Here is a 132,752-nt window from a genome sequence, read left to right as displayed (position 1 = left end):
TTGTCCCATTGAGCTAATTTACGGTTTAGTGATATTTTTAATTTAGAAGAAATATGTTCCATTAGAACTAGCTCCAACCCTGTTAGTCTTGCAGACTACTCCAATCATTTGTTAAGAAAGACAAACAATTTCTGTATAACTTCTCTCTGAGGATGTTTCTGAGCCCTGCAGCTCTGGTCCTTCACAATGTCCAAACAGTGGCCACCTGTGTGCAGGTCTTGAGCTGAGCCATAATGCAAATGTCTGAGTCCCCAGGCTGTGCACAGCCCTGTCTCACCACCTGGCTGAGCTCTTCTAGGACTTCTAGGGTTCTTTGCACTCTTTTTGAATATTTGAAAAAGAATAAAACAACATTTTCATCTGAAGTCATACATCACCATGCGGTTATCTGGCAATTTATATGATTCATATGTCTAGAGTCAGTCAGGTGTAAGGAAACATCTGCCTTTTTAAGCTGCTCATAAATATCAAAATACAGCTCACACACCACTGCTTGGGCTGGATTGTCAACTTGGTTTGATGTCAGCTGTGCCCCAGGCATGTTCAATGCAGCGTTGCAGAGGAGTAGTGCTGTGCACCAGAATGGAGGTACCTGTCAGGGCCATGGCTTGAACAACCAACATGGCAAGTACTGCCTGACCAATCCAATGGCCTTCCAAGATGGGGTGATAGCATCAGTGGATTAGGGAAGGGCTACAGATGTCATTTATCCGGACTTCTATAAGGCCTTCAACACAGTCCCTCACAATATTCTTCTCTCTTAAACTGGAGAAAATTTGTGATCATGTTGCTCTCACTTACATTCTGTATTTAGTGTGACATCTCTGCTGCTCAAAGGGGGTTTTCCTCAATTCATGTTTTTGCAGTGCCTTATAATATTCTTATGAGGCCAAATCATCAGGTGAGAAATGGCATGAGACAGAAAGGCGCCAGCAGTATGTGGAACTATGGGTTGAGAAAGGAGGATTTCAGGCCAGTGGGGAAGACAAAGAGATTGATGTTTACCCATAAGTTTTACTTTTGTGAAGAATATTGCAATCTTTTCATATTGTTATTTAAAAGGTGATGACAAGGAAAGTCATATGGAACCTGAAAATAGACATTTACTTCCATAAAAATGATGGAACTACTTAATTATCCACTTATTTCACTCAGTGCAGAAGATAAAATACTCCCATGATCAAGTTTTTCCGATGTCAGGGCTGAAGGCACAGTCTCTTTCTTTTGCCTTGACCTGGAGCATCAATTTTAACATCCATCTTGTTAAGAAAAAAAATCTTCATTCAAATGAGAAGTCTGGGGGCTGGGGAGTGGGGATGGTGTTACAAAGCCGTATTTTCCACACAGATGAGTAATTAGACTGCAGTGGGTATGGTGGTTCTCCTTTACCACTGCAAGATGACTCCCTTTCATCAGGTAAGTTTGCAAACAGAGCACAACAGAGCCTTAACATTAAATTTGTTGCTAGGAGTTCAAGATGTTTTGAGTTACATCAAAGGAAATAGCTCCCACAGTGAGATCACAAGTTGCATGGTCCAAAGTTGTCTTTGTTATTGCACAGCTGGGGGAGAGATCATTAAAGTTACATTACAAGAAAGTAATAATACAAAATTTAATTATTTATCTTTAATCTTCTGTAGGTATGCTTAAGACAGTAAAGATGGATGCAGACCTGGTCTTCCGCAGGGAATGGAAGCACCGACCAATGGCAAAATTTAAATTGTGTATGGACTGACATATTATTCCAAAGCCTAAATTTTAATGCACTCATATGCCCTTCCCTCCTTTTTCTTCCTGAATAAGATCTATATGGAAGTCTTCTAGTTTATGCGCAGACATTCTATGTTTGAGGATAATAAGAAATTTCAAAGAGCTCTCTCTTTCCTCTTAAAAGACACTGATGTTTGTTTACATTTGCTGGGCATCATGAGTCTGACAAACAGCAGAGTTAAAATGCTGTTTATCAGAACTCTACACATATTGAGGTGTTTTGTACCTGAGAATTGAAAGGAAAGAGCAAAGTTTCCAACAGCCAAACCTCATAAAATGTACAGGTGTACTTTTTTGTGAGAGCTTTTTCTCTGTCATGCTTCATGTAAATCATCTTTGCTGGCCCGTGGAAATGATCCAGGAGTAAATCAGACATAGAGATTAAATGAAGCTTAAAACAAAGCAAATTGCACATGAACAAAGTACTGAAGGGTATGTAGAAACTTAATCAACTTTGGTAGTTGCATTGTCAAGGGTTAGAGATAAAGGGAAGAAGTATTTCCTTTTTCAGGAACCATGAACAGGATCTATAGAGTTCAGGAGAGTAGATTGCAAGCAAATAGGATGGAGGCAGTTAGAAAAATGAAAAACAGTGAAAAATGTTGAAACTCAACTGGATATATTTTGTCTCTAAAATGTATCTGTCTTCATTAAGCAAATAACAAACTGTAAAGGAGGGTTAGTCTGCAAGGTATCCAAAGTGAGTGGCCATATAATAAACTTTCTTTTCAGTAATCTCCCTCCAGGAGATGGAAGGCTGCTTTAGTTTCCCTGCTTCCTTCTGCTCTCATTGGGATGAACAGGAAGTCTACCTAACTTTTTCTCATATTTCCTATACTCCAGCTACAGCTATTTAAGTCATCCTTACCACAAGTCATTAAACTATATTGATACCTGTTTTATAATCAGGACTTAAAATTGGACACTTACATGCTGCTCAACTTGAAATGCTGCATGTTTTAAAGAAGAATTGCAGCATCTTTAAAGAAAGAAGTTGGCTTTGCAAAAAGGATTGGGTAAGGGGCAGGAAGAAACTGGGAGAAAATGGTGAGGCTGAAGAGCAGGAAAGAAGAGAGAGAATGAGAAGCAGAGAGCAGAACTTCAGCCTGAGAAATAAAAAATTCTAATCAGAATATAGGTTGGAACTCTCTCTCCTTTGAGGGTATAATCAACAAGTGCACAGTTACCAAAAGGTTCACCAAAAGGTGAAGTTGTGCCTTTCTTCCTGACCCAGCTGCCTAATTCTAGCTTTTCCTTCACTTGGTGGAGGAACTGAGCAGCTGTAACTTGAACTGGATGAGTGGAAAAAAAGGAGAAAAAAAAAAGTTATTTTCTCTGATTCAGACTGTGGCCATTTGAATGTAAGTAAGGATCAAATGGGAAGGGAGCAAAAGAGGGGCTGGGAAGGACAAAAGGCAGTGACTGTGAGCTAGGACAGGTACATAACCCTTTGGATAGTGGTTTATGCTGACTGAAGGGCTGCAGCATCATTCCAGAAGTTAAATTACATGTGCACCATGTTTAACAGAAGCTGAGAAGTAAATGCACAGGACTGCAATTCTGCTCCTCCTTCAAGGTTAAGTTATTGAAGGCTTTGAAAGACACATAACCCCAAAAAATCCAGGAGTCGAGTCTGGATAAAGAATCTGTTCTGACCATATTAGAAAATACAGACTCTGTTCAGCAGCTACATTTTTGATGGAGAAAGCTCTGAAGCTGTACTTCTAATGTATTTTTAATAGCATTCTATGGGTTCAGTGTTTGAAATGTGATGGTAAAGACAACAGATATCTGGAGCATGGGACATCATACTTATGAGACCTAGCATGGTTCAGGTGGACAGAATCATTCATCAGTGATGGTCATCTGGGAAGAGGAAGCTGGGAAGGCGACTCCAAGTGATTTACCTGGGAAAATGAAGCATTAGCCATCAAGCTAACATGAGGTTCCTGCATGTGTGTGGCTAAAGGTTCGCATTTATTCTTTCTCCAGAGAACAATCAATCAGGAGCAGAAGTGAGTTGCTGATATGATGAGTTGGAGACCAGGTTCACCATAAATTTTGCAGGTAAAATACCTCCAAAAAGCCTTTTATGCCTTCTTGTTTTGGAGGCAACATACTGGGAAGGATTTTGACATGATTTCTCTCAAAGACTACACTATTGTTTAAATTAGAATATGTTGTATGAGTTCACAAAACAGTAATGTGGTTCAGATGAGCCTCCCCATTGATTCATTCACACCTCCATGATGTTGCAGACCAGGCTGTATTTTAAATATGCACACATCAGCCTATACCATCTCTTTGGCCAGGAACAGGGTCTACTCTGTCACTCCACACCCATGGAAGGTCTTCAGTAGAGACTCTTATTTCCTGAAGAACTTTTGTGACCACTCTAACAGATGTCTGGTCTGAGATGGGAAGTGCCCTTCAGTCTTCTCTAAGAGGAAGTCCAGTGATCTACAAAGGAAACAGTGTTTGCACATGCATTGTGAGGGGCTGAAGAGGTTCCTGTATCATGTATAGTGGGGAATCTCCAAATAATGAGAAGCAATGCCAGAATTGTATTCTGTAGCAGCCTGCAAAGAGAATGGAAATGCTTCCCAGAAGCATGGAATTAGTCAGTTTTTGCAATGGGACTGCCAGCCTCTGCATGCACCTGTGGCTCATGCATTTCACATCCTGCAGTGGCTGGAGACATTTCTCCTTGAATCATCAGTGAGATAGGGAGATATCAGTCTCCTGCACTCCATTTTCCTGTAAAGCAGCAAACTAAATATAGTTCTCCTTGCTCCATGCATTAATGAGCAGTGTTGTGTAGGTATTTCCTGCCAGTATTAGCAGTCTGGGTTACGAACTGAAAGTTAAAGAGCCCTGGGGATCTGCTGATATTTCTGGGTCCACTTGTCAGAATGTAGACCTTCATCTCAAACACCCACCTCCTAAGACACTTCTTATTATTATGGGGTTTTTTTTTTGTTTGTTTGGTTGGTTGGTTGGTTGGTTTTTTGTGTGTGTGTGTGTATGTGTGTGTGCTTAGCTGACCAGTTCTCTGTCAGTCAGGCCTGTTCATTTGCACAGAAGTGTGCAAACTTTGCACAATGCAAGCTTCCAAGCTTCACACATGCCACAAGCTGTAGTTCTTGTCCATGTGCTTTTCCAGACAATTCAGATTTCTGTTAACTGCTCTTTAGGCCAATGTGCTTAACTCTCTCTTTTTAAATTGTTTTGTATTTTCTTGTGATATCCACCTTCTTCATTTTTTTTTTGGCAAATCAGGTATGCTGTAAGTTCTGAAAACCTGCTTCTTTACAAACCCGCCTGATTGAAAAGTAGACTGTTGACCTTTACTGGAGTATTGATTAACTGGTTTGGTTCAAATCAGAAATGAGTAGACCTCTGCAAGTAAAATTACATATCAAAGCATGCACTGCAGTTATGGAAACAAATACAGATAACTATAATTTCTAACACCAGATTCACTCTGAAAATAATTTTGAAAGATATTTTAAGATCTCACTACATGAGACCATTTGTCAATTTTGCGTAAAACTCAAAGTCTAGAGCTAGACTTTTGCATCTATTCCACTTAAAATTCTTTAAAAGTTACACATATGATAATTAAACTCTACTGATGTACAATATTTGAGTGTAGTGTTCAGCCAGCCTGCTGTAATGATGTCAAATAAGAAGGTCAGTTAGTTTTAAGGAGGTTAAATCTAATTGTGTTACAATATTTTATTGTATTTGAAAGATAATAGGAATCCTTGTTTTAATATTAAACAGTCCAGCACAGACAAACAGCTAGCTCTAAGCTTTTTGTGCTTTGTTAGATCAAGAGCTACCAGCAGCTCCTTCAAGGTTCACTTTTGATCTGCTTTTGATAAAACTGCTGAAACCTTCAAGCCAAGATAAAATACCTGAGTTTGCCCCTGCTGTCAAAGGCAAATAGGCATCAATGCCAACGGGACTGTGCTTCAGTGCCTCCCATACCATAAAACTAAAGGCAGTGCTTAAAACTTTAAAAAGTGCTCAAGGCAGTCCTTGCCTTTCCTAGAGGAGAACAACACTGTTCATTTGGGTGGTATCCTATGTTCTCATGCTTATCTGAGCCCTACTTGGAAGTATCTATACAGGCTATATGTCTTACTTTGACTCCTTATACAAAAACATATTTTAGTCCTAGACCTCAATTTAAAAATCCTTAGGACAACCATCTTCTGGAGAAAAGAAGTATGTCGGAGGAGTAAAAGTTAAAAGGAAGAGTGACAATTTTTGAATAGAAAATAATGCTTGTTCACTTTCTCTCTAAGTAAAATTTTTCCCCAGACATTTTACACTGCCATTAAACCATATAATCAGCTAATTACATGTAATAGCACTATTATTTAACTGGTAATTTTTTTTCCAATTTATGATTGGAATTCTGCCCAAATCCTCACACATGAAATGGTGGAATACACATCTTTCTGTAAAATGAACGTTTCAGCTGGCACATCATCTCCAGTACTGATGCATAAACAAAAGGGACCTTGTCTCATGTACAAAGGATGCTCATTCTTTGGGGTCAAAGTTATCCATATTTGATAAGCAGTGCTGTAAAATTGTTTCCTACTCAGAAGTCATGCAGATAAAACTGTGCTGGAGACACCACAAACAGTTGGAACAGAACAGAATGGAGAGGATGGCCCTGCACAGCCTCTAATCTGCTCAGCCAGGCTGTCACTTTGTTTACCCACAGCTCTGATCCTTATGCTTAGGTAAACAGACACCAAAGCCTTCTGTTTTGTGGGCTTGGTTGTTCTTTTTTGGTTTGGGTTTTCTTTCATTTTAAAATTTCACTGTACACATGATAACTTGTTTAACTCTTAATTCCACAGAAAGAAGCATAATGTTTGATTCAATAGATGTTCACATGCAATTCATAGCTTTCCCAAGCTTCTGGATATCAGACAAGGTATTTTAAAAGATGTGAACATGAGACAAATAAGCATGCCAAAGCCTGTATTTTCATTGCCAGAGCCTTTCACTATATCTGCTTGCTAAGAGAAAAAGAAGAGCAGTGTCTACTGTATTTTTTTTTCTGACACAGATAGCATTCTGGTTTTGACATATATAAATTAAAAGGGAAGGCCTCAGATGTCTTGATAATCCATTATGTTCATTTCAAAGTTTTACAAAAATGTACAATTCTGATAGCTATATCAATAAATAGCCTGATAGACCACAGATAATTCCATATTCATTAGGGAACAATTCCATTTATGTGTAATTTTTTCTGACTAGCCAGTTCACATAATCACTTTAAACTATTTAAAATGTTAAAGCTTTAAACTATTAAACTTTGAATTATTGTTAGTTATCACAATTGTTGTCAAACTTCCTGATATATTATTCTTTTACTAAATAACTAAAACAATAAAATTTGTAAAGAATACCTGGGAAAAAAGAATATTTGAATCACCAAAAATAAAGTTTAAATGTTTGTTACAATATCATTTGTTAAACCTCAAAATTTTTGCAATGATTTTAAAACTTAGTATCTTAATTCTCCTTATTTTAAGTATTTATTGCTGTTTTCTGTTACTGTATCTGGAGTAAACTATTCTCAACCGTTTGGGGAAATCTCTCAATAAAAAATCCTGCAGTGTATTATTTTCAATCCAATTAGTAAATTTCTGCTCTTTTTAAGTATTTTTAGAATGAATTTTACCCAGTTTCCTTTATGAAATTCAATTATTCATTCTCAAATAGGAGCCACACCTCCTAAAATTGCAATACCTTCGGACACAAAGAGTAGCCCTGGCTGTGTTCATGCATCTTGTTTTGCCTAGGCATCACCACATTCTCAGGCTGGAAACTTATCTGTGAAATATGATTTTGATGTTCATATTGCATCGACTCTCAGTCATTCTTAAACTTTTCTATGCTCTCAAAACTGTCACTAATTCAGGTATGATTTAGAATAGAGACTGCATCTGCAGAGCCCATTACCTCAGATACATATTTTTAAGGAATACTGGAATTGCTAAAGAAACCCATTGTCAAATCTGCTCTGAATTATTGACAACAACATAAAAAATCGTTTGAGTTTTTACAATAAATTATGTCAGCTAAGGGTGCTAGAGAGTTACAGAAGAAAAAATCAAAACTGGTGTAAATTCAGAGTTTTAATTTTATTAAAAATAATTAATTTCAGACCAAAGTAAAACATATAATCTTCAAATTTCTGGTAAAATATCACTTTTTAGTAGCAAATGTGACTTCTAATATGGCATTATCTTATATCATGCATGTACTGTGATGTGATATGCAGCTGGCACTAACACACCCCAAGTATTTGCATTAAACGGTCTATTTTTAAATCTTCTGATTATCAAATTTTCCATTTTATTAGTAGTTTAAAATAAGTTTGTGTTTCTCAACTCTCATAAAAATGTGTATGATATCACAAATTTCTTTTTGAGTAGCAGCGTAACTCTAGAAACTGGTTTGTTGAAGCCTTACATGTTTCAACAGGATACAAGATAAGCAGTGACCTTTCTAAGTGAAACACAAATTGCCAAACAATCACAATCGTAAAATCATCCAGTGGAACACCCCTTAAGTTTATCTTCAATCAGACTTCCTAAGAACTGCTTTTTCTCCATCTGGACTGCTACCTTTTGACCTTGGTCTGCAGCCAATTCTGCTCAGTAACCTTTACACCATGTTAGTTATTCCCTTTTCCCACCTGATCTCATTAGAAGCAGCTTTCTTCCTGTTTTGTAAGAGAAATAGGAAATCTGCTCATCCAGTCTGATGCAGTCCAAGACACTCACTGCCAATAAAACAATCAAGCTGCAAAATGTTAGGGAAATTGGAAAAGGCCAAGAATAACATTACAGAAAATCTGAAGTGATGGAAAAGAAGAAAAATAATGGAACCCTGATAATTAAGCAGCATTATGGTGCTATTGTCACTTTTTTTTTTTACCTTTTCCTTTATTTATCCACTGGGTGAGATACAGATGGTGTTTACAAGGATAATATACCCATAGTCTGTTGCCATAGATGAAAATGACCTCTTGGAAAAATCACCGAACTTCTGCAGCCTACAAAAAAAAAAACCCTGCAAATCTCCAAATGCAAAACAAGAGGTAGATATATATCTTCTAAAAGGGGCTCCTATATATGTTGTCTTCTCTCACAGCGTTGCAAGGACTAACCCCTCGTTGTCTGTGACCCCCACCCTCAGCTGCTGGGCAGTGCTGAGCTAGCTATTCTCTGGTCAGAGCACCTTGCAGCCCCTCCAGAGGCCTACTCCCGCCCCATGGTGGATTCTGCTTCGCCATCCTCTGGAGCCAGCAGCTGCCATTGACAGGTGTTGCTTGCTTCTCTTTCATTTCTTAGTGTTGTCAGGGAACTGGCTGGCAGAGAAAATTAGGGTTTTTTTGGCTAAAGATTATCCTGCTATCCGGTTCTTCCCTCTAAGTGAGGTGTAACTTAGTCACTGGCTTTTGATTCTTCTGAGAATTATAATATGTATTTAATCTTTTTAATTTCCTCATTAAGGATTTTTTCAGACTATGCCTTTTTATCTCTTTTCCTAGTAGAGGAAGGGAGTGTATTTGAATTCTTAAATTTTTTTTTCACATAGAGAGAATACAATTTTCCATCCAGGTTTCCCTGTAATATTTAACTAATCTTTTATCAGCACAGATATGATGCTATAATGTTCCAGGTATAAATTTAAATGACCAAACAGGCAAGTGAGTACAGAAAACAAGAAGTAAAAATTATTTTTATCAACATCATTCTTTCATAAATACCATCTTGTAGCAGAAGGAGTAACATTATAGCAGATGTGAATTATATTAATTAACTAAACTTTAGGTAGCAGTCATTAATAACTCAGTACTTCTACTTAGGTGAGTTAAGATCTGAAACATCAAAAAACCCAGAAGTGATTAAAAAGTATTTTGTAAAATAAAGTATGTTTAACAGATATGCAGAAAGTAGAAATTATACAGAAAAAAATATTATTGTAAATTCAGCTGTATCTGTTAACCTGGGGGAAAACAAATGGAAGGAAGAGCATTCCTTAATATTTGAAACAACAGAGCATGAAGCAAAGGTGTTCTGGTAAACAGTCCTGCAGCAGAAGGAAGATGAACTGGTGGACTTCATATTAGGCAAGACAGATGTAAATTACTTGACTTTTGAAACAGTTTATTTTAATGTGTTTCGGTCACAGTACACTTTTGCAGTTACATTTCTGAAAGAGTAGCTGTTGCTGTTGAGTGGGCATTCAGCAGCACTGACTCTACCATTTCACTGTGCTCCACCTGCCTTTCACGTTCTCAGCTCCATTCACATCTTCCCTGCACGAATTCCTACCCTCAACACATGGCTTTACCCTCCTGGTTATTGATTTCTCTGTCATAACCGGGTCATCTCTTTCAAAGACCTGAATTTGGTGAAGCCAGTGCCTAAAATAACAGTTTTCCCTGACCAACGCCCCACCTCGTCCCTGAGAAGCATGCTCTTGCCCATATGCTGAATGGCAACTCACATTAGTGGGAATCTGCTCCACTTTATGTCTTTTCCACTGAAGCAGGTCTTTTCAGGGTAGTAATCTGTTTGTTGTGTTACCAGTTGCTTTTGCAGTTGAATTTTTTGCTGTTTTTGCTGTTTTTGCAAGCCAGTATAGGGAGGTGTGAGCTGGCTGTTGTAATACCCATCCAATAATAACCACAGAAGTTAGGCAGCTGAAAACTGAGAGTGCTCGTCAGACCCCAGCATATATTTGGGGTAACTCCACGTCTAGGAAACTGCTCAGTAAGAAATATATTGCCTTCTGCTGCTTCTTCTGGGAGCTCATAGACATCCCTCAAGGCTGCCTTGTGTCCCAGTCTGAGGTGCTGGACTCCTTTATGGACTGCATAGGTCATGCAAGTGCTTCATGTCAGCTTCCTAGGCTCTTGGGACCAAGGTACTGGATGGCAACATGTAGTGCTTAGAGAAGTAAATCCTTTGTTGAGCCTAGATTGACACCTGCCAGACATTAATATTCTTTAGTGCTACCTTATCTTGGCAAGTCAGAGACAAAAGGTGAGATGACATCCTCCATCAGAGAACAGCAGTTTTTACCTATGCCTATTTCCCTCCCATGTCAATGTCTGCATTTATATGAAGCATATTTTCCCTTCAAACTTTTAATGGGCATTTATGAACAGAATCTTTGCTGGTTGTTGGTTGTTTTTTCTTTTAAAGTCAAGTCAAATTTAACAAATACAGGTCTCACTTATAAGCAATGAAGTGTAGAAACCACTGCAAATCATGCAGTGGAGGGAGCAGTCCAAGTTTACACTCCAGAGATTACAGTGGCAAAGGGATGGTTCAGGAAGCTTCCTTCCTAAAGTAGGTAGAAGGTTACAAATTAATCTCAAAAGAGTTTATAGGTCTCCAAAGAGTTAATGAGTAGGTTAAAACTGCCTGCTTCTCTTAATTGTCTACAGGGCAGTTGGTCCTGTAGCATATAAAGTACCCATACATGAATAGAAGTACAGCAGAGAGAGCCAGCAAACAAACAGCAGACAGGAACAAAGTGCTGTGTCTTCTGCAAAAGATGCCAAAAGGTCTTTTTACATTCATTCGTCTTCTTATGCTTTTACTCAGTTTCTCTACTGTTTGCCTGGGAGTACTTTGCATGTCCTCAAATTCCTCCATGTGCAGATGTGGAAACAACAAGCTAGTATTTTATTGCCTGTTAGCTTTGGGGCTCTGCCTCCTTGTTACTGGCATTTTCTGGAGCACTTTCCATGAAGTCCTGAAATACAGGGCCCTTGGCATCTTCATTCGAAATCCCAGCCACAGAGAACCACATGTCTGCACCATAGACAGATATGTGTTGCAGATGAATTGGGAGGGAGGGATGCTATTTTTTAAACATACCTTGAAAAGAAAGAAGCAATACAAGGTTTTTACAAAATGCAAATCCTATAGCCATTTTATTATTTTTCTGTGGAGAGAACTGTAGTCTCAAATTTTATTTGCTAGAGCAAGCAACAATGTGCAAACAGCCATTCATGCAAACAATACCTAAGGTAAGATATACTATGTGAAACAGAGAAAGTTTCAGATTTTCCAAAGCTGCCAAAGCCATGCATGGAGGCAGCAGGTGCAGTTATTCCAACTTCATGCAGGAGCATACTGAGTTCCATCTCAGCAGACAATTTAAGATGCTGCTGTGGGGTAGATGCTCATGTAGGTCGCCAAAGTTGAGGTATGCAGGGGGCCTCTGCTCATTCTTATGGCTCCTGCTTACATTTTATTGTCTAATTGTCCCCCTGATTTAAAAACCTCACAAAATTCAACCAGGCTAAGTACAAAGTTCTGCATCTGGGTTGGTGCAAATCGAAGCACAAGCAATAGAGAATGGTTTGAGAGCAGGCCTGGAGAGAAGAACCTAGTGGGGGGGTGTTGATGAAGTAGGTCAATGTGACCAAGCAATGTGCACTTGCACCCCAGAAAGCCGAATGTGTCCTGGGCTACATCTAAAGAAGTGTGACTAACAGGTTGAGGGAGGGGATTCTGCTCTTTGGCTGTGTCTTTGTGAGTCCCCACCTGGAGAATTTGATCCAGATCTGGTGTCCTTGGCACAGAAAGGGCATGGACCTGCTACAGTGGGTCCAGAAGAGCACCATGAAGATGATCAGGGGAATGGAACTCTTCTCCTGTGATGACAGGCTGAGAGAACTGGAGTTATTCAGCCTCCGAGAAGGTTCCAGTGAGTCTACAGCACCCTATGTTCATGAAGGGAACTTATAGGAAAGATGGACAGGGACTTCAAAAAAGAACATGTAGTTACAGGACAAGGGGGATGGTTTCAAATGGAGAAAGGTTATGTTTATATTAGATATTAGGGAAAAAAATGCTTCACTGTGAGGGTGGTGAGGCACTGGAGCAGGTTGCCCAGAGAAATTGTGGCTGTCCCATCCCTGGAAGTGTTCAAGGCAAGGTTGGATGGACAACCTGGTCTAGTGGAAGGTGGCCCTGCCCATGGCAGGAACTGAATGATCATTAAGGTCCCTTCCCAAAACATTCTGTGACCCTATGATTTTGTTCTTAACCAAGTATGATGCTTTGAAAGAGAGAGTCTCTTAAACTGCAGTAGGCCTGGCAAAACTCTGTAAAATGGTCACTGAATAAAAATTTCTTTTCCTGGACTGTTGTGGAAACCATACTAGAAACACTGACAATGGGTGCTCTAAAGGCACTATAAAAGCAATATTCAGTAAATTTTGGTTAGATAAGCAGCAACATACCAAATTTATTTTAAAACTGTGGAAAACAATGGTTATTGCAATAATAAATAACTTTGAACACTGATCCCATTCTTCTTCCAAATTAAACTTTTCTGTCACTTGTTAAAATACTCACAATCATGAGTGTTTGTATGCCATGGTTGGGAATTTTCATGGGGAAGGCTTGTCTTTTTAGAATGCTGTGTTTTAATAAAACATTCTGTACAAAGACAAGGCAAATGATACCAGTTATGCCTACATTTTATATTAATGTATTTCATTCTTTAAACACACTTAGATATCTGTTTACAGTTAAAGCCTCATCTAAATTTTGGAAATATGACAGATGAAGCATCTAACCAAGCTCTGTGAGATAAATCACACTTCACCATGATATGTTTTTTTCTTATTTTAGGCCTGACTTCTATCCTCCCTCTTATGAAGACAGCATAGATCCTGAAAAACTGGTCTCCCCACTGTCATTTGCCTCCACACTAAAACAGCAAGAATTCATCAATATTCCTCTGTCTCCATACAGTGAAAGCAGTGCAGGGTTTGTCAGCGAAACAAATGAGCAGGAACAGCCACCACCATACACATTATCTCTGGAGCAGCAGCAAACAGCTGGCCAAGACCCAAATCCCAGAAGCAGGTTAAATTCTCATATATTCATGCAAGAAATCAGTTGCCAGAAGGACACAGATTTCCAGAGGATCTCCGGAAGAGCAACACCTGTCAAAACATGAGAGACAGGCAGCCAGTAAAATCCTTCATCTGTGGAGCAGGGAAAAGTGGAAGAAGATTTGTGTCAGTGATTCCTAATAGTACCACTATTTAAGGTGAAATTGCAGAGGAAAAACATTGATCATTTGTGACTTAGAGTGGAGTTGGAGGGGATATGTAAAAGTGCTAAGTATTTCAAATTAGAATAAATCTCCAGAGAAACAGAAATGCTCAGGCTTGTCTAGTAGAAGTCACCATCTCTGGCAATAGAAGTTTCTTACACTGCAAGATAAATGAAGCATCATGGTGTTACCAATCTTGACTTGTGCTTCATAAGGAGTTTCAGAAGAAAGCTCTCATTTTTGGTTTTGAGACATTAACAGACTTGGAAAACCCATTAGCTTAGCTTTCGTTTGAAATTTGCAGATTATTTGTTGCATCTGATTACTTTTGTATTGTACGCCTTTCAAGTTATTTGTTTTATGCGGGGGTAAAAATAACTGCTGTTTTACAAGTGAATTTATGAATAAATTTTGTATTTAAAACAAATGCCTTGTATTTGCTTATATGATACAAGGTGCCCATGATTCAGGATAAGGGCACAATAAAATACACCACCTAGCTGCCAAACAGAGGGCTCTGGTTATGCTTACATCTCCTCATAGGGAACTATCAATTGCAGGAGGAAAAATCATCTCTGATTCCTCTGAGCCAAATCTAAGAGCAATTGCTTCTGTCACAGCTTACTCAAGACTGTGGAAACTGAAAAAGGAACCTCATACCCTGTTTCTGACACAAGTGGCTTCCTAATTACACAACAAACACCAGAAAAAGGACAGGCTTGGACTCATCCTTCTGTTACATGTATCCTTCCTCCCACAAAATCACTGAGGCAAATTTGCATCCAGGCCACTGTCATCTATAATTCCAAATGGCAAGAAAAATTTCATGAGGGTTCACTCAGATTTGAACTTGTAATATTTACTTTGGAGGGAGTTTTTCTTTCTGCGTTGGAAGGTTTGGATTGGAGAAGATCATTTAGTCCGAGTCCCCGTAACAAGCAGGTAGATCTTCAATTAGGTCAGGTTGGTCAGAGCACTGTTCAACCTGACCTTGAATTTTTCCAGGAATGGGCATTATTGCCTCTCTGGGCAAACTGTTCCTGGTTTTGTTACAGACCAGTGAGACAGAAAATCTATCACACTTTCCAGATATTCATGTACTGTAAGACTACAAGTTAAGCATTACAGCTGTACATGCAAGACAGGTTGGTAGCCACGGCTAAGGCCAGGGAACTGACAGTTGCCTCAGTTTTGTCTTTCAAAGAACTTCATTCTTTATGGGAAGAACATATAGTTCTTCAGTTGCTGTAAGTAGAAAGGAAAGAAGAATAAAAAGGGGTGGACAAGCTACAGAGGAAGAAAACCTCTTCAGGACAAGTTGGGGATGAATAATATAGTAAAGTACCCAGAGGGAGAAAGAGTCCCTGAGAGAAACAAAAGATAAAAATATTTTTCAAAGTGCCTGAAAAGCAGCACACCACAGAGAACAATAAAAATCAGAGGAACACAACACATTATTTCAAAAATAGTTAAAGAAAGGATCTGCTTGAGTGACCTTGTTATGGCCTTACCTCCTAGCATTACCATATCTATCCCCCAAAATCTCTTGCTTCTTTATTCCAGACTCCCAGATTCTGAAGATAGCCAGCATTATGCAAGTATTAGTGCAGGCAACAATCTCAGCAGGTAAGACTGATTAATCAGGAGATATCCCACAGCAAAATCCTTGTCCTCTGCATATTTAGGTGGGTTTTTTTTGTTTGGTTGGTTGGGGTTTTTTTTGTTTTGTTTTTTTTGTTTTTGTGGGGTTTTTTTTTTGTTTGGTTTTTTTGTTTGTTTTGTTTTGTTTTTTTGGGTTGTTATTTTTTGGTTTGTTTTTTTTTTTTCCTGTGGAAATCTAACTTTTCCACTAGGTGGTATTAAAGCAAGACCAAGAGAGTGGAAAATGGCTTGGACTAGAGTTCTGGGTCATACTAAGAGCAAGTATTGCAGAAGTACCACTGAAGTTTGCTCTTGGAGTGGTTTGCTACAGGAAATGCATTCAGAGCATTTCCATATATATTTATGAACAACCAGGAAAACTTTCCTTTTCCCCAATTCCACAAGAGTCCTGTAGTGTGCCTTTTTAGCGCCAGCCCTTTGCAGATGTTGTGAGGTCATAATGGATCCAGAAATGTGAAACTGAGGATAAATGCATCTTCAACTGCAGTATGCAATTAAGTATTTGAAACAAAAAAAGTTACTGAGATAGGGAGAATATTAATGTTAATACCTAATATTTTCATACAATTTGGTTTTAAGTTACTCTTTTCAGCTAATGGTTATGAACTTAATGCAAAATGGCAGGGGCAATGAACTCAAAAATGTCAACAATCTTAAGGCAGCAAAAGGTTTTAAACACTTTGCTTTTGATCTTACTTAATAGCATGAATTTATCTTTGCCAAGAGTAGCAGCTGGAAATTTTACATTAAAATAAATTTTCTTTGGGCTGAAGGATATGAGTTGGTCAAACTAAAGCTTCAGAACAGAACAGATTCAGTGCATTGAGAAACAGCTTCCTGACACTGGTGACTGAGAAGCCAATCTTGGCACTCACAACACCAGAAGGAATGTGTGGACATGTGAAGGTTTTTGTTGCAGGGATCATGAGACGGTGAATTCAGAAATTTGAGAGGAGGGAGAATAGCAAGGAGTGGAACCAAAGTTTGCAGAGCAGACTTTACCATCTTTAGAGTTGCTTAAAAGAGTCACATGGGTTCTGGCCCTGGAGAAAAGATGAGTGTAGGATAGCTGTTTAATTTTCAAAGATCACCTCTTTTAAGCTCAAGGAATCATTCAACCCGATATGCAGAATTCAAACAAAGGGAGCAAAAGGCCTACATGGATGGCCAGAGAGCTCCTGACTAAACTTGGATATAAACAGGAAATGTAAGTGGAAGCGGGGACAGCTGAATTAGGGGGAACGCAGAGCCCTGTACAATCATGCAGGGATGAGATGAAGAAAGCCAAAGCCCATCTGGAGTTGAATGAGGTGATGTTATGGGTTTAAGACCAGCTGGAAATTAAGCTCCAAAGAGCCACTTCTCTTCCCCCCACCCCCTCCAGTGAGAAAGGGACAAAAAGGGAGAGATTATGGATTGAGACAACAATTTACTGGAAAAATAGTAATAAGATAAGGAAAACAAACAGTTAACAGCAACAATACTAATAATAATATATAAAAGAGGGCGATTAGCCACCAAAAATGCTTATGGAAGTCCAACTATCCCGTTGGACTTCCATGGTTCTTACCATGGCCAGCGACATGCAGCTTTTCCTGAGACAAAGGAGAAAAATGGCGGCTGTTACTGCATCCCTGGCGGCCACATGGCTTTTCCAGAGACAAAGGAGGAAAGGCTGGACGTTACCACAGCCAATGCGGGGATTTTTGTCCTGCATCTGAGACAATGGAAAACAACGATGGATAAATCTCCCAAGCCAGTCTGCATGGCACCACTCAGACCACACCGACTGCACTACTCAGTTTGGCACTTTGCTTTCACAGGTAAAGAAGGAACAAAAATGCCTGTCCTTTCACTCTGCCTTTTCTTCTATCCAAAGCCACGCCCTCCAGTGATGACATGTCTAGTATAGAATAAATCATCTGTACACATCCATATAGCTCCAGCCTCCTAGACCTTCCCATACCTCCATCCCAGTAAATGCAAAAATAACTCTGTATGGGCTGAAACTAGGACAGATGAGATATGTGAAGGGTAATGGGAAAATTTTCTACAGCTACATGAGTTGAAAGAGGACATAGAAAAGGCTGAGGTGCTAAATGCCTTCTTTGCCTCCATCTTTACTGATAAAAGCAGCCTTCAGAAATTTTAGGCCTTTGAGACTAGAGGAAAAATATGGAGCAAGGAAGACTTACCTTGGATGAACCAAAAAAAAGTCAGGAAGTACTTGAAAAAATAGGACATACACACATTCCTGGAATGACTCAGGATGGCACACACAGAGTTGAAGAACCTGAGTTGTGCTATTGCAAGCTACCTCTATTGCCTTTGAAAGATTGTGGCTGAAGTGAAGTGGTCCCTGAGGTAAGAGAGCAAATATCACTTCTGTCCCTGAAAGAAGGAGGATCCAGAGAGTTATAGGCTGGTCAGCCTTACTTTAGTTCCTGGGAGGTGATGGAATAGCCAATGCTAGAAATCCTTGCCAAGACAAGGACAAGAAAGTAATTAGGATCAGGAAGGATTTATGAAAGGTAAATTGTGCTTAACCAACTTGACGACCTTCTACAATACTGAAGTTAAACAAAGGGAAGTCCTGCCCTTGCGGAAGAACAAACCCAGACACCAACACATGCTGGGGCCAGTGGGCTGGAAAACAACTACACAGAGAAGGATCTGGGGTTCACATGCTTAACAAAAAATTGTCAACTCACCAGCAACTCACCTGCACAGCGAAGACAGCAACTGACATCCTGAGCTGTACCAGGAAAAACAGCAGGAGCAGCTGGAGGAATGTGATCCTTTCCCTCTGCTGAGCACTGGTAGAGTTAAGATACATCTGGAGTGCTGGGTCCAGGTCTAAGCTTCCCAAGCACAAAACAGACATGGACATTACAGAATACCTCCAGCAAAGGACCATAAAGAAAAAGGGACTGGAAAATTTGTTATATGAGGATACACTGAGAGAGCTGGGAGTGCTTAGTCTGGAGAAGAGAAGGCTCTTGAAGGATCTTACTGATTTCTAGAAGTATTTGTTGGGAAAAAATGTGTATGGACCAAGGTTCTTCTCAGTGATGAGACAAGAGGCAATGGGCACAAACTGGATGGTGTGAAATTCCATCTGAACACTTCAGAAGGTTTTGCTGTTTGGTTTTTGGTTTTGGCCTTTTTTTTTTTTGAGGTTTTTGTTTTGGTTTGGTTTGGTTTGGTTTTTTTGCACTATGGAAGCAGTCAATCACTTGTACAGTTTGCCCAGAGAAGTTCTGGCATCTCAGCCTTTGGAGATAATTAAAACCAATTACACATGGTCCTGGGCAGCCTCCTCTACCTGACTCCGCTGTGAGCTGGAGCTGAGACATAGGTGATTTTAGTCCTGATTAACTAGATGGCCTCTTCCAACCTTGAGGATTCTGTGATCCTGTGGTTCAGGTGAGTAGTATACTGCCTTCCAAACTGTCTCTGAACACAGAAAATATGAGGGTTTAGGAAACAGCATGATCCAAATAAATGTTAGTGCAATCACAGCTGAATAATACAGGAATCTTGCAACTTCCAGACTTGAGGAAGCTGCTAATTAAACAATAGCACAAAAGGGTGTGCGTCTCTGTCACAGTGCCTAGACACTGTGGTAAAATGAACAGTATTAATAATAGTTTTCTCTCTACTAAATGTATGGTCTGGTTTTAGGAGCTCTGCATCTTTTTGTAAGTTCAAAAAATTGCTTTTTTCCACACATTCATCTCTCACATTAATAATGAAAGGACCTCAAGAAATGCAGCACACTCCCATGAGACTGTGGCTACAGTCCTCTCCCACACACATCAGATAAAAAGAGCTGTACTTGAGCCTTACAAAGTTTTATTCATCTTCTTGCAGAGAAAAGCAGTTAACTGGTGGAAAATACCAGTAACATTTTATCAGTATCACCCATCACCATAAAAAAGTGATGGTGAGCGGATTTCAGGTTAGGTTACTTCTGCAAGTCTGCTGTTTGACAGCTATTCAAAACCAGACTCAAACAACCCTTTTCTGAAACAGCCCTTTTCTCCATTTCCCTACACAGGTACAACTAATGTTTCTCCAGCCCAGGACAAAGTCAATACAGAGATTTTAAAACATGTCCTTTGTTTATGATGACTGCCTTCATGAAAGTAGACTGCCATCTACTGCAGCTCTAGTGACAGCTTTCTGATAAAAGCACAAATATTCTTCAGTCTTCATCTGTTCTTGAGTCTTCCCACTGCATCCTGAAAGACAGCTGGCTCCAGTATATTTTACTTTTCAAACTGCATTCTAATTTCAGAAAAGCTTGGCAAATGGGATAAACAGCTAGTTCACTGTGTGATCAAAAGTAATTTAATTGTCAGAGAATGTGTAAGAAATTTTAGAAATTTTAGTGGACTGACTTTCAGAATGTTCTTTCACGCAACCCAGTACTTTTAACTGTCATAATCCAGAATGTGTCTATGCTTGACCCTGTGTGATCTACTAGTTAGGAGATTATCCTGCACCTAGAGAAGTTTAATCCCTAATAAATATAAAATATTATATAAACAAGGTTTCTGTAAGATAATTGCTCTAACATTATCAAGCAGATGTCCAAACTGTGTGAGAATGTCATGGTCATATAAAAGAAAAATCTTTATAAAAAGAACTGAAGTCTTAAAATCTCTTTTGGTTTATAATAACACTTAATGGTAAGGTAGGAGAACATACCTCATTTGTTTAGAGTCAATTAAGTAATAATGTAATTGTAATAAAGGCACCTTTATTAGGATGCTTGAAAGTGCAGGGTGTCTTGTCCACAATTATGTAATAAGACAGATATACAGCATTACTCTTTATTGTATAGTAAGTGCTATAGCCATTTTCTGACAAGAGTGTTGAAAGAAATTTAAACAATTTTCTTTGCTGCAATATTATATAAATTGTACTAAAATTTGACAACCACAATGAATTGAAATACACTGCAAAGAGGCAAGCTGCATAAAGCCACCTTGACGAACGATACAAGTGATCACACCGTTTCCAAGGAAGCAAAGCTTTCAAGCAAATCACATGCATAAAGTGTTTGTGTTCTTTTTCAGAGCACAGTATTATAGCTAGAACTGCTGTATCATTTCAGGCAGAAAAATGCTGATGTCCATATCCCCAACAGCCTTCTCAGATCTATGCCGGGAACATCTCTTGCACTCCCCAAATTTTTATTGCATGATCCACTGTTACCAAGAATCTAATAGAAACCATGTCCAGAGGGTGAATCAGACTAGTATTTCTTTTCAATTGATTAGGGTTTAATTCCCTCTCACTCACTTGGTTTGTGGTAAGTGGAGAATAAGTATTCCAAAGACTTAAAAAAACTTCTGTAACTCCTTAAAGAATTTGTGAACTTGCAGAGATTATCTTTCAAACACAGTAAGCACCAGTATCATCTCCTGACATGAGGAGTATTATGGAAGACAGTCAGATTCCATACCCGACATATTGCTGGAAGGACAAAATCAGCTTTATAGAACAAATGCCTCCTTTTGGAGGAAAACAACCAAAGAGTCAAAAAATAAGGAAAATCTAAAGGCACAAGTCACATTGATATGTTTTAAAAGCAGGGATAAAAAAGTATGGAATAACCCCATCTTTGGGCACAAGTGTAAGTGTGTATACAACACTGCTGTCAGCGTGCATCTGTGAGCAACAGGAGAGGCCTGAGAGGAGGCATGGAGCCAGGGGAGGAAATACACCCCATGCAAAGCTTAGTACATGGCACTGTGACTCAGACACGCCCTGTACACCTCTTCAGAAACCTACCAGAAGATGACAAGAATCCCAAACAATACTCACCAAGCATGCCTTTGCTTTGCAACTCCTCCCTCTCTCCCCCTTACTGAGATTTCTTCAACTTTTATCATAGCATTCAAAACCAAGCAGTTGTAATTTTCGGCTACATTACTGACAACATTTGAATGTTAAGGCCTCTTTCTTTGGTTATACTGTTACCAGAAATTATGATACTGCAGGTAAAACAAGTCAATACACTATTGAATTTAGAGATCAATGCTAATGATTACGCTTAATGTTATATTGAATTTTTCTTCCCACCTAACTTTTAATATCATACAAGGCACAAATGGCTAACAAGTTTTAACAAGGTTATGTCTCTTCCTTGCTGCTCCTCTTTTAGCCCTGGCTTAACAATCTTCCGTGGCTTCAAGTGATGACAGTGGGTCCCTTTCGTCCTGTCCTCTCATGAATCTGAGATATTTTCAGTGCAATTGCTATAAGAGGACTCAGCACAGCCTAAAGATGAAGAAATACATTGAATTACATAAAATAGAAATATCAAAAGACATCTTACATTTATAAATCCTTCTTTTAACTGCACAATTATACAATAATAACAGTAAATAACAATATCAAAAACTGGCACAGCTATGGTGTGGATTGCTGCTATACTTGACGCAATGAAGTATCATGCTTAGCATATGTTTTGTGAAGTCTTACATTGAGTACACCTAAGCTACGAAGAAAAGAGAAACAGTAAATATATGCTGTACTGATCACTCTTTGTGTAACAGGAAATGTGGAGCTCTTTGAAATCTGCAGTATAAAACAACCCAGAAATAAGAGAGGTAGACTTGTTTCTATTCTGATGAGGGGAAACCAAACAGATATTTTCTTCCTAAATACACTTAATATGTGAAGCTTAGGGTCAAGAGGTACTGTAACAACTAACTACCTTAACAGAATTCACAGAGGTGTGTTTTGACTAATACTACATGCAACTGTATTAATAGGATAAATTCCAAAAGAACAGCAAGAACTTTCAAGTTTCAGGCTGCAGGCTTTATTAAATAGCCATTTATAGGCCTGAATGGGTGAGTACAGATGACAGCTATGACAGTACCACATGAAAATCAAGTAAAATACAATTTTTAAAGTGGCAATTGGATCTTCTTTCAGTTCATTAAATGATTCACAAAGATAAAATGGCAGAAGTGAGTTTTGTGTGAAAACTTTCTTTTCAGAGACTCATATGTTTGGTTACCAAACTAATTCTTTGACCCCTAGAGATTTTCTACAGCTGTCCCTTTTAAATAAACTAATTCCAACTTCACATACATTAGGTTTGAGTATCAAATGAAACAGAACAGTAATTCTGGAGAGCTGAAATTTACAGATACCTTTTTTTATAAGCCTGTATAATCAATACTTTGAATCTGTTTCAGCCACCTGACAGTTTCTGACAGGATGAGGTGTTTGCTTTATTTATGAAGTCAGACAGTTAAATCAAAAGAGTGGAGAGACTAACTGTGCAAGCAGAGTCATGGAATAACACCATGAATGCCATTGGTGTCAAGTGAGTTTATGATTAAGCTCAGTTATGCACAAGTGTGAGCAGTCTGACATGTTATTGTTAAAAAAGCTCCATATTTGTAGATATCTATCTACTGAATAATCACTGAGGCAGAACACAAGTCTAGTAAAGTCAAACATACTTAAAGAAGATTAATATGAGGAGCACAAATTCACATCTGTGAGAAAATGCTGCAAAAGTAAATATTAAAATGTGCAAATTTATAAGGTCTGGATGAGACTAAAGCATTTTAAGTTCTCCAGCACTCCTCTAAGAAACCTCTTCCTTATTTAATATAAAAAGTACAAGAAAAATTAAAAAGCAACTCTCCTGACCTGCTTTACTGGACCCTACTTTTTTAGGCAAAAAATGCACTCTGAATTAAAAAAAAAATCCACAAGCAACACTTTACACAACGTTGGAACAAAATATGGAATCAAATGAGTTTATTTGACACCATTTACAAAAGCAATTTAGCTTGCCAAATGATTCCAATTACTACTAAGTATTCTGCTTGTTGCAATCATGCTTCTCACCAGAGAAAGTCCTTTTTTAATTCTGTCTTTCCACACTTAAATTTATTTTTTACATTTTCTTCATCCAAAATATGTAAAAAAGGCAAAAGTGCATCATATATGGAATAGCAAGAACAGGACAGAATAACAGGATACTAGGACTACATATGCCTTTTAAAAATTCCTTTACCTCTGCCATGAATAGTTTACATTTCAGTTGCAAGAGATAAATCTCAGCCAACAATCATTTATCACTAATATTCCTCTAGAAAGACTTCTATATCTCAAGGAGATATTTTTAAAAAGCATTCTTTATCGGTTCTGTCTACTTGAAAAATTGTAAAACTTTACTATTGACATTTCAGCTCTAAGTGACAAGTGAAATTACTCTGGATGTTAAATAGCCCATTCATTCTTGGCAACTGTTTAGGACATATGGCATGTTACCCTTTAGATAAAATACAAGAATTGAAAATTAACAGAACTAACTTGAACAGAATCTTGCTTTAGTAATTACAGATAGTAGTTATATCTCAAAAAAATAACGGGGATGAATGATTACAAGAAAATAAATCAAGCAAGCAAGATATCTAACATCAGGCAAATACAGATTAAAAGCCTTTTCCCTAGAAATAATTTTGTTCCCCCACAACATCCTTCTTTCTTGACTGGAGAAAGATGGACTCAGTGGACTCACCACAGCACTGGTGGTGTTCATTTGATTCAGTTGAGAAGAACACCTTCCACAGAAAAAAAAGGAAAGTGACCTCTCTAGTCATGTGCATGGTCTGCCTGTTAACTTACACGGAATTACAATAAAGGTCAAGAAGCCAGTTGTTCTGCCTCTGGCAATAGAGGGCAGACATGAGAGGTGAAATAAACAGAAGGAAAATGGAAACCAAGTGGACCATGAAGACATCTGTGTTCGCAAAAGATTACTTCTTTTCTAGTATATCCAAAGAACTTTAAGGGAAGATGAGTTTTAACTATGAGATTAACTAATTTCCTTGATTCGAGGAATATTTGATAATTAGTGTCTCATGATTTATTTCCTTTACAGTCCCAGTTGATTTAAAATTTCTTCACTCTGTAATGTGACTTTGAGAAGAATCTGAAGCTAAATTACCTGAATAGCACAAACATGCTGCATTATCTAAGAGTGTGTTCAAACAGATGTAAATCTCCACATTCCATGTGTCCTCTAAGAAAATCTTAGGAATTTTAACAGTAAAGGCAAAGCTTTTATTATGGTTCAACTCCAGTCAGCAACTAAGTATCCCACAGCTGTTCACTTACTTCCCTGACCCTGGCAGATTGGTAGAGAATTGGAAAAATGTAAAACCTGTGGACTGATATAAGCACATATTAATAACTGAAATAAACTAAGATACGATAACAAAATTAATAATAAAAGGAAAAAGGGTGAGGAATAAAATCCAACCAAACTCCCACAAATGATGCATAATATAGCACCCACCATCCACTGACTGATGATCAGCCTGACCTAAGCAGCCATCACAGCTAACTCCCACACAGTTAATACACTGAACAAGGTGTTCTGTGGTATGGAATATCCCTTTGGCCATCACAGCTATGGTCCCTCCCAGATTCTTGTGGACCTCTGCACTGAGAGAGCATAGGAGACTGAAAGTCCTTGACATGGGTTAACTTCTACTTAGCAACAACTACAACATCAGTGTGTTATGACCATTATTCTCATACCAAATCCAAAACAGCACTCTACCACCTAGTAAGAAGAAAATTAATTCTAGCCAGATGAAACCAGAACAATTTAATGTAATTTTTTATGGACTGTACTGTATGTTCTGATACCTAACCAGAGTCATGCTAAAAACCCCCTAAAAACCCCTAAAATTAAACAAAGAGGCAATAATTGTCTAGCAAACTGCTCTTGTGCTTAGTGTTGTATGTGCCTTGAGAGAACCATATAGATTCCTTTCATTTTGTCCCAGTGAACTGATATAGAACCCAGGACTTCTAGATTGTTAATTTCAGTTCCCTGCTCTTGGACCATCTCACACCATAAACAATCATTTTTTATAATCACTCACATATACAATCACATATAAAAAAAAAAAATCATATACCAAACAAGATCCATGTGCAAATCAGAGGGTTTTCCCCTCTGCTGCTCACTGTTCAATACTCATTTCAGAAATTCTGTGTTTGATGATCAAACACTGAATTTGATTATTTTAACCTTTTTTCTTTTTTTTTTTCCTTTATAATTGGCTTGCCTTTTCCAATAAGAACACAAAGAAGCAACTCCTGCCCTAAAATCTTTGCTTGGCTGCTGCTAATCTTATAATTAACTAACTAGCAAATTGTTTACTGGTCTTCAGCAAACGTAATTGCAACATTTGTGATTCACTGCATCCCATTTAAAGAGTGCCCAATATAGACTCTACACAACTGAGGGAACTGTCTGAGGCAGTTGCACAGTCACTCTTCCTGATATTTGAAAAGTCACTGCAGTCAGAGCAAGTCCCAGGTGACTGGAAAAATGGAAGAACATTGTACCCACCTTTAAGAAGGGTAGAAGGGAGGATACTGAGAACTACTGACTCATCAGCCTCACCTCTGCCTGGAAAGATCATGGAACAGATGCCCCTAGAGCTGTGCACATGTGGGACAGGGAGGTGATTCAGGACAGACAACACAATGCACCAAGGGCAGATCCTGCCTGATCAAGCCAATGGCCTTCTACAATGGGGTGATGGCATCAGGGGACAAGGGAAGGGTTACAGATGTCATTATCTGTCATTTTACTGTAAAGCTTTGGCACAGTCCCCCACAACATCCTTCTTTCTTGACCGGAGGAAGATGGACTCAGTGGGTGGACTGTTCAGTGGATGAGGAATTGGTTTGACAGTCACATCCAGAGGGTGGTGGTCAATGGCTCAGAGTCCCAGTGGACTTGAGTGACAAGTGGTGTCCCTTGGGGTTCCATAATGGGACCAGTGTTATTTAGTATCTTCATTAATGACATGGATGAAGGGATCAAGTGCAGCCTTAGCAGATTTGCAGATAACACCAACTGGAGTGGTGTACTTGACACACCTGAAGGATGGGATGCCATCCAGAGTGACCTGGACAAGCTTGAGAAGTGGGCCCATGGGAATCTCATGGAATTTATAAGACCAAGTGCAAGGTGCTACACCTGGGTCAGAGCAACCCTGGTACCAGCACAGGCTGGGGATGGGCAGATCACAGCAGCCCTGCCCAGAAGGACTTGGGGGTGCTGGGGGATGAGAGGCTGGACCTGACCCAGCCATGGGCACTCACAGCCCAGAAAGCCACGCGTGTCCTGGGCTGCATCCAGAGCAGTGTGGGCAGCAGGGCCAGGGAGGGGATTCTGCCCCTCTGCTCTGCTCTGCTGAGACCCCACCTGCAGTGCTGCATCAGCTCTGGGGTCCCAGCACAGGAATGACATGGAACTGTGAAGCAAGTCCAAAGGAAGGACATGAAGCTGAACAGAAGGATGGAGCACCTGCCCAATGAGGAAAGGTTGATAGAACTGTATTTGTTCAGCCTGGCAAACCGAAGGCCTGGGGGTGATCTAAATGCAGCCTTCCAGCACCTAAAGGGAGCCTACAAGAAAGAGAGGAACTTTTTACATGTAGTGATAGGGCAAGTGGGAATGGATTAAAACTGAAAGCACATAGTTTAGATTAGATACTAGGAAGAAATTCTTTACTGTGAGGCTGCTGAGGCACTGGAACAGGCTGTTCCAAGAAGTTGTAAATGTCCCATCCTCCAACTTCAAAGTCAGGTGTGGATGGAACTCTGAGCAATCTGGTCTAGTGAGGGAGGTTGGAACTAGATGATCTTTAAGGTCACTTCCAACCCAAACCATTCTATAATTCTGTGACTCTATGTCAACACCTATTTATTGCTGACAGAATTCACATAATAAATTATAATGTACTATAAACAGAGCTAATTAAGTCATTATCAGAATAATGGGGACTATTAACTACTGATTCTTTTCAGGATGCTTATCCTGAAACAACACAATATGTTGTTGAAGAACACATCAGATTTACAAGTACAACCATTGTGGATCATTTCTTTCTTTGTCTTTGTATATGAAACTTCCTGTTTGAATCTTATCCTAGTTCAATAATACATCCATGTGGCTAAACAAAGAACAAGACATGTGTGGGGAAGTACAAATATCAAATATTGAGGTGACCAAACAAAGTAAGGCTATAAATGAGATTAAAGGTCAACAAAGTCTTATTTTAGTAGTTCATGCCCACTGAACATCTCTCTACTTTTTACAACTGTATTAAATTTAGGAAAACTCATAACTCCACTCACTTAGAAAAAGATACAAGCCAATGAATAAAGGTCCAATTCATATAAGACTTCAGAGAGAAACCTGTTGTTTGTTATAATGAACTGAGCTTTCTAAAATGCTAGTTGGATGCCTATTTGAATAGTTAAAAACAAATAAATAATTTTAAAATATAAATCTTCCATGCAAAAACTATCTGGAAAGCACTATTCTCAGGAATGCCCAGTGATGAGGGGCATCACCTGTGACAAGCCACATCAATTGAGTGGTCTTTAATTCTAGAGAGAATATTTCAGTTTTAGAAAAGTACTAGGCATTGTTTTCAAGACTTTGTTTTAGATCTAGATTGCATCACTACTCTAAGTTACACAATATTCAAATGCATAATACATTGAATTGAATTTGATTTGTTTGAATTGAAAACATTGAGTTGTTTCTGATATACTTTGGAGAGAGTACGATATTAATTTTTCTTTATTGCTCCTGATTTTCAGGATACTGTTGATACTGGCTTGCAGAAAGAACTGAATGGAAGAAAAATAGCAAACACTTATTTCCCAGCTGTCTATGAAGCTGCTTCTGCAAATTTCTTTAAATGAGTAATTCTACAGCCAGAAGTCATGGGTATTCACATTTGTCTATGACCTCAAACATAAATTATTGGCATATTTTACCACTTTCCCCTGAACTCCTTTGTTGTAGATCAGGATCTATGTCTATGCTTTATTCTAGGTAGAAAGTATTACCAATTAATTGTATGACAGATGATACTAAAATACGATTTGGGTGATTCTTACATTCATTAACACCTATGTTTTACGACACACACTGGCCTACATATAAACTGGAACAAAAGGTCAAGAAGGTCCACTTCAACTCAAAAAGTGCCGCCATTAGTGTTCCAGAATAATATGCACATCTCAACATGCACATTGGAAAATGTAGCTCAGATATTTAATTATCTGTGAAAGATTCACCATCAGAAGCTACATTGTCAAAGACTACAGAAGCAAAATAAAAGAACTTGAACACTACTGTAAAGTTGGATGATTAATTTTGGAAAAGGTTTTGTCTGGAAAACAAAAGGGAGGAAAAAAGGATGCTGGTATGAGGCAAAGTCAAGCTAATTACCATAATGATTCCACAAAACAGAACCTCCAACATGACTGAGTTCTCTGTCAAGAAAGAGACATTTATTTTCTGTGACAAAAAGCAAAAGATATATCAAGGTATTTTTGTGTTTCAGTTCAGGTTTTGACTGGAATTATCACCAGGCAAAAACATGGAGCAGAGCATTATCTAAAACAAGACGCTGGAAAGACATGGTGCAATAAACAGGACCATCTGAATATTTACTTAAGCAGCCAACCATCAAATAATCTTGTCTTGGTTTATGATATAAAAGGTATGGAAGGGAGATTTTCTTGATCAGCTGTTTCAGAAAGAGTGCAATAATACAGAAACCATATACAATTGTCTCGTCAGCTACAGAAAAATATGCATTTATCATTCAAAATGTAACAACTTTCTTAAATACCATAATGTAATACATAATGTATACGTATATACTTAACATACCTCTTTATGTCAGTGCTTTTTCCATAAGTGACCACTTATGTATACGCTATGTTCCTATTACTGACAGCAAATAGGCAACAAAGTGCTTGAGACTTCAAATCTGTCACACCCCTTTTAGATGTGTGCATGTCAGTATGAACTTTAAAACAAACTGAACAATAAAGGAATTACAGTATCAGGAAAACTATGGCACTCCTTCCTAGCAATGCTGTTTTCTGAAAAAGGAGTATTTTATTCACATTCTTTTACACACTTCACTGAAGACTATCAAGTGTTCTCCTGGGAGATGTTTAGTTATTTTTGTACATGAGGATCTCCTAAAATTTATGCACTGTCTTGAAGTCCGCCATCTGCCTGTTGGATGCAATCTATGACCTTGTTGCTTCTAATACACTCCTGTTGCTGGCAAAGCATGCAGCCAGGGCAAGGAAAGAGAAGCAGTGGGAACTGTGCAATATTATGCAATAAGAAACCAAATAAAGAATTTATTGTATTAATTGAGATGAAACTTCTATTTATCCCAGATGTTATGCATATGGCAGGAGATGAGGAGAGTGTTTACAGTACCATGTTATTTCCTGAGACAGTCTGGATATTAAAATGCCTGTCTGCACTGGATAAATGCAGGAAAGTCCCTGTAGCAAGTTTCAAGGCAATATCATTTCTACCCCTGGGATTATTTATTCACTACTGAATATCCTGATTAAACAGCCGAAAGTGCTGTGATCTGACAGGCTTTGTTACCAATACAGAAAAAAGTCCCTTCCAGCCTTTTTTCTGTCCTTGGGAATAGAAGACCCTTTTGGTGTGCTGAATAGAAGACCAAACTCTGAAATCCTCGAGGGCAGTCATAAGCCCTAGTGGCCTGCTTAGGATCCCCTGAGGACCTTCCCCTGCAACCTGGCCAAGGCCCATTACAGCCTGTCCCAGGGGTGTTGTTCCCCTCCCTGAGCTAAGCTGTAGAAGTGCTTATCTCTAGCCTTATCTTGCCTCTGCTGCCTGGGTGGACCTCAGGTCCATGCTACAGGCAACTTCTTTCTCTGAAAGACTGCGTGGATATAGGCTGTATCTTGTCTCTAGTTTTGATTTTGACCCTGTCTCCTGAGTAGGTCTACTCATCCTTGTCTCCAGCTTTGTCTCTGGTACCATCTTCTGCTGCCCCAGATGAACCCTGCGTCTGATCCATCACTTGTTAAGGGAGCTTGCCACCAGAGAACTGCCCTGTCCTCCTCACTCTCCTGCTGTAGGACTGTCACTTACAAGGAGGGCACTGCCTGTGGCCCAGCAGGTCTGGATGCCTGGCTCCTACTGCCTTGTGAAGCAGACCCATTCCTGCTGTTCCCTGAACATTGTCTGTATTCTGGTGAGATTTCATGCACCTCTCTCAAGCAAATGCAAGCATAATTTAATAGATCGTATCTGCAGACATGGTATCTGCAACATCTGTGTGACAACTGAAGTACTTTTCATGACTGATACATGACTGTTTAATAGCATAGGAAGAAACTCACTGAGTTTATGGTCAGAATCTGGTGAAACATCAAACTCTTACCTAGGGTTCAAATTCATTTGACAGCATATATGTTTTGGTTGATTTGCATTTGTATTCCATTCATGGAGACACAACTACATGAGACTTAAAACTACAGAGTTTTGATTTACTACAAGCCAAATGCTTAACTTCTTTTCCATGAAATATCCTTAGTCCTCTCTTGTATATCACAGCATAAAGAACATTTACTAAGAACCTGAGAGTGTAAAGTGTGATTTATTTTATTAATTGTATAATGCATCTGCTGGACAATCTAGCAACTTGCTCTTAACCTTCACTCTTAGGAAAAAGTCTGGTTTTGATAGAAGATTCTTAGACAGCAGTAAGTCTTTGCCTTGCAAGGAATCCCTACATTGTTTAGACGCTGGTATCCATATTTCCTAACTGTACTCTGATTGTGAAGAATCCTTGGGATGCCCTAATTGAGTGGTTCTTAGATAACCTGCTTCAAAAATGGTTATCTTATTTTTAAAATACTGCTCCATAAATCAAATCACAACTCTTAAAAACTTCTGAAAAAATTATAACTATAATGACTTCTCTTAACAGACTTGAAGTCATTACTCAGCATTTAACATGAGGCATCTCAGCCCTTGACATTCCTCTTGTGTTAGATATTACACCAATATATATTAAAACTGCTGGTCCTTCCTCAAAGGTGTACATTTACAAGACTAAGGAAATAATCTACAAACACAGTACATGGGTCAAATCATTGAGTGTTGCTTCTGATCAAAGATGAAAACCCCTGGCCACTGCTATTACAGAGGCAGTGCTTTACTTACAAACTTACTACAATCCTATTGCATTACCTGTGGTTCCTTATTGTGTTGGCTCGGATCCTTTTCATAACTCTCTGCATAGATCCGCAGAGTAGCTCTCACATGACTAGAAGCACTCATTCTGAAGATGAGTCTGGAAGCATCTGAAAAAATAATCCGCAGCCCCTACGAAAGAAGAAGGAACATGATATATGTAAGGTCACAGAACTGCTCCAAAATAGAAGTGAAGGGAAGACTCATCTGGATATCATTCTTCTTCTTTCCCCACAGCTTTGGACAACACACTCTTTTTCCCCCCTCTGAACACTAGAAATGATGTTGTGCATTCCCTCCTACTCCTATTAACAAATATTCTTACTGATGTTTTTACTTCTTTTACTTGATTTGCTCTTACTCTGTGTGGCAGAGCACAAAATCAACAGCCTGAGAAACAGGTATAAGATCACTAAAGGTAAGTGGCCTACAAAACAGCTACAGAATCCCTGGATCAAAAAACAGTTGTCAGTAGTGAATACAAGAGACAGGACCCACTGCTACCCCTCAAATACTACACATCAATATATGACTGCAAGAATTTCAATAAGTCTAGTACAATTTGGAAAACTTAAGGTGTTAATTTCAAGTACATTAATTAATGCATGTTAACTGTGTGCATAATAAGGAGGATTGATTAATTCATTAATTAACTAAAAATTTGCTCTTTGCTGCCATGTTCACATCTTTTTTCTTTTCTCCTCCCCCCTGTTTCACTGCATATATGAACATTTTTTTTTACAGACCACAGGCCATATTCTTGGATCCACAGTTTCTGCACAGGAAGGCCATCAAGGCCAGAGGACTAAATTGCACAGATAAATAGTTGTAGTGTTGCAATATTACACCAGCTGTGCATTAATACACATTCTAGTTCCCTTTATTTAAATGGTATCCTTAGACTAAGTACAACCTCTGATAAGCGACTGAACTTTTCCTTCCCTTTGTCCTTCTGCTGTCAAAGGTCTAGTGCACAAACTGAGATCCTTGCTGCTTCTGTTTAAAGGGCAGTAAACCAGTAAAAAATGAGAGAAGAGAATTAAAAGAAATGCATTTTATTTTTCCAGTTTTATCAACAGCTTGACACGACACTGATTTTGGAAATGCAGTGTGTCAATATTCTAAAGTATAAGTAAAACCTAAGCAAAACCTTTGTTTCCTCAGATATATGCCAAAACATCTTTAGCACCATATAAAGCATTGTTTGATAATCACAGAATCATAGAATGGTTTGGGTTGGAAAGGACTTCTAAAGGTCATCCAATCCTGACATCATCAGGTCATCATGTTCACTGCAGTGGGCAAGGACATCTTCAATCAGATCTGGTTGCTCAGAGCCTCATCCAACTTGACCTTGAATGACTCCAAGGATGGGGCATCCACCATCTCTCTGCACAACCTGTTCCACTGTCCCACCACTCCTATTGTTAAAAAAAAAAAGGTCTTCCTTACATCTAGTCTAAATTTACTCTTTTAGTTTAAAGCCATTATCACTTGTACTACTGTAACAGGCTCTGCTAAAAGAATTGTCCTCATATTTCTTATAAGCCCTCTTGAAGTACTGAAAGGTCACAATAAGGTCTCCCTGGAAACTTTTGTCTCTTAGTAAAATGGTCAACTTTTACCTCTCATCCTTATAACTCAAATTTTACACAAAAATTCCACTGTTCCCATTCCTGGCTTGTAGACCCTCAGGAGCAGCATTGTTATGTGCTGATGTGTGCAAAAACACAGTACAGCTTTAAAAATTAGAAGTCTTCCAGAACAACAGAATGTTTCATTTGATTTTAAGTCTCATTATTGCAGCATGATAAACAATATTCATGGGTTTCAATAAACAGAATTAATTAGAAGCAAGAGTCTGTGTGTATTGTTTGTTGCCTATTTTCTCATTGCTGTGTTTGTTTTCTAAATATTTTGCTTATTGACACTGAATAATTACCATTACCATTAGCTTCTCATTTATGAGACATTGCAGTTACACTGAATATAAATCTCTCTCCCCAGTGTTCTGAGGAATAAAGCTTGGCACATGCTCCTGAACACTTAGCTGAAAAATCCACAAAGCCTATGATAGTCTGAAAGCGATAGCTGCATTGAGATGATGAGCAAGCTACTCAAGGAAAATGGCAGCAGTGAACTGTTGTTTCATTAGCATAGATCAATATTCTCTCCAATTTAGTGTGCTTGGAGAATCCCACTGAGGCTGCAGACATATGAAGCTAGGAATGTGTCCTTGCTGAAGGACAAACTGGTTGAACTGTACTCTGAATAAATAGGAGCTACTCCCTATGAAAAGACATGCTTTCTGGTTTTATGGGCTCCCCTTCAGAGTCTGCCTGAAAACAAGCCAAGTCATGTTTCTCTGTTTGTGTTACATGGTGATATGATTAGCAATTATATTCCCATATAGAGTAAGTGCTTTGGATAAAGAAATTAAAGGAAAGAAAAGTGCAATTAAAATTCACAAGCTGCTTTTTGAACTACAAAGGTCACGAGTTTGCCATGTCTGTAATTTTCCACTAGACTTGAATATGACGATGTTCTCATATCTTGTTTCAAAAGTAATACACAACAAGAAAGTAGCTCAGTGGCAGATAGGCTGCTCATATTTTCTGAATGCAAGGATGAATGGAAACTACAAAGACTCTGAGCAGAAAGGCATGACAATAGTTTTAATGGCTTGTAATATAATTTCCTAGGGTCTGTTTAGATCAAATAATTTAAAAACCAGAGAAACTAGGACCATAAAAACATAAGCAGCAAAAAATCAGGACAAACTTTAATAGGAGTCACAGCTCATATTCAAGTTACAATAAATTTAATATAAATATAAATTTAAACCTGGTAAAAGTACATGGTTACTTTCAAGCACATAATGAATTTCCAAACACTTAAGGCTCAGTTTGAACTGCCATTCTTGATAATCAAGGAATTAAGTATAGATAGAGTCCAGAAGGAGCTGGTAATTTGGGCTAGAGAAGTCAAATATACCTCCATAGGCTACAACCTTCTAAAGTCTTCTGTATGCTACTGCCTACAATAGATATTGCATCTCAGTTATGTAAATCCTGTGGGTCACCAAGAACAAGAATTTTTTTTTTAATTTTTTTTTTGTAATGTGTAGCCAGTGGAGATTTCAAATAGAAAATAGAAAAAGGAAAGACCTTCTTTCTATATGATATTTTCTGCTGTTCTGGAAAGGAACCCTCCCTGTACACACATTGCTTTCAATAGGGACTTCATTCCATCCTATGTACACTGTGACACTATTGTCTCCAGTTATGTACAACAAGCGCAAGATAAACTAAAGGTGGATTATTTTATCCAGACTGAGCTACTCTTAAGTAGGAAATGCAGTATCTATCACAGCAAAGGAAACACCATCCCATAAATAAATGGACAGTCTTGCCAGCTGAACTTCAGAAACAACACTGTTGGGGACAATATGACGGCTGCAAAACTTTGCTAATCCATCACTACAGTCATACCTGTCTTTTGGTCACAGTGCCATCCACAGGATCTATGTACTCAAAGCTGTCTGTTCTCTCCACGCTGTACATATTGTTACCCACAGCAAACTGCTGATGGCTGAATGATTTGTCAGTGATCAAAGCTTCCAGGTCTCTCATTATGAAATACGCTGTTCTGGGTTCCAGTGCTTCATAATCAAACCTTGCACATATATCAAAAAAAAGGTAGAACCAGAAAATAAGTCCCCAGAGCTTTCAGAGAGCTCTATATACTCACAATTAGCAATTTACTGCTTACTTCAAAAATCAGAAGTGCACCACAGAAGTACTGATTGCAAACGAAACCAGCACACACATTCAAGTCCTGTGCCATCTAATCGTTACATGTGTGCAACCACAGTTCTACACTGGCCACCTGACTCTAAATCAACAGAAAGCATCTAGAAAATGCAATTTCTAAAGTGGCATAGAAAATACACAGCTAGCTTTCAAAACTTAATGACACAATCAGTACAGTGCTCAACAGACAAGTGAAACAGAGTAAACTTAGCAACAAGTTTTGAGGAACAGCTGTGTCCAAAAGATCTCACAAATTACGAACTCCTCTAGATTAAATCTGGATTAAGAGAGAGACAGAAGCAAAAATGAAAATGACAGCTAGAACTCACCATATTGAGACCTTATTAAAAGTAAGTAAATGTTTCTATCTTTGGAGGAGTTATCCTGAATTGGAAGCAGGTATGGGTTTCAGTTCTCACTAAAACAATGTCACATGGAGGCATTTACAGAAAAAAAATGCAGGAGCAAATCTTGCTGGGATTATGTTTCTTTTTCAACATCATGTAACAAGATGCACCTATATATTCCACAAGTAAATAATTCAAATCTTTTTGCCACTCAATATTTAAAAATTCAATTGCTCATATGCTAGCAGTGACATACACACATAGATCCTTTTTCTGACACTTACTCCTCTGGAAATACCTGTCTACAAAACAGTGATAATGTATGGCACATTTTCATTCTGTAGGCACAGAGAATGCACCCCTAAATGCAGCTGAGCACATCTAAACAAGCAATGATTGTAGCAGAATTCTCCTATCAGCTGCATTAGTTCCTTTTCCCCATTTTTCTCACCTGCAGTAGTAATGCCGGCCAAATTTTGCCCAGTGATCCCTGACAATCTCCTCCACACTCTGCTTTCGAGTTGCTAGGATTGAAAGCCAAACTAGCACAGCCCACAGTCCATCTTTCTCTCGGAGGTGGTCAGACCCTAAGGAGACAGACATTAAGCACATTATTTGGTATCACTGCAAAGCAGAAAACAAGGGAAGAAGGCTGGAAAAATGTTTCATTTAACTGTGTATGTCACATAACAGTAATCAATAGTACTAGCCCCAGCATCTCTGATATGTTCCAGACAGAAAACCAGAACTAATGTTTAAAATGTGATCTCTTAGCATCTCTTATTTATGCATAAGAAAGCCCATACTTGTAAAGTTAAATCAAAATATGTATACGTACTTGAATAGAAATAATAGCAGTATGAAAACATTTGTAGTCATTATTCCTTCTTATTGATATACAGTGTTTTCACATCTCTGCTGCTGTCTCCCAGAACTGGGCTAGATATGCAAACTCCAGCCATGTGCCAGAATGAGAGTCAAGCTCAACAGAATCTCCTTATCTCTGCAGATGTTAATTTGCAGATGTCAAACTGCAGAGAAAGAACTTCCCATTCCATAAATATTGTGAATTTCCACAAAGTTCATGACCTCCAGTAAGGACAACAACCAAGTGCTTGAAAAGATTCTTCTGGAGTGGGAAGAAAACAAGCAAACCAGAGAGTGGGATTGTTCCCTTTTTTATATTTCTTCTTATACCTCTCAGTGCTAAAGAAGACTTGATGCTTCTATCTTATGAAGAGAGAAATTGTTGCAACAATGAAGACTAGTAACAGTTTTGGAATACCCTAAGTAAGATCCAACACTGCTGGCACTCAGTAAATACTGATGGCAATTATATTAGCTAACAGACTCAAGAAACTTGAAGAGTTATCAAACACATAGCCATTGCTCTGACATAATAATACTAAATTTGGTTAAAGTTTGTTGGCTGAAGCCTTAGGGCTTTCTGTCTAGTCACACATTATTTAAACATGAGTACAAAGCAAGTGCAGTAATTCAGAAGTTTTGTTTACTCCATTAAGTACCTGCTGATTATGGAGGCAACCAACTGAATTATCTGTCTTTAGAAGATAGTTAACAAAATCCATCAGAGAGGAATCTAAAAACTCTTAGGCTGAAAACCTGTTTCCTGAAACATTCTCCTTCTTCAAATACAAAAATCCTGTTGCAGCAAGACTGCTTCATATGGCTCAGCTTTACATAACAGCCTGCAAGGTCCACACAGCCAGCCATCTGTCAAAATAGCAGTTACCTTGAACTTGCAATCCCTCTTCTTGAGAGAGAGCTACAATCAGCAGCCTCCGCTCATATGGATTTTCTAAGCGCCCATTGTCCTGGGTCTGCCACAGATCTGCCTGCCACTTATGCTTCTTGTGTTACATTCAGCCTCAACACTCTTTATCTAACATCAGTCTTAACATTAACTGCCACAGAGTTAAATAAAAGCAAATTACTATTCAGCACAATATTGAAGTTGTATAGGAATGATTATTGAACACTTGTTGATGAGGATAAAGATTTGCATGAAGATTTTGTTTATGTCTGTGTGTTAGGTATTACAGAAAACAAAAACACTGTAGATAGACTTGAGAGCTGAGACAGTAACATGCCTTCCATTTGCAAAGTAGCTGTCTTGATAGTAAGAATATCTCTTTTTTGCTACTTGTTCTGTAATCTGCAAGCTCTCTGCAACAGCAGTGTCCTATTACAGCAGCCATAGTTTAGGGCTGGTGCTTGAGGAGCTGCTGCAAGAGGAGCCACAGCTCACTCTGATCCCTGCTCCAGTACTGTGAAAGCATGAAGTGCCAACCAGTCAGATGAAAAAGGGCAGGGTTATTTATGAGCTCTCAAAGCTTTGCAAATAGCTTCAGATAAGAAAGGAAAACAAATGTCCCTCTACAGCAAGTCAGTCCTTCAGACACTCAGGCATAGAATCACAGAATTGTCTGGGCTGGAAGGGACCTTAAAGGTCACCTCTCACCTCTTCTACTCCCTCACTGAAGTAATATGCTAGATCAGCTTAAGGATATATTCAACAGGAACACCAGTAATACATTCTATGAATAATAAAGTCAGCTTACTTGTAGGCAAAGCAGGCAGCAGAGTCACAGTCATTGCCACCAAAGCCAAGAGTCTGTTCCCAGATAATGCTGCAGGCCTCTGCCCCTCCAACCAAAAGAGAAATTTAGAATAGAGCTTTCACTTCCCCCCAAACATATATTGTTCCTCCTCCATATATTCTAACAGCAAGGAAAATCATCACATCACCACAGGGGCTGTGGACACTCAGGAGACTGGGAATAGTAGGGCATGAGCAGCCAGGGCCTGTCCAGTTCCACCACCCCCCCAGCAGGGCAGTCGTGGGCACCAGGGCAGCCCCAGCTCCGGGCATCAGGCGCTTCCTGGGGATGGGAATAGGGCACTGCCAGGCCAGGATGTGTGAAGCATATACAGACCTGGCTTTGGGGGACCCCTGGCTTGACATGGCAGGGCTGTGGGGAGCTGGACACTGGCCCTGCTGCAGCATTGCTGGGGCAGGGGCTGACAGCCCTGGTGCTGCTCCTGGGCAGAGTGAGGGAGCCCCAGGGGGACAGGCAGGGCCCTGGTAACAGCAGGCTCACGCCAACACAGCTGGTCCTTTCTCTCTGAACCTGCATGCATCTGCATGCCTCTCCTTTCAGCCATTCATTCTTACACAGAAAAAAATTTTGCCTAAAATGTCACCTCTGTTTCTGATTAGCACTAGTCATTTAAATTACTTAACTGTTTCAATAGACACTTAAGAAGTGGAAACATGGAACTAAGCTTAACTCTTTATTAATTTGTTCCAATATGAATGACCATTTATTCTCCTGCTACATAACACGCAGCAGACTGCAGGCCAGCAAATCATAAGCGAAGAGCGCTGCAGTTCTTCAGCAAAATGGTCTACATCATGACAATAGTGCAACAGGCTAAGCTGAACATTAAAGAGATGCGTTCTGATTCAGCAAACACTTTAAGTACATTTCACTGAACCAAAACATTCTAGTGGAACAGGGACAGAAGCATTTCTGAAGAGCTCTTTGCTGTATTCTGAACTTTGCTCTGGTATGGCTTAAGCACATAAATCTGTATGAGGAGGGCTGAATGTATCTTCTTCATATACATTTAGCAGATTTGGCAAGTTCTCTGTCCTTGCATGTCCCTCAGAGGACATATTGTTTCTTCTCTGCAAAGAGAAAGCAATGGGAGAAGGTAATCTGGAGACAAAAGCCTGGATATCTAGGATCTGGCTCTCTTGATCCTGTTTCAGAATCAAAAATCACCAATTAAAAATACTAGCCTGATACAATGACAAGGACAGTAATCTTGTGCGCCCAGGAAGTGTTTCAGTTTGTTAGTATTAATGGATTTAAACTAAGAACATCCATCAGCTTGGTTACTGCATACATATATGTTGTTGTACTTATTGCTCTTCCTTCTTTCAGCAAATTAAAATCTGTTTCTGTAATTTCATTACTCTGATTTTCACCTACCAACAGTCATCTGCAGGTGCCTTTGCTTGCTCTGTCTTAACTTAGTCCTACTGCCCAATTCTCATTGTAGAAACTCTAGGGAGGGAGTTTGCTGCCTCAGTTCAGCTAACACCATTCTTTGCTCCACAGACCCAATTAATTTGCAGAGGCAGACCTGTCCTGTGCAAAGGGAAGAAGGAAAAGCTCTGTATTCCTGAAGTTGCAATACTAACACCACCTCCAGCTTTCTCGGGACTCTGAGTAACCTCAGGATGATTCTCAGTGCTGCTTTTAATTGAAAAATCCCAGAATTAATGAATTCCTGAGCTGAAGCAGAAAGAGACAACAGATTACCCCTTTATATTTAATTTGCCATTGGTAAAGGAAACACTGCAAGTGTTTCAACAACTTATTTTTAAGTTAATTCATTATTTCTCCATATAACAGTAGGAGAAGTTATTTTTTACTGCAGTAAATTGCTATGTCCAGACTCAAGAGTAAACAAACTGGGCAAAACACTCAGAGCGTGCTCCCATTCATAGAGAAGTACTCTACTTACAGAGTCTTAAACTGAAGAAAAGTCTTCAGAGACAGTAGCTTGAGAAACAAAGCAAAATCATGCAAATATGTTCTTATTATGATTTTTCTACTATGTGAAAGCTGTCTAACTTTGTATCTGAGACATCCAAGTCTGATAGGCAAAGCAAACCTTGTGGGTCATATGCATGAATAAAAGGTAATTGTTTTCCCCTAATTTAGTAATCCCAGTCTATGATACTGCATTCTGTAAATGTGATTTTAAAACAAGAAAATCACAGGAGTTCACAAACTCACACCAAATCATTTTGTTTGCACATACTTGAGTCTTACAAATTTATCATCAAGCTGAAACTTAGCAATATTTTAGGCAAATGGAGATTTGGGGCATTCTGATCTGATCATTTTTTCAAGTTAATAAGATTATTTTAGTTTTGTATTACTGAAAAAGACAACCAAATAGCTCCTTTGTGGCTTTCATTCATGTCAGCAACCACACATTTTTATGTGGAAGAAAAACTAGTGGAGAATATAATCTTTCAGGGGAAGGGGGTTGATGTTAATAGAATCTGGGAATTTGGAGATGAAGCAAACAAATTTAAGAAAGTTGTAGCAATTACTGAAATGGCTTAAACTGCAGAGAGATAAATCAGCCACACAGTTCCCCTAATCCTGATTAATAACTTGCTGATGAAATTTAGAAACTAATAGCTGTTGCTGAGGCCTTCCTTTGAACTGTGTGCTGGGTATTAGTCATAGAACCAGAAAGCTACTAACCTCATCTGACAAGCTCCCCACACTGCTACAAAAATGGAAGAAGTTTTTAAAGCATTGGTTTAGCTCCAAGATCAGCTGCCAGAAAACAAGTTTGGGAAATACAGCTGTATGGGATGTTTTCAACATCTTTTCTCCTTTTATAGCAGAAAATTTGCTTTTATTTACTTGCCAGACCAAAGTCCCTTATGTTATAAAACCAGGGCTCTGTATTACTTGGGAATTTCAGCTGGGCTTTATTACCTGGGTGCACAAGCAATTGATTTCCAATGCAGTTTGATGACAGAAGGTGGATTTTTAAAACTCCTTTTTCTTACACAGAGCTGCAAATTTCCCACTCTGATCACTATATCATACACTTACATAAATATTCCATGCTGAAAGCTAAAGAAGTGCCAAATTTCAGTTCCCTAAATAGATATGATTTGGCAAAAGCTGTAAAATTGATTCAAATGCCCAATACTAGCAGAAACATGTGAAGGTCACACAGCTTAGGACATTACTAAAAGATTCGCAATAAGGTAAACATTTACTGCTAAAAACAGATCACATTGCTAAAGTACTGGTCATCTACAAATCAGAACATATCTTAAAAATAAACCTCCTGGCATATGAGTTTTCAGACATCTGCACTGAATTGAAAAATGATAAGGAAATTAAGGCAGTGAGAAAAACAAACTTTAGACATCACAGTCATTACATAATTTGCCCCAAAAGTACCACAGGATAACAGAACAGATTGGGTTGGAAGGGACCACAACAGGGCATCTAGTTCAATCTCCCTGCTCAAGAAGTCTTATCCCAGAGCACGGGACTGAGTCCAGACAGTTCTTGAATATCTCCAGTGAGGGAGACTCCACAACATCTTTCAGAAATCTCCTTCTGTCTCATACTTTTTTACACAGGAACTACACATGGACTGAGGAATTCAGGCCCTGTGCTCAAGTTCTCTGGATGCCCATGGGATCAAATATCGAGTGTCCAGATTTGTCTTTAGATGGAATTGGATAAAACTGGAGGTCAAGAGGCTTTCTGCACTGAAGTGCTGTAAGTACAACAAAATTAAGCGGATTAGAGCATATCAAATGCCAAGATATTGCTGTAGGACAGCTCTCCATGCTGGCCAGCAATATGTTGTTCAAACACTCATTTACAAGAGTCAGGATGTATGAGTAATCTGAAGAATTGATGATAGGATAGAAGAACCAGATTAATATAAGGAACACAGAGTGGTAATGAATGTAGAGACTAGTCTGAAGTAAAGTCCTGCAAATTTGGAAGAGAGCCTATAGTACAGAAGGCAAATGTTTTAAGGCCTCACAGAAAGACACAAGCAAAGAAAAATGTCCATGGCAAGCAAAGAGAAAAATCAGAGTAATTTTCTTGCCTATCTAGAACAGTCAAACCCTAGAGGCACTTCCTTGACCTCCCTGAGTGTTTCTCTTCCCAAATTCAAATACTATCAGATACTCAGGATAATAAAATTAGACCTACAGAGATCACAATGTCCTCATTGTTACAGTTGATCAAAACACTTTATTTTCATTTCTGTATGACTCATCTCCAGGGCTAAAATCCACCAATACTTGGGACACCCTGCTTAGCAAGACTGAACATGCTTTTGCAATGTGAAAGGGAAATCTGATGTTTGTCTTTTTTTATAACTGCACCATAAAATTTAAATGGCAAGTTTTCTCAAAGAAGCCATGGCTTCTACTGAGCACAACCAATGATTCCTCTCTTCTCCCTCAGACAGACAGCATCTGAAAGAGTCCTACTCAACACCATCAGATGAAGATGGTCTAGGATAATAACTCCCCAAGCAGAGACAGAGCTGTGGCAGTGATTTGTCATGACATACAGCACAGAGAGGCCACTCCTGTTTGTTTTACATACTTTTACACATAAGCCTACATGCAGCAGGAGGTGCTGCACTCTGTAGGCTAAGGTATCTAGATATACTTCAACATATGTGAACTCACCATCAAAACTCTTACAAGCTCCTTCTAGTTAAAATCCTCACTTAACTTTCTTCAGCATGATGATGAAGCCAGGAGTTTTCTTCCAAATAATTTGTGTGCTACTGAGGTCATACTGATGTCTTTAGAACCACCCAAATTTCATGAAAGTATCTGGTTTTGCATAAGCAAGAGGAACTTCAGTATTTAGAGGGAAGAGGTAAAGAACTGGCCCAGTGAAAAAGAATTAAAAGCAGTGAGAGTTGAAAACTTCCCAGTTCACCTCTCATGGATTAATGGAGATGCAGTTCAACAACACACCACAACAACTAGCAGTACATTCTGAAAGGTACAAGATCTTCCTGCCCTTCTCTCCCCAAATTACATCTCCCTCAATGACCTCATAGAACACATTGTAGAGGAAGTTTCTATTCAAAAGATATAGTCAAGGCAATACAAACCCGTGCCACTCAGAGCAAATAGTGAAGGCATACAGTTTGCCAGTCATGGGACATTGGTTCCCATTGACAACAAAATTAAGATTATCGTTCATTATAAATTTAAATTCTCTTCCTTTTTACATATAAGACCCAAAGAAATATAACATATTTTTGATTCTTGCATCATAGCCCATTCAGATCTATAGAGCAAACAAGAAGATAATACATGAACTGCCATGTCTATGGTTGCTTAAAAGTATCATTATTTTTTTTAAAAGCAGCATTCTGCTCTAATTGACCCTAACAAACAAACTTAATAATTAACATAAGTCAATTAAAGCAAAATGAAATTTGTAATCAAGTTTCACTGCATGGTAAGTAATTTTCTACAAAGAGCTGCAGCCAAGGTATTACACATTTGAAATAGAGAACTCCATATAACTCACATCAAAATATAGAATAAACTATTAGCCAAGCAAATTATTAAATTATTCTGATCTGTGCTTTTTCAAAGACTTGTAATATAGCTCTACTGATGAAAAAATGAAGAATTTCCGTGCCAGAATCCAGGAAAGAAAAAAATAAACACTCCAAAATTTATTCCATTATTCTCATAAACTAAAACCACATTTGTGTACATTTACAGACTACATCGTTCAATTATTTGCTCTATTTCTTACTGTCCATATTATGTTTCTGATGGCTCAAATTTGTCATTCATTCTGCATTCTGTTGTTTGATTGGTTCTTGGGACTGATAAGGCAGAAATACCTAGGGAAAACACATATGCTCACATGTAACTGAATTTCTTCTAATGATGGTTTTATCTGACACTTGAGCAATTGTGATGTTCCAAAAAGGAAAGCCTGAAACAGTTTTTTCAGAGGTACCATCAGATATGCCAATCCTTTGTACACCTAATCACGTTAGGAAACAACATGTGGCTTCCATATAGGCAAAATCCCTACAAATGCTGCTGCAATCTGTGAAGACTTGCAGAGGAACCAGTGAGGCTTTTTTGTATTATGTTCAAGTCAGAAGAGAATACCAGGCACCTCCAGAAGCTGTCTGGACAGTAGTAAGATTGCTTGCATCTGCTTAATATCCATTTCCCACATTTTTCATGCCTCAAAGTGCTGAACACCACACTTAAAAGACAAACCTCAAGATGTGAACAACAGGAAGTTCTCTGTTTGAGCACAAGACAGAGCTAATTTGCTGATTGTTCTGGATTTGACTTGAGGCATCCAGGAAAAATTAAGTCTGTGGTAATTTTTGATTATGTATTACTTACCAGTGCCAAAACTCTCCTCACCACAAAGGGAACAACGTCCAGAGTCCATGAGATTGGAAAAATACCTCCATCCTGCTGGTGTCTCATACACAGGAACTTTCATTACTTTTGCAACTCTGGAAAAGTTATACAATAAAACATCACATGATTAGGATTGTGCTTTTTTTACATGTGATCTGAGGTCAGCTGAGGAATATTTTAAGTCTCATTACATCTTCTGACAGCTGGGCTAGAAGTAAAAAAATAAAACCCAAAACCAAGAACAGATCAACACCACCATTCAAAACTGATCCTTGTCTCAGCACCTAACTTCAGCCAGAACCTATGTTTATACATTAAGTGTATTATTTGGAAAATGTAGGATCTCAGTTCAATAGGCTTTACCAGTATCTTTCTCTTTTTACTGACCAAGAAACAGTTAATCTACAGATGGACAATTTTGTTATACTAATGGAAGTTAATGGAAGTTAAAATATCTTGTTGAAGCACCCCCCTTTACAGGTAGTCAAGTATCAAAATGCTTGAAAGATACTTTTACTTCTTGTAATGTGTTCGAAGACAAGACAATACAGGAATGCTTCCATTAAGCAGTATGTTCTTTGAAAACCTTTCCTAGTCTCAACTTATTTTCCCTGTCTCCTATCATGTAATACAAAAAACCCTCTCACTATCTGGGTGATGTGCCAGTGTTTTCAAGAAGCAAAATTAACCACCTTATAAGCTGGATGTGTATTCTTTTCCCCAGCTTCTTAACTGGTAAATATTCCTGTTATAAACTATAATGAAAAAAAATCTTTCTTGGATTAAAAACAAGAAAGAAAGAAAACCCACCCAACAAGTCCAAAGAACTCTAAGTCTTAAGATGGGATTTATGCAAAATGGATATTACCGATCTTCTTTCTAATTATATTTTCTGGTTTTCATTGTGTGCCTAGAGTTTTCAGAATCAACTGTTTTATAGCATGGAAAGTAAGAACTGAGATACAGTGAAGCAATCTGACCAACTACCAAGGACCTTACAATTGCTTTAACTATCATACTTAACAATATTTCTTAAAGCAAGAGAGTTTACTTAATTTTAATTCCAGTCAAGCCAAAGCAAAGCAGATTAATCAAACAATCTGTCTAGAAGTGTCAAGGTGAAAGCAGTCACCCTTCTGATCAAAAAACACCTGTTTTCTGATGGCACATCTCTCTGTCTTACATTAAGTGCATAAAGTAGGTGGGATAGACTGTCAAAATATGCCAGCACTGACCCCTTCAAAGCCTGGCACATAAATATATCTAAAGGACAGAATCACAGAATCATCAAGGTTCTAAGAGACCTTCAAGATCATCTAGTCCAAACGTCAGTCTAGCACCACCATAATCACCCCAGGTGCCACATCCAGACACCTCTTTAATACTTCGAGAGAATTACTCCACCATCTCCATGGTAAATTTATTCCAATGTCTAGCCACACTTTCAGTGAAAAAATCTTTCTAATATTGAATCTGAAACTCCCCTTGCACAACTTAAGGCCACTTCCTCTTGTCCTTTCACTTGAGAAGAGATTGAGTTGGCAGAAGAGATTGACCCCCACCTGGGCACTGCTGGCTCATGTTCAGCTGCTGTCACCAGCACCCCCAGGGCCTTTTCCTGTGGGCAGCTCTGCAGCCACTCTGCCCCAGCCTGTGGCACTGCCTGGGGTTGTTGTGACCCCAGGGCAGGACCCAGCACTGGGCCTTGTTGAACCTCACACCACTGGCCTCAGCCCATGATCCAGCCTGTCCAGATCCCTCTGCAGAGCCTCCAGCAGATCAACGTTCCTGCCTGATGGTGGTGTCTGTGAACTGACTGAGATGAATTCTATCTCCTTATCCAAATGATTGATAAAGATGTTAAACAGGACCAGCACCAGCACTGAGCCCTGGGGAACTCTACTAGTGACCAGCCACCAACTGGATTTAGTTCCATTCACCATCATAAGTGGCGGCACTACAGTTCAGCCCTTAAGTATTCTCACTGAAATTTTTACACTGTTAGCCTGCACTGTAATGTAGTCTCCAAATCAACCTTTCTTTTATGTAAGAATATCAGTTCTCTGAGCTGTCTCCTATTCAGCCTAGGTGTTCATATTACATCTAAAATTAGTGATTTTTAAATGAGATGGAGTAAGAATTGCTGATATTTATTTGAAAAGAGACAAATATGTACATGAAGAAAAGGGTACTACCAAAATTTTTAATTTTAATACCTCTAGTTTAGAGGTAATGATGGGTATGTACCTCCTTGTGTTTATACAGCACTACATATATTATTAACCCTTAGAAATGCTGTTCCATAAAGAAGGTTTCAGAGGGCACAGCTGAACAGGTTTCTGTCTGGCTCTTCAAAAAAATCAAGAACATAAAAGAATTTAATCTCTGTGTGACAATAACTTCAGGCTGAAAACAGGACTGTACTGCCAAAAAAGGAGAAAACAATAAACCAGAAGGCAATACCTAACATGCTGGCAGACCAAAACCAATTCTCTTAAGGTAGCCTAACAATACAGCTGGAATGTGTTTGCTTGCAGAAATGTCCCCATATCCTGGTACAGTTTTTGGAGAAGGAAATCCTTCCCCATTTACTTTTCTATATTCCTCTAGCTGGGGAACAAATAGCCTAGGATGGATTTATCCTGACCAGCACAAAAAGCTTCAAGAGGATGTAGCTGTTTTCAAAGATTTCTATGTACTAGGCTAGCAATGAAAATATAAATGTTGTTTCTGTTGGCATGTGGGCTCACTTTGTACAGAGTTTATAATACGAATAGTTTATAGTAGGAATATGGCAGATTGCTCCATGCACCTTCTTTTTTTCTTGTTGTTTCTGTCTTTTAACAATTCAACAGAGTAAGTAAGTAGAAGGACATTGAAAATTAAGCATACTCCTTATTGGCATTTTTCTGAAATAAAGAATCATCACTGGAAGTCTCAAGAAATGCAGAATCTGCCTTTATGCAACCTATAGACATTCACTGTGAAAAATCACCCCAGAAAACATGAAGGGGGTTCCCATGGAAAGTTGTAAAAATTCTCAAAGCTGCAGACTGAGAAATAATATGCTGCATTAGATCAAACATAAGGATAATCACACAAAATACAGGAAAACACTCTCAGAGGAAGGAAACTAATATGGGACGGTAAAATTACTAGATCTTCAAAGCCAGGGAAAACAGAGATTAGATGAAAGATGCAGGAAAGGGGAGGGATTTTTAATGCCCCTACATCTACATCTTTCTAAACTAAAAATATGACTGGGTATTCAATAGAGAAAAGTAAAAAAAAAAAAAAAAATCTTCATATTACAAATTTTTTTCACTCTGTATTTACCAATCTGCTTTTTAATAGACAAAAATCCTAAATCAGAGCTTTCAATCATTGATACAGCAAGAAGCTAGGTATTTTTTAAAGAAGTTGAGACTGGTAGAATACCTGTGGACCAAAATTTGGAAATTAGTTTCTGTGTTCTGCTGAACTGAACATTTGCAGCACTATTTAATGGAGCATATGGCTTCCTGACAGGCTTGATAGATGCTAGGCAAATAAATACTTAGGATGAGGGTTTCAGGAACTTGTAACTCTGCAAGAACTGCTGATGACTCAAAGTAAGGTATTTTTATCTTTAATAAATCATGGGTCCATTAATTACATTTTACAATGTTTTTAGAAGTACACCTTCACAGGACAGTTAAACTAAGACTTTTTAAGTTTCTTTTTAAGTTACTTTTTAAGTTTCTCTTCTTTCTGTGTACTTACACTAGAATCCCCAAATTTGTGGAGTTAGAAATGTAAAGTCAAGTAAATGTAAAGAGTTTTATCTGTATGAGATCTCTTGATGAGAGAGGATACTACTACTCTCAGGAAGTGAGTCTTGGAACTGGTACTGCAAGTGGTATTTATCTTGCAGAAGTCTCAGATAACACAGTAAATTTTATATATCCTTATATATGTATAACACATAATCAACAAGATACTCATGCAGCAGTGCACCTGTAAAGGTGATACATCAGACTCTCAGCTTTCATGTTGTAGATATTGGCTGTTAAAAGGCCTGATTTAATGGATGGAATATACTTCCAAAGCAATTCAAAATAAAAAGTAGGAAAAAATATGCCCCATAAATAGGTTCATTTCCCTAATCTATTTGAAGTAAAGACATTCTATTTATGTCTAACCACACAGTTGATATACCTGCATTTATATGTTCCACGAGTATGAACTATGCTGAAAGAAGACAACAAACCATGGACATTCTGGTTCTTGTCATCTTGGACATTTAATGGGATTGACTTCAAACATTGCATTTGCTTGCCTTCTTTTAGTGTTAGTGCTCACTACATCAATGAGATTGTACAGTAAAGTTTCTTCCATCTGTGTTTGGCAGTAATTACCCCTTGCTAGACTAGGAAACAGAGTATTTACATTTGGAGCCAAACTGAAAAGTAACCTTAGTTATAACCTTAGAATAACTTTAGTTAATCTGCCCATATCAGAACTAACAGAATTTATGTTCCCAAGATGCTGAAATACTAATTAAGGAGGAACAGGTTACATCAAAGAAGAGTGGACTGTACTTTTTGCAATTACACATGTTATTTAAAATTATACTTTGTTGATTTAAAAAAAGCATGAGCAGATGCTTTTAAATGTGGAGATAGTACAATGAGTGAAAATAGGAATAAAAATTATTATACAGTTCCATAGTTAAATTTACCCTCCTACTGTTTCACAGTTTCACTGTAATTTTTATTTTGAAGAGCTAGTCCCACGCTACCTATACTGACTGCCCACTTCTTTTCAAACATAAGAACATCATACAATGCAACACTGAAAAGCAGTTCGAGTTATTTCATTTCTAGAAAACAGAATTATTGGAGAATTTAGTACCAACACAGAAATGTGAAGCCAATTCTTGAGCTCCACAGTAAGTCCCACTTAAGCATGAGCTGGACAGCTCATAATAAAGGTACTAATTAACATAATTATATTCTTCTAATAAAGATTAAAATTTTTAAAAATTTCCTGACAGAAGAAAAAATGTAACAGCTAGTTCTAACATTACTCCTGAAAGACCTAACAGTCTAATGTGGAAACCTTTACCAGGCAACTGGACTACTTATTGTACAGCTTCACCTCTGAATATCCCAGGTCTTCTTCCTTCATAGCCATCTACATGTCACCTAACTATGAAAACAGAGAGTACAGGATCCTTGATAGCCCAGATTATTTTCCTTGGAATTCTAAAAATATTAGCCTGCTAAATTGTGTAAAAAAGATTTTCACTTTTATTTAAAAGTGTTAAAGATCCTTGTGATAACTTTCTTTCCCTTTTCAGTAGACACAACAGATTATTTTTCACAGATAAGCTCATATACAAATACCTATGACACCAGCAGAATGACTCTGACTTACATTAACAAGAGTCAGAGGGAAGTTTTCTCCAACAATGCCACAAAAACATCCCGATGACTATAAATCATTCAAATACAACAGCCTGCAAGTTGACTTTCTTGTGCCAGTGAAACTCTTGTAACTTCCAAGAATAGATCAGTCAATCAGACAGAATCATCCTGCCAAAGCTGTGATGCCTATTCACCACAAAGATAAAGGTCACAACACTGGGGGAAGAGCTTTCTTTGACAGGTCTCACGAACTTGTAAAGATGTAAGTGACTGGCTAGAGTTTTGTATTGTAGGTGAAATGCTGTCTAGGGTAAACTGCAGCACCACTTTCATTCTGGAGTCTGAACTTGGAGAAAGAAATAGGTATTAATGAAAAAAACACTAGAGAAGCAGCTAAGGCATGTCCTTGTCTCTCATCTTCCACCTCCTGTAGCTGATATGTGAAAGATGCTAATGTAAAGTAAGGCACCTGGGTGAACAGGCTTCAAAACACTGGCTGGTGTTCCATGGATACCCTTATTTTCAATCCTGCTCCTCTCTGTGGTGCCAGAACTGAGGTAAACAAGGTGCTGTAATTCAGAGAACAGCACGTCTTCCTCTGCAGAAGGGTAAGCACTGACAGGCACTAACAATCAGGAATTGAAGGAATTTGTGGGACAGATATGGGCCACTGAAGGATAGTGTGTTGTAGCAGCACTCCAAAGGAGAACAAACCTCTGTAATGGTTTATTTCAGAGTTACTATGGTATGGCTATAGAAGGAAAAGGTTTCTCATTAGGTCTTCTAAATCTCTACTTAGCCACTGAAGTAGTCTTTGTTATCTAATCTCCAGCTGATAAAGGCCTCATTTGATTTTAGGTCTGAAGTATATTTTATTTCAAAGACAAGACTATTATTTGACTGAAACTAACAGACACTTTTTTCTTTCCACTTCTGTAGTTTTGCTTCATGCAAAGGATTAAAAATATCTCAATGAGGGACCTGCATCGGATTTATCAAGAAGGTAATTTCTCTAGCTGAAAATAAGTCTTCACACAGTCTAACCTTAGCCTACAAACCTTTGTATCTGATATTTTACTGCCTGAGTTTTGGTTGGATTTTTTTTCTAACACTCTGGACACTTCTGAGATCAACACAAGTGATTTATGTTTGCCTACATCAATTTTGCTATCCCTTTATTAAAGATACAGGGTTGGCTGTTTTCTAACCACATACTATAGAATTTGTCTTAAGCACACTTTTAACCAGACCCAAAATTTAATGGTTTCATTCTTTTGGAGCACTCTCTTCAGCATTCAAATTTCTTCTGCAAAAAACACCAAACTATTTTTTAACTTTCTTGACACCATATTCATTGCCTGATTAGTCACCAAGTCTCTATCCCATTCTCATTGTATGGTATTTCCACTTGTTCTCTCTTTGGTCTCCTCTTCCCAGTGTTGGAGAGCTCTTTGCTACTTCATTTTTCAACTTCTGAAGTCTACTTAATCTCACCTTTGGTCAGTTCTCTCTTCATTCTTACTATTTCTTAAGATGCAAGAGTCATTAACCAAATGGTTGTAACTTTTTTTTTTAGTCCCATCTAAGTCTTCACTTTTATCTATGCAACTGCAATAGACTGAGAGACACAGTAGTAGCAATGACAGCAGGAGCACTGGCACCAACTATAACATGAAATAGATGTTCTGCTTCTGGATGTTTTCACTCTGTCTGTACCACCTTCCCTTAAAAGGCTTCAACTGCATATTGTGCAAGGAGCAGAACTAAAAGAGTCACCTCCCTTATATGGTCAAGTATTACAGTGTTACTCCTTCCCAGTCTTTAATTTATTAAGCAAAAAGTAGTGGAATGCTAAGCCCTTGCACAGAACACAGATAACCAGGACACATCACTAAGATAAGATGCAAGCTGTCATGTCTGGCAGAGAGGCTGTCAGGACCCTATGGCAATGAGAAAAATAGGTAGTAGACAAGTTCCCTTCCTTTTTGCTTTCTAGTATGCTACATCTCACAGAGAACAGTCATAGTAAAAGAAATCAATACAGAAAAAGTATCTGGAGACACTTAACAAGAAGCATCTAAAAAAGGTTAGGATTTGTTTTGTTTTCCTTCCTCCCAACCCCTGCAATGTTTTAACTAAAATATTTACACAGGTGGAATAAAGGTACGCTGAACTAAGCTCTGGTGTTCAAGGGTAGTTTCTCTCTTGAAAACTGGCAACTTCAGGTGGATTTTTTTTTTTTTTTTTTTTTTTGCTGACAATAGTCCTGAGTAATGGATTGCTAATAATTGCAGAAATCATCAATAAATTTTAATCAGTACTATGTGAAGTACTGATTAGAAGGCTCAATGGAGCCTTCTGGCATTCATGTAACCTAAATTGTGTCAATAAACTGTTCCAGTATTTTCTCCTGCCTCTCAGTCTCACATTGGCCTTTCTTTGTTTTTGAAATCTTTCAACAGCAAAAAACTAAAAACTGCTCTAGCAGAAAGGCAAAGTCATAGAATCACAGAGTCACAGAATCATAGGATGAGTTGGATTCAAGTGACCTTGAAGATCATCTAGTTCCATGGTAAGGATGGAACTAGATGTGATGGGTATGGATGCCACCCACTAGATCACATCGCTCATAGCCCCATTCAAACCTGGCCTTGGGCAGTTCCAGGGATGGGCTGTCCACAACTTCTCTAGGCAACCTGTTTCAGTGCCTCACTACCCTCACAGTGAAGAACATCTCCTAATTTCTAATCTAAATCTCTCATATTTAATTTGAAAACATTCCCCCTTGTTCTGTCATTGTGTTTGCATGTGGAAAGCTGTTCTCCATCTTTTCATAAGCCCTCTTTAGGTACAGAAAGGCTCCCCGGAGGTCTCCCCAGAACCTTCTCTTCTATAGGCTGAACAACTGCAAGTTTTTCAGCCGGTCCTCACAGGAGAGGTGTTTCAGACTTCTGATCACCTTCATTTGGACCTGTTACAACACGTCCACACCACTCTCATGCTGAGGACCCCAGAATTGGATGCAGCACTGCAAGTGGGATCTCACAACAGCAGAATCCCCTCCCTAACCCTGCTGGCCACCCCTCTTCATGATGCCATGTGAGACCATGTCAGAGGCATAACACAAACTTAGGTATATGACATCTGTCAGTCTTCCCTTGTCAGCCACTGTAGTCACTGCATCATACAGGGCCACCAGGCTGGTCAGGCACAATTTGTCCTTAGTAAAGCCATGCTAGCTGCCTTGAATCACCTCCTTGTCTTGCATGTGCCTTAACACTCCTTCCGTGAGGATCCATCCCATGATCTTCCCAGGCACAGAGGTGAGGCCCAGCAGTCTGTAGTTCCCAGTCTTCCTTTCTCCCCTGTTTAAAAACAGGATTGATGTTTCCCTTTTTCTAGTCTCCAGGGACTTTGCCTGACCACTCTAACTTTTCAAATATGATGGAGATTAGCTTGGCAAGAATATCATCCAATTCCCTCAGGACCCTTAAGTGTATCTCATCAGCCTTACAGACTTGGGCCAATTTAGCTTCATCAAGTGGTCTCATACCCGCTCTTCACTGCCAGTGATATGAACTTGACTCCCCCAGCCCCCACCTGAAGGTTCAGATACTTGACAGCTGTGGAAAGCCTAACTGCCAGTGAAGACTGAGACTAAGAATTCTTTGAGTACCTCAGACTTTTCCATTTCTGTTTTCACCATTCTTCCTTCTTGTTTATCATGGCCTTTACTTTTGGCCTTCCTTTCTGAGCTATGTACTTATAGAATTATTTCTTGTTATTCCTCACATCTCTTGCCAAGTCCCATTCCATCTGTGCCTTAGCTTTCCTGACCCATCCTTACACATCCAATCTGTATCTCTGTACTCTTCCCAGGTCACCTGTCCTGCTTCCATTGGCTATGCACTTCCTTCTTATTCCTCAGTTTGAGAAGCAGATCCTTGCTCAGCCATGCCAGTTTCTGTCCTGCTCTTTTTGATTTTCTGAACACTGGGATGGAAAGCAATTGTGCTCAAAGAAAAGTGATCTTAAAGAATTGCCGGCTATGGTCTGCTCTTCAGTCCTTAAAGACAATTTCCCAGGGGATCACATTCACTAATTATTTAAACTGGAAGTTTGCGTTTCTAAAATTCAGCATTCAGTCTGTGTTCTTTGCCAGGCCCGTGTTCCTTGGGATCATGAACTCAACCCAGGCATGCTTGCTACATTCCAGTCAGTCTCCGATCTTAACCACTCTAATGAGCTCATCACTAGCACTAGTCCAGGCCCAGTAATGCTTCTCCTTTGCTCAGTTTAGCTAACAAATCCATGAATACAATCTACCTGTCTCGTGCCTTGTAATTCCACAGACACATACAAGCAACTGAGCTACATGGAACTCTTGTTCAGCACAATCACCACCATACCCAAGGAATATTGTGTGGAAAGTCAGACACTTGGTTTTAAACCTCTAAACCAAATAAATTTAAAACTTATTATCTCCCTTTGCCCCCTTGAAGTTCACTGGACTTCATCTGTCTTCCTTAGGAACAGACTTGCACCATCACACAGATGATTAAAGCACTTATCCCAGAACTCAGACTCCCCAGTAACCACAGTGACGACTCACAGTCAATCATATTTCTTGCTGCCTGCCACCTGTAGGTCACGGTGTGAAAAGACAGCTCCATATTTCACACCATCAAATTTTCCTACACAAGCTCTGCAACACCTCAGCCAAATGTTACAAGCACCTTGTGCAACACACAAAAAAGACAGCACTCTTAAAAGTACTTGAGACACTTTACAAAATAACGGAAAACTAATTCGTGTTACAATCCCCACAGGTAACTTTCTGATTCTATGCCAAAGGGTAAAAGTAAAGTCATATGCCTAATTGCATAGTCAGATATAGAGCCAGAGGAGCACTGCAGAACTGAAATGCATTTGTAAGCAGGTCAACAGCTGCAGCACAGCTCTAATCAAACCTCTGAGAAAGGACTGCAAAAAGCCACTGCGTCTTCCTTACTCCTCAGGGAGTTAAGTGGTCGAAGTAAAAATAGCCAGCACATCTCCTTGCTGAGTCTGCCTTTGACTTCAAAACTAATGTGATAATCCTGTCCACTATGGGCAGGAGGTGCAAGGATACTTTTTATGGACACTGTACTCTAGCCTAGTCTCACTAATCTGTGATGGAGTGAACTGCCACTGATGCAGAACTCACTGGTGAACAGAATGGTAAAGGCACCTTTAAAAAACACATGAAGCAGATGGCATGCAAAGCTGGGATTTATCACCCCACAACTGCACGTGCTGCAAATAGGTTATTGTTGCAGTGACCAAGGTATGAAATTACTGCAAGGGTTAATACTATCAAGTGAATGCAAGTTACACACATGTTATAGTGAGATTGTTACCATCCCAAATTTGGGAGCACTATGACCCATTAAAGAATCTGCTTTCTGGAAAGTTAAATCACTTTTAGGAAGTTACACTGGTGGAGTCCTCATATGCAGGTCTAGGTTTTTAAGGCCTTAAGTACAACTTTGGCTTGTTCTCCTCTGTAATGTGGATGATAATACAGAGTTCTAACAATGAGATTCCATAGGAGAAAACGGTTCTTAGAAGAGCTAAATGTTTAATTCAATTTAACTGAAATTTGTACATATAGAAACTGAGAGCTATCCCTCCTTTTGAGGAAATTCAGCCTTAAAAAAAATCCTACTGCAGATTTTATGAGAAGCCCCTCACTTCAGTCAAGAAACTGGCCACTAAGTCTGTGGCATCTGCTTCTGCTCAGTAAGACTATTATGGTATGGACACTGCTGTCAGCATGAAAGCAGGGTCTAACTACAAAATACACAGTTCCTTGCAGTCTCCAGAAAGTAAAAAAAATCACAACCTAAACCTATTCTGTCAGCTTTTTAAAAAAAATCACAGCACAGATTTTAGCATGGAGCAGATCTTCCAAAAGGAATCAGAAATGGATGCAACTCCTAGACAACAACCTTTGGTACAATAATAATAAAATGTAATTGAATAAATACAGGTGGCGTTTTCTATGAGCAAAGTTACTAAGGAGCACTGTCTTGTTCATCTCTATTAAATACATTGTTAGGTCAAGCGAAAACCCAACACTCCTGCCTTTTTTTAAAAGAAAACTTTATTTAATCATAATGCAAAATACTCAAATTTCAAAGGAAGTATTTATGCTGTCATTACAAACAATTAAATCAGTGAATTTACTTTTAACTGCTAGAAATTACTCCTAGTTACCTTTTACTAGGAATAAGTGGATTGTAAAATTCTTTTTCCAAACTATTGATAAGTTTAGCCTTTTGAACTTATCAGACTACCAACACTTATCTCTTCTTTCTCTTCCACTGAATGATAGAATTCAGAACGGATCTCCTATGTTTAGAACTAACCCAGACTGTCAACCTGAATGCCTCTATCTGGACTGAGTATCTGTATCTGAGTTTGCTAAGAGCAAGCGTTTATTTTAAGTACGGTATTTATAATAGTGTTCTTTTCTGCTGTGTATGCAGGAAAACACAGACATGGTAAGATGAGAATAAACAAGAAAGGAGACTAGAAAAAAGCATTCTGCATTTCTCAGGGGCAGGTCTACAAAGTTCATAGCTAAACTTTTTGTGGGAGGACTAGTGATTTAAGTCCTGCTGGATACTCACCCACCTTAGGCACCTTTGATGGTGAATAAGTGCTACACTGAACAACGGAGCATGGTGCAGGTACCTGTAAGCTCAGGATGAAGGAGTTACCTGTTAAGCAGGAAGCAGTCTGGGCCCATCAGTGCCTATGGCACTGTGCCTATGTTGGCTAATCTCCTTCACAGGCCAGGTTTGGTGCTTTGCAGGCACAAACAGGCAGTGGGACTCTACAGAACACCTCTGCACTGCCCTGCATAGATACCATGTAGGCATATGGGCTTATCCAGGCTTCCACAGAAGTCACCACACTGCATGAAGAATGTGTAATTCAGGCTTTGATTAATCTGTTATCTTCCTTAACTGCAGCAGTGTTCAGAATGTTCACAAGCTTTATGTGATTTCACACTACAGTACTGTCTGTGGACATGTAACTCCACCTTCTGAGTTGTGCTCTTCAGCACTCTTCCCCTTCCATATCTTATGTCCTTCTGGCCCAGCTTCAGCATGCCACCCACACTGAGATTTATGAAGAAATGCAACCTAGGAGGTTTGTGATAGGGGATGTTGACTCAGGCACAGAACAGCTTCAATTTCTCCTTTACAGAACAACAAGTGTTTTATACAAGGGTTCAGTGACAGAAAGAAACTAGTAAATAATAAATGGATAAAAATAAAAAACGAAGTAAGTAATTAAAAAACCCCAGTACTTTCATGCAGATCTTTTTTATATATTCTCCACACATTTATTTTTTTAAATAAACTTCTACAAGAGGCTTTCTTATTTCCCTTCAAATCTCTAGGGCTTCTCGTGAGTCCAAAAGTAAAATGTGCTTAATTACATTGCTTAACTGGTACCAAGAGGAAAATGTCAATTATTTTGCTTTACTGAGTATTAAACACCCATTATAAAGCAACATAGTTATGTGGACTGTAAGAGCTGTTTCCAATAAACCTGTTAACAAATTGAGTACCTTACAGACAGAAATACCACTCCCTATGAAGAGGGGAAAAAAATTATGCCAAGGTGAATAGGTCTGTGTATAAATAAAAATAAGTTGGAAGGTTTATTGTTTAAAAAGGAGGGAAGAAGCAATTTCAAAGTACAAAATTCAAGTGTTCATCATCTTGCTTCTGAATTCTCATGATCATTTTTCATCTATACAGAAAAACAGGATGCTGTCAGCACACTGTATAAAGAAGCCAAACGATTCTGTAGTTTAACATCTAGCTGAGAGGTTTATCTGCACTGAAACTATAGATTGCATGGGTTCCTCCTGCCTAGCCCCTGCAGACTCCTCCCTTGCCTTTAAACAGAAGTACCAATAGGAAAATTCCATTTTCTAGAGGAAAAACTCTAATATTGCACTTAAAGCCCATCAAACCAATTAACTTGACCAAGTATCAGTCACCACTATTAGCTATTAATTGTAGCTGAGATGGACTTCAAATACTACAGGAGGAAGGCCAATTTGTCAGAGCCACATGCGGAAAGAAAACCTCCTAGAATAAACAGCTACTGAATCTTAAGAAATTAATTTCCTTCACTGAGACTCTACCCATATAGATTCCACTAACTTGGCGTCACCTTCCAGCACTCTCCCAATCTACAGGGTAATGTTTAAAAGATTTAAAGATAAGTAACTAAATAAGGAGCATGTAAAACGGCTCTGGGGCATGAGAAGGAGCAGGCAGAGGAGAAAGACAGTAGACTCCTTGCCCACTTTGCCTCGGGTATGGAAATACTCGTAGACATGCTAAAGCATTGCCAAGACTCTCATCCATTCATTAGTAACAAATTTTAATGTTCTGAATGATTCATTTGAAGAATTTCTAAGAAGGTTACTGCCAGGCTTTCTACAACTCTTTCTGGTGAAACAAAGAATTGATTGATCTGATAAAATATGATCTATTTGATCTATAAAATATGACACTTGGGCCTTGACACATCCTACATTTAATGGTGGCTGTAAAGATAGAAATGGAAGGGTCTGATGGGTTAGTTCAAGCTGCAGTTCAGTATCATTACAGTAAATTCAGCAGGACATTCTACTAATACATCATTGCAGTGAGCTACAAGAACCTTAATTAGCTCTCTAATTATGCTGGCTGAGTGATACCCACCACAAAGACAATTTCTGCAAAGAAGCAAAGTCAGATTAAAACTGGACAAGGAGCATACAGCTCACAGATTGGTAATGATGTTAGTAAAATCCTCTAATTGGCAAAAGCAAGAATGAATCAATCACCTTAAGCATTTCTAAATGCTTAAGGAGGAGAAAAACAAACCTTATTTGTGCAGACATTTGACGAAAATAAGCAAATAGAGCTTTAATTGTACCTGATAGGGAATTGATTCATTTGAACAATAGAAAGTACTCTTAGAAATCTATAAGCTCACAGCAGTATTCCTGAGACCACATTAATATGATTTTAGACAACAATTTCTTGTGTTTCTGAAGAACAATTTACTCAATATTATTTTAACTAGGAAAAGTGTAAAATTAGCTCTTGATTCTGGAAACCTCAAGACCTCATAGCTGGTGTGGACCACTGCCCAAGGGCTAAAAACCAGTGCTGACTGGCCCACAAAGGAGCTATCCTTACAGTCTCATCATGTTCCATCTTCTCTAAGAAATCAATTTGCACTTGGGAGGAAAGATACTGAGAAAAAATATGACACTGGATGATTGCAGAGATAAAACAACCCAGCAGACTACTCCAGCACTGAGTGGTCAGCCAGTCAGGAGCATATCCTAAAGAATTTAATTCTACAGTTTACAAAGAGAGCTCTGACTAAGCTAATTTCCTAATACAACTCAGCAGTAACTTTATAGAGACATTTGCTCTTCCTATATTATTCCTCTCTGGAACCATAGAAAGACTCTGCAAGCCAGTCAAACCATCCATAACTACACATACCACCCCTCAGATCCACAGTACCAAATGAAATAAAACAAAAAAGAGCACTTTTAAGGGAATTTACAGACTATGGCTTAGTTCACTCTGTAATATTCTGGCAACCTCATGATGTTGCTTTAGTGGTAATAAATGCTACTTGGACAGCGAATAATATATAGTAATTTTCATCAACAACAAAGCCCATACTTCTTCTTATAAACTCAGACAAATTATACAATCGATAAAAGTGATGAAAACACGAAAATTCTCACTGCATTCCCACTCAAACCAGTTAGGATAAAAAACTATTTATGCATTACAGTTGCAAACAATATATATGGGCAACATATCTTCTCTTTAACATAAGTTACACACCCCTCCACATAGAATACACAAGTTTGTGAAAGTGCTATAGTTGAAATGTACTTTTCCACAAACCCAAACTTACAATTCTGACAACTAGTGTTGTTTCCAATTGTTTCTCTTGGTTTTAAATGTACTGGAAAGCTTTGCACAAGATGCAGTCTGTGTAACTCTTTCTTATTAGGGGGTTGTTTTCTTCAGTGCGTGGGATGTTAACAGGTGTACTCATCATGATGTTCCACACCAAATGCTGTCTCATGTTGCTTTAGTTTGAGATTCAGATCCAAAATGCGTAACTTCTCACCCTCTTTTGCAAATGTTTCAAGAGTCATCTCCCAAAGGAAGTATAACCTTCAGGACAGTGTGCCTGTGACTCCATGCATTATGAAAACCTCATTGTCCTTTTCACACAAGCTCTAATAGAATGATTAAAAACAGCTGTTGACAGATACAGTATTCAGCTATGGCTGGGTTAGAAGTAAGGCAAAAGCAAGAGACAAAAGCTGTTTTGCCACAGACAACTAGCAAATACACACACTTCTGTGACTAAAATGAGAGAGAGATGTGCTTTGGCAGCAACATACTCAACAGAATTTTGTCTTTCACATAATAAAACCAGCTTGCACAGTACTCAGAGTTCTTGTGAAGTGAAATTAGAATCGTAAAATATCTCAAGTTGGAAAGGACCCATAAGGATCACCAAGTCCAACTCCCTGCTCCTCACACAATGACCTAACAATTAACCATATGACTGAGATCATTGTGCAGATGCTCCTTGAACTCTGACAGACTTGGTGCTGCAACCACTTCCCTGGAAAGCCTGTTCCAGTGACAAATTGCACACATATGTACTGCATAACCACAGAGAATGAGATTTGATTGCAGAGTTCACAGTAGTAATGAAGAAAAGTCCAACCAGCTGGAAAGCATGCAGCCATGCTCTCCAGATGTATTGCAGTAATCCCTAGGGTTATTCATGCCCTTCCTGGCTGAGATACAAGAACCACTTTTCGTTATTATTTCAGCATTCATGCGCCTATAGAGTAAGTTAACTCCTCATCATCAGGACAAAGAGAATGCAGAGTTTCAGTTACGATGACTTCTAGCATTCTGTGAACTTCTACAAAACAAATGTAATTCCTTTAAAAATTCCAAGTTTATTTTAGCCTCCTAATTCTGTCACTGTTAAGCAGCACGAAGATTATGCCCTGTTCTAGAAAAGACACTGTCCACTTCTTTTATGGCAACAACTGCCTTAGCATTAGACAGCCTGTCTCTGCCCCATTCCCAACAGCATGGCCTGTGATGATCTAAGCGCTGTGAGCAAAGGCAGGGTTTTTCGAACATACATACAGAAAACCAGCTGTCATTGCTATGCTGTAATCTGCTGTGTTAACAGCCTGACTTGTTCACAGTTTCCTGAGTAAGACAGGAGACCAATCTTCTTAACGTGTGGAAATAACAGAAACAAACAAAAGGCTGATTAAAGCACGCTGGTCCCCAGAAAATGAAACTTACCTAAGAGTATAAGAAACACCCAAGCATAAAATGACACAAATTAATTTTATTAGTGGACCTCATTTCATTAAGGAAAAACTTTGTGTTTAGTGCAACAATGAAGTATCAGCCAGGTCTGTAATGAATGCAAACTACAGAAAAACAAAAAAATCCAAAAGCATGAACAAGGAAAAAGCAATATTTAAAGCCTTCTCATCTCCCCACCGTTAAACAGGTACCTTTTCTGTTCTAGTCCCAAGTCCTGCACAGTCACTGCTGTATACAGAACCCATGGGTTTTTCAGCAATACAAAGGTCTATGAAGGCAAGGAGAAATGCTTTGTAAGTTTTCTAATTCTACAGAAATTTTCAGGAAGATTTTATTACACCAGAGAAGAAAAACTGCGTGATGACTTATAAGGTGTAATAAAGAGGTATTCTCCTTATGTTCTTCTGCAGATACTTAATGAGGTGAATAACATCATAACTAAAGACTGGCAAGACCCAGGGTCTCTTTCAGGATATACAACGATCTTATGAACTAAGCACAGGGAAAATACCCTCCATTAACTCAGGAGTACAAGTCTCATATTCATTAGCCTTTCCTGGCTTACTATAGTGAGGTCAGCTGGTTCACTGTGCCTATGCTCGTTGACAAAGATACAAACCAGATGTGAATATATCTACTACATGTGTTACAAAACTGTGTATTGACTATGATTCAAATTCGGTTACCAGTACTCTGAATTATCTGAATAATAGAGAAAGAATGGCTTTAGGTACATATCAGAAGTTACTGATTGCCTCCCCAGCTGCTTCTTCACCTCCCAAGTACTATAATACTACTTCCATCCTCTCATGCAGAGACAACAGGATAGCTCAGAAAGCCATCAGGACAGAAAAAATGCAGTTTCTCCAGATGGGTAGTTCCTTGGTTTTGAAGAAAAAAAAAATAAATAAGGCAACATAATTTTTTTCTATGAAACACCTTGCTGCTACATAGTAACTACAAGAGTGCAAAGGTGCAGGCAAGCTCAACAATCTTGGTGGTGTAAGGGCTTTCCAGCAAAGGTCTCTTCATAAGGACACAGTACTGTAACTTAGATTGGAAGTGACCATGGAAGGTCTCTAGTCCAACCTCCTGGACACAAAATTTGCTTCTTTCAAATTTCTTTGCCTCTTGTCCTTCCACCATGCACAGCTGGGAAGTGCCTGGCTCCAGCTTCTCAACAGCCACTCTCCGTAGGTTTTGGGCAGTTGTTAGGTCCCACCAGAGAAGCCATCCTTCTCCAGGCTGAATACAGTTCCCCAGCCTCTCCTCTTAGGGCCTGTGCTCCAGCCCTCCTCTGTGTTGGTGATCCTCTGCTGAACTCACTCCGCTTTACTGATGTTTTTCCTATAGTGGGGACCCCAAACCAAACAAAAAGCAAAATCTGGGAGTGGTTTCACACATGATAAGCAGGGAATAATAACTTCCCTCACTCTCTGCACCACTTTCTTATTCATACAGCCCAGGGTGTCACTGGCTTCTTCTGATTCCAGAGCACACAACTTCTCAGACAACTGTCCTCCAGGATGCTGGCCTGTCTCTGCAGAGCTGCTCCTCAGTTCCTCTGCTGCAGTCTGCATCAGTGTAGGGCTCTGCCTTTCTGAGGGCGTGGTTTGTCACTGCTGAATTTCATTAGGTCTTTGCCATCCATTCCTGCCAATTGTCCACGTTCCCGTGACAGTATCAAGAACAGTGTGGCCAGCAGGGCCAGGGCAGAGATCGTCCTCCTGTATTCCTCACTGGTGAGGCTGCAGCTAAGTATTATGTCAATTTTTGGGCCTGTCACAGTGTGCCACTGGCACAATGCCAGCGCCCCTATCAAAATACACCTTTCTAAAAAAAATGCTGTGAGATGCGATCAGGAACAGAGCAGAGCAGGTCCAAGCTTAATAACAAAGGGAAAAAAAACATTATTAAACTACTACTGCTATAAAAGACACACACACTAAATCCAGGATGAAAACCTTCTAAAACATTCCTCCTCCCACCCCCCGCCAATTCTAACAAAACTACAGTGAGACACAACTCAGACCTTCAATCAGGTTCCTACTCTTCAGTAAATTAATACTCAGTCCATCAAGGTAGACAGGAGTCTCTCCTGTGCCACAGACCCCCCAGGAAACACAATTGCCACTTCTTGTGTTTCCATGTCACACATGGCAACCGCCTGGAGAAAATCTGCCAGTGTGACACTCTCCTTTCCATGTCACAGTGCTCTCACCACCGTGCATGGACAGACTGTTCATAGGGCTCCTTTAAGGATGCTTTGCTAAGAACTAAAGAAACAACAGTTCAGTTTCTTATTTTGGGACAACAGTCACCCCATTTTTCCCTCCCCTGGGGCTGAGGGTCTCAAGAACAGAGATCATCTTCCCCTGAAGACAGAGGGCATCACCACACTCTCCTCAACTTTCCTCTGTTCACTCTACTCCTGCACTTGCAGCTGCTGAAGCAGGTCACTGCCACTTTCTTGGCTCTAAGCATTGCATCCCCCTAAAAATGCAGTTGCATCAGTTGCAGGAGAGATTGGTTCAGTCTATGGCTATACAAGAAAAGTCCAGCCAAAAGCCACTCCATCATTTCCTCCTACTTAGAATTCTTTTCCTCATCTTCTTCTGACTTCTCAGTCCCAGACTGTCTTCTTTCTCTTCCACATTAAAGAGGAATAGTGTTTTGTAAAGCTTTCTTTTCTCAGGAAAGGGTTAAAAGTCTCAGGCTCCCAGGACTAGGACAGCTGAGATCTCACAGCAGGCTGCCAAACTCCCACACTCCAAGGCTGGGCACTTGTCTCCCCTCCGCAGCTCTGTCTTCTCTGCAGCGATTTCCAGGTGCCTCCAGGCTCTCTGTCTCTTCCTCTCTGTGGGGGGGCTGCCTGGGACACCTCAGTGCTCCTCTGCTCTTCGGTCCTGGGGAGCCAGCCTGGTTCCTTTCCCTTCACCCCCTGCCCCCTTCTCCCTCTGGGGCTCCGGCCTACCTCTCCCAGGCCGCATGGCTTCCCCTTCCCCACCCAGCCTGTGGCCAGGCAGGGGAGGTCTGCACTGCACTCTGACTGGAACTAATAAGAGAGCTCTCCTAGGAGTTCTTGCTTTTAACCCCCTGTGTTCTCAGAGGTGTGTCCATGCCCTTAGTGGTCACTCCAGGTGCCAATATCCAAACTTGACTACTGATTGGTTTGACCCAACTTCCTGAAAACATTCACTTCCGTGTCAAACCACGACAGGGTTCACTTCAAAAAGGATTTGGAGGTTCTGGAACATGTCCAGAGAAGGGCAACAAGGTTCATGAAGGATCTAGTAAACATATCATATAAGGAATGTCTGAGGCATCTGTCTATAAAAAAAGGAGGCTCAGGGGAGACCTAATCACCCTCTACAATTTCTCTGCAAGGAGGTTGTTACTTGGTGGGGGTTGGTCTCTTCTATTGTGCCTACAGTGAGAGGACAAAGGAAATAGCCTTAAGCTAAGATAGGGGATATTCAGATTAGATACTAGAAAAACATTTTTCACTGTTACAGTGCTCAGGCACTGAAACAGGTTGCCCATGGAAGTGGTGGAGTCACTATCCCTGTATATGTTCAAGAGATATCTGGATCTGGTGATAGGTTTAGTGGTTTAGGGGCGACAGTGGCAGGCAGTACCAGGCGAGTGGCTGGACTGGATGATTTTGTTGGTCTCTTCCAACCTTGATGATTCTATGACTGCTGGCTCTGCTCTCCAGCATATCAACGGGCACCACATATACAATTTGGTGTTATCTACAAACTGGTTTGAGTGTTCTCCATCTCCTTCTTCAGACCATTGACAAGAATGTTAAACAGGACAGGTCACAGAACAGACTCCTGCCATACCTCACTTTTTACCAGTTCATTAACCAATTGCCCATGAGTCTGAGCATCAAACCAGACTTTTACCCACCTAGCTCTCCACCCTTTATATTCAAATATAAAGTCCTGAGTTGGATACAAGAATAACATGGGACAGTTTCAAAAGCCTTGCTAAAATGGCAGTAAATTACATCTACTATCTTAACACCATCAATAGATTTCATCATTTTATCAGCCAGGCAATCAGGTTGGTGAGACATGATTTATTCTAGTAGCTCCCTAATGATGCCATTTAGATTTAGATTGCCTGGCTTACACTAGTTTTCCCTTCTCTCTCACAAACTGCTCTGTAGATTTTAGAGACTGAAAATCAGTAAGTGCTCTTATTGGTTGTAGGACTTGTCTGGGAAGGGAAAGGAAGAAAGCAGTTTCACAAGTACATTATAGTGCTCAGGAAAAAAATACAGATAGAAGAAGAAAGTATAGTATGCCTTAGGTATAGACTGTTACAACAGAATCAAAGAATTGTTGACGTTGAAAATATTTTCAGCCTGTTTCATTTCCCCCACAAAAGGAAACAGGAGACAATGTTTCTTCTTGTTATTAATATAACAATTCAAGTGATTATTACTTAAAGTAAGATCTAGTCTAACAGGACTCTCAAACTTCTTAAAATAATTTTAAGTTCCCTGGCTCTGCAAGTCTTATAGTAATCTTCTTCAAAACACACAGTATGTAAAGTACCATTTACTGCCCTCTTAATTTCTAACAACCTAAGAAGATTATACTTTAATACACTCTAGAAGTAGAATTTTAGATACACTGTTTTGAAATTCTGTGCCAGAAAATTTTTATTTTAAATCAGCAGGAAGCATTCTCCATGAAGGTCATCCATTGACAAAAAAATCCTTTGATGGGAGAGGTTACTCTAAGGTTGATACCAGCTGTGCTTTCCAGCTTGGGCAAACCATGTTCAGACATGCTGATATACCAGGGAGCCTTTCTAAGTTGAAGCATATAATAAGATGGCATAAAACCTGAAAGAAAAGGGCCCTTAACTTTTAAGTAGTTACAAAGTCTTCTGTAACTTTGTGATTTGGATGCAAAATTCCTCAGACTGTTTTAATTAAAACACTTTTGGACTTTTTACCAGGACATTTGTAGGAATTCCTGCTGTTTATTCACAGCCATATACGTTTTGAGATGTAAGACATGAAGTACTAAGAATCTGTTACTTTCTGTTACCCACCATCAATCTACTGCACACTGCCCTGCTCCAGGCATTTTGCAAAACATTTCCTTTTCTCAGATAGTTTTTCAGATACAGCACATTAAGCTTAGACAAAAGTCTGTTTGTTTGTGAGAACTACAAATACACATACTTCTGAACAGGAGTCAATCAAGGTTACAAAACATATTTATTTCTCACCAAGCACCAAATCTTCATCTCTTTAACTCTGTTGACAAACAGACCTAATTCTCAGCCAAAGATTAAGCTGGAAACAGAGCGCTGCATAGTTTTCAACTCATTTTTTTCCTCTTAAATAAAGAAAGCTTTCAAATCACTTTTATGTATTCAGTCCTGCAAGCTTCACATTGCACAACCAATGAACCTACTGATTTTAAGCTAAGCAGCTATAGCAGTCCACTCCATGCACAGGCCAGAATCCTTTGTGTAAGAGTAAGAGCTGTGTGTTGTGTCAAGCTGCTCTGCAGCCTGCCATTCTCAACAGGGAACAGCTGCCTTCAGGCCCAGAACTGGCCATGGAATCCCTCTCAGACCCTAAAGCTAAAAGCCATGGGATTGTTTAGCTTCTCTCGCTATTAATCAATAAAGGACAATATAGATACTCAGATATGACTGAAATATCAGTATCCTACTGATACTTCACAGGATAGGACACCAACATGTTTTCTGTCCTTTCCTTCACAAGCAGCCCCTGAAGAACACAAGATTAATTCTCTCCTGTTAGTATCAAGAGCATGCAATAGATTGATATATACTCATCTTTCACTGAAAAAGTGTTTTGAGTATCCAGCTGCTGTTGTCCTGTAAAGTGTTGAGAATAAACATTTACCCCATACACATTTAATATGTAACCTGTCATGACTTCAGCATGTTTTGACCAGTGCAGGCTAGGATAATGAAACACTGGATAGTCAAGCATATGGTGGGTTTGCAACAGTCAAATATGCCACACTATAGTAAAGCATAACAAATCCACCATCAAAGAAAACATAAGGACCAAGACAACTCCCTAAGGATATCTTTGAAAATGTTTGCAATGATAAGTCACCTCCACTGCTTAAAAAGCATTTAGGGACGAAAGGATAGCAGCTAGATTACAAGCACTTTGTAGAGAGGCACAGCTAAAGAAAGAACATTAGTGCCTTGTAATGATAGTTGTTTTTTCCTCCACAAGTTTTCTCAAACATGTCATGTTTGTGTAAATAAAACATTTAGCTGTAGAACATATTTGAAAGCTGATACAGAAAAAAAACTATTTTTTTACGATATATACACGTATACAAAGGATTTATATGGACACTTTTAATATTGCAATGTTAATTTAGAAGTTACAAATCCTAAACACCTTTCCAATCACAGTGCTCCCCAACTTTATATTACATTTCAAACATGTTAAATTATATTAATGAAGGTTTTATGCAGTTGTCCTTCCGCAGCATTCCAGAACACAAATTGTCTTTCCACTCTACGTAATTTAAAAACCGCTTATATGTGACATGCACTAAGTTTGACAGAGGTGTCTCAAAAAATTCACAGTGAGCCTATTTCAAATAAGAGGTAGTGAGACTGAATTATCCTGCTGAAGAAAGATAAAAGGAGTAAGGTCATGGCTGGCATAACTTGAAAAAAAACACAGTCACAAAGTGAATGCAGTATGAACCATGTAGAAAGACATGATTTGGAGAAGCCTTTATGCTGAAAAAATCCCTTAAACTCAATAGTACAGTGTGTCCATGCAGAGAAAAATAAGCACACAGTACCTATCCTGCTTCTGGCACAAACTTTTTCAGACGACCAACACAGAAGAAATGCACAAGAAAAGACAGACAAAAAAATCCATGCAGGATTTGCATCTTAAGAATTCAAGGAAATAATGACAAAGGCACAAGTGGGATGTGGTATGTTGTGGCCTGAGGTATATATTTGAAGAAAAAGAGGAGACACTGAGTGGGAAGGAGTGGGGTAAGAGGAACAGGGGAAGAACATGGAAATGTGGAAGATAAGAGAGAACAAAGATAGATGAAAATAAAGGAAGTGTTTAGCAAAAGAAGAGAAGAAATCAAATGTGTAAGAACAAGAGGGAGGGAGGGAGGGTTGGACTTCATGATCTTATTGTCTTTTCTGACCTAAATTTTTCTATGACATAAGCAAAGCTTCTTGGTGTGCTTCAGACAAAATGGACCACACTCTAAAGCATAATGTTTCTTGCTGCCAGGGGCAGCCTCCTTAAGGCAGATTGGTTAGAGCTCATAGCATCTCTGCCCTCCATGACTACAGGACATAAACAAGCCAGAACATTTATTGTCACCACAGCCCCCCTTAAAAGCTGTCTCTAGATGATCAGACAACAAACAGACAATCAGCAGACAGAACACTGATGTGTCGAAGTTGCATTAAGAGATAGGCTCCCAGATGTAAAGTGGCAAGGTACAGCACAGTAACGTGCTTAGCTTTGCCCAGGCTAAATGTAATGAAAGCACTTATATGCTGTTGAAAGACCCTTGCTGTCGAAACAACCTATCAGATGCTAGTCTGAGAATACAGTAGTATTCTCTCAGAAATCCATTTTTCCAGTACCATCTTGACTGTTATTTTATACACACACCCAACTTCGTATTTCCTACAGAAACAATTTTATTCACCCTTGTGATTCTCATTTTGTACACTGTTAGCTAACATCTCAGTATTTCATTTCCTTTCCTGTTATGCAGGCATCAGATAAATCAGAATACAAGGATATGAAACAAGAATAGTTTTTTGAACAGGGAATACAGGTTCACATTCCCCAAAACAAAAAGAACACCAGGCTATGAGTACATATTGCCAGAGAATTGAAGTCTGGAGATGTATTGCCACAATCCTGTTGATGTTGGAGCATATTAAAGCAGATGTTTCCTGTCAAGTGTTATCCTCTCCCTACAGTACATACTAGTATATTCCAGCAGTCACTTCAAGCAAACACATGCAACACCGGTTAAATATTTTGAGTGAATTCTCTTGTAATTCACTGCTCCATGAATTACAAGTGCTCTGGTCATTTGCAGTGACCAGAGACATTACAGTGAGGGTCTGGCACAGGCCACCTGACCAGGAAGACCAAATGGATAAAGCCCTCTACAAACAGATAGGAGCAGCCTCACATTCACAACCTGGTGCTCATGGGGGCTTTCAATCACCCTGTATCTGTTGAAAGGACAATGCAGCAGGGCACTTGCAACCCAGGAGTTCCTGGAGTGCATGGATGATTTTTTTTTTTTCTCCAAGTGACAGAGGAGCTAACAAGGAGACATCCTAAACTGAACCTTGATCTCACCACAGCGAGGAACTGGTGTGGAATGTGAAGTGCACTGACCATGAAATGGTGGAATGCAAGGCTGTGAGGAGAGCACACAGCAAGCTCGCTAGCCTGGACTTCAGGAGAGCAGGCTTTGGTCTCTTCAAGGATCTGCTTGATAGAGTGCCATGGGACAAAGCCCAGGAGGAAAGAAGGGCTTAAAAAAGCAATATTCAAGGATCACCTCCTACATCCCAATGAAGAGGAAGTAATGCAAAAACACCAGGAAGCCTGTGTGAATGAACAAGTCATTCCTGGATGAACTTAAACACAAGAAGAAAGCCTAGAGAGGGTAGAAGCAGGGACAGGTAGCCTGTGAGGAATACAGATGAATTGTCCAAGTAGCTGGGGATAAGGCTAGGAAAGCTAAAGTCCTGATAGAATTAAATCTGGCCAGGGATGTCAAAAGCAATGAAAATAGTTTCTATAGGTACACTGGTGATAAAAGGAAGACTAGGAAAAATGTGGACTCTCTCCAGAAAGAAGCAGGAGACCTGGTTACTGAGGGCATGAAGAAGACTGAGGAACTCAGTGGCTGTTTTGCCTCAGTCCTTACCAGCCACAGTGCTCCAGCCACACTGCCTGAGACGCACAACTAGTGGAAGGTATCCCTGCCCATGGCAGGGGGTTTGGAACCACATGATCTATGTGAAAACTGCATGATCTACACAGAACTACATGACAACAAGTAACTCCTAAGTCTTCAAGAAAACAAGGAGAACCACAAAACAAAATAAATCAAGTGTCCTGGATACAGACTGAAAACTTCATAACAATAAATATTTGTAAAAATGGAAGGGAAAATATTTAAGTCCTTCCATCATTATCAGTTGCTCAGTTTTATTTAATAATCAGGATTAGCTCCACAAAACTAAATAAGGCAGTAATCACCATGAAACAATCTTTGCACCAGAAGGTCAAATAAACATCGCAAAGAATATAATTCAGTCACAGTGTATTGACGGGGACTTGAGTTCATACTTTCTGACGTATTTATCAAACTTTATGAAAAGCAGACAGAAAAACAGGTTTACATGTCACTCTTCAGTTCTTACAGAAATTCAGATCTGGTGCTTACATACAAAATTAATTCTACTTATATCGTATTTCAGTATAACAATAATGAGATATTTGGACTGCTAAACAGAATAAACAAAACACATTGAACACTGACCTAACAGTATTTCCTTGAACTAGACTATCTACCCACAACTAAGGATTACCAAAGACTCTGTCAATCATTAGAGGAAGCTGCAAGCTCTGAATTTAGTAACATCTCAAAACTTCCTGAATAGGCAAACTGTAGATACAGCTATCAACCTTTCCATATAACCTACCTTTCACTTTAGAATTACTATTTCCTGATTTGACACATTTAAGGAGAGCAGCAGATCACTCTTGTCATAGTAAAGCAATGCAGCCAGATGAACTGAGACACAATTGATTTAGCCAAAGCTTTTCCAAATAGAATATATTAATGCAATGATATATAATCATCTTTGATATTTACAGAAAACTCAGGCCTGGATGAGACTTGTTCAAAATTCAGCTCCTAACACAAGATGCTCATATTTCCTCAGTTTGAGGAGGGTATTTTTTGAATACTTGTTTAGTACTGAATTATTACTTCATCCTTTTTAAACTTCCATGACTTTTGTAAAAAGGGCTGCCAGATTAGGCTGTAAACTATTATTTACTATTAAAAATAATAAAGTTTTATGGAAGAATACAGTCAAACCAATTCACTTCTTCTCCAAACTGAATTAAACTCTTTTAATGCAAGTAAAAATGGGAAAAATTCATCTAGGTAAAACCAAAATCTTGTCAAAACCAGTTTAAAAAATAAAGCACATAAAGATTGGGAAAATTAGAAGCTCTTCTCAAAAGACTTAACAATTTTGGAATTGCTATGTAATAAAAAGTAGAGATAACTAATGTAATGACCAAGGTAATACAAATAAATATTTAATCTTACTTGTCCAGAGCTGTGCTGGTAGGCATGCTTCTGCCAAATCCTCGGACACCCATCTGACAAAAGTATGGAATGCAAGACAGATTGGCAGCAATTACTGCCAGTGAATCTGATGCATTAACAAAGAAACCATTTTGGCCAAGGATCATGTAGCGGTCCTGGAGAAGAAAACAAATTTAAAATAGCATGCTAAATTCCATGTATTGAGGACACCTAATTTCTTTTCCTAGATCCACTGGAGGTAGAGAGAAAAAGAGCAGGTTTTGGGTAACTCACATCCCTCTTTGGGCAAAAAAATTTACTGGCATCCTCCTGGCATGTTTATAATCTCACCATCACACCATCACTCCCTCCTGCCTTGTAAATGAAAGCTCCAGATCAACTTTTAGCTTCTGCCTCCTACATGTCATTTCAGCAGCTCTGCTTCTGCCAAGAGAATGTTTGCGTAGGAGAATCTTTTTGCCAATGGCACACACTATTATGGGAGTAGGAGAATGTTTTGTGTTTACTGAGAATAGAAAACAGCTTTTGTTCTTCAGAATCTTTTAATCTTTCTCCCACCTTGTCAGGGCAGAAAGTTCTTTTGTAATACATTGGTTTTTATTATGCTGATAATATGACATTAAAAAATTAAACAGAGATTATGATTCAGTGCTTTATTTAGCTAAAAAGCCCTTAATTAATGATGCTAACCAAAAAGGACTTAACATTGTCACTGTTTACTGTGACAAGTCTGTATTATCTATATGCTGTGTGCTCCTAACCAAGGAAAAAGGTGTTACACTGGCACAAAACAAAACCACCCTGATACTTAAATAATTCTCATCCTGCCTTCAAATTCTGCTTGATTTTCAGTCATCTGCAGAGAAAAATATGTGTCTGATTTATGGGTTGCAAATGTTACCATCTGTACCTGAAAGTAATACCACTTTCAGCTTCAATGGGTTACTGAAAAGCGGATAAATTATACTTACATGTCCCATATCTGACCCCAGACAAAACAACAGCTACAGTGGAACCTCAAGACAGATCTAAATACTTACTCCATCAGCATCAAAAGCAGCTCCAAATCCATACTCGCCACCTTTCATAGCCTCCAGCAAGGCAGTTGCATATGTTAAATTTGGATCAGGAGGCTGTCCACCAAAATCCTCCAGAGGAACACAGTTGATGGCAGAATTTGCAGGAGCTCCCAATTCATCACACAAGATCCTTCTCACATAGGGTCCCATAACTGTGAAAACAGAAATCTACCATGCAATCACAAAAGCGTATTCTTGACATTCAATTTTTTCACAGCACTGCGGACATTGCATACAAAACATACTTTCAGCAATTCTATACATCTGTCCTTGCAACAGCCCTCAATTTATTATTTCACAGAGGAATATGTGATTGTCCTCAAAGTAAATAATTAATCAGTATGAAAATAATCGATTCAACATGAAAATCACATTGGTGAAAAACACAGAGGTTTTTTTACCCATTATTAAGTACAGAAATTAAAGATGTTTTTCTCAATAAAATAAAAATAAGCCACTATTCCATGTATTTAAATAACACATAATAGCAAGAAAAATTAACAGTAGGTGAATACATATGGAAAATACACCTACTTTAAGATTCCAACTCATGTGAAAATTGCAATAGATTTGTCCATCAAAGAATTTTACTACATTTTAGTTGCTACCATGCAGAGAATAATTAAAATTTTATCAAAACCAACTCCAAAATACTTCTTTGTTTTGTTAAAGATATGACCAGCTAAAACCCCATGCTATTACATACCGTAACGATTACATGCATTTGGTGTCTAAACGGTCACCACCTGAGCACGCTACATCCCTGATGCAAGTGTGAGCAGGTCACTCAGAGGTAAAAAATGCATGAGTGACTGCTCTCTCTTTCTCCTAACTTACTCCTAAATCTTGCTAATTGGAGCAGCAGAGGCCTGAGGTAAAACTGTGTGAGTGAAACTTCTTTTCATGAAAATGTAGATGTTAATTCTGTAAAATATACCATGATTCAGGTTCTTATCTAAAGTGGACTCCTATCAAATTACTCTTTTTTCTGCCAGTGTTAAACTACCAGCATGTACAGCCATAAAAATATATTCCACTTGTATACACCTAAATCTACATGTTCTTTAAGTTATAGATATCCATCTCTCCACCAAAATGCAAGGTCATAAAGCCAATTCTCTGTCACCTTGTGAATAAAGTAAACAAGCTAAGTCCTTGAAAATGTTTGTGATGCATGAGTTTTTCTAACCCTAAGACAGACTATGCGTCTTTTTGACAAGATGTAAAAATTCTGAATGGTCAGTAACAGACCTGAACATGAGAGCTCCAAGGTATTTTAGTAACATTCTCTCCAGTATGGTACTTGACAAGAGGCAGTACCTTCCTCACTGCTCCCTCTGCATTGCTGAAGGACACTATCTGCCCTTTTGACACAGTCTGGCAAAACTGGGTGTTCACAGCTATCACATTGTACTAGATAAAATGCTTTACAGAAGTTTTCTAAGTCTGTTCAGCTCCTTTTATGGGTCTGTTTTTGTAATCCCATTAAAGAATGAAACCTAGTTTGCTTGATGTAATCTGTTTTCCATAAGATAATGCTAAACAATCTTACTCACACTCCTATCCTTCAACTCATTATCTGCAGCAATCCTTATTTATATATTCATAATGTAGCCTAAAATAGATCTTATCCTGATCTTTGTTTCCCCAAGTGACACAGTTTATATTTTTTAATATCAGTACACCATTGATCCCCTTGCTGTCTCCCATGACACTTCCAACTTGTCCACAGTACTCTGAAATTTGTTCACTTTTATCATTAGTGAAAGAGAGGTCTCAGCTAATTAATTTATTTATTTATTCAGACTTTACTAGTTTTATACCATTTATAATTTCCTCTTATTAGAGACTGCCTTGTAACTGGACACTGCAACACACTTCATCACCCTGTCATGGCAAGATTACCTCATCCTGCTTGTTTCAAAATGCAGAAAGAAAACTTCTATTGGACACATATGTCTTTACTCAAGTAAGATAAATCTCTTTGCCTGGTAAGAAATCTAACCCGTTATTAAGACTGCCTTTGTTGTTAGTATAAGGTGCAAATCCTTTCTTATTACCCTTAACTTCTATTACATAAAAGTCCAACATTTATATGCTGTATTGTTATTGGGAAACCATTGCAGTGTACAACTTTTATTGGAAAGTTATTTCAGTGTACCTAGAATTATGTCCCAATAGCACTTAAGTTCATACCTCCATTCATGGCATCAATCCTTATTTTAATCTGATTGGGTCCAGTCAGCAAATTTCTGATGGCATTGAAGTCAAAAATACTTCGAAGGAGATTGAGGTAGATTTCCACAGAATCCACAATTTCCACTAGAAAAATCACACCAAAAAAAAAGTGACTACAATTCACCCAAGTGAAGTTATTTCTTCCAGCTCTCTTCCACTCAACAGAGCTGAAGTCAGAGCACACAACCCCCATATGACATGACTTTGCTTTGAAAAGAGGAAAAGTCTAAGGCTCCCGCTGCCTTCAGTATGGCTACTATCAAGCTTTAAGCCTTGAAAAGATCAACAGTCTTGCCTGCCAAAAGACTGCAGAGATAATGCAAGTTGACAGCTCCTATTTCACTGAAGACATTAATGAGTGTATGTTATATCAAAGTAAACTCTTAATAGATCGTTCACTAAACCACTGAAAAACTTTGTAAGCTAAGCAGGTTTATTCTCAGAGGAAAATGATGTTCATGACAAGTTGACACCACTCAACTTCTATCTGACAGCAGTATCTATCTGCATGATTCCTTCAAGAGAGACATACAAACTATTTTCTAAATTCTGGCACCAGAAATACCTGTGCTCAGTTTGCTGTAGATGGACAACAAACTATACTTTTGCATTGTAGATCTCATTGATTTATGAAAGCAAGGCTCAGATACAACATCTGTGTTTTTGTCAAGGTCTTGCTAACTTGAAATTTAAATTCATAAAAGGAGAGCACTACAATTTTTCTAATTCTTTTGGATGTAAAATAATAAACAAAAATGAATTAAGGAAAGTTAAGTCTATCATAATGAAAGCAGTAACCAAACAACTGTCAAAAGCCATGCTTCTCAGTCATCTTGGAATGAATTACATTTCCTGATTAAATTAAAAAGCATATGTTATACAAATGTCTTTGCATCTGGTTAAATGAGTATCTTGAAATATATTACTTGTAAGTTAAATTATTACTTAGAATCTCATCCAATTTTGCTCAGAAACACTGACCTCACACTAATGCTCTTCTTTAGAGTAACATGAAAATGACACAGACATTTTTTGAGCCTCAGAAAAACACTTAGAATAGATTGTGACAATATGCTTGAAGAAACAAAAAAAAAAGGTTCTCAAGGCTGAAAAATTATCTGTAAAACCTACTTGAAAAAGAGTCAATTCTATGGTTTATGCTGGAAGTTTTAAACACTTACTAGGATTATATTATTTCATGTCTTCTGTGCCCTGCTCCTAACAGCATTTTAGTACACCCTAAGCTTTACACGTATGAACAAATGTGGCAACTCTGGTGGAGCTGCTCACACATGTGAATATAAAGAACATGAATGATTAAAGTCTAAAAATTACTTTAACTCTTGCCAAACACAGCCTCAGTTGTTCCAACACCTCTGTAGCCTTGATTCACAGGAGTTAGTTCATACAAGTGAAGAAAAAGCAGAAGTTTTAAATACATCAGATAGTATCTTAAATTACTTTTTAGATTATTTTCATTTTTTTCTGCACCTTCAATCTGCATTCAAATTTGTGTAAACTGTATTTATTCACGGACTTATAAGCCAATTACATTGCTTCAGTAAGGTTCCCTTATAACTCTACTGTCTCAGGTTGATGTATTCTTGGAAGACATGATTGGGAAATTATTTTTTTTCTTAGAAAAACATCCATGAAACCTGCAAATATTCGTATGCACTTTTATACATATTTGGGGGAAGGAGTGTCTTGTCTTCATTTTAAAAATACTATTTGGAGAGATTAAACAGTTTAAAAACCAAAATTTAATACTGTAGCAATTCTATGATTCCAGAGTGGTGCTGAATTCTCTTTGCTTTTTGTTTGCCTAAAAAAGCCAAACATGTTCTTTACAATAAAATAAAATACTCCAGTGAAATCAAAATTTAAAGAGTTTTTTGAATGAAAAATTTTATTTCTCAAAATGTAAATTGTCCCGAAATGTGACGTTTGGGTTAAAACCAAAATGGCTTTAACTCGAGGGCATCAGGAATGCAGAAAGTTCTTGAGGATGCATTGATTTTTACAGTATTTGAAATATATGAAATATACACTAAGTTTGAAATACATGTCAGGACCCCTTAATTTGTTTTTGACTCCTTCAAGAAAGCAGCTCTGTTAGATAATTTTAAATCAATTGTAAGCATAAAAGTATTCACTATGCCTAAAATTAAACATGTGCTTAAGCAATCCCTTTACATTTGGAGTCACTGGATGTTCAAATCCCACAACTTTTCAGAAAGTGTGAGCAAAAATGAATAAACTGAAAGTCTCACTTACTCTTTTATCAATTAGACTTCAATAAGCAAACCATTCCTAGACCAAAAAGGTTTGTGTTTGGTGTTTAACTACTAGCAAGCATAAATTTGGCAAAGATCCTTGGCTGAAAGATGATGCACTTAAAAGTCTGTAAGCCACATTCCTAAAGTGCCAAACAAACGTAATGCTTACCTATAAATGCACACAGCATCGGATACAAACAAAAGGAGTTGGAAGCCACGGTGCATTTAGAAAACTATGACCTAATTGCTATCACAGAAACATGGGACATGAGTTACATGACTGGAGCACTGCAGTTGAGGGCCACAAGCCTTTCAGAAGAGACAGGCTGTGTCTTTTCAGACAGACAGGAGAGGTGGGGGTGTTGTGCTCAATGTAAAGAAAGAGTTAGACTGTGAAGAGCTGCCTCTGATAAACAGCCATAAACAGACTGAGACCCTGTAGGTGAAAATCAAGAAGCAGATCAACATAGGACTCTGTGGTTGGCCACCTGACATGGGGAGTCTCTTGATGAGACCTTTTGCTTTATGGAAAAAGAAAAAAAAAAAAAAAACAAACCAACAAACAAACCCTACCTCCAGTGGCAACCTCAAACTTCACTGCCATCTCTCCTCCAGGTTTCATGGGACTGTGGCTAGTTGTTAGAATAATTCCAGCAGTTGCTTTGGTCTTTTAGATGATACATGATAGACCAGTGTCATCTATCTAGCCTTCTTTAAGGTTTTTGACACTGTACCATACGTCATCTTATCTCAGAATTGGAGAGACATGGACCTGATAGATAGACTATTCAATGAAAAAGGAGTTTGCTGGATGGGCACAGCCAGATTGTTGTGGTCAATGACTCTGTGTCCAGGTGAGGAGTGGGTTCCCTCAAGGCTCTGTCTCCAGTGAAGAGCAGGTTCCCTCAGGGCTCTGTCTTGGGACCACTCAGTACTCTTCAATATCTTCACCAATGACATCAACAGTGACATTGAGTGCTCCTTCAGCAGGTTTGCAGATGACAAAGCTGAGCAATGCAGCTGACACAACAGAAGGAAGGGATGCTATCCAGAGGGACCTGGACAAGCTTGAGAAGTGGAACTGTGAGAATCTCCTGAGGTTCTACAAGTCCAAGCACAAAGTGCTGCACGTGGATCAGGGCAGTTCCAGACACAGGTACAAACCGGGAGAAGAACTCATTAAGAGCAGCCCTGCAGAGAAGGACTTGGGGGTTCTTGGGAATGAAAAGTTGGGCATGACCCACAGACCAGAAAGCCAGTTGTGTCCTGAGCTGCATCCAAAGCAGTGTGAGCAGCAGGGCCAGGGAGGGGATTCTGCCCCTCTGCTCTGCTCTGCTGAGACCCCACCTGCAGTGCTGCATCAGCTCTGGGGTTCTCAGTACCAGAAAGACATCGACCTGTTGGAGCAGGCCCAAGGGAATGCCACAAAGATGATCAGAGGGATGAAGAACCACTCCTAAGAGGACAGGCTGAAAGATCTGGGATTGTTCAGCATGGAGAAAGGTTCGGAAGAGACCTTACAGCTGCCTTCCAGTACCTAAAAGGGAGCTAAGAATTTTGAAACAGGCAAATAATGTTACGACAAGGGGGAAGGGTTTTAAAGTGAAGGAGATTTAGATTAGATTTTAGGAAAAAATTCTTTACTGTGAGGGTGGTGAGGTACTTTGGGAACAGGTTGCCCAAAGAAGCTGTGGACGGCCCATCCCTGGAAGTGTTCAAGGCAAGGTTGGACGGGGCTTTGAGCAAACTGGTCAATGAAAGGTCTCCCTGCCCATGACAGCACAGTTGGAACAAGATGATCTTGAAGGTACTTTCCACCACAAAGCATTCTATAATTCTATACTACCTCGTATTTTGATAACTTTTAGTAAGGCACCTTGAAGAACTGAAGTTCTGCTTATATAATTCCCCGTTGGAATTCTACACCAATACTAATATTTAAACTCAATGGATTTAGCATGAGTAAAAGCTCACACTGATACCTCGGAAAGGTTTGAATTTGTTCTCCAGATCAAATTCTTGTCTTCCTAAGCGTGATAAATCAACTCTGAGATCAGGACAAATTGCATATTCCTCCAAGGTTTTGCTGATTTGATAGATTTTTTCTGAAACCAGGTCTGGAGCAGGTCCTATAACAGAAAATAATGTGGTGGGTCATTTCTTTTAAATTTTAAAATAAATTTAAAATTTTAAAGATTTTAAAAGATTTAAATATTTCCTATTTTAAAAATGAGTGCTCTAGCAAACATTTTTCTGAATGTATTTTAATTATTATGGAATAAATAAAAACAAAGTACTGTGGTAAATAAGGTCTGTTCTTTCCCTACAATACAAGTTTAAAACATTTTTCAAAAAAATAAAACATGGAAATACACTACATTACTCACAACATTTTGATTGACATAGAGTATTTAAATTATCCAGGGGCAGGAAAGATAAGATAACCACAATCATATTTGTTTGGGCTTATTGGTCAAAGACTGCCTTTTTGCACTCTGCAAGGAACCTCAACATAGCTATCAAAGGAAAGCCTGTTCTTCAGCAGCAGGTTCTGGTGTTTCACAGGACTTTCTGCAAATGCACACCTGTGAAGATCAGATAGCTTGGTGTTCCACATTATTTCATTAGAAAAAAATACCAATTTTAGAAATCTTACCAGTTTGATAGTGGTGCTGTATTGCTGTATTGCAGTTTTCCTACCTGAATGAAACTTATTTTTGTTGGAATTCAAAATACCTTAATTGCTTAACAATTAGCACTTATGACCTGGATTGGTTACATCATTCAGAAACAGAAAACACATCTTACTTGTGAGTTACTTTCATTGCTAAAGCCTGAAAGATGCCTATGTTTTCAAAGATTTACTGTCAACTAAATTAAAGTTGCAGGCTTGATGTGAAAATTACTAGAGGAACTATGCCATATACAGGGCCAAGGATGAGTCCAAGCTACAAATGAGTGGGAATTGCAGCAAGTCCCTTTCTGGCTCATCTGACTCTGCACAGTTTATATTAAAGCTACACTTCTACTCCAAAAATAATTTCTTTGTTGTGTTCTCTCTCCTCATCCAAAATATCTTTGAAGGCTTTTTCAATATGAACTTTCCTTTTGACTAGCAAATATGCTAGTCAAAAGGAAAGCATTGCTATGTAAATTAGTGTCTTCCATCTCAGATGCAGTGTATCAGATGGTCCAAATCATTTCAATAAAAAACAGCGACTTAACTCTTCATTTATCTTACAAAATGACTTCTTACTAATCTAATCCAAACCCATCCAAAGGGTGAGGATGCCATTAGCTACAGATCTTCCTTGATAGATGGATGTACTGTCTACTGATATTTCCAGTTAAGGATATCCTACATTCACTCTACATTCTCTTCTACAGCTACAGTGACAAGCCACTTCTGCTTGACCTGGATCTGCAAAATAGACTGATCAAGAATATAGAGCAACAATAACCTTCCCTAGGAGCTTGTTGCTGTGGTTAAACACTGTCTTTAAGTTCAAACACCTTGCCTAATACTTAACCCACATTTTCTCAGCTGGAACTTAAACCAACTACTTCTCATTATGGCCCTACTGATTAATATAAATAATTAAACCTTGTGACCTGTGTTTGAGGGGTGTTTCATACCAAAAGCTTAATAGCCTTTTTAAATTCTCTTTAAAAAGGCAAAGCACACTAGAAAGACCTCATCACCAACTGTTACCCATTTATCAAGCAGATTTTAGATGCATGTGGTGTTTTAAAGTTCATAGAGTGCTAATTCATCTAATCGTTTCACTCTGGTATATGTGTGCTGTGACCCTGGCTTTCTTACTGGCTGACATGACATAGTCCCTGTAATCCCTCTAAGATCCAAGCCTCTCCTGTTTATAAAATCACATTCATTTAACCATACACATTTTTCAATTACACGAGAGAAGGGAGAAAGCACCCCCATCACAAGTTCTCCCATCTTCAAAATGGGGAAGGAAACATTTTAAAACCACTTTCAGTTCATTTTTTTTCAGATGGAAAGCACTCTACATGTGTGAGGTATACAAGGTGTCAGCAACCTCACATAATGTTATATGGGTGTACACAGATCTATAATGTAAAACATACAGAACCTACAACATACACAGGTAAGTTAGAATGCATAACAACATGTTAGTTGTCAATTTTGGAATACAAGACTTTAGCTATATACAAAAATTCCCTTATTCAATGGTGAAATTGCAGTGGTAAAATGGTACTCCACCTCTCCACCTGGATAAGTTACTTCCTGGGTAAACATAAGAAGTTTTTCGTGTGCTTTCTTCCACACAAGACAATGAGTTACACTGGTTACAGTACTTCTGAAATTACATGCTTAAAAGTAAATGCCAAGACAAGCAACACAGAAATATGAGGAAAACAGAGCTCCCTCACAGGCAGGAATTGTTACAGTAATCTGGATGCCTACATAAATGACTGTAAAAACCAGATGGCAAGTTGTTTATAGAAATCTTACAGCTACCCCAAGGGCTTCAATGGACATGTAATGCTTATTTTTCAGACCCATGTACACAAATACACTTATATTATTTAAAGGAGAAGAGATGTCTACATTCTTCAGAGTAAATTAAAAACACTAATTACAGACAGCTTGTAATCCTCACAAGCCATTTCCAGGATACTAAGATGCAATGTTGTAGTGTCTTTTAAAGAAAAGAAAACATACCTCCATTGGCAACTTCAAACTTTACTCCAAATTCTCCTCCAGGTCCTCCAGGACTGTGGCTAGCTGTTAGGATAATTCCACCAGCGGCTTTGATCTTTCGGATGATACATGAAACAGCAGGTGTGGATAAGATCCCATTCTGTCCAATAACCAATCTGCCAATCTACATGGGAAAAAACAAGCCAAAGTACTCTGAACAGTACTAAATTTCTGAAAATTAGTATATAAACACACAATAGGCATATATGTACAGGATAGAAGTGGTAAAGTCTTGGTACAGAACATAGTCTTTTGCAGAGAAATATCCATGAGTTGGCTGCATGCTAACCTGGAGCACTGACAAAAAATACTGTAACCTGGCACCGTTTTTTAACCCCAGTGGCCGGGATGTGACAGTAAAGCAAGAGCACAGTGATGATAAGGATTTGCAAAGCTCCCAAGCATAACACTAGGCTATCATCCTGCTACCAAAACTTGCCGGGTAAACCCACAAATCAGCAAATAAATCCTCTCAGATATTAGTATAGTTTATGGCTGACCCAGTGGATGCATTTGCAGGGCTGGGGCTTTAATAGAAAAAGAATAGAAAGCAAGCTGCCTTTCACGGAACAGCCTTTCAGTGTAATCACAAGTATCACTCCGCATTAGGAGTGATGACTGGTTAGTGACTTCTATTGCCAAGACAGCCTTGGATGTCCTACCCCACAGAAAGCACAGCTCCTCCTTCAGCTATCAATGATTCCTTGGTTATTCCAAATGAACAGGTTGTGTTTCCCAGGGCACAGCTCAGCAGGGGAAGTTCCCACCATTCTTAAAATAAAAAAAAAACCCTTTCAGGCAGTGTTATTAAACACTGACTCAATATGCTTGGTATTATGTGCAGTTCCACTGCAAGGTTCCAATTTCAAAACCATGCCTTCATCCCCTACGCAGATACTACAGTTTCAGTTTAACATAAATAATCGAGAAGCCAACAAAAAATGTATTTACAAAGAAATACAAGAGAGTTCCAAATTCTGGGGAATGCAAAAGGAAGACGCAAAAGAACAAGGGGAGAAGGGGAGGTTAAGTGTTACAGATTAGAACTGAGGCAGCTGCATATGGAGCTTAAAAGGAAATTGTCAAAATCTGGAATTTCTTAATAACATCAATATTTTAAAAAATCAAATAAACCCCCATCACCACCACCACCACTACTGAGCAGTAGCTTGGGAAGGGGCAGGGCTGTTAGGGGAGGCAGAAAGAAAGGCAGAACACTGAATCCCTCCCACTCCCCATCTGAAAGCAGACTGGGAATTGAACTTCAGACTTCATTCTCTAGTTTGAAGGAGATTTGATAGCTCCACAGTCTGTTTGGCGAATCAACAGCACAGGAGGTGTCACTACCTGCCTCCTGTCCATAAAGAGCTGTTCCTTCATATACAGATGACCTTCTTCTGGGCACTCAAGAGTAACATTAATGGTTACTTAAAAGTGTGGGTTCAAATAATTTCAGAAGAGCAAAGGATTAGGAGATTATTTAAACTGCTTTTGTAAACTATTTTAATTTCAAAAATTAGGATTACAGAGATATCAACTTCTACCATAAATTACTTTTTTGATAATTTTCACCAATCCCAAACTATGCCTAGCCATTTCTCTTTCAGTAAGAATCACAGGATCTGCTTCTGAATTTTAAAAAATGTGCAGAAAATGCACTCTTCTATCTCAGATTTCTACCTCAAGCTCTGATGAAAGAATAATTGTCTACCTGCTTCTCTTTTCAGAGTTTTTGCAGATAATTCTGAAGCTTATGGAATGTTGCTAGAAAACAGGAGAGCCAATAAGCTAAGAAACAAATAAAATATTATCATGAAAAGAAAAATATGATTTAAAAAAACTTGAAATTGTTTGTTTTGAATATTGTCCTTCCCTTTTTTTAAACTATGAAGCATGTAAAAAGCTAGAGCAATGACTCAATCTTCCAAATACAGCTGAAGAAATGGGTGCCAGCTTTTAAAACAGTATTGTGTATGAATAAACAAAAGGAATATGACAGCAATAACATTTTACAAAACGCTTGAAAACAACACTCTGAATCTATCTGGAGGTACTCAAATATAAACATATTTACACTTGCATGCAGGCTTATCACAAGCATGGGTTTGGTATTTCTAAATCTAAAGTAGTGAATTTTAAGTTTTTGTCCTCATGCACATCACTGCATTTTTAAAAGTTAGTAGAATACTTAAATTATTCACAATGCACAAATTATCTAGGACTATCTCTTTGCTATATTTCATTTCTTCCCATTCAGCACATGTCGCACAAACCTGTTTTCCCATTTTTCTGGATGCAAGATATTAATATAAATCTGAGTAATTTGATTTGCCTTAAGCACTTGTCATGAGGCTACTACTTCTGTACTACTTTGAAATATTATTTGTTATGCTAATTTCTGTACTATAGAAATATTGCACTATTTAGTATTTTAAATAAAGGATCCTACAAATCAAATTACATAAATGATGCAACAGTATTTTATTTGCAGGGACTACTAAAGTTTCACCTTTTATTAAGGTCATCAGTGGTTCTACAAAGCTCCCTGAGGACAGTTCAGACCTTAGAGGCATAAATGTGCTATCCATCTTTGCGGCTTTGATTTTGCAGGAATGCACAAGGTCTCCTTCTCTTCTCAGAATCTCTTCATTTTGAATCAAATGCTAAACTAGCATTTAATTATTTCTTTAATTAATTTAATTAATACCTGTTTTTACAGACTTCTGATAATCTGACCTAAAACAGTAACCGAACTCTACCCACATACTGGGTCACAATTAAAGTTCCAGTAATATCCTTCTGAAAATCTTGGACAATTTCATAGCATGGAAAGATTATCTCTAGAATTAAAAAACTTGCATGGCTACAAGATCACAGGTATGTAATATCTCTTCTAGGACTGTGTCCCTATGCCACATTCTATTTTGTCCCTGTACTTTTAGTAACAACAGCAAAAACAAAGATCCTCAGCAAATAGTTACAGCTGAAAGAATAAAGTACCATAACAAGTACTTTACAAGAACACTTTACAAGAGCACTTTTATGCAATATTACCACTTGCAGCTGTGCCTTTTCAGACGATTCAGCTGATTACCATAGAGTCACTTAATGCTTTTTAAAATTATTTTTCCCAGTAATTTCTCACATGCCTTGGTCAATTATACTTGAAAGAACATGAAGCAAACACATTACATCCTGAACAACTTGGGGCTGTGCCTTTCTGTATTTTACTGTTGTATCCTAAAGATGACTGAATACCACACTCAGTGTAGAAGCAAATAAATATCACAAATACACCCAGGGAGGGAGGGAAGATTTGCATGAAAGGCCATAGAAGACAGCCAGAAAACTCAACTCTCTGCCACCTCAAACTTCTACAGCATTAGTAGCAATACCCTGAAGTCTCTCTAGCATGTTGTCATGACTTTCCATATTCAGTGTAACAGTGTTACAGCCTTCTGATCTGCCCCTGAGATTCACAAATAACAGCTTGTCATTTAAATGTATCCTAAACTTTCCATCAAAAATGAGACACCCCATCCAGTTGGTGGGTCTAATGGAATATTTCCATCTCATACATAGAGGAATTGTATTGCAGCTACTGGAACCTTCTACCTCAGTTCTTCCAGACATTAAGTTTGACAGACATTACTACCAGCACAACACAGGTGAAAAGGGAAATAGACCCTTGAATACTTTCCTCCCACCTCCACTTTGTCAAACTGCTTCCTGCAACCCAGAATGGTACAGGACCTCTGTCTGGCCTTCCTCACACTCCCCCACCTGCCCATGACATGCAGTCCCTTACCCAAATGTGTTTGTTATCATCCCAGCTGCGTGCCCACTGAAGGGTAACCCTGGTCACCCTTGGCTCTGAACAGACGGAGTTGGTGGCACATGTGCTGCTGGCAGCTGCAGAGTATGGCCCAGCCTGTAGCTGCTGCCACCACGGGAAGGCTGTGCAGGCTGTAGCTGTGGTGCATGTACCTGCAGCCCAGAGCTGGAGGGCATGAGCCAGCAGCACCGAGGATGAGTAGAAGGCAAGCCAAGCCAAGCATCGGCAGCTGACTGAGCAGGGGACCTCATCTCATTCCTTGTACTGAAGCCTACGCCAACCGTGCTAGGCTGTTTAGCACAGGGGGAATGTGGGATGAGTCACCAAGTTAGAACAAGAGGAACCTAGCAACTCTAAAGGGCAATCCATTTACAGATGATAATAGAAAATCACTTTTATTTTTGTCCTCAGCCAGCACAACTAGCCATGGCTCTCGGTATGTGTCTTCCAGCAAGGAGATTAAAGTTCAGTTTATCAGCACTGCTGGCACTCGGGGCAGCTGAATATTTTCAATGCACCTTTCAAGCCTTCTCCACGTTTCACCTGATCCAGCCTACATTAGTTCACTTCTTGCCCTTGATACCAGCTACATGCTTTCTCGTGATATTAACCTCATTCAAAGTGACAGATCTTTGCTTTCATGAATCTTCTCCTCTCCCCCTATTTATATAGCACAGCACTAAACAATGCTATAAAGAAGATTTACATATTTTCCCAGCAGGTGTATTTTAACAGCCAGAAAATAAAACATACAACTAGCACTAATGAACTAAATGTGAAACTTACGCATTTACATTGCGCTTGAGAGAAACAGGGTTGAAAGTGACCAGGGTGAAGATGTTAGAGAGGGAAGAGAGCATTAGAACATGGAAGTGGGAAGCCCTTTCAATAACTCCCTACCAGCTGGGCTGCTGAATTTCTGAGGACTGTGTCATTAGCAAGAGAATCATACATAAATCCAGATATTTGTGAGAACTGTGAGCAGAAACGTTTGGGGTTTGGCTTCAGAAAGCACTAGGGAGAAACTGTTTCTAAGAAACTTGCAGTAACTTAAGAAAGGGTTGCTGCATTATTATTACAGCAAGGTGTCAGAATCATCTCAAACTGGAAATCTCCTGAGGTCAGAAAGATATTCCAGCAAGATGGGGGGTGTGACAGAAGCAGTAGGACAGAGGCAGGCTGACAGGAAAAATTAGTCAGTGTAACTTGGATGAGAAGCCCCTGCTTTTCTAAATCCTAAATTTCTTCAGCACCTCAGTTCTTGTGGCCACCCTGCACTGAAACCCATTCTTGCAACTCCTACCAGCATGCGAGGACCTCAGACTCTGCAGGGCAGCTCCTGCTTTAGCTGTTGTTGCACTTTTCCCCACCTGGTCAACAGGTACAATTCCATCAATGAGACTGTCTCCACTGAGCTACAAGGGCAATGGGGCTAGGGAGCAGCAGTTGTCCGTGTCTTGTCCCAACTCTCCACACACCAGTCCACTTCCTCTGCCCTACACTCACTCCCTGCATGCCCCCTTCCCTGACACTGCAGATGGAACCACTGTGCTAGTCTCATCACTGTCCCTACTTTCACCAGTGTCCCTCACAGAGCCTTCTCACACCCTGGGCCACACAAACCCTGGCCTCTAACAAATCCCTTTATGAACAGTGATTTTGCACTAAATAGACAGTATGTAACATAGTCTCTGAAATCTTAAGGCATCTGCTTAATAATATCGGCATCTGCTTGAAATTATCAGCATGTTGAGAACATGCTTTAGAAGTAAATTTAAAATATTCATTATTCATACAAGACTGGTTGGTCTTGTATGTGACAGTAAATCAGCAGGGAAAAATCAAACACATATGGAGATTAATTTCAAAGTTGAAAGATCTTTTGAAATGAATGCCTTTAAAGTACTGTGCTTTTGAATAATAATAAAAAAAATCCCTATTAAAAATAACCCCGATAGAATTATAACACTCCTTTTGCCAAACCTAGAGGATCAGTAGGCATCATAACAAGAGATAGCAGTTTCAACCCTGCTTTGAAGTGGGAACTTCAAGCCTGCATTATGTGGTGTTTCCAGCCTTCGTGTACATACACATCCACACATGAATGTGCATGTACCTAGCAGAAGACATAAGTTCTCTTCCTCAGTTCTTTCCTGCTTCCAAAACTGCACAAAAAAAATTGTATCCTGTCTGACCTGCGGTTTCTGCCACCACTGTCCTCCTGCATTTTATAATTTGTTAGTAAGTGACCAATAGAAAAGAACTATTATTTTCCTAAGGTTGTGCATAAAATGCTGAATTCCTCTTCCTTCAACAGTACCATTTTCCTCGAATTAGTTTTAAAATCTCCTGAGCAGCAGATGCTTGTCTGATACCTTTGTTTCCCGCATACTTAAGTTTTACCGCTGCTACATTTTCTCCTGCAGAGTGAGCCCTATGTTTCGGCTCCCATGCTTTCCTCCTTCTAAAGTAAGGTGTGAAACAGTACGGCACGGCTTCCAGAGGTTGCCACCACCCCGATGGAGCCACCACCTCGCCAAGGCACAGTGGCACAGCCCAGGGACGCTGGAACGGGCACGCGCGGGACTGGCCAGGGCACCTGACGCGCGCAGCGCTGGAATACAGCCGTACGCGGGCTCCTCCGCTTTATCTGTGCCTCAAGCGCTATCCGGGTGATGACATTGGAAGTTCTGCCCCGAGCATCCCGCAGGAGCGCCGGCGCGGGCAGGGCGCAGGTGCCGCTGCCAGGGACGGGGAGCAGGGGCCGCCGAGGGGCGGCGGGAAGGGTGAGGGGACAGCTTACCCCGTTGGCAGCGGCCATCTGAACGACGATCTCGATGGCCGTCTTGCTGAAGTACCTGCCGTCGCTGCCCACCACCATGGTGCAGCCCTGCCGGTCGCGGAGGTCGACGGAGGAGAGGAGGCTCTGCACGAAGTTGGGCAGGTAGTTGCGCTGGCTCTCGAAGAGCGCCGTGGGCCGCCGCAGGCCCCCTCCACCCGTCGGGCGCTGGTCCTCGTAGGGCGCAGTCTGCACGGTGAGCACGGGGATGGGGGTCCGCTCCATGGCAGCTGCCGCCCGCCCGGCTGCGGCTCCGCTGGCGAGCGGCTGCCCCGGCTGCCCCGGCGCACGCTGCCGAGCCGGCGCTGGGGAGCCCAGAGGCGTTCCCCGGGCGGGGCCGCGCCGGCTCGGCCCCCGGCGGCCCCCGGCCGGCGCCCGGCGTCGCGGGGAGCCGGGGCGGGCGCGGGGTGCGCGCCGCCCCTTCCCCGCCCGCCCCGCCGGGGGCCCCGCCGGCGCCTCGTCGCCCGGCAAGGCGCCCAGGGCTCGCCGGCTCGCTGCCATCAGCATGCGGCGGCCCCGGCCAAAAATAACTCTGGAAAGCGAAGCCGAGAGCCGCGGGCTCCTGCCAGGGATGTAACTGGAGGCAGCGAGGAGCGGGCGGGCCAGCGCTGCACACTTGCTCGTGGGGATCACGGTCTGTCAGCGCCGGGGCCCCGCCGCCGACCCCCGCCGGGCCCCGGGACCGAGTACCCTGGGCACGGCGACAGAACCCTCCGGCCGAGGGCAGCACCCACACGTAGCGGAGAATCCCGGCTGGGGTGAGACCGCGCAATGGTACAGGAGAGCAGGCAAGGAAATAAGAGAGCAGGCAGTTAAAGAACGAACAAAGAGAATATATATATTTTTTTTTTCTCTTTTCTTACTGTATTGCTCAAAAGCAAGGTTTTGGTATAGTAAGTAAGCTTAAAGAGGGGCTTGCTTACTGACCGTGCTGGTTTTTCTCTCCAGGCTCACTCTCTGTAAAGCCAAACATGAAGGAGCCTTTCCTTGTGATAAACTAAGGCATTTCATATAGATGTATGGTAAAGCTTAGTTCATTGACATGGGTTCATTCTGCTTAAATTAAATGCAGAGGTGGTGGCAGTAGCAACTGCGAAGATGCCTGACATTTCCCAGTATAAAGGCTGTGTTTATAGATGCTTGTGACTGTCAAACATCAGCTGAAATTTTCCATCCAAATGCTCTTTTCACACTGGGCCCACACAGCATTTTTTTCTGCCAGGACAACTCTCTTGGTAGGAGAGTTGGGAAAGATAGTCATGTAACCTTGATGTTATTCTTGTGCTTAGGAAATCCCTGTAGAACTGCACCTGACCAGGCAAAAATAGTTTTGTAAGGCATTTTTCTCATTTCTGTGAAGGAAACTGCTCATACACCTCTCAGAAGCCCAGTGTAGTGTTATGGTTTGCTGCAATGATAGGAGGTGGCCAGGGAAACATGGGGTAAAATGTTTTTGTCTTCTACAGAGACTGAGAGTCCATTCAGTAGTTCATTAAGAGACAGTGAGAGTGACCTGCTGAATGGTAACCAGAGGAGCTCAGTCATGGTTTTGAGCCCTATTTCTGCAGGCTTTTTAGTGGTTCATATTTAAGACTGTTTAAGACATAATTTTCTACCAATACATTTCTTTGGCAGGGATGGCTGCCATCACAGTAAAACATTGCTAGGGTAGGCAAGGCCCAACAGTTTAGTTTAAGCAAAGTAATCCATGTAAACAGATACAAGAATTCTAGCTCTGTTGACAGAATACCTTTATAGTGGGCCATATACTGCAGCAGAGGGCCAGAGCACATGCAGGAGAACAGTAATCTCATTTCTTTCATTAGACCTCCTAGCCTGTAGTCATGATTGTGGCTTCTTATATTGATTCAGAATGCATTTTAAACAGCAAAAGGGAAAAATCTGCCATGTGGAAAGGCCATTTCTCATATCCCTAATATTAACAAAGCACAATTTAAATGACGTAGCTGTATCTTAAATAATTTTGGGCACTGCCAGCAATGAAACCATGACATTGCATTAGTGTGCATTACTGAAAGCTGAAATAAAATCAGATAACTGGTATCTACCAGAGCAAGTACCCAACAAGGAAACAGCAACAGAGATGGAAAGCGTTAGAAAGAACAGATAAGATCCCAATAAAGGAAAATGCATGACCAAAGTAAGAAGAAATGTGATAGTCTTTGAAATAAAGAATTGACTGCATTTTTCACATGGCTAGAGGAAATGTGTTTTTCCAATGTATTTTGAAAAAAATATATCAATTTGAATCAATTTTTAAAACTCTGCAAACACTGACATTCTCAGAATGTATATTTTAAGAGGGACAATCAATGACAATTTTCCAGAATTGCTTGTCTCCACCACTTGTCATTTACGTACAGTAATGAAAAAGTGTATTTTACAGTATTTTCAAGCATTGCCTTCACAAAGGCATTACTAGAAATGTAATCCAAAAGTTTATGTAACTTCTCTTTCATTATGATTCTTGTAATATTTTGCAAAACTGTGTTGTAAAGTCATGCTATTTCAGGGGGACCTCAGGTTTTGTTTTAAAAAATAAATGCCAGCCTTCACAGGAGAAGTGCAAAGAATGAGGAGGTTAATGCAGAGAGCCTGAACATATTAGTACAAAAGCTGAAGAAAAGGAACTTTTTTTTTTACTTTTTTTAGTTCAGTTCTTCAGTTTTCCAGCACCCAGATTAGCATTATGTTGATACATTTATCCATGGGTAAGTGCTTCAATTTCTGGTTTATAGCAACGCAGTCCTGTTCTCAGCAGATGTCATTGAGAAGTGGAGATCTCTGTAAATGGCCAATACCACAGTGCACTGACTGATTACTGCTGTATATCTTCAACAAATGAATAATTATCAATTTGGGGTGATATCAAAAGTCTGGAATGTCTTCTTGGGAAACAACAGCTAAATGTATTCTTAGTATTACCAAACTGTGTTGTGAGTGAGTTTTTTAAAGGTTGTTAAAATAAAAACAGGCTTAATGGAGTGACAGGAGTGACAGTTAAATTAGTTCCATTTCCAACTAAAACAATTAGCTTTCTGAATGCCAATTTTAGAAACTTGGTTTGACATATGCAATCTAGTTCAGGAACATTTTCACCCCCTACTTGGGTTCTTACTTGATTCTTAAAGCTTTTTAATTCCTGAGCCTTAAACAGTTTACCATAACTCATTTGTCTTGTGACAACATAGCAGTGTTAATTACTTTAAAAGCTATATTTTTGTGTTTGCCCATCTTTTTTTTACCAGCATTGTACTAGTGCCTTTGTCCCTTTAGGTGCAATTTTTTCATGCGCTGAACTGAGAATTGGGTTGTTGCCTGTGTGGACTTGAAGCAAAGAAGTTTGTCCCATTGCAACAGAAGCCCTTTATAGCCACACAATTACTTCTAATTCAGTTGGCCTTGTGACTTGGAAGTGTCCCCTCTGCAAGATGGCAGAAAATATTAATGGATTTTCTTGAAGGCAGATTACAGAAGCCCAGCCCAGTTCTGATTTGATGCCAACGTACAGGAAATTGCCATGGACACTTCCTTTCTGTTAAGGAAAATATTGCAGGGGAATTGAACAAGTGCTATTAACTAAGCAAGTTTTGCCTTTTAAGTTCACAATTCATCACCAGTATAATATCTGAGTTTTAGATGGAAACACATTTTTACAGTTTTTTTCATGCAATATGTGTTCCAAATAGAAATGTGGATACTCAAAATTAATTCAGCCATTCCCCATGGTGCCATGTTTTGAGGTTCAAATTCTCATCCTCCACTGAGCTGGATACTCCAGTTCCTCTTATAGTGCAGTTATCATATGAGGAACAGCATGCACTTACTGTAAGTTGTTAACTTGAGCTACTGAAACAAAAAAGTTCTAAAAATACAATGTCAGTTTATTTAAACCACTCCAAAAATTGCAATTAAATTAATATATTGTTTTGTCTTTATAAATAAAATTATATATTTTATTTTGTATTATTATGTAATAAGAACAAAAACACTTTTAAACCCAGTGCTTCCAAATGGGGCATTTTCTGCTTTTTTCTTAAACTTGCAGTGATTTTGTTCAAAATGTAAATTACTTAAGAGTAAATAAATTAAAAGAGAAAATAAAATTGAAAATTGGTGGATATTTTGACTGGCTTTATCTGTCTTGTCTTTCAGTTCACAAATTAAAGCTTTTCCATGTGAGTATTTCTATTACGTTAGAAAAGGCAGAGAAAATGTATTTTATATTTTTATAATATTTTATAATAATTTTAATTAGTTCCCTTGTTGCAGAGTTTTATTGAGAAGTAGTATTTATGAACTTGTGGATATCCATCAAGTTCTTTTCTGGAAATTTTACTTAATCCCCAGAAAGGCTATATTTCACTACAACTACAAGTCTGTAATTACTGTGAAACAGGGTGATTGTTTTAAAGAACATTTTCACACAAACTTACATGCAAATTGATTTATGAAGCCCAAACAGGAAAAATGCCCTGAAAACATATTTCTCATAACTGATACCTGATTTACTGCTATGCCAGCAACTTATGATGTTGTGTAAGTCAGGTCTGACTTATAAAATTGCCTGTTAATCAGGAGAAACAGGAAGGAAGAAAAGATTGAGAGAAGTAACCAGGACAATCATCAATCATTAACCTAACAAAGAAAGCAACTCTTAGAAAAGGAACATTCTCCAAAAAGTCCAAAGGATGCAGAAAGTTTATTCAAATAGTTTTCCCCATTCTCGAGTGAGTGATACTCTCTTTCTAACTGAAAATAGGTTAGGTAATCTTACTTTATGTAAAATTGCAGTCACCACAATCTCGCTAGACTGTGTGACGGAGATAGATATGTTTTGTTTAACAAGCTGTTTGTACTGCCAAGTAAGCGCTGTGTTGTCAAGGCCTGATTTAGCAGGAACTTATTTCATAGACACTGTGGAAGGCTTACACTTCCATTTATGGTTATTTGCCAATTATGTCACCAGTTAAAAGTGGAAAATTTATCCATATGATTGTCATTCCAGCACATGATATGCAAAGAATAAAACACACCTTCCAAACTGTTCCTACTGCTGCAGACCTGTGGATTCCCAGTCTGATTTTCAGAGGTGCAAGAAGTAGCTACTGCCACTGCATCCAATCAGAGTGGCATATGACAAGACCCTCCAGGCTGTAATCCTCAGATGGCACAATGTTCTACAATGTTCTACACCTTACAGATACTGCCAACCAAATGGCCTCTTTCACATCATCACCCACTTGAGCACTGTGTGTTCCCGGCAAACAAATTACTTCAGGGTCTAAAGTCCCCTCCTTACAAGTAAGCGTGTTCTCTGTGTATCTCTGTCCTTCCAGGAGTGGAATTGTAAATTAAAATGAAAACCTCAGCTGAGACACAATGGTTTGATGCTGGGCGTTGGGCAGCGATAACACAGAAATGGGACATGCATTCTCAAATTTATCCTGCCTATCTATCTCCTAGCCCAGGGATGCTAGGTAGTAAAGGTTGCAGAAATAGTGCTGGTTTTTCTTGCTGTACTAATAGATTAGTACATGAAAGAGAAACTGAATTGATAGCAGAGATCTATTTTTTATCCATTTTAAAAGCCCATGTTTTTTAACATTAAGTCAAAGCACATGAAAAGTTTAAAAATACAGAAAGAAATGTTCCCACAACACCTCTTTACCAACATATCTGAAGGAAGATACACAGTCAACATAATGATTGATACAAGGATTCCTTGCCTTATAAATTTTGGCCCTCTACAACAATAAAGCAAGGGAATAAAAGCAAAATACCATCACTCTGCTCTGAGTCGTAGCATCTCTGACGAGAACTCAAAGCTAAAACTACTCAGGAACACAAACACAGAAACACAAAACAAACAAACAAAAAAAGGAAGAATAAAGCAGCATAGAAAAACAGCTCCTTCAAATGGATGAGGATTTTAATAGCAGCTTTATTTCTGAGTTTTTTGGGAAAGACACAATATGTTTAAGTCTCAGTTCAACAAACAAATTCACTGGCCTTTTAGAAAGCACTTTGACACCTAAGGATTAAATAGCCCTGTTTTAAGGAAGAGTCCCAGACAGAATTCTAGTAATTCTTTAGTAAGTGTCAACATCATGGTATAGATCACTTTGCATAGTTACTTAACCGTTTGCTTTGGGTTTTTTTTTTTTTTTTTTTTTTTTGCACCCACTGAAAAATAAATAGTTAATTTCACCATGCCATTTGTATCTGGTTCTGCCATTTAAGGGAATACTATTGGATGAAGCACTTAAGATTTTTTTCTCCTTTGAAGAATTCTTCTCTTTCTCATGTCAAGGGTCAAGTAATTTTTCAGTACATAGTCTAAATTCTACCTGACAAATTGATTCTGCCAGGGAACTTGTTTTATCTTCTGACAATAGCTGATGAAAGGAAGAAAATTTCTCACAGTAACATACCATGTCTACTGAACAACCTTTCCATATTCAAGTGACTCTGATTGTTTCTTGTGGAAGATTAGACAGACATGAGAACATTTCTTTAAAATTATAAAAATAGTCCAGAAGAAACCTTTCACCAAGGTCCAGGGAAAAATAATACAAAAAGAGTTAAAGGTGTAATTTCAGGATACCTCAAGAGATTTGGATCCATGTCCTGGCTAGCAGCTGAGGACTCTGGGTGATTGCAGGTGCCTCCGTGAGGTGTGGAAAGTGGTGGAGCAGCGCCTCCTTCTGTGGGCATATCTGCTCTCTCAGCCCCTGCAGAGCTCTGTCTGCAGCCAAAGTCTGATTTCTCTTTTGTAACATACCACACCTTCTGGCTCATCTCTGAAGAGTTTGCTCTCACTTCCTATGACCTGCAAGCCAGGAAGGGTGCTTAGTTAAGGATATCCACTAGTATGTATGCAGTTTGGAAAATTGTTGTCAGACAAACTAGCCTTTCTCTTTTGGTGTGTCTTCCATTCTTGTTTTTGCCTGCCCTTTCATCTGGTTCTGCAGCCCACCACTGCAAAAATTAATCTGTCATTGAACTCATTTGTACAAGTTTGTCTTATTTAGACCACAATGCTTTTAGAGAAGTAACACGCTAACTTAGTTACTCTAGAATTATCAGTTCTTTTTCCCCAGGATGCTCCTCTTGCACAGAAAGGAAGGGTTATTTCCACCTACCTGTTTAACTGAGGGTGCAGGCTTTACTTGCTGTTGTTGACTTTTGCCTGTTGGGTTTTACTTTGGGTCATATTATGTCAATTATACCAATTCCCATCCAGTCATTTTCATGGCTATATAATTAATTGGCAACACTGTCCATCCTGTAGCATCAGGAATACCTGAGGGGTGTGGGGAGGTAAAAAGAAAATCCCCACCAAAATAAAAAATGTCATGAAGACAGCACTTTGCACTCTGACCACTCTTTTTGAAGAACGTGATTAAAGTTATCCCTCTTTCTATGGTAGTGGGGCAGGAAAGCTAAAACTTACCTTCTCAGGCACTTTTGATATCATAATTCAGTCTTGCAACTGTGTTAAAAAAGTCCTCCATCAAAATCATTAAGTCAGTATTACCTTACTTTTAGAAGAAAGAGGAAAGAATTTGCAGGAGGAAAAAAAATCTCACTCTGATTTTAGAGTGAACCATCAGTCTAAAGGGATACAGATTTTTATTTTCCACAATCTCTCTCCTTTATTAACTAGAAAAAAGCATAAGACCAAAATCAGATATAATTTCCTAGAAGACTACATCTGCATTGTTAACAGCTGACAAAGTTGCTGAAACAAATGTTACCGCTAGATGACACTAAATACTTGTTTAATGTGACTTTTCCTACCAGTGAGTAGATCTGCTCCTAGACGGGAAAAAACAAAGAAATGGAGCAGCTGGGATAAATGCTCTTTTGCAACAAATTCGGTTTCCCCTGGAAACAACAGCAGAGTTCTTCACTGAATAAAATTTGCTTACTTATTGGATAGTAAAGTATTTATTTCAATTCAAGTAATATGCTGCTTTACAGTCTTAACTTTGTTGTTAAGTTGTCCTCTGAGATATAACGTTCTGATATTCCAGTTTGCAAACCAGAACTCCAGCAACTGTGTCAGTTTTCATTTTTACTCACCTTCCTCCAATTCCACTAAGGCATATGCTGATCCCACAGGCATGTTTTCAGAAACAAGTAGCAGAACATTTACAAAGAAGCAAATAAAAACACTGTGATTGAAAAAGTTTTGTTTATTCAGGCTGTGATTTATAAGCAAACTGATCTAGTTGAAGATGTCCCTGCTCAGTGTAGGAGTTGGACTAGATGACCTTTAAAGATCCCATCCGAACAAAACTATTTTATGATTCTGTGATTCTATGGTTATGCTTAAAACCTTCTGGAAAGTACAGCTTAAATGTCACAGGAATGTCAAGCCTTTGATCAGGTAGCCTCCAGTACATTGATAGCAGCCATATCAGTTTACAACAACCAGGCCCTTTCATCTTGTTGTAACATTAGAATGGCATTACATTGTTATATATTGCTAGCAGTAAATTGTACTATATATGTAGGGGTTTTTAATAAACTTTCACTATGAGATTCAGTACTGTGATTCTGACCAGCGTCTTGTGAATTAAAACAAAATTCTGCACTGGTCAAGGCAGAGAAATGTAGCCTGTACTGTTTGCATTTAAGTGAAATTATTTTGAAAATACAAATTTTAACAGTATAAGATTATTATTATTAGCTGCTCATTCAGATTAAAAAGAAGCTTGAACATTTAAAGAACAGTACAGAGAAAGCAATAAAGAAACTAAATAACAAATTAGTTGTGCTTGTCAATTGAAATTATTAAGCTGAAGGAGATGCAACAGATCTGAATCCTATTAAGAAAGCAATGTGAAATTAGGAGGTATTTCAGACTAGCTGAGTGAGGACAGCAAGATCAGTAAGTCCATTCTGCTCAAAAACTGGAAGCACTACAATGAAACCACACTTTAGACCAATATTTTAAAGTAAATGCAAGTGTTTTACTTATTTCTTGATGGGTAATACATATCCTAGATTGCTTGATGCTTGATCTTTTACAGCTGTATTCTTTTCTGAAAATTTCTGTGGACGTTGGTGTGTGCAGGACTGAGGCCAAGGTGGACTGGAGTCCTGATGCAGGTGTCTCTGTGAAGCTGCTGGCCACAGCCACACTTGGATTTCTCCTTTGTTCCCTTTGCCTGCATGTACACAGCTGGAAGAGCAAAGGACTGTGTGTAGGGCATTGGGATGGGAATATAGCCTTGTCATCCTGCAGGATGCCACTGCCACTGCCAGTAACAGGCCACAGGCTTTGCACTGAGCGTGCAGCACCTCAGGGCTGAGGTTTGTCACACCTGGTCTGGCCAATATTTTCCTGATCTGCCTGAAACTCTGACTTCTTCAATTTGTTTGTGACAGCAGTTTCTCTAACTAGACAGGTGTAAATTGCTAATTTGTTTAACTTTTTTATCCTTAGATGTTAGAATCACATTTTTTACAGCTAGTAGTAACAAGCTGCCATTCTGTGTAGGATGATATGTTTATGGCTTTAATGTAAGGATACAGGATAGAGAAACATGACTGATACAGTATCAGTGGCCTTGAGAAGTGGAAACAACGCTGTGTTGTAGAGGAGTACAGGCATAAGGGGTGATAAGAAATGCAGCACAGGCCTAGCACTGGAATCCCACTGCTATAAACAGTTCACCTACAATCAGTTAAAACCATGCAGACCTGGACCTGTATGTAGTGTATATAATGTACATGCAATTTATATGACAAATTTGAATGCAATGTGAAGCTGTAGAGCAGTGCAGGATGAGCAAAGCATGGTTGCAAGCACAAAAAAAGCTCGTGTGGACTGAGGGAGGAATAACAAACAATGGACACTGTTTGGACCAATATTCCTGGCAGCAGAGGAAATGCCCCACAAGGAGAGGCAGATGCTGTTGCTGTGAGCTCTGCAGGGCAGCTGGGCTAATGATGGCAGTAGGGAAACAGGGTGGCTCACAAGGACAGCAGGTGGCTGGGACCCCAACCCTATCTATCCTGTCCCCTCTGGTCACATCCTGCCTACAGGCAGGAGTTGGAATGGAACATGGACAAGATGTTCCATGCTCCAGCAGGTGGGAGGCTATACATAAGGATTAAAAAGTAAGAATCTAGTAAAATACTACCAAATTCAGAACTGCCTAAATTTTAAAGGGCATAATAAATTAAACCATGATCACCCATTCATCTTCCCAGGTAATTCCTGAAGATTAAACCTAACAGATGACATAAATAAATGGCACAAGAGTGCAAAGATATATTTTTTGTTAGTTTCAAGTTTAATGGAGCTCCTGGAAACGTGGAAAGTAGAATTCTGTGGGGAAAAATGCTGCTTTGTGAAGTCTATCTCTGTAGCTGTTCGCTATTTATGAAGGCACAGGAGTGATCAAATCATTGCAATTTGCCTCTAGGACAGGAATTCCTCAGCCTCTGCTAAAGAACAAAATGTGTGGGGTTTGTTGACAAGATCACTTCCTTCCTAGAGCTTTGTGTCTCCTGGTGTAGGGACTGAAGCACCATTAGTGGGAGCTAACTGGCTGGGAAGTGAGCCCACGTCTAGATGGCCATCATTTCTTCAGAGAAGGTGTAGCTGTGCCTCTGTTGGAACCTGCACAGGAAGAACCGCTAATGCTTGTCTTCACCAGATCCCTCCTCACCCCAACCTGACCATCCCTTGGCTGCCCCACCATCCACACCACAACCCCAAGATAGGGCTGAGTGGTGTCTGCCTGCCCCTTCCACCCTCCTCCACAACCTCATTTCAACCCAATTCCAGTTCCTCGGAGAAGGCCATTCTTGACAAAGCTCCCAGTAACACAAATATTACAGTAATTTCACAGCTTTTACAGAGCTGTCTTTATCTTTCCTCCTTCTCTGGTTCTGGCAGGATGCAAAGACAAGACTTAGCACCCCAAGTTGGGCATGTAAGACCAGAAAATGTTGGTTAAATAAATATCCAAGAAATGTAACCAGTGGTCTTCTTGGGAGATGAGGGTAAAGATGAGCTGCTTGGCATGTTTCCAGTGTTATTATGCATGAACAGAATAGAGAACAAAGCACCGGGGTATCCAGACAGTCAGCAAGAGGAATACAAACTCCACCCCTGCTGAGCTGCTTGCCCTCCACCCTAGAGGATAACTTGAAATATGCAGGCAGTTTAGAGAAGATGAGCAAAGATGTGCATACTGACTAGTGCTTCTCTGACATTAGCTTTGCAAGCAATGCAGGTAAATTCCTAGCAAGAAAGGGTAAATGGTACCAACATGAGTATACAGAGTGCAGAGCCTCTCTTCCAGCTGCAGAGATATCCTCTACAGCAACAAAAATTCCCAGCATATTGACAGAGATCATGGAAATTTTAGAGCGTGGTCTGGATTGTGTGGTGGGTGAACAAATATTAAAAAATAAGCATCCAAAAATGACTCAGTGTAAGCCATCCATGGCTTTTTCCCTTATGACTCGTGGTTGAAGCTCCTCTTATTAGATCTCTGAACTTTTTTTCAAATTGAAAGTTAGTAACACTTAGAGATTAATCACTTCAAAGAGAATATAGAGTTCCTCCATTACATGAGGCATTTATAAGATAAGAGGTTTTTGATCGCTTTTCCTGTGACAAATGGAAGCAAAAGCACCAAAAATTATAAATGTATTATCCACAAATTTAAATGTATTGATCTTATTACTCAGTGAATAACAGTGATGGTAATCATTTGACAAATTTTCATGCAGGACTGTGTGTCATTTATGCAGTTCAAAACAGTGTGAGAATATATACTAGTTTTAAAAATGAAGAGTTCTAAGTGCTAAGGGAAAGAGTATCACTCAGCTACACCAGTTCACTCAAATGCCACCAAGATCTGGTAAACAGAAAGCAACATTGTGTAAGCAGATTGTTCTCTCTTTAGACCTTGCTTTAGAGAAAAAATTAAGTCCTGAAAACTACTTCAACCTATCTAAAACTACTTCTAATGTGAGGAATGAAGTCATGCCTGCTGATGTATCTACTGGGAGAGTAATTCTATCTTAGCTAAGATACATGACTTAAATATTTTAATCAATTGAGACACCAACTCCGGGCAGTAAAAGATTAATGTCTTAATCCTCAGCTCTTTTGAAAACAAATTCCAAACTCATATATTCCAGTAGAAGCATAGTGAAAAAAATTAAGACTGCTGATACAGGCTGAAGGAGAGACTGAGGGAACGGCCCTCTTTCTTTTCTTTTTAATGTTACGTGTGAGACAAGTAGCATCACCTACTTGTCTCACAAGTCGTGTCACCTCCTAGTAGTGAAAACAAGTTTCTGCTTACCCGACACATCACCAAGCAACCACAGCAAGCACTATAGCTAAAAGTCCATCCTTCAGAACTGCATGTCCCAGAATTTTGTTTGCAAACATTTTTAATTCTACATTATCTTCTTGCATTGACTCCTTTTGTTTTCACATGGCAGTATTCAAAATACCCCTCCAAAGCTAAGAAGTGAACAAAGAGTACTGGAGAATGTACAGGGCAAGAAGTTCAACTCTTAAATTGTAATGAGTAGAGAGATAAAAGCTTCAAACTAGGTTTTTAAAGTAGTGTCAAATAACAAATAACAAATAACAAATCACGCAGAGCAGCCTGAACATGGCGGAATTGTGCAGTCCCCAGTTCCCCAAATCCGGAACTGGCAGGGTGATGGCCTGGAAGATCAAAGAGTTCAGCTACCTCTTTCAAACTGGTGACTGTGTGACCAAACACTGCATTCACAGCTTTTGTGTAGGCAGCATTTACTCCATGTGATCTTGTACCTCTGCTACCTGTGTATTTTTAGTTTCATTATACAGTAAGTTTACAGGTACAACAGTCCTGGGATGGGTGCACACAATCAAAAATTACAAAGCAAGTGGAAAGAGATGGAATACAGTTTAATAATAAACACTAAACATTTTGTACTGTGGCAATAATCACTATTGCTTCATTCCCAGTGGAAGAGTGTTAGCAAGAGAAAGCACTAGGCTTCAAACATGTTTCCCATACCCCTAAAGTAATGCTTCATGTAGAATAGCCTTTTGCCTATCTCCATTTCCACACAGTTACATGATGTTGCTGACACAGCTTCAGCCAAATCCAAAATAGGAGAATTTTTGATGTTTGATTATAGACCATAAAAGCTAATCTTAAAGCAGTAGGTCAGCTGGAATTCTTAGGAAGACTTCAGGGTTCAACTGTTGCATAAACTGCAAGAGGATATAGAAACTACTATAGTCCATGCCATTCAGTCTTTTCTGTCATAAAATCCTTACAGGATTAAAACAGACATTTAATCTTTTTTATAGTTTTGTGTCAACTGTTTCCTCGTTCTTCTCTCACAGTGGCTATGAATACTTCTTTGATGATCTCCTTATCCAAGTTCCTGCCTGTAAAGAGAAATAAAACATCTAACTGTATTTTACAGTGCATTACAAAAAACCACATACAAGTAGCTTCTTCTAACCTAAGGAAGTGTTTATATCAATCAGTGAGAATAGCAGTATTGAAATTAAGACAACAACAGATTTCAAGCTGCAACAAATAAGTGAAAGGGAAAAAAGTAGGTTATTTCTAGTAATAAAACACTTGGCACAGCAAGCAAATAAATAGAAAGTAGAAACATAGAACCTCGGGACTGCAAGCTTTTCAGAAACAAAACTGATTTTAAAACATTTTAAAGTTATAATAACCTTCCTTGCAGTTACTAAATATTTGATCAAACATTCAAACTATTCCCATCACTCAATTTATAACTACAGATTTTAGAAATAACATTAAATATGCCAACATAATTTATGAAAGCTTAGTATTTTATTGATTTGATTTGGTTTGATTTTGGTGGCACTAATAGGGATAGTGTAGACTCCTCTCAGCTGCAATTTTGAACTTCAGGAGGTTTTGATGGAGAAGCCTTTGATAGAGTGTTATGCTGAACATACTCACTGCAATAATTCTGGCCAGTGTAGCCTGATTGCTTTTCACTGGCCAAGTCTGTGAGACTGTCTGTGAAAAAAAACATCTTCTTAAACTCAAATGAGGAGATGTGTAATTTCATCTTACCAATTAGGACCAGCCTGTTTGTTCTCTTTTCATCTTCTTTCCAGGCAACTGAAGTCTCTTCTAGGTCATAGAGTTCATGGACACCTTGGACTATCACTTGATGAGATTTGCCTTGAATAGATACCAGTCCCTTATCAGAAAAATAACTGTTAGGGTATATAAACAAAACTTTAAAAATAAAATATGTAAGAGGGGAAACAAAACTTTCAATCTAGTTCAAGCAGGGAATAGTACTTCTGGCACCTATGCACTTGTTAGTCAATATAAACATATATTATCAATCAATACATCTACTCATATCCATTTTCAGATCTCCTTATTTTGTTAAAGGCTAAGAATTACACTTTACCATACTTTGCCTTCTGCTTCTCATTGGTCAGTACATAGCCTGCCCATGCAAAAATTAAATGTCATCATCTAAATGTCACCCCTAGCCAGGTGCCACTTCAGAATAGGTATGAGGCCCTGGATCTAGAGAGCCAGCCAGATGGTTTAGAAGAAAATCACTTGCCCAGTGAGCTGCCCAATTATGACTTATCTAAAACATGGATTGCCACCTCTAACATCAAGAAGAAAAGAAGGGTAATCATGGTGGGTGATTCCCTTCTGAGGGGGACGGAGGGCCCCGTATGTAGACCTGACCCATCCCACAGGGAAGTCTGCTGCCTCCCTGGGGCCCAGGTACTAAATATCACTGAGAGACTTCCTAGGCTGATTCAGTCCTCTGATTATTGGATACTGCTGATACTGCTGGTACTCTAGGCTGGCAGTGATGAGATTGAAAAGAGGAGTGTCAAGGCGATTGAAAGGGAGTTCAGGGCACTGGGTCAAGTGGTTGACAGGTCAGGTGCACAGGTAGTGTTCTGCTCAGTCCCTTTGGTGGCAGAAAAAAATAATGAAAGAAATAGGAGAACCCACATCATTAACAAGTGGCTTAAGGGTTGGTGTCATCGGCAAAATTTCGGATTCTTTGATCATGGGGCAACCCTTACAGCACCTGCTCTACTGGAATCAGATGGGATGCCCTCTGTTAAGGGCAGGAGGTTTTTAGCTCATGACCTGGCAGACCTTATTGAGAGGGCTTTAAACTATGTCTGAAGGGGGAAGGGGATACATCTGGGCTGTCTGGAAGCAGGCCCAAGGATGGTAAGACTGTGTTAGAGGAGAACTCAGTAGCCCAGCTGAGGTGCATGTATACCAATGCATGCAGCATGGGCAACAAACAGGGAGAGCTGGAGGCCATGGTGCAACAGCAGAACTATGATGTAGTTGCCATCACAGAAACATGGTGGGATGAGTCACATAGTTGGAGCACTGCACTGGATGGCTACAAGCTCTTCAGAAGAGACAGGAAAGGGAGAAGAGGTGGTGGGGTGGCCCTTTATATTAGGGGGGTTTTGGATGTCATAGGTATTGAAACTAATGACGATGAAGTTGAGTCCCTGTGGGTAAGAATTAAGGAGAAGGCCAACAAGGCTGACATCCTACTGGGAGTCGGCTATCGTCCACCCAACCAGGATGAAGAGGTGGACAACTTATTCTATAAGCCATTGAACAATGTTTCAGGATCATCAGCCCTTGTTCTTATAGGTGACTTCAACCTACCAGGCATCTGCTGGGAACTTAATACAGCAGGAAAACAGTGGTCTAGAAAGTTTTTAGAGTGTGTGGAGGATTTTGCCACAATTGGTGGGCCAGCCCACCAGGGGAGCGACTATGTTGGACCTGTTGTTCACAAATAGAGACGGACTGGTGGGTGATGTGGAGGTTGGAGGCTGCTTGGGGCACAGTGATCATGAAATTATAGAATTCTCGATAATTGGAGAAATAAGGAGGAATATCAATAAGATCTCTACGTTGGACTTCCGGAGGGCAGACTTTGGCCTATTTAAGAGACTTATTCAGAGAGTTCCTTGGGAAACAGCCCTTGAAAACAAAGGAGTCCAGGAGAGATGGGTGTGCTTCAAAGCAGAGATCTTGAGGGCACAAGAACAGACTGTCCCTGTGTGCCAAAAGATGAGTCAACGTGGCAAACATCCAGTCTGAATGAGCAACAAGGTTTTGAAGGAACTTAGAAATAAAAAAAAAGATGAATCAGCTTTTTAAGGAGGGATTGATTTCTCAGGAAGTATTTAAGGGAGCTGCCAGGGCATGTAGAAAAAGAAATTAGGGAGGCCAAAGCTCAGTTTGAACTTAACTTGACAACTTCTGTTAAAAATAATAAAAAAAGTTTTTTCAAATATATTAATAGTAAAAGGAAGGGTATAACCGACCTCTGTTCCTTATTGGATGAGGCAGGTAACCTAGTAACTAAAGATGAGGAAAAGGCGGAAATGCTTAATGCCTTCTTGGCCTCAGTCTTTAGTGGTAAGACAGCATGTCCTCAAGACAACTGTCCTCAGGGGTCGGTAGGTGATGCCAGGGAGCAGAATGGTCCTCCTGTTATCCAGGAGGAAGCAGTCAGAGAAATGCTGGGACACTTGGATATTTATAAATCAATGGGACCAGATGGGATCCACCCTAGAGTGATGAGGGAGCTGGCAGACAAGCTTGTGAAGCCGCTCTCCATCATTTATCAGGAGTCGTGGCTCGCTGGTGAGGTTCCAGATGATTGGAAGCTGGCCAATGTGACACCCATTTACAAAAAAGGTAGGAAGGAGGATCCTGGTAATTACAGGCCAGTTAGCCTGACCTCAGTACCAGGTAAGATAATGGAACAGCTCATACTGAGTGCTATCACACAGCACTTACAGGTTGGCCAAGATATCAGACCCAGTCAGCATGGGTTTATGAAGGGTAGATCATGTCTGACCAACCTGGTCTCCTTTTATGACCAGGTGACCTGCCTGGTGGATGCAGGAAAGGCTGTGGATATTGTCTATTTGGACTTCAGCAAGGCCTTTGACAGTGTCTCCCACAGCACACTCCTGGAAAAGCTGGCAGCCCACGGCCTGGACAGGAGCACTCTTTGCTGGGTTCAGAACTGGCTGGATGGCCGGGCCCAGAGGGTGGTAGTGAACGGTGCTGCATCCAGCTGGGGCCAGTCACCAGTGGTGCTCCTCAGGGCTCTGTGCTGGGACCAGTTCTATTTAATATTTTTATAGAGGACATGGATGAGGGCATTGAGACCTTCATTAGTAAATTTGCAGACAACACTAAGCTGGGAGTTTGTGTTGATCTATTGCAAGGAAGGAGGGCTCTGCAGAGAGACTTAGATTGGTTGGATGGATGGGCAGAGTCCAACAGCATGAAGCTTAATAAGTTTAAGTGCTGAGTTCTACATTTTGGCCACAAAAATCCCCTACAACGTTACAAGCTGGGGACAGTGTGGCTGGACAGTGTTCAGGCAGAAAGGGACCTGGGGGTGCTGGTCGACAGCCGGTTGAATATGAGCCAGAAATGTGCCTTGGTGGCCGAGAAAGCCAATGGCATCCTGGCCTGCATTAAGAATTGTGTGACCAGCAGGAGCAGGGAGGTCATTCTGCCCTTGTACTCGGTGCTGGTGAGACTGCATCGTGAGTACTGTGTCCAGTTCTGGGCCCCTCAGTTCAAGAAGGATGTTGAGATGCTTGAGGGCATCCAGAGGAGGCAACGAGGCTGGTGAGAGGCTTGGAACACAAGCCCTGTGAGCAACATTTGAAGGAGCCTGGAGAAGAGGAGACTTAGAGGTGACCTTATTGCTCTCTACAACTTCCTGAAGGGAGGTTGTAGACAGGTGGGGGTCGGTCTCTTCCATCGGGCAGCAGCTGACAGAACAAGAGGACACAGTCTCAAGCTACATCAGGGAAGGTACAGGTTGGATATTAAGAAGAAAATTTTCACCGAAAGAATAATAAAGTACTAGAATTGTCTTCCCAGGGAGGTGGTAGAATCACCATCTCTGGATGTGTTTAAAAAAAGACTGGACATGGCACTTTGTGCTATAGTCTGGTTGAGGTGTTAGGGCATAGGTTGGACTTGATGATGTTAGAGGTCTCTTCCAACCTCATTATTCTGTGATTCTGTGATCTACTATGCCTTTTTGAATACATGGTGTTTGACATGGGAGTCCATGAAAGCCTGCCTACCAACAAAATGATGTAAAATTAACAAAAATGTTTGATTTCAGGTTAGTCCAAATAAGCTCTTATGCTCAGTATATTTACTTTTCTGAAACAAAATCTCTGAATACTGGAGAAAGAATAAACATTTGTGAAGTAAAACAAAAGCAACAGACTTAGAAGGGATCACAGTCAGCGTGAGTCCATTAACCCACATATCAAAAGCTCTATTAAAACAGTTTTCATCACTTCATAGCACAATGTTCTAAAATATTTTAGTGGAACACATTCTGTAAAACATGTCTTATACTTCCTGGAAGTTCCTCCCAGAATTTGCCCTAAACCAGGACACTTCCCTAAAGAAAGAAACAGTTAAAATATTTCATAAAATAGGTCTCCATTTGACCTATTAGTTGGAATTCTATTACTATTACTGCCAAAAAGGTTATGACTGCAGATAAAATATAAATATAAAAGCAACAAACTCTGGAACCTGTTATGTAATTAGTTGCCTGGAGTTCATTTGCTTTGATCTACTTTTCTGTGACTGAGGGATGTCACATGTATTATTACAGGCTTCACATCTCATAAAGGATTAATTTGATTACAATGCTCAATACACCAGAAATGTGCTTGTGCATGGCATTACTGCTTTTCAGGCAGCTTCAGATACATCAGTGGCTAGTCTCTTCTATTTGTCAGGAACAAGAAGACCAGGATATTCTAATTTTGTTGCTGAGAAAGCAAAACAACTTTCCTTCCAATAAAATAGAATAATTATATTGCTATTTATGATGGTCAAGTGTTCTCAGGAAACAAACCAGAGCTTTACTTTCTTATATTTCTTACAGCCTGACAAATGACTGGATTCTCATTATTTACTTGGCTGCTTGGTATAATGTAAGTGAAAGCAGATCCTGAACTGTCACCTCTACTCCTTTCAAAACCAAGCAACTGAAAAACATATGAAGTGCCCACGAAGATGAATTCTTATGAGCTGCATCTTTAAAACTACAGCCTGACAATACTGTATAAAGCTGTTAATTGTAGACCACAACTATTATTGCATTCCTATGTTACGCCAAATTGAATTTCTGCATATTATGGCAACAATTTTAAGTACACCTAGCAATCTGTAGGATCCAATCTACAGTATCCTAACCCTAGATATGTGAGATGGATGGTATCTTTCAAAGCAATGGAGGTAGAAAATTAAAAGTGATTTAACTATGGCTTGATTTTTAACCTGCCACTGATGTTTGGGGACTGTACATCTGCCCTCCCCATTCAAAATAAGTACAATCAATGTTTGCTCCTCTGCCAGCTATCTCTTTCTGAGTCATTCATGGAACGACAACTTGCTACTCTCCATTTCATCTGCTCTGCTACAGTGATCAGCAGCACCTCTGATAGGTCTTTCACTGTACTGCCACTGTGTTGACAGCATAATGCAGTTTTTTAGGTGTAAAGACAAAAAGTACTAAACAAAGAAGCTGATAATTTCTGACTAACCTTCAGTCTTATGACATCCATGGTGCATCCAGTCTTATCTTTCACATTCTTCTCCCATAGAAGATTCTATGAAAAGAAAAAGTTGTTTCAATAAACAAAGTGGCATGGGATGAGTTTCCATAAAAAGCTACAATGATTTTTTGAGTTGACAGTGATGTATTACTTACCTGAATAAAGAGATTTAAGTTTTCTTCTTTTATATTTCCTGGAACGTCAAATGTTACTGTAATTATAGCCTGCAAACAGCAAGATACAATTATTACCATCCCATAACAGTAACTTCAAAAACAGTTCTTTATAACTTGGCCTCATAAAAAGGCAAGTATATGACAACATCAAATTACAAAAAAAAAAAAAAATCTCTATTTCTGTTCTGCTCTAATTTGTTAAATTAAGCTCTATTTTTTGTTTCTGTTTGGTGTACACTTATAGGGCATACACAATGCTTTGAACAGTTTAATGCCATTAAGCTGCTACCATGTAATTCTTTGCTGTAGAGACTATTATGATCAAGCTTTCAAATATGGTTAACAATGCTATTTTTTTGGCTTCCAATCTTGACAATTCTATCAGACAAAAAATAATCAACATAGTTTTCATAAAAGGCAACCTGTACTTGCCTCATAAGAAAAGCTGTTTATAAACAGACTATGTAGGAATAGATTCAGAAAATCAAGATGTCTGAAGTTAAGTTTTGTGCCAAAGCAACCACCAGCTAACTGCTCAGGATCAATTATCAAAAAAAAAAAAAAAAAAGAAACATGTAGTTTAAAATTAACAATTTATTTAAAGACTAAATAATGCGTCTTATTTTTATCACTATAACTGCTCAATGGTATGGAAGAACAGAGAGAGAATTACTTCCTGTAATGCTTTCAAATGACTACCTTCTAATGACTAGTCCAAGTTAAGGGAAAAAAAATAAAGTAACAAGCAGCAAATGTTTGTCTAAGTAAACCAAGTAAACTTATCTAAACAATCAAGAGCTAACATTCTGAGCAGCTTCAAAACATGTCAGACCTAAGTTCACTGTGCTCCAAGCACAGTGCAGTTTGTTTTAGTTGACCTTCAACACGAAGATAATAAGCACACTTTGTCTTACAACAAGGACTTGCAGCCTACTGTGAGAAGTGTTCTGCCCTCATGATGCCTCAAATGTCTCAACAATATGTCATCTTAAATATGTGGGTGTTAAACTAAACACAGATACTAACAATAAATTCTGTCAAATGGCTCCACACTACAAAACTAACAATAATCTCCTTAATAATACAAGGATACTATAACTCATAACATTCAGGAAGGATACTATTTAACCTTTCCATCTACTTTAGGGATCTATTATGATGCTATAACTGAGCATATTTTAGAATTTTGATTAAACAAAAACTATCAACATTGTCATTGTAATTATAATTAAGCATGAACTGATTTTGCATTTAATCTTTAGTTCCAAAATTAAATTATAATTGCCTTTTCCTGTTTTCAAGACTAGCAACTTCACAGTTAAAATATGCAGCTTAAAAAGCAAAACACAGACAGTGTATGCATCATATTTTAACCTGAAAATTAAATTTAATCACAGAAACCTTCTGCAGAAAGCTCACTTTTCTAAGACACCTTAACGAGATAGAAGTTTTTACTTTTTTGCAGTACTGAGGGGACTGGTGGCCTATGGGTGAACCCCACCCACCTAGGGACACTCCAAGGAGGACTGTCACCACAATTGAACCAGAGAGATTTTCTTTTGGACAGAAAACCTACAGGACAGACTGGCTGCAAATTTAGGACTTGTTTCTGCAAATACCTCAAAAAAAAAGTAGGTCTATTTGGTTCACTAATACGCTCCATGGGACTCAACAAATGACATGACTGAGTGGAGCACTGGAAGCTTATAAGCTATTTTTGAAAGTGATAATATAATATAGCCATTTAGAATCTATCTACAACAAAGCACATTCCTTTTGTGTAATCTAGGTCATCTTTCAAATACCTTAGAACACATTACTCCCTAACTGGAACCTTCTGAAACAAAATCAGCATGCAATATTGAACAGCCCTGTTGCAAAAACATCAAAGCAGTATTTTTGGTAATTACCTTATCAAGATGTGCATGTGTTGTCTTTACATGCTCAAGCTTTTTCTGCAAACTGAAAATAAGTTAAGTTAAATGTCATATTTGAGTAGAGTTGGCAAAATGTCTTCATTTCAAAATTTAAAATTCCAGTATTGCAGAGCAAAGCTGAAATATCAAAGATAGACCATATATTCAGAATAAGCTTCAACGGTTAATTCATTTTTAACCTCAAAATAGAAATGTTTAATTATATTTGTTTGATATAGTTAATTGTTTGTGTTAGTGTATTAAATTACAAGTCCTCCGGGCTTCACCCGGGTGCCCAGCCTGTCCGGGGGAAAACCCTCAGAGGACTGGTCCGCGGGGAGGATGTGGCGGGACCCGGATAGCTCCACCGTAAGGACGAGAGGGCTCTGAAGTGGCTTTATTCCTAGAGGCTTTATTTCAGGAGCGTCGCAGGAACAGGAGGGAAAAACGGGGGGCACGGACTCTCCAGAAGGGAGCCAGCTCCGGAAGCCCCGAGGAAAGGCGGGGCTGGGTATTAAGGGCAAAGGAGTAGGAGTGGTTAGGGTACAAAACAGCCAACGGGCAACGGGTAAAGGGGGGGAGACAGAGTGGGGTGACATACAGAGAACTAATTGGGGTACAGAGGAGGAGTGGTATTCTAACAGGAGCCAATGGGGGTAACAGAATAACTGAACTTTCTGGAACTGGGGAGTATGCTAAACATTGATTGACAGCTCTTCTGGGGTGGAGAGCAGCAGCTGATTTCTAAACTGTTGCTGCCTCCCAAGGGAGAGCAGGAACCCCTCCCACATGTTAGAAAATTAGGCTTTTTAAAACATAAAGAGAATTATAGTCCTGATTTGCAATATCCTCAGCATTAAAAACATTTATACTTCAATGAACACAAACCTTTGATACTCCTTTCTGCAAAAACAGCAAACTACTTCATAAAAACAAGCACGAAAAAATAAACCACTAGAATTTATCCAGTTAATAGATGTTGGTTTTTTTAGAAAATTTCACAATTATTTGAAAATCAAGAAGAAAATAATTTACAAAGCTGTTGCTTGAGAGAAGGAAATCTGTAACACGAATTGAGATACTGTATACCAGCTTCCACTTCTCAGCTGTACAGCTCACGTCTACTATGCAGTGTGCCTGCTAACTTAAAACAGATACTCTCTACTCAATAAGACCCTAAGTTCAAGCTCTACTTGGGAACTTCTTTTGTAAACTAATATTTAGGGTCATACTGCATCTTTTTGTGTGACAACAGAAAATTGTACTGCAGCTTTAGATTTCACATCCACATCTGTCTCAATTAATCAAGACAGCTAAATTTCTTCAAATACCATCTTCTGTACTGTTTCTGTTTTCTCTCTATATTGTGAATAACACACAAAGAAATACTGTAGCACAAGTTACTATGAAGTCCTCTGCCACTTCAGAGAAGACTGCCCATAAAAATCCCTCCTCCTAATTTGATGACTGTAAAATTTTAAGAAGCCTTTGTGGTGGGGAAAAAAGGCACTGTCCACGACAGAAGTAACATTTCACATTCCTACTTCTCCTGTTTCCTTTGCTTTGCTGTCTTCTTCTCATACTGCCCTTCACAGAATGCAGAATTCATGATGTGTTTCCTGTGACTTCAGGGTATATACAGATTACAAGGTTCTATCACACAGTCACACTAAACAGATGTTGTATCTGTCTGCTGACAGAAATCCTTCCCGCAATATGCCATTAAAAGAAAATATTTATGAATGTACTGTGGTGCTGGATGCAAAGAATTTTTCTGCTCAGGTGATGGCACTGAAACCACCACTAATATTTTATGTAAGAATTTCTGTGTCTGGGGACTAAAAACAGGGTAAGCAATCTTGCTGTACTGAGTTCAAACATAAACAAAATAAACCGAACTTTATTTAAGTAGTCTACAATCTTCTTGGCAATTTAGAATTTGTCTTTAAATGCTGCATTTTAGAGTGTTTCCTCTGTTTTAATACCAAATATTGAGAAGCTCTAAGTAACTGAGTGAGAAAAGAGAGAAGACTAGCCTGAGGAAAGCAATAAAGATTTTTTTTTTGTCAGTTCCTTAAGAACTTTCTCAGATCTGTGGAGTGCAGCAAACTAGTAAACTACACAGAACACCACTTAATGTTACAAGTAATCAGATCTGTGAACTGCTGTTAACAGGAACAGGAATCTTTTTCTGGTTCACATATTGTTACTGCTTTATCTCTGTTGTGAGGCTCCAGCATGAATCAATTCAGTTAGCTGATCCATTATAAGAACTTGGAACATGGGTTTATGATCTGGCTTACAAACTAATAGTTATCTATTGCCTCTAAAGGATGTATCACTCTCCCTCCTCCCTTAACTTTGTTTTGGATGCCTAGTTTGGTATCTCCCTGATGCTGCCATTGGTAGAAATCTTGAAACAAACACTACAGTATTTCACACTGATTAGACAAAAGCCAGTGCCAGGAAAAAAAAAAAAAAAAAGACAAAACCTATCATTTTGATAGTACTGTACCAGTTCAGAGGGAAATCTCACAAGCACATGTAATCTAATAGAGGTTACTAATTTGCATGTCCTGCAATTTCTCCCTACTGCGAATAAGAAATTTGCTCCATTCTATTATCTGAAGTGAAAAGTTTGTATCCAGGAAGAAGAATGAAGCTGATACTGCCCTCCTTTTCCCTCCTTTCCTTTATGATTGCTCCAGTACTCCTCACTCTCTTTGCTGTGCTTCAGCACACACAATGAACAGAAAGACCTTCCCCCCTTCCTTCCCATTTTATTTCTGCACCCATTCAGGATGCTGAATCATGCATTCAGCATTTAAAAACGCCCGGAATGACAAACAGAGTTATCAGAATTTGTAGAGCCTTTGTTTGCTGTAGAACATCAGTCCCTCATTCTTTTGTGTGTAATCTACAGAGGCCTCCATTTCATCACGATGCAAAGGAGAAAAATTTTGAAATGCTTTAAAAGAACCAGAGAGGTGTACAAATCTACTCTGATACTATACCAAAACTTGCATTTTGGGGAAAAAACCCAACCAACCACACACACTCTGGCTCATTTAACTTCATAAGGTCAAAAAGGTTTTTGCAGGTATTTGAAGAAGAAAGGAATTCCATCTGATATTACCACTTATAAAGCAATCATTTTTAAAATGTGGCTGTCCTGGTCTAGACAGGACAGACTAAAACTAGAATTTCTAACAGAAACTCAGATGCAAATTTGAGCCAGGATTTCAGTGAGTCTGTTTCATACACAGGTATTTTTATCTAATAGAAGACAACAAAATTATCACCATACCTTACTCCAGATAAACTGTCAAAAGCATGTAGGTCCAAGACATTAGAGAGATCAACTCTAAAGAGAGAGGGAAAATGAAAGCTTTGTATTTTTCATGTATTTAAATGTCAGGTTTTAAAGGTGTTTACTGAAGCAAATATTTGTTTTCTTGTCTTGTCTATCAGACTAATGCCACGAATACTTAGCCTTATATTTGGGTATCAGTGGCTGGTACTGTCTTCTACAAGGAAATGCTGTGTTTGATTACACAATAACATGTAAGCACAGAAACAAAATTTTTAAAATTTTCTGTTTTACAGTAAAATACAAGGTATTTCCAAAAATATGATAAAATCCCTTATACTGGATGCCTGAATAATAAATTATTTTCCCTGAATGGGAAAAGGAACCTTGAGCCTCTCAAGACAGAGACAAACACCTGGAATACATGTAGCTTATACTGACACACTGTTAGCAAACAAAACTGAAAACAACTTTATGAGGGAAGCACTACTACTAGGCATTTCAGCTCTACAATTTGAAACATACAAAAGAAAAATGTAATACAGAATAGGCAGTACCAATCATATCTGCTTACAAGAATGGCTACCTATAAACTTACATAAAAAATTTTTCTTCACAAAGCAATACAGACTACAGATTTCACTGCTAATAGCAACTGACAGCTTTTCAGATGCAGTTAATGAAATGTGGCTAAATAAAAAGAACAGGTAAAAAAACACCCACCTCTTGAATACAACCAGAATCATTCAAGTTTTGCATTCAACAGCAGTTGTACCAAGCAATTTCTAAGATGAAAGACTTATAATGGAATACACAAACAATTCCTGCGTAAAATTCATTACCAGCTCAGTTCTCAGCAGTGTTCTAAAACATCACGTAGTAACCCTCCCTTTTAAATGTGGGCTTTTGAGGGACAAACCCCTCTTAAAAGGGGTATGTCCTCAAATAACATGCCAATAAATTAATTTTGTGCTTATTTCACATTTGGAATGTTTAATAATGGAAGAGACTGCATGTATCATTTACAGAAGAATATTTACAAGTAACAAAGAGTTGTCATGGAGGACTGAATCTGAGGCCCACTTTATCTCATATTCAAAACATAGTGCTAGCTGGCATCAGACACCATACAATATGTGAAGAGATCACAAGCTGAATCTCCCCCTAATGGACATTTAAAACACAAATAATGTAGTTCAGTATCTTCTTCAAAATTGGTCCTATCTGATCACCCAACAACAGCAAGTATTTTTCTTTACAATTTCCAATGACATTTGACAATACCCTTTAAATTTGTTTAAATCAAAAACCTGTATTTTATGAACTTTGACCACAATAATTGATGTAAAAGTGCACAAATCAGTCCCACCAGTCTGGAAGTTATACTGCACTCCTAATGCTCCTCGGAATACAGTATCTGTTTAAGTCCTTATTAAAGAAGAAATCTCAGTCAGAATTTCAATTAAAAATAGCAAAAAACAGTGCAATGATTTTTTTTCTTTTTGTTCTTGTAACTTCCTTCCACTGCTTTCCAAGTAATTTTGTAGTAACAACTTATTTGCAGCAGCAATGAGAATAATATTTAAGGTGACACAATTAAAGGAAAACACTGTAGTGCACATTATTAGCTCAAAACCAACCTGGCCATGCAAGCTGCTCTTCAATCACAAGGTTGTTTCACAGTATAACTTTGTGGCCAAGAAGGTCAAGGGTGTCCTAAGGTGCATTAGGAAGAGCATTGCCAGCAGTTCATGGAAGGCAATCCTGCCCCTCCAAGTCAGCTCTAGTAAGGCTCTGCCTGGAGTTCTGTACCCAGTTATGGGCTCCTCAGCACAGGGGAGACATGGAGCTCCTGGAGGGAATCCAGGGGAGGGCAACAAAGATGTTTAAAGAACTGGAGCACCTCACTCTGAGGGAACTGGGCCTGTTCAGACTCAAAAAGATGACTGAGAGGGGATCTCCTCAGTGTATAGAAATATCTGAAGGGAGGGTGCCAGAGGATGGACCAGGTTTTCAGTGCTGCCAGGCAACAGGCAGAAACTGACACACAGTAAGTTCCACTTGAACATGAACAAGAACTACTTTACTGCGTGGGTGACCAAGCACTGGAACAGATTGCCCAGAGAGGCTGTGGGGTCTCCTTCATGGGGGATATTCAAGAACCATCTGGACACAATCCTGTGCCATGTGCTCTGGGATGACCCTGCTAGGCAAAAGGGTTGGACAAGATGACCCACTGTGCTCTCTTCCAACCTCACTCATTCTGGCATTCTGAGATATGAACACTAACAAAGAAAAATACAAATTAAAAATACATTTTTACTTCCTCAAAATTTTTTTCTAGATGCTTATTCATAAAATAAATATTGGATTTCTAATTCAATAATTTTCCTTTAATAAAGCTGATTTAATAGAACACTTTAAAGTGTCACTAAATAAGCAGGATCTAGTACCTAGTAATAGTGGCCATTTAATACCTTGATCTTTGTGTCTCTAGAATTTTAACAAGTCCATTTATTGACCTAAAATAAAACAGAAAAATCATTAGTTAGATGAAAATATAGCTATGATATATTGCTTGAATATGTTAACAATGGACAGCATCATGTGAAATAGCATCCCAACTATGTTATTAGCTTGTTAAATAACTATCAGATATGGGCTGAGATATTTGGTTTCCACTAACAGCTGGGGAACTTCACAAGTTCTGACAACATGATACCACCAGTGAGAACAGCGTTTTCCTATCCAAAGCTATTCACAATACATTCTGCTCAGTCTAAGCATTTTTATTTTCATATTTAAAAATACTAATATAGTTGTAAAGTATTTAAAAATGTTAATGTTTAATTTGGCTTATCATGGTATTGATAGTAAAGAGTAATGTCTTCGATCATTAATTTGATTCAGACCATTGGTTCTTCTGCTCCCATGACAGTTGTTTGAGACTTCCTCTATATATCTTTGCATTTGCTAGTGAACTCATATTTACCAGCAGATTTTTTTCCACTTCTGCTAATTCTCAAAGATGGCAACAGCTGTTCAGAAATGTAAAAATATAAACACTTAAGACAAAGGCCTGTCCTTGTGAATAACATCAAATATTACCTAGATAGACAAAATGATAAGATTGTGTAAGTACATAGAAGGACTGATATATCTTTAGCAAGAGGCAGTCTCTTTTCTCTTATAAGCTTACCAATTTTTGCCAATCCAATGAGATCTAATTTCTATTCTAACACCAGTAAAGAAGTAACTATGTTTAAATTAATTTTTGATGAAGTAGTTTTACTAGTGATTTTTGATGAAGTAGTGCTGGCATTAGTCATTCCAAAAGTTTCATACCTCACAGATGTTCTGACTTTATTCAATTCTTCTTCTGAAACCAAATCTGTTTTATTGATGATTATAAGATCAGCTAATGCAACCTGCCTATGTATTAAGAAAAAAAAAAGAGAGAAAAAGACATCACTTACAAACAAATACTTTATCTGTAAGGCAGAAACATCATCTCTCCCATGGCCCCAAAAGATAGTATGAACATTGTTAGTACAGAAGGGCAAGCATTAATCAAACTAGAACACCATGGAGAATGATTAAAGTACAACTGACTTCTCCTCAATATGTTCTTCTGTACCCTAACAGATCAAATCAAGGCTTGCTAGATTCTTTTATTTCAGGGTTGTTTTGTTTGTTTGCTTGTTTGGATTTTTTATGTCATCTAATCCAAAGTGGTTAGTGATTTAACAACTTTACAAATCCCTATTTGCCTTGCATGTGGTCCTTGTAATACAATACTTGAAGTCCCTTTATTTTATGAAGACTTCAACTGTTACAATAACCCTTAATTATAGTGGCAGAAAGATCAAATGAAGCATTTATAAACATTTTACTTCATTACACCAATCTACCTCAGTTTAAGCAAAGCAGGAGAAAAAAAAACCCTATAAAAAACCCATTTCCAATGAACTTTTATACAGTGCAATTCCCAACTTGATATATAAAATTAATTTCTACATCCATACCGAGATGCTTCATTAATAAGGCCTTCTGGTTTCTCCTCTGTCAAGTGCTAAACAAAAATTAAAAGAATTGGATTAATCATATTCAAATTAAATTTAAATTCATTTGCAATTGAAGAAAGCCAAATCCAATTCAGTTGAGGTCTGTTTTTCGACAAAGTATTGAGGAAGATGGCATCTAGAATCTTTCTGTTAAATGATAATGAAGAAGTACATTTATACATTCACCATCACAGAGATTTGTAATTAGCTTAAAGCAAACTCTTCTAAACTGTCTAACTCTTCCAACTCTTTAGTATTATTATTAGAATGCTAAAGAGTTGGAAAACTTTCTAATATTTATTTTAATTACTTTTCAGCTTTAAAATGAAGTTAAAAATTTACCATGACATACAGTAACAATGAAAAAATGTACCTGGAAGAAAATGAAGGCTCAGTTATTTTACAAATGAGTGTGAACTCAACTAACTAACAAAACACAGGCTAGGCTTGCAACACAGCATTTCATATATGTAACTTCACACTCTTTTTCTCTGGAAGACTGTACAAGGCAAACTGTACTTTGATAGTAAAACTGGTAACTTTTTTCAGGTGCGTATGAACAAACCACTGCTCTTTGGCAAGTCTGTCCAAAATCAGAAGCTACAGGAGTTTCAGTATCATCTCCACTTGTCTGCCCAAGCTACTGTCTTCACAGAAGAATTAGTGAAAGGGAAGAAAATACCTGCACCCCAAGCAGCAGCATAACATTTAGCAAGAAAAAGGCTTACTTAACTTAGGCACAGCAACAGACTACACTGAAGCAGCAAAGTTCTAGCTACAAGTTATTTTCTGCCCATTCTGCCATGGAGGTAGCAATCTCTAGGAGAGAAATGTCACAGACATCTGAGGGAAGTAAAACTTCTAACTGATGCTGTAATATTAGTAAGAACTTGGCACTCATGCTTACATCGCCAGGAAAGTTAGAGTCCTGTGCACTCCTTCATCAGCTCTAAATGTACCAGGAATATTACTTTAAAATCTCAGTTTCAAGTTACAGAAATACCTAATTAAAAGTGGAATCAATTGTCATGGGAAATATATAGCTTTTTTAAAACCTAGAAAACTTTTTTCTTTATTGGAATTATCAGGCATCTAACAGCATTTTACTTGTAGAAAAGCAAAAATAGGTTATTGCATACTGTGAGTCTATCATGTAAAAAGAAACAGAACTATTTCCTGATTGTGCACAACCTAAGCAGAGAACAACAACAAGATGACTCTCAGGAACCTCTCCTCTAACCTTTTCTTTGTAATCCTCTGTGTTTTGATTCTATTCACTTAATGTTTAGGTTTGTTGCCCTGAAAAGAACAAATGTCACTAGTCCAGATATCAGGTCCTGGAAGTTGAGGACTGCAACTTCAAGCTGTCTAACCGTTTGCCATCGATTAAAGAAATTAGTATTTCAGATTGCTATGTGACAAACCTGTTAGATTGATAACCCATGGCATCAATTAGCACAGAGATGGTGGTATGGTTGGCCACAGGGGATGTTTGTCAGCTTTTCTTGCAATGGGTTGGTTCTTTGAAGCATAGCATACTTAAATTGCTGCCCATTATCTCAATGTCATTACCTGTATGGCTTTTAAAGTTCTTAGAATAATAAGCAGCTGTTGAGGTCAGGCTTTGCACTCAGAGGAACTAAACAAGTTAGCAAATCCTTCTATACCAAAGTTTACTTAGTACACAACTGAGAAAGTCTGAAGTTCCTGCTATTCTGAGTAGATGTCAGTGTTATACAGGTTTACTGATTAGATAATATATGTTTTCATTGAGGTGCCAAAGGTAATAGTAGATAGAAAATTTGAATGTTTCAAAACATTTTTGTGTTGTTTCTGTTATATTACTTGAAAGTCTAGCATTTGAAAAACTAATTTTCAGTAATAATTTACCGCTGCTGTGTGCAACACAATTATATTTCATCTAAGACAGTAATTCAGCACTGCATGGAAAAAGATAAACGGAACAACATTTTTGCAAGCAATAAAACACATCTGAATTAGTATGAGGGAACCCAGCTGAAAAGGGGCTGACCTAAAACATATGATTTCTTGTGATAGTTGAGCTGATTTAGAAAGATAGTGACTACTTAAGGGCAAATCACCCCCTTCCTCTCACTCTTCTACCAACTCCTCCACAAAAGTTCTTGCAGAACACAATGAAGTTAACTTGCCAAACTGCTATGAGGTTAGATTTGCTCTCTTCCAGTCCAACACAAATCGATGAGAGGACAGGACTGCTGATTTACCCTTTTGGTAAGTCACCTATTAGATAAGCACAAATGAAAGGAGAAACCAAAGTAATCCAAACAAAAAAAAATCTTACAAAGGAAGAATTACTCTCTTATTTTTAAACCATTATTCTTCAGTTCTCTGAGCCACTTGCAGCCATTTTAAATGCAGAAATATTAAAAACACTTCCACAGCATGGAATTTTAAATGATTGTTATAGATGGGTAACGCAGTGGCTGGCTCCTGCAATTAAAGGATGAATATTATGTGTATATTAAGAGAAGTTCTATTAATGTATAGTTACATTATTGTGATTTCTTGTTTGGATGTCCTCTGTTCTCCCCACAGTCCCCCTTTCCCCCCTGTATGGTTGCAAAGAGATGGCTTTGGTAGTTGGGACATGTGGAAGGAGGGCGTTTTAATAAACCTTTGAAAAATGAGCATTGTTTCTCACAAATGAGGGCTTGGTCCGGGATATAAAACCTCATCTCTGTGGCCCTAGGGGATTTTGGACGAGAGGCATGCCTCTGCCGGGTTTAACAGAGTTGCCGAGTTTGACCTCTCCTGGGACCATTGGTGATTGCAGGTTGACACCCTGGAGACAACAGAAGACTGAATAACAAAAAGGAAGAGGGTGAAGATAAAGCCCCCTGAAAAAAAATGCAGAAAAAAGTGCATATTGTGTATGTGTGAGATGGAGTCTGGGAGTGTGCTTGGAGTGTGTGAGACTTAGGAGAGAACCACAAGCAGGAGGGGGAACTCAAGAGCACCTGGGGAGACCAAGGTAAGAGTTACCAGATTTAGTGGGTATTAGATCAGTAGGAACTGTCAGTCAGCGGCAGCCACAAATGTACTGGAAGGTTCCAGGCACATACAGCCACTGGTGGTGGGAGTCACCAACTGCGGGAACTGCCAATCGGATCCATGTGATGATCCCGCAGGTGGGGCCACACAGGTAGACTGGAAGGGAAGGTCCCAGGTGCGCGGGGCCACCAGCAGCAGGAACAGCTGAACAGTGTGGACCACCTGACAGAGTGTGGGACCACAGGGGTACCACATGGGACAGCAGCACGCGGTGCAATAAGCTTCCAGTGTGCACTCGGCGTGATAGACTTCCAGTGCTGCCAACCCAGATGAGGGGGGGCGGTGGCAAGTTGGAGCATGCTAGGTGTGATTGCGTACAGCACTGCCAACTTTCTGCACTTGCTGACCCAGTGGAGTCTGCTGAACAAAGTTTGCATGCAGCACTGCTGACAATCAGGAGCTAGGTCAGTGATCTGGGGGCCACGCAGCTGTGGGAGCACATGTGAGTGGCTCCCAGTGGTTGCCCCACACTGGTGCTCTGGAGGGCACTGGGCTGTGGCAGCTTCCCTGTGATCTGCCAGCATAAGGCTGCATGACTCCAGGAGCCCAGAAGGGTAGCTTTCAGCAGTTGCCCTGCACTGCCCTGGAAGGCACCAGAGCACTGGACCATGCCAGCTTCCCTACGGTATCTGCCAGCATAAAGGCATGGCACTGCAGGAGGCCACCTGGGTGGCTTTTGGCAGTTGCCCTGCGCTATGCCAGAAGGCACCAGAGTGTGAGACTGCGGCAGTGACAACTTGGTTATATGGGACTACAAGCGGGTAGTTTGTTTGCTTTTGCTTCCCAGGAAGAAGGTTAAGGGTTTATTTCCTTTCCTTTCCTTTCCTTTCCTTTCCTTTCCTTTCTTTTCCTTCTTCTCACTGTTTGGAAAGCAGGCTAGAACCTGTAGTTGGCTGATTGGGAAAGTGGGCCTTGTTGGGAGGCCCTGTGGCTGGCCAATTGGGAAGGCGGGCCTTGCGGTAGGATTTTTGGTTGACTGATTGGGAAAGTGGGCCTTGTTAGGAGGGCCTGTGATTGGCTGTCAGGATAGGACTAGGAGCAAGTAGGGAATCCCTAAAGGAAGTAGGAAGTGAAGAGATATCAACAGGTATACCCTCAAATAGTCCCCTGGGAAGAAAACTAGCCCAGTCGAAATATGACCCCAACACCAAAGATAAGGACTAGGCTAAGATGACAGAGTACTCTATGACAGAGTGGACTATAGGAGAAATTAGGCCCGATCATGTACTTTGGCTGAGATATGGGTCGGAAAAAAGAGTGGATATATCGGGCTTTAAACATCTATGTAAGGGCTAAGAAACCATTTAATCAGGGAGTGACTACACTGCTTGTTGGGAAGAAGAAATCTCGCCTTCAAGGGTGGGCGTGTTTAAAGTAACAAAGAGTAAAGAATGGGACCCATTACACTATTTGCCCCCTACATTTCCACTGGCACCAACTGCACCTCCCTTGTCCTTTCATGGGCCTACTCTAAATACTAAAGACAGAATGGCACAGCAAGAAGAAGACAGTTAAAGGAATGAGAACCAGGGAGTGACATTATCTCCTCTGAGGGAAGTACCACTGAGTGGGCATAGGGGGCAATTAGATTTCTAACTGTACCACTCAATTCCTCTAATGTACGTTCAAGAAAGAGTTAAAAAGATTACTAGAAGACCCCATTAGATTAGCGGAACAGTTAGATCAATTTTTAAGGCCAGCATTTATATGTGGGATGAAATGCAATCAATAATGATTATTAAGCAACCATGTTATTTACACCAGAGGAAAGAGAGATGATCTGGATGGCTGGGATGCAGATATAGGAAAGGGAGCACATGCAAGGACCCCCTGGGGATCTGAAGATGCCCACTATATGCCCTATTTGAGACCACAACAACCTTGGGGGAAGGCAAAACATGGAGGAAAGATTATAGAACTTTAATTGTAAGGGATATTAAGGGATATAAGAGGCAGCCCCGCAAAGCCAGAATGCTTGTAAGGCATTTGATGAAGAACAAGTGAGGAAAGAAACCTCAACAGTATGGCTAGAAAGACTGAGGAAAAATATGAGGTAGTATTCAGTTATCAACCCTGATACAGCAGCCAGATAGACCTTGCTAAAGATATATTTCATCACCTATGCATGGCCAAATATATGGAGAGAATTAGGGAAGTTGGACAGTTGGCAAGAAAGGGGATTGGAGGATCTCTTAAGAGAGGCACAGAAAGCATACGTCAGGAGGGATGAAGAGAAAGTAAAGGAAAAGGCCAGAGTAATGTTAACTGCCATTACAGAAGAACAGATTTGTTTTTATTGTAAGAAAAATGGACATATCAAGAGAAATTGCTGCCAAAGGGAAAGGGACCTGAAGGTTTACGAGAATGAGTGAAGAGGGGAGACGGAAGACTAGAGGTGTCAAGGGCTCTACCTATTGGGAACAGAGTATCAGGAGCCCTTGGTAATCTTAATAAGTCCCCAAACTGAAGAATTTGAATTTTTGATAGACAAGAGAGAGCTGAAAACACTTGTGTTTGTAAAATTCAAAAGGGATGCAAGAAGAGTCAAAATACCATGCAAGTAGTGGGCGCAAAGGGGGAAAGGTTTGAAAGCATTACCCCTCAGTGGGGAGGTCCCTTTTCAGGTACTAACCACTGAATCAGCTGTGCAAACCACAGAGCAGCAATGGACTCATGTCAACAGAATTAAAGGCATGATGGAAGAACCCAAAGAATGGACTATAACATCCAGACCAAGTAAGACAAGATTGACTCTTAAGCAGAGACTGAGAGATAACCAGAGAAGCACTAGGATGTCCAAAAAGTAGAGTCACACTTCCACCAGCCAGCTTGAGGACTGTTTTAAGTAACACTTTGGGTGGGGAATTTGAATTGTATCAGTTATTGATGTAATTGTCCTGTTTTAATGGGTGGGGATTGCAAGTGTCTGTTGAGGGGAAGTACACAGGGAACAGTGAGAGGTGCTGGGGTAGTTCACTTGGGCATTGACAAGTAAGACAGGGACTAGAGGGCAAGACCAGGCTGGCCCCTGTGCTCGCCACCAAGAAGATTATATAGCCCTGCTGCGGGCAGCAACCCCGTAAGCATAGTAAGGTGGGGGCAGAAGCTACACCAGACCCCTATCATTCCTCAGTTGTCTTTTCCCTACAGAATCCAATACAGGTACAATTGACAAATAGAGTACAACAGGGACTAGAGGGCCAACTCAAGCTGGCCTCTATACTCGCCCCCCAAGATACACCTGCTACACCTGGGTAGCAACCCCATGGGCAGGGTAGATGAGGGTAAAAAGCTATACCAGACCTCCGTGATTCCCTTTTGTCTGCCCCAACCAATTCATGTCACCAACTCCACCAATCATTCTGCTTAAGCAAAACCTGAGGTTTTATTTTTTCCCCTTATCCCACTGTCCTCACTCACATCAACAGATACTATTATGACTCAACCAAAATAAAATCTGACTCAAGAGAAATAAGAGTAGATAATCAAAATTAAAAATGGGAATTAATTGCTCGAGCCAAATGACTTACAGAAAAGAAATAGGGGGGTTTGGTATAGATGATTAATGCAATGGTTGGCTCTCGCAATTAAGAGATTAATATTTTATGTATGTTAAGAGAAGTTTCATTAATGTATAGTTACGTTATTGTGATTTGTTGTTTGGATGCCCTCTCTTCTCGCTAGAGTCCCCCTTTCCCCCTTGTATGGTCTTTCTTCTTATTCAGTCCTTTTGTTCTATTTTGTTACGGTTTAATAAAATGTTGAAATTTTAAAAGTGAGCGGCATTTCTCACAATGATGAAAGCATTTTTTCATATGGTCACTTTTTTTGAATCCTGCAAAATCAATACCCAATCAAAGCAGTAACCTCCTAAGTTATTAAGTTGCAAATAGTTATATTTACACCCACCTATTACCAAAAAAAAGGGAAAAAAAAGCTGAACTATTTGAATTAATCACAATTTTTGCTGACCCAAGCTTACTGTTCTATATGCCTGTTCTTACATTATATTTTATATACAGATTACTCTAATACCTGCTCTTTTTGTCTGCTTCCATATAATATTTTAATGTGAAGCAGTACCAGGACACTCTGTGCTCTCATTTATCCCTGCCACAGCTACCATTACATTAGTACCCTTCCCAGACCGAGCCCTAACTCAGTTGTTACCACACTGTATAAGACATCTGTTCTTAGTACTCCCCTTTCAAGTAACACAGAGCACTGACCAATTTCTCCATTGTTTTTACAGCAATTGGATTAAAAGCAACATTCCTGAGTGAAGAGATAGATCTAGAAGAAACCAAGAACTTAGCAACCTGGCAACTCTTGTCACTCCTGTTGCTGTGTCTGTATGAATCTGAATTCCTGCAAAAATCAGTAATTCCTTGCGCCCATTCAAAAGATAGTAATAATGAAATACATCCTCATTCAACCTAAGAATTACAGCTATTGTTAAAATTAATTAATCCACATGAACATTACTGCAATAGCTGTTCTAATGCTGCAGTTTTAAACCATGTAACAAATCTAGTAACTTACCTGTAATCCGTGCTTTGCATCAACAACAGACACAATACCTAAAATATTAAAATGGAATAGAAATGTGCTGAAAGCAGCTGACAGTTTAATAACTTGCAAACCTCCTGTACAAAGGAAACAATATCAGCACATTTACAACTAGTTATAATAAACTGGAAGCACTGAAAGTATGTGAACATTAAACTTGTTATCTAAGTATTTTTTTATTCATTGTCACATCTGCAGTAGTAAAATGTCTACAGAACCACGTGAGATAAATTCTCACAAAGTAGATGACTCATCTTCCACAAGAGGAAATTGTCTGAGGTATGCTTTTACAGAATATTGAAACAAATTAAGGGACTGACTGATGTATGCAGCCATTCTGATGGTAAATGACCAGGAATTTGCAAGTCTCTGCCAGAAACTTAGGAAGCTGCTTCATGTTGAACTCAATGTTTCCTTCCTTGGTTAGATGGGTATTTCACAGACTGACCAAAATGTTAGTAGGGCATTTTTTTAAGCCAAAATTAAACTTTTTTTCCTACATTAAAAAATTGCTCTTTAACTACATATAGTGATGACTTATCTTTCAGTAATCTCATGTTTTTATTAGAACACAGCAAATATTAAAGCCAATGAGTACAATAGGCAAAGAAAGCAAAAAACAAAAGGTAGAAACATCCAGGTGTTGAGAAGTTATAAATTCAGAAAAATAGGAAACCCTTTAGGAAACACTGCATTTCAGGAGAAGTGGGGAAGGAAGAAAGAGAAAAAAAGTATGCTGTAATATTACTCCTAAATGAGGTTTTATAACATATAGCTAATGGGATTTTCTGCATACATCACTATCAAGAGCTGTCCATATCTGATCCCTTAAAAAATCATTACACAACTTTTTCTGGATTTAGCAAGATTGAGCACCTCACCAAGTAAATAAACAGGGATATCTCTGTGATCAAATCTGGCAACGTAAAAACCAAATTCATAAATTTCAAACATTTTCTGAAACCTTGCCTTAAAACACCAATAATACATTACTCCAAATCCAGATATGAAATGCCAACACAGGAAAATAAGCTTGCACTTCTTACCATCAAGATAGATGTCACTTCCCAGCTCAGAATCAACCCAAAACATGGAGGCCACAGCTCCTAAGAAGTGTAGTATACATACAGTTGCAAAATTGAGATTTTTCCAGTAAACTACCAACATTGAGGTATTTCATAGAAAAACTGTATTTGCAGTGCTAACAATAAGATCAGTGACTAAAGTAATTCTGGCACCTGAAACTGTTTACCTGAAGTGATACGATGCAGTCCTTCAAACACCACTCTGTATCAGACTCAAATACCTGTCAGCCGTTCTAGTGCTTACTCAGGCAAGATATAGCAGGGATCACAACATGAAATCGTTTTCTGGTATCTATTGATTTTTTTTCCAAAAAGCTTAATAGTTTTCCAATTTGACTCAGACAGAATTTGTGTGTAACAGAGGCCAAATCAATGTCTGTCTTTTTAAGAAAATTACTTTATAATGACAACTATTTAGCTTTGAGCTGGAAAGCACCAGTCTCCTAAAGGGCAAACAATTTTCTGATAAGAATTTCCTTCCATCTCCATCTACAACAGATTTTTAATGTGGATGATTTAGAGAAAACTGTTTTGGATGGCTATTCCTAACATGCGCTCAAGTTAAAACACTTTTTTAATAATAAATACTACTAAAGAGCACAGAAGGATTTTACAAAAGCCATCCAAAACAGTTTTTTTTATTATTGCTCTTTAAGAAGAATGTACTGGTCTGTTTCACAATATATTTTACGACCTCACAAAATATAAGGCCTATCACAACCAGTGTAACAATACAACAGATGCAAACTATTTAGACTTTAAAAGGAGTAATGTAGAACATCAAAAGTGTACTGAAAACTACTACTTTCAGAGTATGTTTCTCTTTGCTAAGCCCAGTTTTTTCTCTAAATGGAAATACACTGTAGCTGTATTTCTACCAAGCTTTAGAATCAATTTAGAGCAAGTTCAGCAAACAGAACCCAAACAAACACAACCTCATATCTGCACCTTGAATCAATTCATTAGAGTCTCTACCAAAGCATAGGCACCTGACAACTCACCACTGTCGAAGTGAACTAACTGGTGAGCAAATAAGCACTTCATAAAAACAGAATAATTATCATGGTTATGAAAATTGTAATATGAACTACCTGGATCTGCCAAACCAGTTGTTTCTAACAATATATAGTCAAATTTTCCTCTCCTTTGCATCAGGTTCTCAATTGCTTTCACACCATTGTCCCTGTAAGAAGAAACAATTAAATCTGAGAACAGAAAAAACAAGCTAAAGCATGTATTTAAATGTATCTTCTGATGCAGAACACAGTGTCAGTATCATCAAAGAAAAAGGTTTTGAGTCAGGACATTTGCAGACTTACAGTCCTCAATGAAAATTTAGTTATCTGCTGGTATATTATTAGGCAAATTTTAGTTTTCTGTTTCATTTTAGTCTGAAAATAGCATTTGCCTAATCCCACCAGGCGACTTAAAGATTTGTTTTCAAACACTGAACAACCTGTAAAGGACAGTAAGGCTGTGTAGATATGTAACTATTTGGTTTGGCAGCTGATAGATACAGAAATAAGGGGTGAGGCAGAAATGAAGCATGCTGCCCTGCCTTTCTACCTCATCTACACCAAGATTAACATGCCATTTACCTAAATTAGAGCTGATGAAGTCAGCCTGAAGCAGAAATGTATAGCATTTACATAAGAAACCAATGTACATAAAACATAGCAGCATGTAAAAACAATAAAAAAACCAGTGTATATAAAACTTTTATGCTTCTCTTAAGACAGCATCCCTTCCACCCCAGAAAAACAGAATCCACTAAGATCCTCCATTTTCCACTTACTACCTATTACTATTTAAGACAAAAGATCAGTTCTCCCAAATTTTCAGGACAAACAGGCCATGACCCTTATTTACAAACTTAGCACAAACAATTCAGCACTGAAAAAAACAGGGTAAAAAAAAACATGTCAAAGGAACAAATACTCTCTTGCTTTTTACCATGACCATCAGCTTACAGATTTGGATACCGTGTCTCATTAGGTCACAAAAGGTTTTCCATTCATCCTTTTTGATGAATACAATATTGAAGTAGGAACCAATGTACAAAGAAAGAAGCAGACTAAGTGTTTTGTGAGGAAATTCGGAAACCTGAGTCCTAGTTCCAGCCTACCTGAATATTCAGCTCTCTATATGGAAGTATATTATACTAACAGTAGAGGGACAGATCCCTACTCAACAATAGCCCCATGGTGTATAAGTTAGTATTTAGATTACTTTTCTGAAAGACACCAATTCCAAATCCAGTAAGGCAGCAATAGGAAATAAATTTCTACCTCCCAAATTCCAATTGTTTTATCCAACAAAGGAATGAAATTCTGGATGTCTTCTCCCTTCTTCAATTCCCCACAATATCCACTGTAAAAACTTGGACAATAGCCCTTACTCACTTTACTGAACAGCACAAGCAGCCATTTCTGAGCTCTAGCCATTCTTCATAGAGCTCTCCCCCTTGACTGATTGCCAGAGATTTCTCCAAGGCACTTCCTGAAAACACAAGTAGTGCTATATTTTTAATCTACAATCTTGCATGACAATGCCTGTAAGAGAGAGATATGTGGATTACATTCTTTTCTCCTGAGACCACGTTTCTGACATGTTCTTAAGAAATTCGTATTTTCTGAGAAATTTAAAAGCTAAGACAAAGCTCATTCCACAAAGATCAAACCCCATTGGATGATGGCACATCCTAAGTGCCACAAACTTTGCTAAAAGAAAGGGATGCCAGCCTACGCCTGCCTATCAAATAAAGGCTCTGTCTGCACATTTTATTTTAGGCTCTGTGACCAGAAAAGCTACGTGTATCTTTATTGATGAAAACAAACCAACAAAAATCCCCCACCAACGCAGGATAAATTGTAAACAATGTAAGCTTCTTACTATGGTACAGATATGAAATTACAGCTAGAGCAATTAAAAATCCTGAAAGCAAAGAGTTCAAAGAACCATAGCCATCAAGCATACATCTCCCCATTTTCTTGATGATTTGCAAATAGCTAGGGGAAAGCAAACAAAAGAAAATATTACCTACCAACATATTATTTTTATTTCCATTTGCTTGAAACTGAGTGGGACAAATGGAGGTATAGCACTTTCCAACAGGGTGATGTATTTACTCACTTTACTCTGAGGGCCTACATTTATGTGCAAAATAGATTAATGCATGTCACTATTTTATGAAAACCGGCAAAAAGACTCTCTGCCCTTCTGAAGACTATGAGGTATGTTAATAATTTCAGTAATGGATTTAAAATTGCAACAGTCTTGGTTTCCAGCAGTTTTATATACTTGTCATTTTGTGGCAAAAAGAAAGATTTCTGCATGTTTACATACCTTCTCCGAATTCATTCAGAATAACTGCTATTCTTTTATTGTGCTGTTCTGTCAGTATGTAATTTAGAAGAGTTGTTTTTCCAGCCCCTAGAACACAGACCATATTTCTATTAAAATGTAAAAAAAAAAAACCCATAAAGTTTAAAATAAAAACTAAATACTATTATGCATGCACATGTACACTTCAAGCAATTCTAAACAGAAGTTTTCATTTTAATACCCTACATTCTATTCTAATGATGTAGAAATTAATTTGTAGATATATTTCAACCCATAGAACTACAGAACATTAAATCTCAGTCTTAAATGACTCACAGATTTTTCCATTCATTAAATGTCAGTACTTGGTAAACTTATAAGTTCCCTACTAGCTGGGCGGTTTTTTCCTACAAAACTAACTTCTATGCTTCTCTTTACAAAAGGCAAACTTAATCTTCTCCCTCTTACTGCCTTTTCTGACCAGTTCTGCCGTCAGTAACCATGGATGTGCTACTAACTGCCTTTCAACGGGGCGTTGTTAAAAAACATGTTCACAACCCCTGCGACACCACCTTAGGAGCAGTTTCATCCCATGCACAAGATCACAGAATTGTCAAGGCTGGGAGGGATCTCTGGAGATCATCTAATCTAAAGCAGGTGACCACTACAACTAGGGAACCTTTCTTACTTGTCCTTAAGAGGTTTTTCTCTGCAACAGTGTGATGCAGAACAAAGTTACAACTTTTAGAACAGTGATGGAGATCCTAAATTTAACCAGATTCTTACAGGCCATAACTGTGTGTAGCACACAGTAACTCTGCTGGTCGAGGAGTACGGGAAAAACGTCCAACTTCACCTTTTTCAGACCGCAACGCAGTGTGCATTTAACTGAGCCAAACACGTTGCGCTATTCTGACGCAAAGTGACCAAGAGCCGTTTCTCAATCGCGACCTGAACGAAGCGGCCTCTTGAAAGCAGGGTGGTGAAAGCAGCAACGGGTGCCTACACCGCTGCTCAGAGTGGCCCTGCAAATCCACTGGAGCGGCCGGAGGGCCCCGCGCTGCACACCCGGCCCGTGGGGCGGAGGCCCCCGCCCGGCCGCCCGCCCGGGCCTTGCCTGTCTGCACGCAGTCCCTGCCGCGCGCCGCTCCCGCTGCTCACCTAAGTACCCCGTGATGATCGTCACGGGGATCTTCCCGCCGGGGCCGCCATCGGTCTGCTCCGTGCCGTCGGCGCCTATCGGGACCAGGTCAGGGCAGTCCTCGTCCTCCATAAGCGCTGACGGCCCCGGCCCAGCCCAGCCCAGCCACCCCCACCACCGGCGCCCCCCTGGCGTCACACTCCTGACGTCGTTCGGGTGGCGTCATCGGAGTGACGTCGCCAGGTGGTGTCACGCACCGCCGCGCCTCGGCCCCAAGGGCACCTCCCCCGCGCGGGGTTCTGCGCAGGCGCAGCTCGGGGAGCGGGGCGGGGCGGGGCGGGGCGCTCTCAGTAAAGGGAATTTTGGTTCGCGGCGTGTCGTCGCGGGCTGGAGCGGACCTCCGTGCCTGTGTGCGGCAGCCTCCTTGCTCCAGCAGGGACATCGCAGAGCACATGGCAGAGGAGTGTGTCAGACGGTTCTTGAAAAGCTCCAGTGGGGGAGACTCTGCACCCTCTCGGGGCAATCTGTTCCGGTGCTCAGTCACCTGCACAGTAAAAGTTCTTCCTCAGGTTCAGGTGGAACTTGATCCGTTTCTGCCTGTTGCTTCTTGTCCTATTGCCCGGCACTGCTGAGAGGCGTGCTGTCCTGGCTCCACCCTCTTGACGCCGTCTTTCATGCGCTGGTAGACACCGATGAAGTCCCCTCTTCTCAAGGCGTTGTTTCTTCCTGAGTCTGAACAGGCCCAGCTCCCTCAGCCTTTCCTTGTAAGAGAAACGCTGTCCTTTAATCACCTCTCTTGCTCTCTGTTGGACCCACTCCAGGAGCTCCATGTTTCTCTTGTCCTGAGGAGCCAGAACTGGACACAGCACTCCAGGTGTGGCTTCAGCAGGGCTGAGTACAAGGGCAGAATCACCCTCCATGACCAGCTGGCAGTGCTCTTCCTAATGCCCCCCAGGCTACCATTGGCCTTCTCGGCCACAAGGACACGCTGCTGACTCAATGACAGCTTGTTGTCCACCAGACCCCCAGGTCCTTCTCTGCAGAGCTACTCCCCAGCAGGTCAGCCACAAGCCTGGTTCAGACACACAGGAGCACTGAAGGAGCCCCAGTGTGAATAACAAACACAGTGCAGGATGCATGTGCTGTCATCTATCTATAATCAAATAATCAGCAAGATGAATGTTGGCTTTCTCTGCTCTCCATTAGGGACTGTGAGGGGGCACACACCATGTGTAAGAAACAAC

General features: G+C 39.4%; 3 protein-coding genes across 8 annotated transcripts; 1 reads left to right on the top strand and 2 right to left on the bottom strand.

Annotated features, from left to right (window-relative positions):
* The first annotated feature begins 11,316 nt into the window (after positions 1-11,316).
* TMEM252 (transmembrane protein 252) lies at positions 11,317-13,803 on the top strand. Its single transcript, XM_053968704.1, has 2 exons — positions 11,317-11,660; positions 13,473-13,803. The coding sequence occupies exons 1-2, from the start codon at positions 11,380-11,382 to the stop codon at positions 13,801-13,803; spliced, it is 612 nt and encodes a 203-aa protein (XP_053824679.1). The 5' UTR covers positions 11,317-11,379.
* Positions 13,804-20,309: 6,506 nt separating this feature from the next.
* Positions 20,310-89,415, bottom strand: PGM5 (phosphoglucomutase 5). Of its 4 annotated transcripts, none has more exons than XM_053932633.1 (11): positions 89,105-89,415; positions 82,428-82,590; positions 79,702-79,848; positions 75,399-75,524; positions 73,164-73,354; positions 72,124-72,278; positions 44,854-44,969; positions 36,304-36,439; positions 35,185-35,368; positions 31,691-31,825; positions 20,310-21,855 (listed from the first exon to the last, which is right to left on the bottom strand). In XM_053932633.1, the coding sequence occupies exons 1-11, from the start codon at positions 89,363-89,365 to the stop codon at positions 21,766-21,768; spliced, it is 1,704 nt and encodes a 567-aa protein (XP_053788608.1). In that variant the 5' UTR covers positions 89,366-89,415; the 3' UTR covers positions 20,310-21,765. The 4 variants fall into 4 exon arrangements, with proteins under 4 accessions (XP_053788608.1, XP_053788612.1, XP_053788611.1 ...); XM_053932637.1 differs by lacking the exon at positions 89,105-89,415 and adding an exon at positions 88,677-88,742; XM_053932636.1 differs by lacking the exons at positions 20,310-21,855; positions 31,691-31,825 and adding an exon at positions 32,611-32,689.
* Positions 89,416-102,080: 12,665 nt separating this feature from the next.
* On the bottom strand, positions 102,081-131,815 carry LOC128802433 (zinc-regulated GTPase metalloprotein activator 1A-like). Of its 3 annotated transcripts, XM_053968782.1 has the most exons (15): positions 131,529-131,786; positions 130,389-130,475; positions 129,446-129,542; positions 128,135-128,226; positions 127,005-127,064; positions 125,932-125,969; positions 118,258-118,304; positions 117,578-117,664; positions 116,710-116,754; positions 114,230-114,286; positions 110,917-110,968; positions 108,986-109,054; positions 108,819-108,884; positions 103,267-103,396; positions 102,081-102,593 (listed from the first exon to the last, which is right to left on the bottom strand). In XM_053968782.1, the coding sequence occupies exons 1-15, from the start codon at positions 131,638-131,640 to the stop codon at positions 102,520-102,522; spliced, it is 1,113 nt and encodes a 370-aa protein (XP_053824757.1). In that variant the 5' UTR covers positions 131,641-131,786; the 3' UTR covers positions 102,081-102,519. The 3 variants fall into 3 exon arrangements, with proteins under 3 accessions (XP_053824757.1, XP_053824758.1, XP_053824760.1); XM_053968783.1 differs by lacking the exon at positions 102,081-102,593 and having other exon boundaries at positions 103,276-103,377; positions 131,529-131,813; XM_053968785.1 differs by lacking the exon at positions 102,081-102,593 and having other exon boundaries at positions 103,326-103,412; positions 131,529-131,815.
* Between the last annotated feature and the right edge of the window lie 937 nt (positions 131,816-132,752).

The sequence above is a fragment of the Vidua chalybeata genome, chromosome Z (assembly GCF_026979565.1).
Source record: "Vidua chalybeata isolate OUT-0048 chromosome Z, bVidCha1 merged haplotype, whole genome shotgun sequence".
Taxonomy (NCBI): Eukaryota; Metazoa; Chordata; class Aves; order Passeriformes; family Viduidae; genus Vidua; species Vidua chalybeata.
The sequence above is the reverse complement of the archived record's forward strand: the minus strand, read 5'-3'. Positions and strand labels throughout refer to the sequence as shown.

Bases quoted from the DNA above. Each gene is read 5' to 3' on its own strand.
- LOC128802433 (XM_053968782.1), bottom strand. From the start codon at position 131,640: ATGGAGGACGAGGACTGCCCTGACCTGGTCCCGATAGGCGCCGACGGC. The intron at 129,543-130,388 runs GTATGTAAACAT...TTGTGTTTTCAG, and splicing joins TCTGAATGAATTCGGAGAAG to GAAGTGCCTTGGAGAAATCT. The intron at 128,227-129,445 runs GTGAGTAAGGGC...TTCTTCTTACAG, and splicing joins TGCTTGTGCTGTTCAGTAAA to GGACAATGGTGTGAAAGCAA.
- TMEM252 (XM_053968704.1), top strand. From the start codon at position 11,380: ATGCCAAAAGGTCTTTTTACATTCATTCGTCTTCTTATGCTTTTACTC. The intron at 11,661-13,472 runs GTTGCAGATGAA...TTCTTATTTTAG, and splicing joins TGCACCATAGACAGATATGT to GCCTGACTTCTATCCTCCCT.
- PGM5 (XM_053932633.1), bottom strand. From the start codon at position 89,365: ATGGAGCGGACCCCCATCCCCGTGCTCACCGTGCAGACTGCGCCCTAC. The intron at 82,591-89,104 runs GTAAGCTGTCCC...TTTCCCATGTAG, and splicing joins AGATGGCCGCTGCCAACGGG to ATTGGCAGATTGGTTATTGG. The intron at 73,355-75,398 runs GTATGAACTTAA...CTGTTTTCACAG, and splicing joins GATTGATGCCATGAATGGAG to TTATGGGACCCTATGTGAGA.